Genomic DNA, 113,431 nt, shown 5'->3' on the forward strand with positions numbered 1-113,431 from the left:
TAATGTCACTCATGCAGAGAAATAAATAAAAAAAAAAGGATAATGTGATGTCATATTTATAGTGGCTGTTTCAGGAAGCAGGTTCCTGATCTGCAGTAACAAGGTCTGTCCCATGGTCAGGGAGGGAAAATACCTTAGAAATAGTCCTCCATCAGGAAAGTTGAGTTTTCCCTATTTTCCCCTTCTTTTGTCATCTGAGAATCTTTTTTAGCTCTGTTACAAATTATTGTATTGTAATTCTGAGTGCATTTTTCAAACTTGTTTCATAGGTGCATAGGAATGGACTAAAAAGTATTGTACTGTGAGAATGGCTTTAATCAAAACCTATCAGTAAAACAAAAGCCTTTCACAGGCAACACTAGTGACATAAATTTTCTCACAAAGCTCCAGTTTCTAACCAAGTTGGAATTCTGGCTTTTAGGGAGCTACAGGGCCCTCCTGAATTGATCTATTAACAGGGTTTTGTTAACATTTTGATCAAACTACTGACAGCTGAGTAAATGAACTCTTGATTTTTAGTGATGGGTAAATTAATCCGTATCAAAATGTTCTAGGTTGCCAGTGTAGGCTGGAAAAGTAATGCTTCTCTTTGTCACAGTGAAAGTTTGCAATAACAGCTGTGTGTCACAGTGAAAGTTTGCAATAACAGCTGTGTATATTTTGTATTTATCTGTTCCCCTTCCCCTCTTACCTATAGTTGCTGATGTTTTTTTTATTAACTTGGTTTCCTATTATGGCAGCAGCTCTGAATAAATATGAGTTAGGCTGGCCTCTTATTTATGTGCATGTCCTTAGAATGTGACTGTAAAATATTCATTAATTCTAGATTCCTAGGGCCATGTTCAGACACACACATCTCCTCCCTAGTGAAGAAAGAGAGACACTCAAGTGAGATTTTTATGACTTTCACTGTAGACCCAGTGTTTGAAAACAGGGTGCAGAGATGGAAACCATTGCCTGTCAGTCTCTGAATGTGGCCTGGAGGAGAGACAATGCTCCATACTTTGCTTTCCAGAACACCTGGAAATCTGGGATTCTGATTTCTTACAATACACTGAATTTGATGCCATTGTTAACCAATCACTCGTAGTGTTAATGACAAAATCTGCTGCTGCTTTCTAAACACAACCCTTTTGTCCTGCAGCCCTGAATTTCCAGGAGGGTGACCAGAGGAGCTGTGTGAGGCACTGTTGCTTTTTTATCTTCTTTTCTGCTAGAGTCAGAATTAAATGCTCAAGAGATGGTGTTTCATGTTCAGACTCAGATGTTTATTAATTCTTATCTACATTACAGTATCACAAGTTGTGAGCTCTGGCTAACAAAGTAGAAAATGGCTCTATCTCTCTGCAAGGCCTTTTAAGGATAAATTGTCCAACCAAGAAATGACACCTGAATAATTTTTACTTTTAACCCAATAACCAACCACCCGTGGCCCACAATGTGGATTTTTCTACCCAATTACAAAATCCCACCCAGATCCATGAAGGAGAAGGTGAAAAAGAAGGACTAAACCTCCATCTTGCTTTATGTGTATATTACTGTGTTCTAAACCCTTAAACTCTGAGTTTTGCACCCTGTGATATCACACGCTTTTATTCAAACTCCACACCCACAATCCCAGTGCTGTCACTCAATTTTGGGAACCTTCTCCACAGCCTCAGGTCAATGCAGTGTTTGCTTGGGGGTCAGTGCCTGGCAGCACAGAAAGCCTGGAATCCTCAGTGCCCAGGGTTCCAGCAAGGCAGGAGCAGCAGGCTGTGCCTCTGCCCATCCCGGAGCAGGAGCGCCACTCGTGCAGCCACTCCCTCCAGGAACACGCAACACCTGCGTCAGGGACACCGCAGAGGTGACAGATGTGCAGCAGCTCTGGTGCCTATAAAAATACCAGTGCAAACACTCTGCAGCTAAAGAAGGGCTGCTTCTCTGTAGTGTTCTTGATCAAAACCATTCTGGGGGTTGTGCTGTGGGAGCATGGTCGAGGCCAGGACTCCCAGAACTGAAGAAGTTCCCTGGCATGAAGGATCTCTTCACAGCCAGCACTGAAATGGAACATCCTAGAATGGCCTGGGTTGGAAGGGACCTTAAAGCTCATCACATTCCCACCCTCCTGCCGTGGGCAGGGACACCTTCCACTATCCCAGGTTGTTCCAAGCCCCGTCCAGCTTAGCTTTGTAACTTCCAGGGATCCAGGAGCAGCCACAGCTTCTCCGGGTACCCTGTGCCAGGGCTTCCACACCCTCACAGAAAGTATTTCTTCCCAGTGTCTAATGTAAACCTACCTCCTGTCAGTCTGAAACCATTCCCCCTTGTTCTGTCTCTCCAGGCCCCTGGAAAAAGTTTCTTTCCATCTTTCTTTGGGCTCCTAGCAGGTACTGGAAGGCCAAAATGGACTTTCTGTGCACCTAAGACAGAGCTGTACCGCTGAACTCTCTAGGACTATTGGAATCCTGGAAAACTGGGAGAAGTAGAAAATAAACCCTAAGCCAGAGAAACCAGCAGAAAACTCATTTCTTTGTGTGCTTTTTTCTTTCATCAGAAAGGAAATGCTTCCTGAAGCACTTCAAACATTTGCTCTGCCTAATTTTTAACCCTTTTTTCCAGGCCATTTTGTATTTTTTCAAAGTAGAATCCAGGCTAATGCAAGGAGAGGAACCATACATTATTGAATAATGGGGCAGTCAAAATAATGGCCACAATGTGAGTCTCATTCAGAAATAAACAGGCAATAGGAAGTGCTGGAGAGCATTTCTCGATACCTCGGGGAAGTTAAACAGCTCAGATCTCAGTAAGTGTAACTTTCCTCTGTTGTGTTTCAGCTGATGAGCATCCTCCTTCTGGCCCTACTGAGTGTCTGTCCTGCCTCGCCTTTTTCACCACTAAATCAGAGGCAAAACATCAGGTTCAGGTTTTTAGGCCATTTCTAATGTAAACCTCTCATGCATTGGCTTTCATGTTCTCACAAAACCACAGAAGGAAGAAAATAAAACCCCAAAAAACCAAACAAAACTGAAGGACAACCCAGTGCAGGGGCTAATGACTGAAAAATGAAAAAGGGAAAAGGGAATGAAGATGTGAAAGTGAGAAACACAGAGTTAGAAAGGAGAGGGTGCAGGCAGGTGTTCAAAGGCCAACACTGCTAAGCAGTAACAGGAGTTATTTCTAGAAAAAACACCCTCCAGACATTAACAGATGTGGTCACAGTGGTGTGAGGGCAGAGGCAGCGAGTCAGGAGGTGCAATGGTGTATGGCCCTGAGCTCTGTATGTGAGACAGGGATTGCTGGCAGGAATCCCTGTGGTTGGATTTTAGTTCCACAGGAGCACAGGAGCTGCCTTTTCTGACCTGGTGCTGCTCTGCCTGGTGCCAAGGCTCCTGAACTTCACTGGGGTCATGTCTGCGGGGGTTAAATGGCTGGATTTGACCTCAGAGACTTTTCCAACCTCAGTGATTGTACGAATCTGCAATGCAGAGGCCACTGGGGACCTGTTGGACTCTTCCGAACCGTGTGGTCTTTATGTCATCTCACAAAATGCCATCCTGGGAGCACGGCTTTGGCAAACTCAGGGGCACTGTGCAGGCTCCTCCAGCCCCCTTCTACAGCACACACAATCCCTTCACAATTTACACGTGTCAAATAAATGAGTGATCAAGCCTGTAATGAGTTGAAAAATGTGCCCATGCCTGCGGCAGTGAGGACTGCTGGGGGGCACTGCTGGCTGGCTGTGTCCCCCCAGCCATGGAAATAAAGGCTGCTGGCTGCTAAAGAGGGTGCTGGGAGCCACCCTGGGGCTGCTCAGGGGACCCCCGAGGCGGCCAGGCTAGGGCAGGAAGCTTCATTATAGCCTGGATTCACTTCTCATTCAAAATCACAGAAAACCAAACTCCTCCTCCTGAACAGAAGCCTTTTTTTTTTTTTCCCTCCCCATGTGAACTTAACTGTTTCTTGCTCCTACTTAAAGCTAGATTTTGGCATAAGTTAAAGCACTGTGGATATATTTTTTCCTTTTTCCCAGCAGAGGCTGGAGGATGTGGGTCAGCATGGAGGGGAACAAATCACCCCTTCCCACTCAGCTCTGTCCTAGGGCCTCACTCATACGTGCCAGCTCACTTTAGCGCCTCTTAAAACTCTGCAAAACAACATCCAGGGTCGGCAAACACAGATCCAGCACATAAAAAGCAGGTCACCTCTCAGGAGCACACGCAGATCCCATGCAAGCCACCTTCTAAAATTAGAGGAGGTGTTGTTCTTTTGTTTGTGTCACAGACAGGTTGTTTCCATAAGGAAGAGCGGATCCCGACCCGAAAGTGAGCTCTAACACACGCGGTCCCTGCTGTGAGGGACGAGGAGTTGCTCTGCGTGCAGACGGACAAACCCTGACCGGCGAGTGCTGCCAGCGGTGTCCTCCAGCTTCACTCTGCCTGCAGCAGCCCTGGGACGGGGGAAGTGCCGGGGACAGCTTCTGCTCCGCTCTGCCCTTCTGCTCCCCAGGCCGTGCGAACTGCTCCGCATCCCAGGTACGCTCTGCAGAGCCTCAGTTCTGGCGCGTCAAACGTTTCGCTTGTCTTGGGTTTGGCCGCTTTATTTCTGAAGGCAAAGCAGAGCAGTAGTTTGGAGATAAACACAATTCGAGATTGCTCCGGAAATTGATTTGCCTAGATCTCTTCTGTAATTCTAATATTACTAGATAGGCCATCATCAGCTGTTAAGAATACAGTCATCTGAAAGAAACTCGTTTGTGCAAGGATTTTGGTTTAAAGTAGTTTTTGACAAAAGCTGAAAGGGCTTAAATGTAGACCTCTAATTTTTTCCTTTCCTGCTATACTACTGCACAATTAAGCTCTTACTTTTGTTGATTTTTATATTTCCTGAATGTGTTGGAGTAAAAGTTGAAGAATATGTCAAAGTAAAACCTGAGGTGTTGGGAAGGTAATGTAAGTACGAGTTTATTTCTAAAAAGAGCAAATAAAAAGTCTGGCAGAAGTTAGTTGTATATTCTTTGACAAAGGAGAGCTCTGCACTGGTGTTTGTTTCACAGCCTTGGAGAGCTCAGGGGCCATGGCTGACAGAGGGACGAGGTCTCACCTCCTGCTCAAAAGCAGCCCAAACCCCAGAGAATTTCGGAGGACTCAATGCAGAGGCTGGAGAGCTGTAGGAACACGGGGCCAGGCTCTGTCCTGACAAGTGCAGACACAGCTCCTGCTTTTGCCTCGCTCTGGCAGAGCTGAACAAGGTCCAAAGTGTTGGTGTGAGGCTGCCTCAGCACCAGTGCAGACCTGCCTTGCACAAGGTTATTGCTGCAAGACACTGCTAAAGCTCTTCTGGCCTCAGGAACTGAGGGAAAATGGGTGATAGTTCCACAGTTTTGATAATTGTTAAATGTTTCTAGTGTTTGCTGTATGAAATGCCAGGGGTGTTTTTTCTTGTTCTGATGATTGCCTTCTCTTACAGTCCCACTGAGAGAAGGGTTTAGTGTGTAGGAACTTTAAGAAGAACACAATGAGAGATGTGGAGGAAAGGGGAGAAATGGGGTCTTTAGGAACAGAAGGGAAAGGAGAAGGCTGGAGTGGGAGGATGCTAAACGAAATGGAGTAATGTGAACACCAGAAATTATTTTCAAAGAACAGAGATATGAGGACTCCCTTCCAATGACTAGTGAGAAGCTTGCTTCAGCTTTTTAAGGCTGGATTTGTAGCCCTACAAGGCACACGTTTAGGCAATTGTCCCTCAAAAGAGCCCTGAAAGGGAGGGAATTTTAGTTCTAAGCTTCCTCTTCAAGTGTACCCCAAAATAATCAATGAGTATAAAATCAGTGCTAAAAGGAAATCTGAATTTGTGAGTGTCCAGCTCCGTTTTTTTGTCATTAATGAAATTTTGATTGACATGCTGAATCCTGGCCTATAAAGGGGTCACAACACAGCAACACTTACATCGGCTGAGTGGCAAAAGTAGAATAAATCTATGGCTTTACTTTTCCAAGCTCTTTAGGACCAACTTTCCTCGTGTAAGAGTTAGCAAAGAAATAATCCATGCATGCTTATTGCTTCTTTCATGCTTGTGTGATTTTAATGATAATTAAATAGTACATGTCTGAGATCCAAAGGCAAACCAGAGTCAAGCATGCCTGACTCATTTCTCCTCTCTGAACAAAAATGGGAAACATCAAACCTCTGTGCGCGGCTGTCTGATGTTCTGGAAGGCTCATAGCTTTACCCTGCTCTCTCATGTAGATATCCTTAGGTAGATACCTGATCCTTGCTGAATTTTGTAGTGATTGGCTACAGGAGAGGAAAAAATGTGTTCTCTTGTGCACGGAGAGGATTTCTTGATGGTCTGAAACGTGCAACTGGGCTTTTCTTTCTGCAAAATGCATTGAAGCAGGTCTGGAAATATGATTTGCCTTTTCTCATGACATGGGGCAGTGAAATAGGGATGCAGGAAAACTGATGTAAGCAGCATAAAAGAATCTCTGTTAATGCAACATTTTCTTGGTTATTTGTGAGACCCACTCAGAATGTTGCTTTACTCCTGTACGTGGTGTCCCTGTGCACACGCAGCTGCTTTGGTACTGAGTGCTGGTGTGGATGGATCAGGACTAAATGATGAAATAATCCATGGAAAAAGCAGGTTTCATTAGGGATGGCACCTTCTTGTGTGTGCTCATAAAGCTGAACACTGGAAGCACTTTTAACACAAGCTACAGGATTGTAACACTTGTGCAGATGTTTTGAAATATGTATTATTAGTTTTATTTTCCAGCTTTGTCTCTTAGGGATCATGCTGCTCCATGTGTCCTTTCATCTGTCCCTTGTAATAATTTATGGAGCCAAGTCTCAAAGGTAGGACACACCAGTCATTTATGTTCTCTACAGGGAAATACACAGACTGATGCTGTATTAAAGAATGCAATATGAGTTCAACCTGTGCATAAATGGACCCACAAAAGAAAGCCCCAGATTCACCTCTCAGTTAAATTTTCTCTCTGTCAGTTTTCAGACAACCATCAGAGAGGGATGAACTCATGATGCAGAATGGTGATAGAAACATTGAAAATAATTCAGTCAACAACCAAGCTCGAGCATGCTGGAAAGCAGGCTTCAGTGGCTGCTGTTTCCAGGGGTGAATTTGAGCTGGAACTCTGTCCAGCACTGCATTTCTTGCAGCAGCAGAGGCTGGGGCGATGTGACTCCGGGACTGCAGTGTGACAGGGAAACGTTGCCCTCCCTTCCCCATTCCCCCTCTGGCTTCTCAAATCATTATAAATGGGTTTTCTCTCTGTATTGGGTATGGATAAAGAGTACCTGAGAATTGTGATCTTATTTTCCTTCCTGCTTTTTTTCCCATTCGGAAGCAAGTGCTTTTTGTTTGTTTACAAACTGCTGGATCCATTTTTTTGCTGTTACATAGAATATGGTAAATCCAGCTGGGCACTTACATTCAGTTAACCACAAGAAGTCTTTCACCTGGCAAGCATGCACCATTTGAAATATTCATTCCTTCCCAATCCTGAACCAAAATTCTCTCTATGTAGAAATGCATTTCGTTGCATTTTCTTGAGAGACATCTTGTTGGCAGCTCTTAAAAGCAGTTAAAAAAGGGGAAACATTTATTCATTGCCATTGATCTATGGTAAAACTAATTTACCAACCAAGTAACTTCTGGTTGTAATGAAGTGATCTCAGTTACAAAAGGTGACCTTCCTAGGAGCAGGACATTTTCAGGTACAAGTCACCTGCCATTTTGCAAGATAAAACACAAAGATTGCATCTGTAGAGAATGAATTTTTAGATAGCATCGGTGACTCAGAGAGAAGCTGATTACAGAGTCTGCAAGAGGAGATGCAGCCCTTGCCACAACTCTGTGTGGATCCCAGGGCTGATCAGTGTGAGAAAGAGATGATTATGCCAGAAGCCTTGAGTTCAGTTCAGAGACCACTTGGAATGCAGGAGGGGTAATAAACCATAGGTGAGATGAGATAAAGACTGGCTGTTCAGCAGCTCCTCTAGTACAAGGGCTCTGGAGGCATTGCACGAGCCTGATGGAGTCAGCACGCGTACGTGGGGAAATCCGGGGTGAACCTGGGGACCTGATTCCCAGAGGATATCAAAGTTTCCCTGCTCTGAGGCAGAGAAGTGTTACAGGGGATAGAAATGTGCTGAGGACACAGCTGATTTTGAGCACGGTTTTGCTGGTTTTGCCGTGCAGAAATACTGCTGGGGCATTTGAAGCGCAGTGACCACAGGGAGACTTCAAGCAGGTGTCACATAACTGGGGTGTGATCGTCCATCCTCCTGTTCCACTGCCAGATTCCATGGTCAGGGGTGGCCACTGTGGACAGGCCGAGGGTGACAAGGACGATTTCACTGTGCCTGGCAGGGGAACAGCAGAATCTTTCACTGGTCTGGTAAATGGGCTCATCTGACAGCCCTGCTCCATTCAAAGCTTCCCTGAGGATCCTGTGGCAACAAGTTGTGTAAACACAGGAGGCAAAGAATGTTTTCTGTGATTCCCAAGGTGGGGAGCGGGCACACCTCGCTGCAGATGGCACAAGGGGCACTCAGGGAGCAGGCCTGGGTCTGGAGGCAGCACACTTTGATGCCTTGGGAAGGCTTGTCTGGAATGGAGACTGGACAAAGCTGGAGAATAAAGCAGATATTTATTGAAAGGCCTTTAGGATACACCTTGGGCAGGACAAGAGCCTGGCCAGGGCTACACCCAAGATGGACCCAAAATGGTCACAAAATGGACAAATGGTCACGAGGTCTCACACTTTGATCAGTTTTGGTCCATACTGGGGTTTAATTGTCCAGTTACAGCTTCAGGTTGTGAGGTCCCGTCCTTCTTATTCCTCCCTTCACTCCACCCTTGTTTGTGCTTTTGGGCTGAAAGCTGTCCTTGGTGTGCAGCAGGAAAAGGATTTGTTTTGTGTCCCTGCTGTGTGCAGAGAGCTGAGTGACACTGAATGTGAGCTCAGAACTGCACCCCTGGGCAGCACAGAATCTGAAAATCATGAAAGCTCAAACTTAAGGCATCACTTTGCCTGCAGGATTCCTGCTTTGGGGCTGATAAGGGACAGGAACTGCATGACAGAATTCCTTTGTGGAGGGAAAAGGGGTGGGGAGCAAGATAATTGGGAAATGCTGGCCTGGACAAGTGTCTGTGGTAGCAGCCAGGAGGAAACTCTCTACCTTCGCCTTTTCCTGGCAGCAGCAGCAGCAGCAGCAGCACCGCTGCCCTGACTCACTTGAGAAGATCGATGACTGGTACATTTTTTACCCCTGACTTAACTCTTGCAAGAACCCTGGAAACAGCAAAATTAGCACATTTCCTTGATATTCTGGGGCCTTGGACACTTACTGAAGCAAAGATCATTGACTCAGTTTTCAGCTGGCCCGGGCTCTCGAGGGATACTGGTAGGACAGAGCTTCTGGGGCACTCCCCTGTTTGAGTCTCCTCACTCTGACTGAAGTGCTCAGGCATGCCAGAAGGAAGCTTTTTTATTTAAAAGAACTATTCTGGAGCTTGGAATTTTAATTATTTTTAATCAACTTTTGATTAAATTGTTGCTATTAAATAAAGGATTCATCATGTGGAAAAGACCTTTAACTGGCTGGGAATAACTGCTAGAGAGTGTGTTTATTTCTTTCAGTTTCAACCTGCTGCTGTTAAACTTTGGGTTTCTTTTCCTGAAGAAACACGGGGAGGAGGGGGCACATAAATCAAAATTTTACCCTGAATTAATTCCCTTGTTCTGAATTGCTTAAAACATTTGATCTTTTTTCACTATAAAATTTCAGGATAGAAGGATCATTAACATTAAATGAAATGCAAAGGTGTTTGTCGAACAGGAGATGGAAGCTTCTCTTCATGTGACACTTTTCTTGTTTCACAGCTGAATCTGGCCTGTTGTGGCTGGGTGTGATGTAGCAGCACTGCAGCCAGGACTGGTGGAGAGCTGCACTCGGTGTGATTGAAGGGTTTTTTTTTTTCCTGCATGGTGAAAAAGGGTATCCTCTCCCAGCAAAAATAAATTACACCTAATGCCAATTTTATCAGCCGTCAGTTTTTGCCTGGAAAAGAATACGAGAGCTAAGAAAACTTAATTGGAGCCATTTGAATGCAGTTGGAACATGTGACAGCAAAATGTTCACTCCTATTACAGCAGACAGTTAAAAATGTATTTTTTTTATCACCCCATATTGAACTGAACATCCTCAGATCCATGCCAAATGCACACCTTGGAAATGAGGGGTGACAGGCTGACCATTTTCTTCCACTCCTAGTTATTTGTTTTCTAGCAATGTGGCTGAGGAGCTTTCAGGAACTGTGCAGCATCCCTGTTCCTCAGCAAAAAGCAGCATTTGTGCCGTGCTGGAGCCTTCAAACAGCGAAGGCACCTGCTCAGCAGTGTGCTGAAATGGCAATAATAAAAAATAAATGCTTCTGCCTCCTTCATAACACTACCAAACCCTTCTTTTCTCCAGGAAAGTTTACGGAATTCTAATTCATCCTGTGCCCAGACTGGCCATAAAAATACCTCACACAGGTTACAAGAGAACCCTTTGTGTTGTAACAAAGGCCTTAATTTTTGTTCCTGTTTGCCTTGGAGTTCCCAGTCATTTTTATTTATTTGTAATTGACTTACAGCTCTACCCCTAACAAAAATTCACCAATGTAAAGGCTTGATGTGTAAGGTTCTGGTCATTACATTTGCTTAGATTTGTAAAGCTCACCTGTAGGAGAAGTGTGTCTATAAAAGAAAAATCCTAGGAATGTATAAAACTTGTTTTGGTAAAGTTTGAGTTGAGCGAGTTTGTTGGCTACTGGGTTGATCAGTGATCTTCAGGAGCAATGGCTTTTGGTTTCTTTTCCCAGCCTTGATGTTGAGGAACTTGGTTATATTTTGAATTTCAGTGTTGTTAAGTACTTTCAAACTTAATAGTAAGGTGTTATTTGTGGCTGCAGCCATTACAAGGCAGATACTTTGCAAACACTCAGGAAATTCCTAATTCAAGTGAGAAAGGAAGGAAACAGGAAAAAAAAAATAGAATTAAGCCAGATCTAAGTAACACAAATAACACACCAAGGAAAGGTCTGTAAGAGAATTCTCTCTGGGAGGGGAGCAAGGCCTGGATGTCTTCCAGGGTTTCAACACGAATGGATCATTCATGGCAAGTCTGGTGGAGGGAACACAGGGCTCCCTCCCTTCCCCTAATGGAAAATCTCTGTAATTCTGTCAGGCACTGTGTGACCTGTAATTATGCCCCTGTGCTCTTCTATTAATTTATACTCCTGCTTTACTTTGCTTGTGTCCAATAACATCCATATTATGATGCAAATTCACCAGCAGCATGAAGGCCAAGTTCCAAGTAAGTGTTCCTAAGGGAGTTTTTGTCATACCTGTTCAGATCACGAGTCAGGGGAAAAAAAGAAAACATTCAAACCATTAATTTAACGTGTTAGTACAGATCTGGATTCATTAATAAAATACAAACTTGCTGATGACCAAACTGGTGCTAACTTAGGTTTCATTAACCTGTGTGAGAGGTTTATTTCTCCCTGTGCCTCTCCTGGATCTTCTCATGGAGTAAAATTCCCAGAAGGAGCATGGCTCTAATGCAACCCTGCATCAAAAAAAATGAAGTTTGTATGTGTAGACCACTTGGTTATTTCCAAAGAAAATGAACATGATGGTCTTAATGTGTTCAGCAGCTTTTTTTCTTAAGAAGGGTGAAGAAAATTTGTGTCTTTGGACATTTCCTTTCATAGGATTGCAACTGAGGCACTACAAAATTTGAGTATTTTGTCTCAAAATACCTTTTTCTTTGTAAGGATAGCAGTCAACTCTTGTCTCTGTGTCTGGAATTGCAAGAAACATCCCACACAACCCCAGAACGGTTTGGGTTTGAAGGGTCCTTAAAGATCATCCAGTTCCAACCCCCTGCCATGGGCAGGGACACATTTATCTGCAAATCAACATCACACCTTCCATTTGTCCTTCTGCCACCCTCGGGTTTCACCGTGTGTGCGCACGGGGGAAAGCGCAGGGTCCGTGTCAGGGAGCCGAGGGAGCAGGAGGCACCAGGGGTAATGATCCGGGGATGGCCCCGCATCTCCTGTTTCAGACCTGTTAAAACAATGCCCCTCTCTTTTCCCCTGGCAACAAGTTCTAGGAATGTGTTACCTGCTGTAATTTTTAGCCGTTTGCACCTGGAATTGATTTTTCCTAATTCCCTTTTTGGGGAGTTGGTGAATTTAATCAGCGTTTGATCCGATCTGCTCTCCCTGCACGGTACTTAATCCTAACTGGCTCTGGCGAAGTTGTTTCAGCTGTTGGCCCTTTAAATCTCTTTCTAGACATTTCTCCCTCTGCTGTAGTTGGTAAAATAGGAGTAAACCTGTTGTCAGGAGCACGGGGCAGCCATGGAAGCTGTTCCCGGGGGAGCGGGCAGGGGCTCCGGCCAAAGTGCCCCCAGCATTCCCCAGCGAGGGAGGGTCAATAATGACCTGCAGGGCCGATCCATGGCTTCGGTGTTTCCCTTCCCCACTGTGCCCGCACCGAGCCGAGCCGGGGGGGCCAGGCAGGGCTCCCAGCCCGGACCGCTCGGAGCTGCCGAGTTTCGAGCTGTTGTCGCTCTCCGGCTCCTGCGGCCCCCTGCTCCTGCCGCTCCCTCCGTGTCCTTGTGCCAAGGGCCGCTTCCTTGGCCGCCCTCCGCTCGCCGCGATAATTAAACGACTTTGCCGTCGTAAACCAGAATCGGGGAGAGTGCCAGAGAGGCGTGAAACTTTTCCGCCGTGACTTTGGCCGTCACCGCCCCCTGCCCGCTCACGCCCCGTCTCCTCCCTCCCTCCCTCCCGCTCTCTCCACTGCCCCCGACGGCGGCTCCGGCTGTCCCTGCGCCCACCCCTTCTCCCCCCCGCAAAAAAACCCCGATCCGTTTTGATATGTCCTTCAGGAAAGTTCTTTATTTACAAGGGGGGCGCCGGGGGTTCCCCCCTGTTTACACACAGCTTTGTAAAATTAGCCAACCCCCTGACAAAAACGCAAAGGAATGGCTGAAAAATAAATAAACCTCTCCCACCCTCCGAGGCGGAAAGGCTCCAAGCCAGCGGGGTTCTGCTCCCCCCCGGCCCGGGGCTCAGGCGATCCTGCTGTAGAACTCGTCGAAGTCCCTCTCCATGAAGAGCTCGCTCTCGATCACATCGTCCTCCGAGGGGAAGTACTGCTGGCTCTCCTCCTGCGGGGAGCCCGCGGCCGCACCGCCCCCGGCCCGGGCGGGCGGGGAGCGGGCGGCGGGCCCGGGCTCCCCCGCGCACTCCATCAGCGCCCCGCGGGCGTTCTCCAGCACCCCCAGGTACGAGTCCATGTCCAGCGGGTCCATCTCGCAGTCCGACCCGCCGCTCTCGGTGCCCACTGAGTCCGAGCGCAGGTGCATGAGCTGGTACTTCTCCCGCATCAGGAACTGGTTGGTGTTGCGGGGCGCCCGCATGCCCGGCGCCCGCCGGCCCAGCACATTGACGGGCCGCAGGGAGAGCAGCACCCGCGGCCGCGCCGGGCGGTGGCAGCGGCGGAAGGCGCAGCAGTGCTGCTGCTGCAGATGCTGGTAGTGCTGGAAGTGGCTGTGCGTGCGGCTGCCCAGCAGCTTCCGCGCCCCGCCGGGGACCCTCTCGCGCCGCCCGGGCGGCCAACGGGAGCGGCTGCCGCCCCGCCGGGGCTCGCCGCCCTTCAGCGGCGTCGGGGAGGCGTCCCCCGGCGCCCCCTCGCCGCGGGCGGGCTCCCAGGGCGGGCACACGATGAACTCCGCGCGTCGCAGCATCGCGGTCCCTCGGCCTCTCACATGCTCCGAGCCGCCGGGACGCCCCCGCCGCGCTGCTCCTGCGCCGTCGCCTCTCCGGCGCGTCTTCCTCTTCTCTCCGGGCTGAGCTGTCGCTTCCCAAGAGCCCTGCGGGGGCCTCTGCGGGCGCCTCTACCTTTTCACGATCCGCTCTGTTTTTTTCTTGAGCGGAGCCCGTTGGCAGCGCATAGCCTGGCTGAACGGCTGCGGGCTGCGGGGCAGCTTGACGGGTTCCAAACCGCCGCTTCGGAGATGGTCTCGCCTACTCCCCGGCTGGGCGCTGCCTGGCTGTCAGCGCTGCGCCGGGCACAGCGGGCCGGGGCAGGGCCCGGGAGCGAAGCGAGCGAGGGGAGGGGAAGGCGCCGAGGCTCAGGGACCGCACAGGGAACGAGCGCACCGCCCGCCGCCCCGCGCCCACTGCCGGGGCGCTCCCGCGCAACCCGTACTTATCACCTCCGGCGCAGTCCAAGTGCCGCCGCGCCGCGGGGGGGGTGCCGGGGCAGCACAGCCGCTCCTCAGCCGGCCTGTCGCCGCCAAACTTCAGCCTCCGCGCCAGGGAAGCATGGGGTTTCCGTGTCACCGCAGTCCGCGCGCGTATCTCCCGTGTTATCCCGAGTTATCCCGGGATCTCTCCCCCCCTTGGGCGCGCTTTAGCTTGGCTCAGAGCTGCGGGCGCATTTTGTTCATCCCCTATTCACGAAGGCCATTTACGCTCAGCTCCCGGCGCAAGCGGCGTTGCCCGCCCGCCCCTTGCAGCGGAGCCGCGCAAACCGCGTACGGCGCCCGTCCCTTGCAGCGGCGCTACGCAAACCGCTGCGCAAACCGCGTACGGAGCCCGTGAGGGACGCTGGGGGGAGGGCGGCGAAATGGCCGCGGGGGCAGCGGGGAGGGAGAAGGGGCGGCCTGAGGCCGGCACCGGGCGCTGGAGAAGCCGCGGTGCTCGGTGCCAGTGCCCGCGGCCACCCTGCCGCTGCAGCTCCAGGCTGCGGCCGGCGCCACCGCCAGGGAGCGGTGACCTTCCCACTGGTCCCACAAAATGGTGCCCGCGCCTTCCCCCTCAGTCGCTTCACGCCAGGGGAGTTCCCTCCTGAGGCTTCACGGTTTTTTTTTTTTTTTTTTTTTTTTTTTCTTCCCCTTCTTCCCTTTAACCTCTCCAGCTGAATCGGTGCTTTCCCATCAGTATAGAGTGAAAAATGAGAGCAGAGACATTCATTCTTGTAGTTCGAGGAATGCCCCAGTTACTTGTGTTGGGCCTTGGTCCCTCTACTACAAATTTCCCTTGATTTTCCAATCCGTTTTGGGTGTGGTTCGTTGTTTTTTTGGGGGTTTTTCTTGTTTGTTTGTTTGTTTTTAATTTTCCCTGTGTGTAACTGATCTGACAGTGACTTCCCTGTTCACCCCTTCCCCCTGGCCAATCTGTTCATGAAAAATAAGCTCAGTGTTGCCCAAATGCTCCCAAGTAAAGGCTGTGCATGAAGAAGGGCAGAAACTCCCATTTTATTACAATTTAACAGTGAAGGGCAAAGAAATACAAAAAATAGGGGGTGGGGGCAGGAACAAGGTAAAATCTGGATTTGGGCTAAGTAGGCAGTCAATGTTGCCAAAACCGAATTGCAAACGTTTGTCTGTTTCACTGCTTTAGAGTGTGTATTTCTAAGCAGTGCTTGTTTCAAATCCCATTCAGGAATTATATAGTATTCCATTTAAACTCAGCCGGTGTTTTATCACCTGTGTGTGTTACAAATGAAAGGCCAAAACGGAAGGAGCTGGCATTGGAGCAAGCAGCAGCTGTCTAAAATCTGCAGCCTCGGAGATCTGCAGGAATGTGAGAACAGGGGGCCGCTGCAGCGCTTTCAGAGTTCATGAGGATGTTTAGAAAGAAATGCTACATCATGTGGTAGAATCCACATCCAGAGTTGTCACAGGCTTTTTTCATAGATGTATTAGGCAGCAGTGTGGTTTGAATAAACTTCTGCCATTCCAACCTTCCCTCCTGGATACAGAACAACCCAGAACTCTGTGTTTGTACAGAGGACTCTGCCCTGGCAACCACACGCACCCAGTCTCTGCTGTCCGGCTGGTCAGCCCAGCTTAGTCTGGCCTCAGCTCCCGTTTTCTGTTTCTCTGAGTTTGGTGCAGATTGAGTCTGCATTCCTTTCGGCTGTTCTAGAAGGATGTAGGAAAATTTGTGAAGAAAGAAGCCTTGTGCTACTTTGTGCAGGCAAGAATTCCAGTTAATGTGCCTCCCTTCACGTCTGGATTATCTCTAATCCGCACATTGACACGGCCCTGCACAGACAAGTGAATTCATCCTGTACCCAGTCCTGCAAATCAAAACCTAAAGCTTTTATTGAAACCTTTATTGGTAGCCACATCTCGATTAGTAAAAAGGTTTTTAGAGCAATTTGAAATCATTACCTGGAGGCAGCTGAACCTGGCCTTCATTCCCCATGCTCTGTTCTGGGTTCAGGTATGCAGGCTGGGAAGAGCATCTACCTTCCTGGCTCACTTCTATTTTTCCCTGTCGAGACCCTTTTCACAGCTGTTTTCAGCACTGGAAAAGTGGAGGAAATGTTTCTGAATGTATCATGAAATGTTTTGTAATTTTTCAGTGGTTGCCACCCAGCAATATTTTTTCAAACCCCTAAGTTTCCTTTGACATGGGGGAACCCATCTACAAGTTGTTGTTGTTGTTTGTTTTAAGCAGCAGAGGAGGGGCTTCTGTTGTAGATACAGCCTCAAAAATTGGTATTTTGAGAGATTTAAGAGTGTTCCTTTAATGGAAGTAAGGTCGAGCTCCCGAGAAGAGTTCAGTAGAGGCCCTTGGTATCCAGTTACTGGGAGAAGCCCAGTGTCCTGATCTGCTGGGTTAGAACCGGATGGGGTTATCCAGGACACCCAGCACAGCTCCTGCCCGGCTTTGGGCTCTGGGCCCGCGGTTGAAGCCTGACCCCAGCCCACGGATCGGGCTCATTCCAAGCCCGTGCCCTCAGGAGTTTTCCCCGCGGCCGTGAGGGGAGCCGGGCCCGCCCCGTCCCCGCACGGGCCCTTCCCCAAGCCCCGCCCCCGCCCCGCCCAATCAGGGGCCGCGGGGCGGGCGCGCGGGAAGAGTTTCCCGGGCTGCCTCGCTCCACTGTGACGCGCCGCCCGCGTGACTCCTGCCCAATGGGCGACCGCCTTACAAAGTTCAATTGTGCGGCCGCAGAGAGCCGCGCGCTGATTGGCCGTGGCGCCGGCGGTGTTTCCGGCCATGCTGCGCCGGGCGCGATTGCATCATGGCGGGACGGAGGTGAGCGTCGGGGGCCACGGCCCGGGCCGGACGCTCGGCACCTCACGGCCCCGCCGGCCGGGCTTAGCTCATGCGGGCGGCTCCGAGACACGAGGGCGAGGCCGCTCCAGCGGCGTGTCGGGGCGCTTGGCGGGGGAGCCGGTGCTGCGCGGTACCTTTCGGGTGGCCCGGGCAAGCGGCGGCTCGTGGCCCGGCAGGTGCCTCTGCTGTCATGCGGTAGCGGTGTCCGGCCGGGCTGGCAGCTTCTCGGCGGCGTTTGGCGTTATAAGCTCGTGTTTCATGTGTACAACATCACGTTCATGTGTGTGTTTTACTCCCTGGGGGCTGCGCAGATTCTTTGCTTTTTCGGCAATTTAGGGGTTACTAGAGCAGATACTTATTAAAGGTTATGCAGGGCTTAATACTTAACAAGTTTTGGTTTCATTAGTTACTTGTACAAAGAATTTAAGGTCTCTTACAACGTGTGGTATGTCTTAAGCATTCCCCTCAGCATCGTTTTAATGGGTGGGGGTTGATGAATGTCCCCTTTTTATTGCTGCAGCTGCGGTGTCTTTGATATCTCCAGCAAACGTGTGCTTCCACACCCTGGGAGCCTTTTGGTAACTGCAGAAAGCGTTTTTATTCGGTTTGGTAGTAACATGCTTAGAAAGCAGCTGCCAGGTAATAGAATTTAGTTGTCACATAAAAGTAGTGTTCAGTAACTCAGCTGACACTGGTTTCTGAGATTTTATTAAAAAGACATAGTTCAAAGTTATTTCAAGATAACCTAGATTTCTTTTTTTTCCCCCAATGAAATGGTCCAGTTTTAATCACAGTAGTATGATGATGACAGAAATTTCTGAAGCCATCATGAGATACAGTGTAAAACTGGGCTCTTGCATAGCATGAAGCTTTTGTATCTAAAGACAGCATTAACTAATGGGTGTGCTTGTTGCTTTAGCAATGTTTTAATTGGCTTTTTTGGTATTAAAGGAAAACCTTGGAGGGGCACAGCTGGGGTAATGTTGTAGTTTTATTCCGTGTATAAGACACTAGCACAAGATTTTCAGACCCTTGTTCTGTACTTCAGCATTCTGTTCCCATCCAGCCATCCTTTTGTTTTAATCTTGGCTCTTTCGATCCCTTCTAGAAATGGAGAATTTGATTATCAGGTGAACAGTTTAGACTGATGTTACCCCAGAACAGTACCTAAAAAGGCAGAAATGGGGGCCAGGTGTGTATGGAAAGCAGAGCATTGTTTAATTTTGGAGAAGGCAGCTGTAGATGGGGAAAGGAGGGTCTTTGTCTTTGGAGGGAGCTTTGGTCTATTTCACGGAGTAGTTTGTGAGAGAAGGTGACTGGAACAAGAGTAAGAGACTGATCATAAACCCCTGGAAATCAGAAACCTTTTGTACACCTTTAGCTCATCTTGTGTCTTTATACATAGATTTTCACAGTCAACAAAATACCTCGAAATCCACTTTGTTTTAATTATGTATCTGATGTATGGAAAGTACAATAATATTTCTCAAATATGGGTTCATTTCATTCATAGTGGTGTTTTAATTGAATTTTTATTGATTAAAAATAATACTTAAAAAGCACATATGAACTTGCTTTTATGGTTTTAATGCATTTTTTTCTTGTAGATAAGACGCCCAGCTTAAGTCTCAGACTGCTGTAGTACAGTCTCCAAACTCTGACACCTTTGCTAGTGAATGTCGTTATCCTCTAGAAAAGTGAGTGTACTTCAAAAAAACTTGCTTAATGGTGCATTGTCTTAAACTCTTAACTCTTCTTGTTAGCAGAAAAGGAATAGAGAACCCTCCTTGTGCTTACTGATCCCTGTAAATGTGAAATGTTGTCTAAAAGTATGGGTCAATTAGATATGTTTGTATAATTTCTGTAATACAGTATGTGATGTTTTTGCTCAGTCTGTGTTCAAAGTAATGAAGTTGTCCTTGATTGTTTTGTGATTTAAAATACCTAGACTGGTTAGCAAGCTTTTTTCTGTGCTGTAGAGATATTCATACCTCTGTCTATAAAATGATTGCTAGATCTTGGCTTTTTTCCTCAGCTGAGGTTAAGCCATGATGAGATTTTCAATGCGCTTTTGCCTTTTAAGTCAGTCTGTTTAAAATTCTGGTTTGTAACTTGGAAAGAATAACCGGTAGTGATGGATGCATATTAATTCCCAGCAGTCTTTTTTTCCCCCCCTGCTTCTGGTGCAATAAACTCTGCTATTGCTGAGAGTGTGGATGGGTTTGTGCCCTGTGGTTACTGGACTCTGCTGTGCCCGTGCAGTGCTTCAGTTGGAGGATGGGCCCACAGTGACTCTGTGATTTATGCAGGGAGTCTGTGATCCGTGAGCAGCCTCCCCAGCCCGGTCACAGGCACACCCCAGAGCCCCAGCCTGCCTCTGCTTTGTGCAGTGATACACACCTTACAGCTGGCCAGTCTCCAAACCCTTTGCACATACCACTAATTTGAGAGGGCTGAGCTTGAGTCTGCAGATCCTTCAGCCTCAGGTCACCTGGCTTGTGGGAGATAAAAACTTTAGGGCTGAATTTTTTTTCACTTCCATTGTCTCTGTGATCAAATCACCGAGAAAGAATGGTGAAAACTCTCCTACAAGATGTGTGTAGAATAACTCAGTGTGCTCAGGTTGTTTGTTATCTCTCTAAAATACATCCAGGCCATGTCCATGTGTTCCTTGTCAGCCCCTGACTTCCCCTCCAGATGCTGTGTTGCATGTGCATCAGGTTGTGGGATTCTCAGTTATAATAATATGATCATGATAAAGGATAATTTGGGTTTATTAGTGGAGAGAATGATTTGTCATGAATATAGAAGCGGTGGAATTGGTCTGTAGCACATTTTTTCAGAGGGGTTCAGGCCTTGAGCTGGCAGTTTTTGTGGTGTTCTGGGTTTTGTGGTGTTCTGGGTTCCATCTTGGAATGTTTTGGAATTTCAGCTGTAACTGGAAGAATTGTCTTTATGCATTTGTCTTTGTTGCTGCTTTATGGTTAGTACTTACAAGCCTGAGTAATTCACAGGACTCAGGCCTTGTGCCATTACTTGTAATTCTCTGATTGATTGAAGCTCAAGGCTGTAGTAGCTATTTCAGGTGTAAGTGTGCTCAGGAGCAGCAGCACTAAACCGAGAGATGGAAGCACCCTTTTATTCTGTAGCATCATCTGTTAGAACCTTCATGACCAATTTCCTCCTGTTAGGGAGCTTCTATCTTAAGACACCTTTATTCCCCAGAGCTTTGTTTAGTTCTTGCCATGGTGTTGTACTGAAATTTGACCCCTTTCTGTCTCACAGCAGGTCTGGAACCAGGCAACTGGTGGTCCTAATTACATTGAGAATTCCTCTTCCCTGTGTTGTACAGCACTGGGGCTTAGTTTTACTCTACCTTTCAAACTCATGTTCATCTTTGCAGTGTTTTTTCAACTGTGCTCTCTGTAGTTGTGCTGCTTTTAGGGGCATCTGAGATTGCTGGCACAGCCTGATGGAAAATGCTCTTTTAAACATCTAATCAGTGTGAATAAATGTACAGTGAAAAGGAGCCCCTTCTTCAGTAATTTAAAGTGAAACTCTCTGATAAAAACTGGTGCTGAAGGGTCAGTTTGAACTTGAAAGCTTTTCCTGAAGAAAAAACCCCAAACCTGTAACCAAGAAATAATTTATCCTTTGACTGTTTTCTCTGGGAAACAGAAATAAAAACATGATAAAAAAGGCAACAATCATATTTGAATGAATGTAGAATCCTTTTCCTGTTCCTAAACTTCGGTGCCAGTCAGTAAAAATTCGGCTTTTTTTAGAATGGAGTGCTGCAATGAATCAGGCTCTTTGGGAAACTGAGCTTTGGATTGGTGATACGGATTTTAAAGATAAAAGGTGTATTTGTGGAGTTATTTTTTTCTCACTTCTGTTCAATATGTTTTTTTCTCTTCTTGATCCTTGTTGGGAAAGAATGGTTCAACAAGTTCCAGAAAACATAAATTTTCCAAACGAGGAAGAGAAGATATTGACGCTCTGGAAAAATCTTAATTGTTTCAAGGAATGCCTGAAGCAGTCAAAGAACAGACCTAGGTAAGAATATATTCAAGGCTGGAGCAACTGCGTGTGTGGCAGTGCAGGGTTGGCTTGGCTCTAATTGCTCTTTGTTTTTCCTTGGTTCTGTAAACAGCAGCTGTTCCCTTTTCCAACAGCAGACCTGGCTCATGCTGCTGTCCCTTTATATTTCACTTGGTGAAGAATCAGAAGCGTTCAAACAGCTGTAATAAACCTGTAATTTCCTGCCTTGGTGGGTTTGTAGGAGGGATGGGGAGGTGAACAAAGAAGTCCTCTTGTTGTGGAGCACCGTGCTGGGGTGTTCCATGGGAGTCCTGGAAGAGCTGGCAGTGGTAGGAGCTGAGCAAGTTGGAATGTTCCCTTCAGTCTCACTGCCAGTGTGGCACCTGTGCTGGCTGATCGTGGAAGAGGAAGGAATGGATATTTTCCTAGGGAAACACAAAAGTAGTAGAAGCGTAGAGTCATGCTGTCTGATTTTGTTTTAATGAAGAATATTTTGTGTTGTAGGTTTAACTTCTACGACGGGCCCCCGTTTGCCACGGGGCTCCCCCACTATGGCCATATTCTTGCAGGAACCATCAAAGACATCGTTACCAGATTTGCTCATCAGAGTGGTTTTCATGTTGACAGAAGGTTCGGCTGGGATTGCCATGGCTTACCTGTGGTATGTGTCGTGAATTTACCTGCAGATACTTCTGGTGTTCCCTGCTTTTCACTCATGTTTCTGTTACTCTTACGCCTGACATTGTTGCTAAAAGAAAAATGGAATTTCTTTGTCCAGTGTGTTTCTCTGGATTTTGTGTGTGGTGAATTCAGGAGCTTCCTGCTGGTCACCTGCTCTCTTCATTGCTGTGAACCTGTATTTATTTGGTATATTTCTCAGAAACTGTTTTTTTTTTTTTTTTTTTTTTTTTTTTTTTTTTTTTTTTTTTTTTGGTTCATTTTTTAAAAGATACTAAAGAAACAGTCATGCCAGGGTAAGTCTGTTAAAATCCCTGCTTATTTCAGGTGCAGCCCTCATGAAATCCCAAAAGATTAAAAGGGGGCCCCTGAGCCTCATTAGTGTAGGACACTTAAACTATCCAGGGAAATCCTGAAAGCTTTTGATAACAGGATGTTTTATTTGCTTGTTTTCCATGCTCCCAGGAATATGAGATTGACAAGACTTTAGGCATTAAAGGGCCAGAGGATGTGGCAAAGATGGGGATTGAAGCTTACAACAAAGAGTGCAGAGGGATTGTGATGAGATACGCCAAGGAGTGGGAGGTGAGTGAAGGCTCAGTCCGTGTTCTGCTGAGCATTTCCAAATGTGTGTTGTGCAGAAGTGTTTCAGGTGGGGTGAACTTCATCCTTTAGTCTGATTATGTGCATAAATCTCATGTCTTGAAGCTGCTGTGTTTCACCCTGTGATGCTGAAAGGGGAACAAAAAGAGCACCATTGTGCACAGAGACTGCTGTGCTGTCAAGGGAAGATTACTTGCAGGTTACCTGGAGCTCAGAGTGTCTAATGAGATATACTGAACAAATAATAGATATGTTAGGCATTGTCCTTTCTTTGTGTCTTCTCTTGTATAGAAAATTGAAAGATCTGTCTTTGGTTTTCAAATGGAGCCATTAAAGAAAATTAACCTCACTGCTTTTCTGCTCCTCCTTCCCCACTGTCTTTTCATTGCCAGACCGCAGGGCAGCAGCTTGTATTTTTGGAAGAAGAGACATTCTCACATCTGGTTTTGTCACAAGAGATGTGGGTAAACCTTTGGTCTTTGCAGAGAATACTGGTGTCAGCTTTGCATCCCAGGAACACAGGGAGAGTTTTGCTGTGTGCAAGTTTGAAGAATGGTAGTTCTCTAAAATGATTTCCAATAAAGCTTTATCTTAACCATCATTTTTCTTTTCCTAGGCAGAACAGTCCTAATTATTTTAATTTTTCCTTGTGCAAAAGCTCTTCTACTTCATCACACTCCTCTGTGTGTTTCTAGTCCTGCTATATTTCTTTTCATGGAAACAGCAGTTTCTTACTTGAGTATCACTTGCCTCTTGCCCTTGGGAGCATTTTGAAGTTATGGCCAGTGTCTGAAGAAACCAGAGCTGCCTTAGGTAGAGTAACTGTGGCCTAAACCTCAGTGAGTGGCTGGATGAAAAGCAGACAGTTTGTTTTCTTTTCAAATTACACTCTGAAATGTATTTCAAACCCATCGTTGGTAATTCTTTGTTGATTTTTTAGAAATAAAAATAGCAATATTCATTCTGGTTTGTTGTGGTGATTTAATCCCAGCTGGCAGCCAAGTGCCAGTGAGTGGAGATAAGAACAGTTTAACTGAAACAAAATAAAATACTGTAATGATGCTAATGATAATAATAATAGTAAAACAGAAAAGTGAGGAAGGAATAAAAGCCAGGAAAACCAAGTGATGCCCAACCTGTCTCTGCCCAGTGGTTCACAGCTCCAGGTCAAGTCCCCCCAGTGTCTCTGCTGGGCACAATGTCCTGTGCTGTGGAATGTCCCTTTGGCCACTTTGGATCAGCTGTCCTGGCTGTTCTCCCGTCCAGCTCCTTGTGCAGCTCCTGGCTGGCAGAGCCGGGGAAACTGAGAACTCTGCTTAGGGCAAGCACTGCTCAGCAGCACCTGAGCCAGCAGTGGGTTAACAACATTACTGCCATCCTAAATCTGAAACACAGCACTTTAACAGCTGTGAAGAGGAAAATTAACTCTATCCCAGCCACACCTGGAACGTTTGTGGTACATTTTCCATACCTTGTAACTTGCTGTGCTTCAGCAGCTGGTGTTTTTGCAGTGCTGGTTAGGCTGAGCACTTGATCTTTTGGGTGGTGAAAGGATTTTGTATTTTGTTTTGTTCATAAACTTGTGCATTTCAGATGGTGAAAATAACGAAATTTGTTTAAATATCATTTGACTTGTAATAAATTCAAATATTTTGGAATAGTGCTAGGAGAGGAGTTACCAACATTCCTGTTAGATAGTGTTTATTTTCTGCCTGGAGTGGCTAGTAAATATTTGAGCCTCATGAAAGAAACAGAAAAGGTTCCTTGGCTGTGAGAGATCTTACAATGCTGAGACCAAACGTAATGCTCCAACTTTGTGGATCCTTGTGCTGATCAGTCCTAGGCTATGGATCTTCCTAGTGGAATGTCAGAGTGGCTCAAAGGTCAGGATGGAAACTGATCCATGTCAGGAGCTCAGGTGTTGTGTGAAAATGTAGAGGTGAGAGAATGAATGTGTTTTCTGTTCCCTTTGCTGGTTTGACATTCAGTGTGGGCTGTGTGTAACAGCTTCAGGACAGGTGTCCCTGACTTGGCTGTCTGCAGAGCTGGGGGTTGGGTTGGCTGTGAAATCCCCCTTGTCCCAGTGAATCCCACAGCTGGCTCATTCCTCATCAGTGTCTGGATGTCACCGTGATCTGTCCTGAGGCAGGGGCTGGCACCTGTCACTGCTGTGGCTTTGGCAGCCTCTCATGGCTCTGGGGAGTCAGAGAAGGCCGTTGGCCCTGGAATAGTTTGGTAACTTGTCACGTATCAGTTTCTTTCGGCATTTCTTTGTCCTCAAGTTACATAATGTTTTCATGTAACTGAAAGCTGATAGACTCAGTCTTCTGCGTTTTCACTGTCTCTGCAACAAGTAGTCTTAAAAATAGAAGTGAGACCGCTGTAATGTACAATGAGACCAATGTAAGTGATTTTCAGGCATTTGAACCTTGGCTGAACCTTTAGTGATCCACCATTTCTATTTGATGAATGACCCAGGTGATCTGCCGTTTCTGAACACATTTGCCTGGTTGTGTGACCTTGGTTCTAAATAACCACACTCGTGGTTTCATTCCTTCCTTACCTATTTGAGCACACTGTTTGCAACTATTACTATGCTAAAATATTTTATAGATGTTATTTCATTGAGGTGGAACAAACACTGCACTTAAAAACCCTACTGATTTTTATTTTACACGATAAACATTGGTGATGTGTCATGATGAACATTGTTAAAATGCCTTTCAATCTCTGTTTGTGTCTTGACAGTTCAGTGTGACCAGATTAGGACGCTGGATTGACTTTGAAAATGACTACAAAACTCTTTACCCTGAGTTCATGGAGTCTGTGTGGTAAGTGAGCATACACTGCTTTATGAATTTGAAATTTGTGAAAAAGGCTTCACTCACTGCAAACGTGTGTTGGTCCATGTATCACGAGAACTGTTCTGAAAATGCCAAATGCAGATAAAACATCAGGCAGAGAAATTAGAGTGAGGTGAAATCTCTTGATGTCCAAGTGACAGAATTAATTGTCCCATTTTTGCCTTCTCCAGGATAGCAGGGCTTCGCAAAATAAAGTGCACCCAACACTGCTTAGTGAGCCCTGAAATCTTACTGCTCCATGTCAACTTAAACAGAGTTCTGAAGATCTATTAATATGTTCCTTGGTTGGTTTAGGAAGTTACATTCTATCTCTGCATTCTTGATGTTTTTTCACACTGTCAGCTGTAAATGGGCAAACTGTCCAAGCTCAGTTTAGCTCCAAACCTCTTCTTCAAGCCTGAATTTAGAGGCTGTGAATATGCTGTTATCTTTTTCTTGGCAGCACAGTTTGACAGCTGTCTTGGACTCCTGGTACAGAGCTTAATGCAGTTTGGGTGTTTTGGCAACGTTTTCAGGCTGCCTCTTGGGATTTCAAAAGACAAGACAAACTTACAGGTTAAAGATAACTAGATTGGTTTAATACAGTGAAGAAATGGCAGCTGTGGGTCCTTTGGGTGGTAGAATGACAAGGTGGATCGCAGGGAGAGGTTTAGCAGAGTATGTCTGACAAAAAGCCACTGAAAAGCAAATCGTGTGCATCCTAAATTATTATTGAATATTTGGTAACATTAGCTTTACTAATCAGCTTTCATTGTACAGTTAGTTTCATACAGTCATGACAATGGATTGACAAATCTCGTAGGTGCCCCTGTAGCTACTGCAGAGGGCTGAAGTGCCAGTGAGGTTTCAGTGAGCTTTGGAGTGATGGTGGGAAGGCAGCAGATGTTTAACTCACTCAGCTGAAGAAACCCTGCATAATTATAAAGCCAAAACCAACAAGAAACCTTAAGTTTGTAAATTACAGAAATACTTAGTGGCACCTCAAATCCTGTTTAATTGGCAGCTTAAAAACCAAACTTGCCTTGAGATAGCTGCAGGGTCTCTCTCAGCAGCCCAAGCCTTTTTTTTTTTTTTGGTGGTTTGTTTCCCCCACCACCTCTTGAAAAGGCAGTTTCTGGTCTTCGGCCTGTGTTACAGAGATCACTCCCTCTAATGCTTGCTTTGATACAAAGCAAATTATATTGATCTAAGAACTCAGTGAGATTTTAGGAAGTATGTAGGCAGACAGCCTCTTAATTTACTACTTTTTTTTTGCTTCCTGATACTGTTAAGTTTCTGTTAAATCACGTTATGAAACACATTTTCTGTTTTTAAAAATTGGAGATTTTTTTTGGAAAGTCTTCTAGAACTGTCTCAGGGCTGAAGGAGATAATGCTTAAAGAGAGTCCTGTCACTGCAGTTAGAGTGGTGCTTTTGGCAGGGTAATGCACAATTTCCTAAAAGTTAAATAAATTGGATGGTTACCCAGGCAATCATCAGACCCACAGGATGTTACTGAAGTTACTTTCCATATCCATCAGGAGTGTTAATTTGAGCTGTAGCTTCTACCATGCTTCTCTCCCAACTGATTACATTTTTTTCCAAGCTCCTTTTGAAATTATTTTTAAAAAAATTCAAATTTAGTGTCCAGCTATGTACAAAAGAGAAACTGCAGCTTAATTTCTGCATTGAATGTCCTGGAGATCATATTGGCCTGTCCAGTGGTTTTACCTCGTTGTTATTCTGTCTGTGGGAGTACAATGCTGATTTTAGGCCCAGAAACAAAACTTGGTTGTGAAAATGCTAAGTGGGCATGGCAGCTGTTAGGTTTTGTGGTTAAAATATGGTAAGGAGTTTGTCTTTAGTCATATAAGCAGCTAAACCAGTCTGTTCAGGTTATTTTTTTTTTCTGATCTGTAGCTCTTCTTGCAGCTCTGGAGTGGCCTCAACTGGAATTACTTTGTGACATGTGGTGTTTTCTTCCTTGTTTCTGTTGAGTTCAGTGAGATAATCTAATACTTGTGATAAATGTTTTCAGTGCTGGCTGATTTGATCCAAATTATTTAGATTGGAACTATTTAGGGCTCAGACACCAAATACATCTGTTGTACAGTATCTCTACAAAACATTATTAATAAGCTCAGAATGCTGGAGAACATTTCTTTTTCATATTTATAATTGTTCTGGTGGAAATGTCTACTTTGTTGGCATTTTGATGCTATGTTATATGATGACTGACTAAACTGAATTTTCAGCCTGCTAAATTTTGACTTAGAACAAAACATTCCTTGGTACAATTGTGGTATCCTGGCAGAATTTATCAGGGGATGACTGAAAGCTGGTGTCAGTAAGAGGTGATATTGCACTGGTTTTGCATGTTAAGATCCAGTCAACTCTGCACAGGCTAAGTAAATAGATTTTTAAAGTTCTAATTCTGTGCAGTTTGTCCTGCAGCCAGCTTGGGTCTCAGTTAAAAAGTGCCCTTCACTGGAGCAGTGCAGAGAGTGTTGCTTTTGAGCTCGCGGGGCACGAACATGAAATATGGTCCCGCCTTGTTTTGTGCAGTCACAAGACACATCCAGTGAAATGGAGAGGAGTTTGTTGGGAGCTTAAACTCACTGAGGTGGTCTGAAAGAAACCTCTGGGAGCTGGAATGACTATAAATTACTGCCTTCACTGCTGGGTTGGTGCATAGGTGTTGGCTCAGGGGTGGCTCTGCTGTTCCCGGGTGATGCCAGGGCTCGGCCTCCTCCTGCTCCTCTGCAGGGTGGCTTCAGCAGATTCCTGTCACCATCTAGTGCCCAAATGAGCAACTGCGGGCTGAGCCCGCTGGAGACGGTCCTGAGCTCCCCTTGGTGACACAGCCCTGGGAGGAGGTGCCAGGGAGAGCTGGGCTCACCCCTGAGCTGCCCCAGGACAGCCACAGCACTCAGCGCTGCACCAGAGTGATCTCCGAACAGACCTCTGCATAGAAATTCTCCTAATAGATTTCTAGAAATAGGCTTCTCCTAATAGAAACCGCTGTTGCATTCTGTGTGTTCTGTGACTAATGATTCTCTAGAGAGATACCGGTGATAAGAAACGTTTCATTTTTCTGTGAGCTACCTGGATTTTTCCCCTCATTCTTGTTTTTCTTTTCGTTCATTAAGTTCTCTTAAGTTCTCTCCCTTGTTACCTTCTCACCATTCCCGTCCTTGTTGTATCTTCCCAAATTTTCTGGTGCGCGAGTAATTTTGCATTTCTGGCTTGATCCAGAATCTCTCAGCAAGCACACTGTTCCGAAGATTGCAGCTTGGAGGGTGGACCTGGAGCAGGATGATCTCTGTGTGCCAGGATTTGAAAGCTTTCGGTGGTAGTTGAACACAGAATTTGACAACTTCTGTACTCAACAATTCCTGGGCCCTGGAACAAAGAAATACTTTTCCTGATTTCCTTAAGGAGCTGTGTTTTCAAGATGCTGTTCTAAAGATAGGTCGTGTTTGTTACTGGAATTCATGTTCCACTTAGCTTTATGCTTTTTGGATTCGCATCCAGTGTTTTTTGGTTTTTTGAATACCTTTTTTGTCCCTAAGCATCTGCTTTTGATTGTTGCTTTCATTTTGATTTCCTCTTGTGTTTCAAGTGTTGTCCATGCGTTGTAGGAAAACCTTTTCCTCAGAAGCTGTGCTTCCCATGCTGCTGTTAGGAGGCAGTGTTTGCTGAACTTTGAAATGACAGGGCTTCTTCCATAGCGTGGTGTTTGTGCGTGGATTTGTTTGGTAGGTCTGCAGAGGCTATAAAATTGTGCTTTTATCTTGATGTGAACTGATATGAGATCACACAGCAATAATTTTACCTAAAGTACCATGAATATGTTGAAATCATAGACCTCTAGATCCTGTTGTTCTGTCCCCAGAACTGTTTACAGTTCCTGCTGTTTTTTCTTCAAAGGAAAAAAAAAAAAAGGGGGGGGGAAAGCACTTTATATGTGTTTGAAAATAAGTCTCATTGTAAGTTATGAGTTTGTTCTCTGGGAAGGTTGAAGTTCTCAAACTCTTAGAAAACCTTTAGATAATGATCATTGCAAATAGAGCCCCTTGATCTCTTAAGGGTATGGCATTAAGGACTTGGGAAGCTCCAAGCTCAAATCCTTCTCTTTAATGGGAACTGGATGTGTTTGAGAAGTGCAGCTTGCTTTTGCTTAGTGAAAGATGTTGGGTTCTGTGTGGGATGTTGGGAGTGCTGCTTTGACTGATTCAGTATCTCAGGGAAGCAGAAGCTCCCTTTGCAGGAGTTTGATTATATCCATGTGGTGTTTGTGTGCTTTGTTTGTGCCTGAAATGAACAAATGTTGCAGGGAGGTTCTGGTTTTTTGGGAGTTTGGGGGAGACCGAGGTTTTGTTATTGGCTGGGCTTGAACCCCCTGACACTTCAGGAACAACAAACTCTTACCGCTCTGGAAGTTAAACATTCCTTGCACCTTTAAGGGATCAGATTCTCTCTTAATGAGAAGCTGAAATACGCATCTCGAATTTTACTATTTCCCAGAGTGCATTTTTCTTCAGTAAAGGTCTGAGTGCTGCTCCCACAGCGAAGAGGATGCAACTATATTTATTTATGTTTGAGAAGAAACGTAGCAGAATTAGATGAACAGGACTGAATGTCTCACTGCTGTGAGTAAATGTTTTGTTTGTCACTAGAAAGGAGCTCTGTGGTTTCCTTAGATTATTATTTTTTTTCAGAAAGCACTGCATTTTCAATTTCGGCTTACAAACCTGGGGCCCATTTCTCAAACATAAGGATTCAAACCATGTTTTGTGAGGTTATTGGCTAAAATATTGTGATGACTCTCTAATCAAAGCATGATCTCCACCTGCAGGTGACTCTTACTGTTAGAACCATCTCATCTTTGCTGTGTTTCAGGTGGGCACTGCTGCAGGGAGCTCTTTGGGATTCATCTCTGTAGCTCTGGAGGTCACGCACCAGCAGCTTTTTTGTTAAGGGAGCTATTTTAGATGCTTTTTAAGATTACAAAAGAGCTTCTGTAGTGTAATGAGTGCTGTGGCATCAACCAGCAGTCTTGACTCAATGATAATTCTATTTATTCCGCTGGAATGTGTGTGAGGGGCCAGGTTGTGACAAATGAGTGCCGGCTGTGGCCTGTGAGGAGCCCAGGGGAGGGATGTGGTTGGTCTGAAGCCCACCCTTGCTGTGCAGGAGCCCAGGGTGTGCAGTGGGGTGGGATTGCCACAGGAGGGAGATGCCGGCCTGGATTGGGAGCTTGGCAGCTCCACGTAGTGCTCACCTTTCCCGAGCAGCTCCCTGAGTTTTCAGTTATATTTACAGCTGCATTAAATATTCAGTGTTTCTCTGCGTAGTTTTCGTGTGCTGTTAGTAGGCAGTGTTCTATAGAAAGTGAACTGGAGCCTTTTTCTATAGGTGTTTTAGCTGCTGTTTTTGAGAGGCAAATAGAACACCTTCAGTAGGAATGCTGTCACTTGTCACAGGCTGCATTAATTATGCTCAGAGGGGGTAAGCATACATTTAAAGTTATTTCAACTCCCACAAAAACTTGTGCAGTTAGCCAGCTCAAATTTATGTGCTGAAAGCTGGTGCAACTCTATTCAGGGATCATTTTTATAAGAGACTGATCAAGACTTACGCAGATCTAAGATGATAAAATCTCCGCTGTAGAATGGCCACTCACTGCTGTGTTTCAGATTTGGGGGTCAGGCAGCCACATCTTGCCTGTGGGGGAGATTTCTTGGTTGAACGAGGTTTCTTTGGAGTTGTGTGTAAGGTAAAGCACATTTGTAGGAGCGCACAGCTCAGAGAGACTCCTGGGTTTGGCCCCTCTGGGGCAGAACTTGATGCTGCTGAGGGTCTCAGAGGCTTTTTCCATCTCAGACTTCGGATTGTATAATTTTTCTGGATGTCAGTGACTGCTCAGAGAGTTTAGGACTTTTACTAGAGGCAGTGGATGAATCTGAGTGGAATGCACATCTTTTCTGTGTGACATTCTGTATTTTCTCCAGTTGCCTCATCTGCAGTGTAATTATTCTGATTAATGCACCCCAGGACTTACCATGTCAGCAAGCCAGGGCATGTCTTTTGATATTCTTATTTTTGGCCACAGATAAAATCAGTGCAACAATCTACTTGTGTTTTTTGTTGAAGATGATAATTTCAAGCACAGAAGACAAGACACTGACTGAAATACAGGTCCAGATTCTCAAGCACAAAATGACAGCCTGCAGAAAAAAAGTGCTGCTTGCCAGGATTGCGTTGGTTGCTTAGCAATGAGCTATTTATCTGCAAAGGGACCCAGGAAAGGGATCAGGATGGTTTGAAAACATAGTTTGAATAAAGGAGCTTTTAAAGTCAGCAGAGCTTTAACAGTTTTTCTGTGAAATTTGAAATGTTGAGGCTCTGCAGCAGCTCTGATTTGTGAGTTGAAGTTGGCAGGATTATTTAAGGCTTGGCCTCTCCTGCCTTATAGCCTGCAGGCTGTGCCCCTGGGTGTGCGGGCCACTGAGACGTGAGAAGCTGATAAATGTTGGTGATCTTGAGGAAACCCTGCAGTATTCAGGGTTTGTCCATTGCATGAACACCTTGAGTTGTTGTGTGAAGTGCTTCTCTTCCAGCTTCCGTTCATCTTGAGCATTGACTCAATTTATCACTTGTAATATTAAGTGCTGTCTTGATTATTTCAAGAAAACAAGGATGCAGCTATGCTACAGGCTGTACTGATGATTTCCTAAGCTGAGTGAAGCCTTGGTGTGAGACTGCGATCTTGGAGAGGATCTGAGTTCAAAAGAGAACATTAAATTGCTGCACCGTAAAACTGAGTTCATTATTTCTCGTGGTTAACTGTGCCCTCCTGTGGAAAATGCTCTCAGATTATCAGGATTTACTTGGGGTGAGTTGCAGGTGGCTCTGACCTGCATCTGTCTCTGGTTGCTGCAGCAGACATGTAGGATCAGGTGAGAAGTGAGCAGCCAGCTCTTCTCCAAATGCTGGCTGATTTCAGCCCTGTTAATTGTCCACATTTCAGGTGATCTTTGTATTCAGGAAATCTGAGAAGGTGTTTAGATGGAACACAAATTCATATTGCCAATTAATCTCTGTGCTCTGCAGCCAGTGCATGGAATACCAAGCTGCTAGAACCAGCTAAAGCTAAAAATGTGCCAGAAATGCAGTTGCAATCAATTATCCCTTTGCCTTTTGACTTGCAAATATTGTCTTTAATTTATGGTGGAATTTTTTTTTTTTTAAAGTGTCATTCAGAAAGAAACTCCAACTAGGGCAGAAACCCTCTATTATTTAGTAAATACACTTTGCAGTTTATTTACTAAATGTGGAACACAAAGTTATTCCTTGTTCCTTGTGTACTTCCAGGTGGGTTTTCAAGCAGCTCTATGACAAAGGACTGGTGTATAGAGGGGTTAAGGTCATGCCTTTTTCAACTGCATGCAACACCCCCCTGTCCAACTTTGAGTCCCATCAGAACTACAAGGTAAGTTGCAATCAAATTTCTCTATTTTCTTCTGTTTGGATTTGAAAAGCTTTAGTACCTTTTGCTTGGTGGTACCTAAACATGTAATTACACTCCAAATTGGTAGTAAAAATCTAGGTAAATGGGTTCATTTTGATCATATTTTGCTGTATTTATTTGGATCACCTGATCTTAGACTTCTTCCTTGCTTACTGCTTACAGATGTTTAAAGTACATTGTTTTATTTTGGTAAATTCCTTCCTCTCTGGGCTCTCAAGGTTTTATTGCAGGGGTGGTTTTTTATGTTGAATTTTCAGGGGAGAGCTGCAGTGGCCCCTGTCTGTACACATCTGAAAAGAAGAGGGTCTTTGTCAGGGTTTGAATCTTGTGTGAGGGGATTCATAAGGAATGTCAACGGCTCTGTAGCTGTACGAAAATGGTTCTTCTAAGAATCATTAATTTAGATTGGGAAACACCAGAAAATGTTTTACCTAATATGATGAGGGGTTTACTGTGGTTTATAAGATGTTCCTTTTAAAATGAGTGACAAGATAAAGCAAGTGCAGCTTCTCACTCGCAGTAAATTCATGTTCATGTATGTGGAGGCAGAACTTGTGTCCCAATCCTCCAAATTCCAAGTTAGTTTGTAGAAAAAGGTTTTGTATCATTTCCAAGCCTGACCCAGGCCTCCATATCCTCATAATGTAAATCTTTCACTTGCATTGTTAGAGCAGAGAACTAGCACAGATTGTACATCTGGTCTCTACAGCTTGCCTACAAAAGGCCAGTTTTCTGGCCAAAACCAGTGTTTTTAACACAAGTGTTTAAATAGGCTTGGATTACAATACAGCCCACAGGTACCAGGGAGATACCAGAGCTTTCAGTATGAGGCGTATTTATACTGAAGAAAAAATGGTTTGTGATTTATAGAAAGAGAGATTTACAAAGATATCTTGATATTTGTCACAGTCTGACAACTGAAATACTTACTTTTCTTGTCCTTATTGACTGACATTGCACCCAGGCACAGATAAATGAGCTTTCTTTAGAACAAAGATTATTTTGGAGGCTTTGTGTGTATCTGTATCTGTGTTCTCTTTCTCCATAAAGCCAAAGCTCTTTTCTTTTCTTGAGTCTTAATGAAATAATTCAGATGCTGTTTCTTACTCTAGAACCAGAGGTATGTTTGGCTGGGATGCTGCCCTGCCACTCCATGCAGAAATTATCTTTCTCATCTGCTAGAAACGGCGTTTGGAAGTCGTGGGTCTGTGAGCAGACAGGATTTATTCTTGATGAGCGCAGTCATTTCTGGGGTGAGGCAGCTGTTGCCTTTCTCAGAGTGGAGAGCAGCCTTTGGCTGCTGTTTATTGATCCTCTGAGGATTGGGTCACGGGTCAGGAGCAGTAGGACACAGGGAGCACCTTCAGAACCAGGGGGGGGTGTGCAGTGCGCACCTGAGTTAACAGTGTCAGCAGCTCCTAAGGCATTAAACTGAAGAAGTGGTGGTGTCTTCAGGTGAAATTTTAACAGCTAAAACACTACACAGTGCCATCACCTGTCAGCTTGGATGGTGTTTTTTATGCTTTGCCAGTAGTTTTTATCTATTTGGTGAGCTCAGTGCTTCAGACAGCAAAGTGAGTAGCTCGCAGTGCTGCCTTGCACTTGGTAGAGGCAGAAGCAAGAGCTCAGCTTCTGCCTGGTATTGAGCACAGGCCATGGGTTATGTAATATTTATGTTTTACTGTTGACTGCACCAGATGTTCACAGCAAACTCCCTCTGGAGCAGCCCTCAGCTGACACAGAAATAGCTGCCTGTCCCACGATGCCATTAACTGTTCCATGATGCACGAGACCACAGCACCTATTTCTGGGCTTAGGGTGCGTGAGCATGGCACCCTCTGAGCTGGCATTTAGAGTTTTGTAGTGGAAATTTCACATTTGCAGGGTTAGACTTGCTTTTACAAGCAGCTTTTCATCGTATGTGAAATGTGAAGTGACTGAATAGGGTTGTACTTGGCTGAAAGAAAATCTTGTTTTCAGGGGATTTTTTGGGCTCGTTTGAAGGTGAGGTTTTGTAGAGCAGCTGACAAAGGTCTCCTTCCCTGAGGTTTTTTTTTTAGTATTAAATGTTGACATACTCCTGTTTTTAAGTACCCCAAATGTTTCCCCTGCCTTATTAATTAGACAAATTAAATAATAATAAAAATAAAACAGCTTAATTAGAGATAAATCATTTTATATGGTGGCTGTTCTTCCTAATCTCTGGCTGCAGAAGAAAGTGTGGGAAAAGTTTTGTTTAGCAGTATCTGAGAAATGCTGATTTTCCTGACCCTTGAGATTTGGTTCTAAATGTCAAGAATGAGGTTATAAGAGGTACCCAAAGGAACTGCACTTGCCTTTCTTTGGTGTTTTGGCGGCAAATCCCCCAAATCTCCCTGCTGGTGGGAGATTTTCACCCTGTGACGTGTTGGACTGACAGACTGCACGGGTGTAATGAGAGCTCAGTGACTGGGGCTCAATTCTGACTTTAATGCCACTTCACCTTTTACATTACACATGAACACAGCGTGTTAAATTATTTTTCAGGATGTTCAGGATCCTTCAGTGACCGTGAGCTTCCCACTGGAAGAAGATCCAAGTGTTTCTCTTGTTGCCTGGACCACGACTCCCTGGACCTTGCCCAGCAACCTGGCCCTTTGTGTTAACCCAGAACTGCAGTATGTCAAACTGAGAGGCAAGTGCTGAACACCTCTTCCTTCAGTGCTGGGAAAATGTCCTGAGGTTTTGTGTTTTAGACTGGTTTACGTTAAATTTAGAGAGCTTTTCTGGTGGTTTGAAGGATGAGATCCACTTTGGATGTGGCTGCTGATTTCCGACTGCTCTGCTCCTGTTATTTAACGTGAATTGAAAGGAATAGTCACAAAAAAATACTGATAGATGAAATAAAGAATAATAGAAGTGTGTGGGTGTGTTTGTAGTCTTTAATTATACCTTCATCTACAAACACCTCCCCCGCTTTTTAAAAAAAAATAAAATGGTGAGTAGGAATTTCCAGTTTCAGCATAACCTCACGAATCTGTTGTGTGTTAAGCATGAAGTTGTGCAGGCCTTTGCAGTGAATGCCGTGGGTTTGGGTTTTCTTTCTTTGAAAAGAACTAAGTATGTTTCACTTTTCAAAAGTTTTAACATAAATTTGGTCATCTTAAAAAAGAAACACAGGGTATTTTCAGAAATAACCTCACTTGCCTGAGGTGCTGAGTTGGATGGTTCTGGCTCACTGCTGTGGGACAGTGACCCTGAGTTGATAGGGTAGCAACCTGAATAAAATTTGTCATTGTAGTTAGGAATTCAGGGTGGTTTGGGGTAGAAAATGAGTTTTCTTCATAACATTTCACTCTCTTTTGATGTTAACTCTTTGTTGGTATACACCTCTTTTATAAAGAAATCCAAGCATGTGATTCAAGTAGTCAATCTCAGGAAGGCTGCCTGAAGTGTAACCATCACCTTCGAACTTAATGACGTGATTGTATGTAGTCATTGTCCATGGTCCAGTTGTCTCCTCCTGTTTCACTTACAATTTACCCAAACTTCTCAATTGCTTTTTTATTTGACTCAGCAATAATAGACACGATATTTCTGCTCTGCAGCAACAAAACACACTGAAAATCAGTGGCCTGGGTATTATCCTGTGGTTTCTGTTTAAACTTAGCCTTTGGAAAGTGTTCCTTAACTGGCTGTGTGGGGGAAAAGTAGCTGGGAAGTAGTAAAGTAAAATCTGGGCAGATTTATTGTTTCAATATCTGTGTATATTGAAAGGTTTCATAATGGTGCAAATGAGGGGATTAAACTGAGATTTGTGAAACTCCTGTTTTATTTTATATTCTAGATAAAGCCACGGGGAAGATTTACATTTTGATGGAGTCCAGGCTGGTGGCACTGTACAAATCTGACAGTGAATATCAGATACTTGACAGGCAAGTACATAAATCATTATACTTGCTAGTTTTGGTGTTTTTTTACATCAGAGGTTGAATGTTTTTAAGAAGATGGATTTCCATGCATCAGTGTTCATATTGCAAAAATTTGTAAAAGGAATTGAAATTTGCAGGAACAAATTGGTCTTGTATGTGAAGCTACAAATGAACAAATTCCTTTGGGTCCTTGTTTTGTAGTGGGGGAAAAAAGGTTCCATAATCCATCCGTTTCCTGTGTGTTTACATTAAGGTAAAAATTTGAGGAAATGCTGCAGGTATGGTCCAAATTCTGCCTTCTAGACATCCTGTAAAGATTTAAAGGGAATTGGGCAAAACAATCCCGTTCTTTTTAGCAAATAAATATTACTTCTGTAATTAGTGGTAGTCATTGCTTTCTGCAGGGTGCTTATTTGTCTCGATTAGGTGGAAAAACTGGAATTATTGAAGAAGTCAGACTGGGCAGGGAGTGCAGGTATTGAATGCTGTAGCTCTTCTGGACAAAATGTGGGTCTTGGCTTCTCTTAAACCTTTTGGATAAATTGTCAGCCTGTTAAAGAAGTCAAATACAAGAAACATTTGTTTGCTCACTTTATTCAAAAAAATGAACCAGAAAACCTTATAAAACCCCAGATAACCACAATAATAAAAATAAAGACTAGAAACGTTTTTTGAGGTAACACCCCTTCTTCACTGGCATCAGTTTTTTCTATTTTTGTCTTTTTATCAAGCAGTTGAAAGCCTTAAATTAAAAAAAAAAAAAAAAGGAAGTTATTTCAGCTAAGCAGTTGCAAGCAGTCATTAAATTAGGGACATACAGAGCTGGAATGTTGAAGATGTTTCCTATTCTGATGGCTCATACTGTGACAGTTGAATAATTTTATATTTCTGCATTGATTTTCCCCCCTTCCCCCCTCTATGAGAATGCTCTTCATCTGTCACTTGGTCTGTACCAATTCAAGCTGGTGTTCAGTTTCTAAAGATGATGCTCAGTGCTCTCATTCTTCAGGCTTGGCTGAACTTGTGATCTCTGGAGTTTTTCCTCCTCTCTGTGTCATCAGTGAAGCCACAGTGCCAGGACACCACTGGGAATTTTGTTTTGGTCTGATGCTGAATTAACAACAACCTTCCCTTGAAGTGGTGGTGTATCCTCCAGTTCAAGTATTTGTGTGTGTTGGAATGACTGGGTAAAAACTCTCATTTGAGACCTAAATTTGATCTGCTTGCTTTCTATCTAAGCTGGTGAATCTGCCCCCAAAAATTTGGCTTTGTGTGGCTTGTTCTTGATAAATTCACATTGTATGTTCTTTAGAACTCCACTTACTAAAAGTCCTCAATCACTTGAAGTTGAATCAGGTTGTTAGACCTTTCTCCATGGTTTTTAGGTCCATCAGTGCTTCAGTTCTCTTGAGAAATACAGATACTCTGTCCTTTTTGGTCTTTTGAAACCTCTTCAGTGTCTAAAAACTAAGCCTTACATTAAAACCATTTTTTAAAAAGTATTTTTTAATACATTTACTTTAAGCTTAAAAAAGAAGCAAGCTAGCCCATATATTAAATTTGTTGATCTGTTGTCTTTTGCTTCCAAATCCTTGTTTCAATGCAATAGTAAAAATTTAACTTCAGTGTGACTGCAGTCATTCTATATCCAGGAACACACAGAACATTCTGGCCTTTTTCTGAGGTGTCTTCGTCAGAAATGGGAAGAGCCTGCTCTTTAAGGCAAAAATACACATTTCAGGTGTTGTGTTTATGTTCCTGACTAATGGTATTTCTAGCACCCCCACTCACCCCCTCAATCTCTGATAACTTTATTTAAATTTTCCTCTTTTTTTTTTTTAACCTCTGCCTATCTTTAAGGCTACTAGCAAATCTCTTTGCAGAACAGTGTATTTTAATTCTTTTTGTATTAGTGCTATGGTCTCTTTTCAAGCTGATTTCTTTTCTGTTTTTGGAATTGCTCCAGTTTTTCTGTCTTGTAATAATTAATTTTCTCAAATGTGAAATGTGAGGCAGTTAAAAGGTATCTGGCAGTTGAATGCATCTGTGAAAGATTTAGATCTATGAGTAGGTTCATGGAAATGAACTTCACCACTTCTGCTCTTAACCTTTTTCTCAAGCAGTCAGGCCCTTGAGGAGAAATTGATGCAATTTAATGTCCACCAGGCATCAGGCTGAGGTCAGGGGATGGTCTGATTGAGAATCTGCAGTGTCTCAAGCCCTTGAGGGGGCTGCTTTGCGCTCATGGATTGCTCTGGGTGCATCACCCCAATTTTGGCAGTCCAGTGACTTTTTATTTAGCAGTGATAGGTAGGGTGTGATTGTTGAGCATTTCCCTCCCCTTGTGTTAGATTTCAGTCCTTTGGCATATTAAACATTTAATTTCTTCACTGTTTTTCCTTGTTGTCTCTTTTTGGATTCTGAAGAATCCAAGCCAGAGATTTCTGATCTCTTGAGAGTGAAGGGTCGCTGAAACGATTTTAGGCGAGTCTTTCTACTCTGACTTAGGTCACAAGAAGGCACCATTGTATAAATTTTCAACCTGAAGTTCAGGACTTCGACAAACAAAGTATTTCAGGTCCCAAAATGAAAATCAGGAATGTGATCCACAACCTTTACCTTTCTCTGACTTGTGTTAAATAAGAATGTAACTATTTCTTTTTAAAAGCCAATTCTGGTGCTTCACGTTCTGTATCTGAGCATTCCCACATCTGTGTGGCTGAGCACTGGGATGCTTTTCTCTCATCTGATCCTGATTAAGCACCTCCAACATTCCTAAGGCTGTTTGTAATATAAAAATATATAAACCATCTGCAAAGCTGAGGCTTAAAATAGAAATCTCCTCAATTCCTAGAGGGTATTGTGTGTGCTGAGCTGAGGAGTCATGCTCTTGAACTTGGCAGTAAATGCTGCTCCAGGTCCTTCCTGTGCAGTGAAACGGCTTTGAAGAGCCCCCACTTGAAGGAGTCCAGTGTTTTATGAGAGTTTGACCATTGTTTGCAAGTTGTAGATCAAGGACAGAGTAGGGAGAGGCCACAACTGGGATGCAGTCAGAGCCAGCCCATCCATTAGATTAAATTATGTTTTAGCTGGATTTTCCCCCTGAAATTGGACCATTTAAGTGCTTTCAGGAGAGTTCTGAGCTGCAAATCCCAACCCGATCACTGCCTTTGTCAGCTGCTGTCACCATTGTGAAGGGAGCCAGACCTGCAGCTCCATCTCTGCATTTCTTGTGTGGCTCAGCTGGTTCCTCAGCCAGTCCTAACTGTGCTGGGTCGTTCCCTGAGAACCCTGTGGAGGGTTTGGATACCCACTTTTAGAATAAGGAACGCGGCATCTGAGCTTTATAGGGTGCAATACCCCATGTCACAATTTTCTGTACATAAAACTTTGGGTGTTTTGGATCATTATTTACTTCTCTTGGACACGCTGAGCTTTAGATCTTTGTTGTTATGAATATTGTGTTTTATCCAGAAGATTCTTGCCCAGCTTTATTATAAGGAGCTTGTCGTTAATGCTTAATTCCTTTATTAATTTTCATTGATTGTTTGATTGAAGTCCATCAGGTACAAGTTGTTGACTGGTAGCAGAGGTGCATGAAAAGACATTGTTTCTTTCTCCAAGTTACCACAGAGGTGGGAAGTAAACTTAAGAAAATTATTTTCATCTTCTGAAATAATATTCTGTCAGGGAGGTGAAGAAGGCAACAGGAAAAAAAAAAAAGGTTTTCAAATTGTAAATTTATGTTCTTGTAAATCTTTCTCCTCAGGTTTCCTGGTATTGTTCTTAAAGGCAAGAAATACAAACCGCTCTTTGAATATTTTATTCAGGTAAGATGAACCAGTTTGGTGTTTGCTACAGGATATAAAGACAAAAATAAAACCCATTCTGAGTATTCCTTGTTCATACTATAAAAAGATCTTAAGTTCTAATAACCAACTCCAGGCTGTATTAAAGTACCTTAAAATCACAGTGAAAGTTTGAAAAACAGCATTGACTTTTTTCTCTTAATTTTTTTTCCTTTAAGTTTTAAATGTACTCAGGGTAAACACTGGATGATAAATAAAAGTTTGATTGCAGAGAAACTTCAATACATATTAACAAATATACATTAACAAATACTGTCTCATTTTCTCATCTGCTGAGTGTTGTCTGCCTGCTAAGTCCAGAAGCTTTGTCTTCACAAGGGAATGACTGACTTTGGATAACATGTCACGTTTCCCACTCAAGAGTTAAAAGCCTTTCCTAAAAGCCTACTGATGGATCAGATTTATCTGGATGCAGCTTTTAAGCGCTGCATTAGGTCTGGCATCCTAGATGATAAAAGAACATGCAGCAATAGGAGAGTGTTTAGAGAAATTTTCTATATATTTTTTTTTTAATCTGATAGAAAACTGCTGGCATTTTTCGAAGAGGAGAGGTGCAGCACTGCTGGCCAGGCAGCTGTGAACTCCTGGAAGGGGTTTGGTCATTGGTGACACTTTCTGTTCTGAAAGATGTGCAGGAGTCAGCAGAGGTGGGCAAACCTCTGCAGGGAGCCAGGTCTGGTATTTCCAGAGGAAAGTCAAACACAGCTGAATCTGGAAAATTGGACTGTGCATCTGAGGTTTGGAATGGATAAGTTCTCTGAGCCCTGCTGTACTTGGAGGGAGCAGATGGGGTATCTACAACTTTTTATTTAGAATGGAGATCTTATCTCAGAATATCTCCCTTCAGAACAAGCCAGACCTAATATTCTGTAACATACTTGGTTCAGCTGTGACTGCAGTATTTTTTTTTTTACTATTTTTGTTTAAAGGAATAGTAAATAACCCTTTATTTTTCATTATCAGTATACTGAACACAGTGAAAACTGTCGTATCTTTTCTTAGCAATTTTTTTTTGGGATTTTCTCTCTGTTTTTAGTTGGTATTTACCATGCTCTTGTTCTCTGGAGGAAATAAGGAAAATGTGTGACGATAAATGCATACTTTTAAATTCAGAGGTATAGGGGACATACAAAAATGCAGGGAAACGTCTGTACCTCTTTGGATGTGTCCTCACGTTCAGGAGTGTAACGATTGCAGTCTCAAGCACAGAACTGTGTGAAGAACTGTGGCTTGCAGAGTAATTGACTTGGAGGCCTTCTGGAGAGGTGTGAGATTTAATCACACTTGACACTCTTTAAATGAAGTGCACAGGTGTCTGGGCTATGGGAAGTCATTAAGGCGTGTTAGGGATGTCACATTTTACTGTGTCACTGATTTTTGGTGCAGTTCTTTCCTCTTTCGTGTGGCTCTGCCAGGTTCTGAACAACTCTGCTGTGTCTATGTAAATATACATCTATATAAACCCATGTTTTTGTGTTACAGTGCAAAGAAAATGGTGCCTTTACTGTGGTAGTGGATGGTTATGTGAAGGAGGAGGAAGGCACAGGAGTTGTCCATCAGGCTCCCTATTTTGGTGCTGTAAGTTTGAACTACACATCTCTAAAAGTTAATTTTGGCCAGCACATGTTGCTTGGCTTTCCAGCTCCTTGGCTCTCTGTCAGGGTGATTGATGTTCAACAATCTTCCCATTTGCTGCTTAAAAATGTAAGAATATCATGGAGCTTTGTATTCCACTTGGTTCCTGTGCTAGACTGGAGACTTTTGTGTCCCTGGCTTTGGTTCGCGTTGTGGTGTGTGAGCTGAACTCGTCCGTGTATCTTTCGAGTGTCACTGATCTCAGCTTTTCTCGGTCTGAAGTTAGAGCTTTGAGAAGGGATGGTCTCTGGCACTGGCAGTGAAAACTGGCTTTGCTAAGTGAGAATTCTGGTTGGGAACAGCAATCCTGCTCAGCACACTGCCCCTCTTCAGCATTTCAATTTCAGTACTCACTGGGCTTTTAGAGAATGAGAAAATGCTTTCACTGCTTTTGTCCTGAGACTTTAGCCCTTGGTGTGAAAGGATTTTGTTGTGCTCCATTCTTTTTTTTCTGTCTTTATTGTCCCTTTCTTCAGTCTGTTCTTTTTTAAGGCCAAGAGGAATGATTTGTCATGCATTTAACATTTCAGTTTTTAGACACTTGAAATAAATGCACTAAGTTTAGGTTCATTGTCCTTTTTGTAGAGTGTCCTGTCTTCAGCCATTATCCAAAGATGCCCTCAAAAAACTTGCAGTGCCTAGCAATTAGCAATCCCTGGACCACGAGCTCTGTCATAATTTCCAGAGAAACTTGGCATTAGCAACAGGCCTCTTTGTATTCATGTGAAGTAGCCCATCCTCTTCCATCCTTTTTTCCCTGCATTTTTCTGAAGGGCACATCCATTGTGGTGGTGTTTCCCTTGTCAGGATGATCGTTGATATGAAAAGATGTTCCAGCTTAATATAGCTCTGAATAAAGAAAATTAGAGTAGGCTGTGTTAGCAGTTAATAAAGAAAATGGTGGTGGCTGGTCAAGTGTCCTCAGGAGGATAAATCCTCACACTTCTGCTCCTCAGACTCTCCCCTGGAGCTGCATCTTGGATGTTCCAGGGGGGTCACAGTTGGTTTAGAGTCAGGAGCTCTTGCTGTAGGAGATGGAGGGGAAAGGAAGAGGCTGCCAGCAGGGAAAGAGCTCTGGAAAGAGCTTTCCCTGGGCTGCTCTAAGAGTGGTTTGTGTATTTGTACAGTCCAGTTAAACTTGTTGGAAAGGTTGTCTGGCCGCCCAGAGCAAGGATTATCTGCCCTCTTTTACTTGCTTTTTTTAAATAAGCCCATTGAGTTTTGTAAACATGGAGGAAAAAATTAGTTTTTCTTTGTGTCTCCAGGGAAATCAGCAATTACTTGTAAAACTTAAAAAAACCCCCAAAATCTGAAAGTAACAGTTAAATGCTTCACAAAGAAAAAGAAAATGCATAAAACTTTGTGTGAGGGGAAAAAAGTGCACACACATCACAAACGAAACCTTGCAGTCATCAGCTAAGGAGAGGTTTGAGTGGGTAACTTTAGGTACAGGGTCCTGAGTCAATGGACTGTGCTGCCTTCAGAAGGGAAGTGCACAGTGTACCTTGCATTTAATGCTGCCTTCTTTTTGGGGTGCATGTAATTAATTCAGTTTTGACAGCCCCCAGATTATTTTTGTTCAGAAAAGCTCACAGAGGTCCCGGGGTAAGTTCAGGATTTCGTTATTGTACAGCAAGCTCTGTATAGGATGCTGTTGGTGTTGAGTGTTGGCCTTTCCACAGGCTTAGATGAAAGAGGGGAGATGGTTCATGGTGGCAGACAGGATTGTCCTGCTGGATAATTGGCTCTTCTGCACCTTCCTGTTGAGCTGAAGGCGAATAGGGAAGGAATAACAGGACTAGGACAGTCAGAGGAGAAGAAATAGAGCACAGACCTTGGCAACAAGCCTCGGGTCTTGTCTCTGTGCCTTCCCATCAATGTAAGGGAGTCCCTTTGATAAATAAAGTTGGATAGTCAGGGTTTTATTTATTTATTTATTTCAAATCCTACATGTTCTGTATTGCTGATAGCTCGGCAATGTATAGTTCTCCAAAAAAACCTGAAAGTAAAAATTCACCTTCATTTAGCTCCAGATGTAGTTTCATTGTCTTGTCTCATGCCTTTGCTAAATACAAGCTGCCACGCCAGATCAGAGCACTCCATCATTTCAGTTCAAAAGACGTCAAAATTAAAGCTCACGGAACAAGACAAGCCTGTATTAAAACCACTGCAAAGTCATTGTATTTCCAGATTAACATGACACTAAAATTTAGCTGCTCAGGCATTTCATCATATGTAGATGTACCTGCAGTCAGCTTTGAAAGCTTTAGTAACACTTGAATTAGCAAATTTTTAGTTTGCAGTACTTCTAGTGCCTGCTCAGACTGTGACACACAAGTTTTATAGATCTGTTACTGATGCACTTTTTTTTCCTGACACTTTCAGCAAGTGATGTTGGTTTTTGCTAAGAGATGCTGAAGGTGAACATTTGACTTCATGTTTCTGCTGTTTCGTTAAAATTTCACCTAGAAAAGCTTTTGATTTCTCACAAATGAGCTGTTAGATAGTATCTACTTATTAATTTTGTGTATTACAACTTCTGTGTCTAATCTTTTGAAGGATTCTGAGGTACAAGAGTGACCACTGTAACTCCTCTCCTGGGAAAAAACTGATGTTAGCTTTTATTTGAGCTTAGCACTTGAGGATTGTGCCTGACTGTATTCTTGCCTTGTGCTTGCTGCGAAGGAAATCTTCATTAAATCAAAAGGCAGCTCAGTCTGGAGAGCTTCCATTCACGTTCAGGTTGTTGAAAAGCAGGGAGCTGGGTCAGCAAAGCCCTTTGTGTGCCCTTGGCTCCAGCGGTGGAGCTGGAGCACCTCTTGACCGGGCTGCTGCCCAGGGAAGGTTTGTTGTGCTCTGAGCCTGCCAGACTTTGTAGTTGTGCTGGCTGCTGCTTCAAAGCCTTTCACAGCTCGCTGCCAGATCGGGGCTGACATCAGCTCTGTCATCTGTGTTTTAAACCCCACAGCTCCCAGCCCCTCAGCAGGAAGGGCTGAGGAGAGGCCAGAGGAGAAGGGGCTTCTGTCAGTCGTGTCCTGGCTGCAGGAGCTGGGTGGCCACGTGCAGGGTAAATAATGGCGTGATGCTTTCTGCAGCTGCTGGACAGGGGAAGAGGCTGTGCTCTGCTGGGAGTGCTGGAGCTCGAGGGGTTCCTTGTTTCTGTGTGTAAAGCTTTGGTCCGTGAAGCAGCCAAGTTCTCTGTGTTCCCTGGGGATGAGATTCATCCTTGTAAAATGCAGCGGGTCTGGCTGGGGGGAGCTGGGGCCACAGGGAGAGTGGGGAGACCTGAAGGGACAGGATGAGGCCACGGAAACTCTGCCCTGGCGCTCCAGAGCTGCCTCACCTGGGCTGGTTAGGGCCAGGGAGGGGGAGTTCAGGGGGCAGTGGAGCCTGGTCAGTGCCATGTGTATTTACACACCGCCTCTGGTGTGGTGTCCTTGGGCAGGCTGGGAGGGGGCTTTGGGTGCAGCTCCTGTCCAGCAGCTGCTGGGTGTCCTGTAAGCCATCACTGGACAAGATACACAGTTACTGAGTCTTCAGACTTGAAGGTAAAATCTGAACTTTGCTATCCCCTGCTAATTTTGTTTTAATGTTTTTTCTGATGCCAGTGTTGTTCAGGAAAGTCTGAAACAGCTTTTTTTTTTTTTTTTTTCCCCTTCTTTTCTTCTTACTGCTACAGGAAATTAAAAATTTAAGTGGAGACTGGCCAGGAACAAAATCCATGATGTTGTCCATGTGTGGTTCTTGGTCAGTAGCGTTGCCCATAGGCCAAAAAAAGATTGAGAAATACAGATTTAAAGGTTTTGAATCATTAATACATTCAGAAAATGGGATTGCTTATGTGAAATGCCAGAATTAGATTGATTAAAACAACCTGCTTTCTGAAAAATGCAGTGTTGCCTGGAGAGCTGGGCACATTCAGGCTCTGGCTGGGACAGGAGCAGGATGGAGAGGTTGGCAGTTCTTTTACCGTGCAATGTTGCCTGAAGCTGTTGACTCCATGAGTGTACGTGTGTAAAATAAGTGTGTGTGTGCATTGATGTGCATAGAAAAACATGCACATATCCCCTGTACTAGGTGAGAGTCTGAAGAAATAATTATTTTCTGCATTAATAAAACTACAATCCTATAAAACAGGACTTTCTCATAAGTATTTAGGATTAGTGCAGGCTGAGTATTTTGCTATTCTTGTCCAGTCATCACATTTTCTGTTTAATATTTAATTTCTGGTTTGAGGGATGGATATTTTACCTAGTACTTTGTATTCTTACGGCTTGGTGCTTGTCTCTTTTGCAGGATGATTACAGAGTCTGCATGGATTTTAATATCATTCAGAAAGACTCTGTGCCTGTGTGTCCTGTTGATGCATCAGGCTGCTTCACAGCAGAAGTGGCTGACTTTGCTGGGCAGTATGTGAAGGTCAGTGGGCTTGGAGACAGTAAATTATTACTTTTTTCAAGATTTTATATATTTTATGTAGATAGAAGCTTTCTTTTCTTTCTCTCTGTGGGCTTGTTTTCAATGTGTGACTGGTATCTGGATAACTTAAAAGGTGTTGTAACGTTTTCAACAAGGTTGGAATAGTTTATTAAGCAGCTGAGAAAAAGAAAGTTGAAATGCAGGTAGTGTCATGTAGCTGTAGTGAGAGGGCAGAGGAGTATCCTGTTTGCAGCTACTCCAGGGAGACTCTCACTCTGTGCTTTTTCCTGACAGAATTGTCATGTCCAGAGTCTCCAGCCACATGTGCAGGGCCTCCCTCACCTCTGGAAAACTCTGAATTCCCAGGTGCCATCATTGAGTTTTTCCCAGCCACTAGGAGGGAGAAATCCAGTCCTTTTCCTCACTTCTGGGCTGTGTTTTTTTACTAATTACTGAGTATTTTTTTTAACTAAGTGCTAATTTACTTGCCAGTAGGTGCAGGAGAATCCCTGGAAAAAGGAGCCCACAGGAACTCTGCATGGCTCCAGATACAAATCCGTAGCAGGGAGTGCTTCTTAAATTCCATGTCCCGAGAAAACAAGTTGCTTTTAGCCCTGCTGCTACAGTTTGATAGCAAAGGATGTCCCTGTAACCAAATGCAAGATTTTAAAGTCTGTTTCAGTTAAGTTGAGGATTCAATCAGCTCTCTTTCCTTCCTGCTTTTTGCATTAAGGCAAATAGGAGGACACTGTAGGCTCCGTGTTTACCTTCTTGCTGGTAGGGATCTGAATTTAAGGCTCTTGGAAAATTTTCTTACGATACTGAATTTTTCACTCTTAGATATTTGTATATTTGTTTCCTTCGTGTCGTATTGACACTTGTATGTTCAGTAGATTGTCTTAAATTATCAGTATACAGCTTTTAGTTCCATTTTAGTGTGTAAATCCCAGTTCGTTAGTGAGGTATTGTGAAATATAGTTCAAATTCTGAAATTTAGTCACGTTAGAAGAATGTGGTATCAGGAAGTTTATATATAAGGTAAAAAGCTCTATGTGATTTCCTGCCACAAAATTAGAAGACTCAGTCATTAGGATATTAAATAATGAGGTTTCTGGCTTGTATTGATTGCTTCAGAAAATTCGAATTTTCCACGCAGTTGTGTGGAAAAAGAGTTAAAGGTAAAAAAGGACTGATGCTTTTAATTTATAAATTTTAATTTATCCAGATAGCAGAGACACACTGAAGACGCTGTAAATAAACAGGGTTTGGAGAGCAAATAACTTTGCACATTTAGTGTTTTACGGCGCCCCTGCAGGAAATGTATAAACTCGATAGAAACTTTTTGTTTTGTGCGCGTAAATGCTGGGTTACGCACTATTTTTTTTTTTAAATTATCTGAGGCAAATCCTGTCTTACCTTACTGAGTGAAACGTGTATTCCAAGGAGAATCTGTGTTTTTAGGATGCAGATAAGCACATCATCAGATGGCTGAAGGAGAGGGGCCGGCTGATCCACAGCACCACGTTCCAGCACAGCTACCCCTTCTGCTGGAGGTAAGCACACAGCTGCACCTGCCTCTGAGCTCGGCTTCCTAACAGAGAAACTCTCCAGGTTTCTCCCATATTTCCCTCCCTCCCTTACTTAATTTTCCTGGCAAAACTAAAAGTAACACAAACTGAAATCATGAATTCAGGAGGGCTCCACTTTTGGTTTATTCATCGAAGATTTTTTTTTTTTGCCATAAAATGAGAGAATTTAGATGTAGCGCTGAAATTGAGTTCTGTTGACAAGAAAACACATTTAAAATCGTAGTTTGTGTTGCTTATTTCTTGGTGTAGAACTCCTAATTAGCCACCTCTTGTAAAAAAGGTTATTTTTTTAAGCAGCTGAGTGATGGAAAAGGATTGTCTCCAAGTAAGTATGTCACAGAAGGTCTTTAGATGTTTCTGTTAAATCTTTGTATGTTTTGAATAAACTGGCTAAAATACAGTTCTTTTTAACCTTATAAGATTATTTATTTCTTTGGAAGAAGCCCAGTTGTTTAAAATGTGGAAACATCCCTAGGTGGCAGTCTGTGGGGGAAGTCTCCATGTGGAATTCTCCACGGGCCTTCAGTATCAGTGAACAAACAAGTTTTGGTTCTGAGGAATACAGGCTAGACAGATTTAATCTAGAAATGAAGCTTGTTTTTATTAGTGTCCTCCTTGGTTTGAATTGTCCCTAGCTGTTGTTGTAAAAAATCACAAAACAATATCAAATTAAAAAAAAAAAACCTTCAGTAATCTTTTAGTAGAGTATTAAATTCTCATTATGAGCAAAGACACACTTAAAATAAAAGATTTAATTTAATTATCTGAAATGGCTTGAAGATTTTTAAGTCCTATCTGATGTATACAGCAGCTGTGCTGAAATAACTGTGATAAAAGCTCATCTCTCTGTCTGGCTCTGGCTCTGCCAGGTGAAATGTTCTAGCAGAGTACATTTATCTTTAATTTATAACAAAAATAACCTTTCCTTGCTCTTGACCAGCAGGATTGGTTTGTTTCTAGCAGCTGCCTAGAGGAAGAAGGGGAAATTGCTCTTCAAGTGTTACGTCCTTGACGATTTGGGACAGTTTTTGAAAAATGGCAGCCCCAAAATCAAGCAACGCTTGTGTTCTTGTGCAGCAGCTCCAATATCCAGTCATGGCCTTCTGAGACAAAGCAGGGATGTAGAAGTGCTGATTCTGTAGAAGATCCTTAATCCTGCCACTCTGTTGACATTTTTGTTGATTGATGATAAGTTGCAGGCAGCACCTAGCAGCAAATTAGCCGGTGGGAAGAACCGAACAATGGATTCTACTTGAAAAGCTCATTTCGCTGCCATCACAAATCAAACCATAATTGGAATATGCTAAAAGTGGAAGAGTAGTTCTTAACTTTGAACATAGTTATAAGTTATTTTGATTAATGTAAGAAAACTTTGAAATCAGACTCTTCTTAATGTACTGCTGCTTTTCCTTGAAACCAAGCAGCTGTTGAATCCTTGGGATGTTGAGAAATTTGCCTTCTTTTTTTTTTACATACCATGAAATCAGGGTGCTTGTCTGTGTAGTAATTTTCTGCCAGCTAAACTTTAAAATATGAAAAACACAACAGCTTGGTAAGGACGCAGTGGATAGCTTTCAGTTAGAATTTTTCTTCATTGGAACTGCTGAAAATGGAGGACATTGGTCAGAACCGCTCTGTGAACATGTGAGATTTTGGGAGTCTCTGTCTGGGCAGCTGTTGGATGTGACACTGGAGTGTCCCTCACAGCTCCTGCCTGCCATTCCTTTGGGAGCAGTGTTGGGAAGCTCTTCCACTGGCAGATGTGGGCCTTTGACTTTTCCACGCCAGTGAAGTCAAAACCAAGAATCAACTTTATAGCATGGGCTCAATTACTGATCATACGGTTCCTAAATGACAAGAAAACAGAATAAGATCACAGTTCATGTGATTTCATTCTTCTGATATGTTTCTAGAGGATCTGTCTGTAAGGGGAACAAAACTTTGTTCAGTTGGGACAGAGAGGAATGGTTAGGCAGGAACTTTGTAAGCGTCAGACTTGGATTTAAGGTCTGTTTGGGTTTCCCACTTGTGTTGATGGAAAACAAAACTCAGCAACAGGTCTTTTTCATTTGATTCTACGGTAAAATCCATTTCAATCTGGAGTCCTCAATCTTCTCACCAGTCATGAGGGTCAGAAATGTGGGAGGTGTCACTGCTTGGGCAGATTTCAGTGTTTTGTTCTCTGCAGTCTCCTGCTGAGGCACTGCTTGGTAGTACCGCCAGAAGAAAAATATTCAGGGCAACTTTGCCTTCTCCCCTTTCTTGTTGCCTTCATGTCGGAGGAACAGAGCCCTGGGGGTGCTTGGAGCGGTTTTCAGGTGTTCTAACCTCAGTGTTGGGTGGAAAGACTGGGAAATGGTTCCCCTGCTTGGCCTTTGTCACGGATCCTTCCTGCCTGAAGCCGCTCCGTGGCCCTGAGCCTGTCTGCAGCCAGCCGCCCCTGCTGCTCTCTCCTCGCAGAGCTGCGCTGCCGCGATTGTCCCAACCTTCCGACATGCCGAGACCATGGGAGAGATTTTTAATATCAATTTCTTTATTCTCCTTGTTTCAAGATCTTGCGATGGCAATTCATCGTTCTTCAGCACAACTGAAACAAGATACTCAGTGAAATCAAAACACCTTGTAGCTCAGGGAAGGCTTTCCTTTTTACTGGGATCTTGCTGCTGTGTGAGGAGTGAGCTGAACTGTTCCCTTTTTTAGTTGTTAGGAGTTAAATTTGCATAGCAAACCGTCAGTAGGTTTGCATTTAATAGCTACAACGACATTATTATTACTTTGAGCTGTTACCATTTCCTCTAAGGTTATAGGTACTTTAACACTTGAGCACATTGAAACATAAAGGTTATGGTTAAAATGAAATGCCTTTTGAAATATAATGTTAAAAGAAACAATGTGTTTTTTATTATTGGGCTTTGTGCTCTGTGAGTTCAGCTTTTAAGGTCTGAGCAACCTTTGCTGTGGGTTTTCTTTCTTTTGTGGGTCAGGCAGGTGCACCTTTAGCAAGTGCTGGCACAGTAGCAATTTAATTTACATCATAATCTGCAGTAGTTGGTGGATTTCAAATGTGTTCTTGCTGTGGCTATAAGTAAAATGAATTAAACTTCTCCTGTTTGTAGTGCTGACTGTACAAGGGAGATAACAGTAATTTCTCAGGTGAATTTTTGTGTATTGCCAAGTTCTGAACCAAAGTGAGTTAAACAAAAATCATATTTTTAAGAAACACTTTGTGGGATGGACTGATGCTAAAGGAGAATGAGCTTCTTGTCTCAGTATTGTTTGCCCCTCTGTTCCCATGGACAGATCCTATCCCTTAGGGCTCTTCTCCCTCTTCGTGATGGAATAATGGGATGCATGTGAAGGATTGGAAATGTCTGAGCTCCTTATAGTGACCTGTGCCCACTGTGTGATCCCAGGATCCTTTAGAAGGATGTGCTGCCTGAACAATTATTCGAGACCTTAACTGGTTATTGTGGAACTGATAAATCAGAGATTGGGTGGGGGCACTGCAGTCAGGTGCTTGGAGAGACTGATTTTACCAAGTCATTTAGGAATTTGCTCAATTTCTGCTCTGGCCAATCATGTTTCCATTTCTAAGCAATCCCAAGTTTTGAAACTGCTCTCCTCCCATATGGATTTTCTTTTATTGCTTATTGAAGTAAGGAATATGTTAAGATAAATTTAAAACTTCTTTTATATGCTTATCTGGATTTCTTGCTTTCCTTCTCCTCCTGGAATGGAACTTTATTCTGGTTAAACCTGGGTGCTGTTACTTCTTTAAGATCTGTGATTATTATTTTAAATGCAAATAGTAAAAACACAACATAATGTTCCCTGGCTTTTCAGGCTCACATACACATAAAAGATGATGCAGAATGAGCTCATGTGGAAGACTGAAATATGACTCATTTTAATAGTTACTGAAGTTCATAATGTTGTACTATGTAGGAGCACAAATTTCAAATTCAAGTATTGTTTGAACATTCTCATGATTGCTCTTGCTATATGAATTCCTTGAATTACTGGGTTTGAAGGCTGTAAATTTTTTTTTTTCCAGGACTAAATTTCAAAATAGTAGCTCACATAAGTGGAACAGCTTATGTAATTTAACAAACCAAACAGACCCCAACCTTCAACTGTGATAATCTTTCAGCAGCAGTGAACTCAATCTGTGGAAAGGGGACTGTCATGTGCAAAACCAAATATTAAAGAAAACTTGATAAATAATGTAGCATTTATTAATGTTTTTGTTTGTTTCATTCCCTTCCCTGCACAGGTCAGATACTCCGCTGATCTACAAAGCTGTGCCCAGCTGGTTTGTCAGGGTGGAGCACATGGTGGAGAAGCTGCTGGAGAATAATGCCCAGTGCTACTGGTAAAGTCTCCTGCAGAAATGTTTTATTCCTTTCCCTGGGTTTGGGGGTGTAAGGCGGTGTGTGCTGGACCTCTCCAAGGCTATTTCACTGTTCATATGCTCACTCTGCTTCATATTTCCACTCTTCTTCAGCCAGTGCTACTGGGACCAGTTCTAAACAGTGTTTTGTCTCAGTTTTATCAAGGTTGATAAAATATTTCCTAGTAATTTACAGGGAAATACATGACAGGATCATTAAAACTGCCCTCCAGTCATGTTATGCAAACCTAAACAATTCAGCATGAGAGAAGCTGTAGAGGAGAATCATCCTGCAGAAGCAACGATGTGCTTTCCAAAAGGCTCCACCTGAGACAGCAATAGAGGCTTATAACTTAAATAACTTAGTGCTGTGTATATATTGTTCCAAATTAAACTAATTTTTAGGCAAGTTGTGGGGTTTTTAATCTAGTTATTACAGATAAGGTTGATTACATCATCGTAGGTGCGTTTGAAGAAAAAATCCACACCCACTCTCCCCCAAAACACCCACAAAGAGCTCAACCCAGCTGCCTTAATTGCTGTAGGTAAAGTCAGTTACACAGGTTTCAAGAAAACAATTCTACCAATGGCAAAAATGAAATCTTGACACGTACGTAGGGACTGTGAAAAATACTTGCGTGAAATTTGTGTAGAAAGCAGCAGACGAGCTTTAGATAAGAATTAAATGTGTAATTAAGTGCAGTAAAAAGGAACTGTTGGTGCTGGTGGCCTTTTAGGGAGTCAGTCCTGTGTTTGTGGTGTGTTAATAACAAAAGGACCTTATCTTCTGCACTTTCTTGAGCTGCATTTTTATTTCCCTTCCTCTCATCAATCGCTTTTGCCTGGGTGGCTGAGACCTCGCAGTGAGTGAGGAAAGCTTGGAGATTCCAACCTCATTCAGTCTTCCTGCATGAGGGCTGCAGGGAGAGCTGGGATTCCACCCCTCTCCCACCACAGTTGCCTCTTGTAACGAAGGTGACTCAGCCTTCAGTGAGCAATTACAGCTTGTGCTGCCCTTTTTTTTCACGGACAGTCGCTGGCAGTGAAATCCTCCAGGAGCGGCTTTGGCGTAACTGCTTACGTGGTCCGGGCTCTGTAAATCCTGGGATCTGTGGGAAAAGTCAGTGATGCAGAATGGAGCCTGCCCAGAGATGCTGCAGCCTGCCTTTGCCAAGCAGCACATGCCCTGTCTGGCTGTGTCAGGAGAGTTTAGGGATTAGTAAGTGTTGCTTTCTGTTTTCCATAGCAGAACATACTGTGATCCTCCTTTGGGGCAAAAATAAGCTGCAGAGGGGGTGAAAGTGTTTGTTCTTAGCTTTAATTAGCTTCCTCAAGATGCTTTTGCTGTTGGGATGACAGTAGACCTGCATACTTAATTTTCACATGAACAGAAGAAAAAAATGTAATGTTCCTGTTAAGGAAGGGCTTGAATGGATGATTTTGCTTTTGCTTTTCTGCTAAGTTAGCTCCATTCATCCAGGAGACTCTAATTAGTGAGCATTACTGATCAGTTGGAACCTGCCTCATGCCCATCTTTGGGTTTTCAGTGGTGCTTTTTGTAAGCGCTGAGTAGTGGGGATACAAGTGGAAGCAAATTTTGGAGGTGCTGTTGAAAGGTTGGGTGAGAAGAGCAGGCAATGACATCATTGGCAATTTTCAAAATGCTTGGAATTACAGGAACCGTTTGTCCTTTGGGAAATTCCCGATTCTAAACACAATTCCGTAATTGAATATAAAACTGACTCCTCAGGACTCCTCTTAAAACCATGTGTTCTCAGGGATTGTGGGAAGCTTTTTGTTGGGAATATAGCAACAAGGAGAGAATTATTAATAAACGATATGTATTTCCAGTCTGTGATTTCATAGTAATTTTAATACTGGGTAATCTTGAAGTTGGCTTTTAAAATCCAGCTTTTATAAGGAATAAGGGAGTGTTTTTGAGGTTTTCTTCCTGTGTTCTCCACTGAAGCCAGTTTTATTTGGGCTGTAGCTTCTGAAGTTGGTATTGAGACTGCTGGCCTTCTGCAGCATTCATTTATTTAAATTTTGGGAACTCCATCCTTCCCAGAACCTACTTTCTCTGCTTCTGAAGAGACCTGATCTCTGAAAGTGTCACAGGAATAATATGTAGCTTTTAAAAAAAAAATTATTTTTGGACTCTCTGGGGCTTCAGCATGTCCTGAAAATGAGAAAATTGGGGATAAATGCTTTCCAGACTATATTAACCTTTACAAAATGGGTTTGACTGTGTTGCTTTTTTTATTCCCATAAATGACTGATAGGTATATTGTCCCTTAAGAATAGCTGCCCTCTTGAGAGATACCCTTTCTGATGAAATAGATTAAACATACTTGGACAAACTTTGCAACCTGATTGCGTTTCTAATTAGTTTTTTAGTGAATTACCCAACTTAAAAGGCCACAGTCATTCAAAATTTATTAAAACCAGCAACTCTATTTTCATTTTTCAAATGAATTTAACTATCACTTCCAGTAATGGTTACATGAGTAATGTGGCAGCATTTTTGTAAAACCAGAAGCCAAGAAACCCTCTCCTCTGTCGCATCCTTATTTCAGACTGGGAATTAACTTGTGTTGGATGTTGATGAAAATGCACAATTGGAACAGTATTTAGGGGGCTATGCCTCAGCCTTTAATTGAAGTTCCTTCCTGAATGTTCTTTACTGTGCAACTGAGATTATTTAAAAGAAAACTTAAATGAAAAAGGTTTGTCTTCTGTTTGGCATTCTGGCACCCATTACTGCTGTGTTTGAGATGAAGAGGGGCAGATTTGGCTGCAGTAAAAGCCAGGCTTGTCAGACCTTGCCTTTCTGTTCTCTTGGTAAGGAGAGTTGGGTGCAGCACCAAGGCGCTGTCTGGATTTCAGCCTTAATTGTTGTCACCATCATTTTCTCAAATGGTTTGTTTGAAATGTTTGTTGAAAGAGCATTTTTTACGTACCACAGACTAAACCAGGCCACCTTAGATTATAATTACAATCTAGGACTAATTCCTCTCATCGGTGTTCGAAGTTGATGCAAATTGAGAATTTATAAGTTACTGTAAGCAATAAATCCATATAATTTATAATGAGAATTCCAAACTGCTGTAGCTCATCCTTCTGGCACTGGATGTTATATTTCTATTCTTGCAGACTGATAGAAAAGACTCTGTAGTTTGTATTTAAATACTGGCTTTAAACTTTTTTTTCTTTCCTTTCTTTCTTTTAAACCTCCCTCACTTAAAGATCTCCTTCAGTAACTCCTGAAACCTTCACCTGTAACTGTTGCCAAGTTTCTAATGCTAAAGACATTGTGCAGTTCTGACATTGTTTGCATAAGGTGAGTGTAGTGGAAAAACGAGCATCAGTGGAAGGAAAGCAGTGATGGGAGACAGGGACTTTAAAGAAGCCAAACCTTTTGTTCTGGCATCTTCTCACCACTGAAGAATTCAGGTGGTGTAATAAAGAGCTTGATGCATGGTTGAAGGTATTACTTTCCTGACTTCCATCACTTGAGCTGTTAGTTCCTGCTGGAAATGCCACCCACAACACATTTCTGTGATGAAGCTCGGGTGTGAGTTTTGCACGCGCTCCCTGCAGCTCCTGTGTGAGCCCAGGGGTCTTCTTCTGTGTCAGTCAAGCACATCAAGCTTTGGAGAAGCTTTTGATCCTGGTCATTTTCGTCTTTGACCACAAAACTGTCTCCCACGTGTGGGAAGGTGAGATGTGGTCAGGAGTGATGCCTGTTTGTGTCAGAAACCCCGAGGCTGTGCAGGGAATGGGCTCTGGAGCCCATCCATAATAGAAAGCAAATGTTGATTTTACTGAACTTGTCGTTTTTGCTCAGATGAGGAATCTGAGTCTGTAGCAGGGCAACAGAATTTTGAATCATAACAGAATCGTAGAGCAATAGAAGAAAATCAGTGATTCCTTGTTTCCTTCTTTTGCAGTTTACTTGTTTTTAAAAAGTTTAATAGGGCATTTTCTTTCTTTGTTAATATTAATAATTTCATCTGAACAGTTTTAGATGCATGGTGTGTGTAGATTTTTTTTTTCATTTTTCCTTTTCTTTAGTACCACTATGCAGTTGTAACTCTTCTTTTTGAGTCATCAGTCACACTTTTCATGCTGGGGAATCATGAATACAAACGAGATCCTCCCTCTAGTAGCAATTGTGATGTGTACAGCAACGTGTGGAGTCACTAGATGGCAACATTTCCCGAGGAAAAATCCAAATTAGTGGCATTGCCTACGGCAGGAGGTGGAAAAAATTGCTGCAGGGTTAGCCTTGTGTTTGTCTAATTCAGAGAAGGTTTTATTACTGTCTGTTGTCAGACACGGTTGAGGATTAGAAGTGAATTTGAAGGCTTGTTCACTGGATTTTGCTGCCTCTTGTTCTGCTGCGCCTTCATTTTGCTGTTTGCTTTCTGAGCCTCTCGTGCAGAGATTGCTGATGATGCCATGAATGCAGAGGTACCTTTTCAGTCCCACTGAAGGGGCACCAAAAGCTTAGGTTTTGCTTCAAAGAAAAGCTTACAGGAAATGAACCCCCCCAAATGCCAGTTCACTGAGCAACTCCAGCACCATTTTCTTGAGCAGCTAAAGAAATGAATTTGTGACATAGGCAGCGTGTCGAATGTCTGCCGCTGTCATAGGAGTGCAGATGTCTAGATATGTGTGCATTGAAATGGATCCTGAGTGCTGATGCCCTACAAAAGTACTTTGTGCCAGTAAATGTGAGAATATTCCCGAGGAAACTGTGCAGAGAGAAGAAAAGTGGAAAAGCTTCCCTTCTCCCTGGGTTGCAGGGATTGTTGCTAAGATAAGGGACTTTAGCAGCAATTAGCAGGGTGCCTGGGTCACAGAGTGGAGCTGGAGCAGGGTTTTTAGTGGGACGTGTGCCAGGATTGGAGGTCGGGGCTGTGTCCGGGAGCGCCGGTGACGGGGCTGCGCGTCTGCAGCAGCATTGCGGTCGCACCACAACGTGCTGGTTGCCATGGGAACCGGGAGAAAAAAGAGGGAAGAGAAACGTTGGGAGATCAAAATGATGGAGAGCACAGTTCACGTAGCCCCTGAAAGCTGCACCACAAGCAGGAGATGCGGCGGTGGAGGTAGCCCAGGCTCGCGTGGCGTTGCACCGTTCAGCGGCTCTGCCAGGCTGAGGAGCTGGGGCTGCTGCAGTGGAAATTCTGCCTGGCACACGCTGACCTTTCCTCCCTTCCCCTCTCCTCCCTCCCGCCTCCCCCCCATGTTTAATTAGGTCCGTGATATAGATTGGCGCTAATTAAAGTGTCAAAAGGGCAGGATTAGTTGCTTATTTTATCTCTTTGAATTAAAAACCATTAAAAATCAATTTGAGGGCATGTTGAAGGAGGCTTGTTATTAGAGTAAATTAACATAATGGAATTTAAGCCTTTGTCTTCTAAGGGTTGGTTAATGTTTAAAAAGAAAGCCAAATTCTACACCTAAAATAAACCCCTCAGTTGGTATGCTAGGAATTTAAATAAATCTGGACATATTTAGATGACATAGAATAACTACTTTGTCACCTTTGGTGTTGCTGATACAGCTCAGCTATTTTCTGGAAGAGTAACTTTTCCAGACTTAAAGCTGATTCCTCATTTCAGTTTTAAGTTACCAGCTTGCCAAAGACAGGACAGATCTGGGACCATCCTCTCAGAACCAAAGCTGTATTAGAGTTCTTAATCTGGTATTAGGTGCCCTAATTCCCACTACTTAAGGTAGCATTCTGTTTATCAACTTTATAGTCTTAACTCCTTTAATTAGCAATTATGAAGTAAATCTTAGCCAATACCTAAAGGTGCTGTGGTTTTGCAGAGAGTATCATGAATAAAACTATCTGGTGAGAAGAACAATGAAGAGTAAGAAAGGAAGGATTAGCCTATCTTTATGTAATATCTGAAACAGCTTTTAATGTTGAGCTGATGATAGACCACGAGGCTTGTGCAGGGGCAGTGTTTTATTTATTTTAATCCCAGTGCTGTTTGTGATTACAGAGAGGAGGGATGGTGCTGCTTTGAGACAGTTACTGCATCCCATGACTGGGGCACGGTGAGCCAGCCCAGAGCACATCTGAGCTCGCAGATGGAATGAGGAGCTGAGTTCAGTATTTGCAGTTGTGTTAGGAGCACAAGAAATAGGCTTCAAAATATATCTACAGAAAAGGAATGATGGCTTTGTCCTTTTAATACGTTTCCTTCTGGATTATGTAATAATTTAGAATTTTTTTATTTGCATCCTGTACATTTTTCCTCTGGAGACAAGAGTCAGAGAGCAAATTTATTCATTTTATTTGATGTTGTTCCTTGAATATTCATTGGTGGTGGGAACCCACTGGTTCAGCCTGTGGTAGCTCACTGTCAGCAGACTCAGTCCTGCTCTGGGATTGATGGTGGTCAATAGTTGCTGTTTTCAAATCCATGCCCACGTTGCTTGTGTGACTTGAGTGCTGAATGGTGCATAGACTGAGAAGGCAAAGAAGATGGTTCCTGCTGTAATAAGTTAATAAATATTGTTAAAAGACTGGGTTTTGTTTTGCTCTCTGTGAGCTTTTTTAGCTTGTCAAATGGAATTTTTATTTTAGACACTAAAAAAATGAGTAGCTACCAAGAAAGGATGTGGGAGTTGACTATGCAGAGGACTTAGCAATGCGGGAATGTAGCAAAACCCCACATCTGCTTCAAAAATAGGAAGAAACAGTCAAAAATGGATGTGGAAATTTGCAGCAAATGAATAATTTTCATTATCTCTAACTTGTATGATAGAGTTTTGATGTTGGGAAAGTAAGACAGAACGTTCAAACAGGTTGAAACTGATGTATCGATTCAAAATCTTCCTAATTTATGATTTAGCAAAACAATATTTGTTCCTTTGTGTTGTGAAGTTCAGTTCCTTGAACCTTCCAGCTGCTGCAGCGTCTGCATCTTGGAGTTTATTGAGTGCCCTGTCCTGGGTGCCAAAAGGAGAAATTGCAATTGTCCCACACTGTTCCACACCCATGAATCAAGAGGTCCCTGACCTGCTGAGGCAGCAGTCTCCTTAACCTTGCTAAATGTCAGAGAAAGAAGTATGAAATCCTATCTGTGTCGTTTTGCAGAGAAGGTCAAACAAATTGTAGGCCAGTTGGGAAATAAAAAAAAAGAAACTCTTTCTTACAGCTCAGTTTGAGGAGCTGCGGCACGATGGCTTTGGGAGAGAAGTGTCTGCTTTGATTTTTCACTTGCAGCCTCATGGAACTGTTGGGTGCTGGATTTTCTCTGAAATGTGGAGGTGTCCAGTGCCAGTCCAGGGGACTCTGCTGGTGTCACACAACTGCAAACTCAGGAACCTGAGATTTGTTCTTTCAGGCTAAAGGGGGGGTTGTGATGGATGTGGGGTTAAATGTGAAAAACATGTGCATTGGCATATGGGAGAGGGCTTTACATTTATCTTCCAGATGCTTTGTGTAGATGGAAGAGTAAAAAAATGCTTCCTCAACTAATATGTGCCTGTGGCAGGATGATGTCTTTATGAAAATTTAACAGGAGAAATATACTGAGAAAATTTCTAAGAGTAGGATTAAAAGAAACTGAAAAACTCTATAGGAAAACGAAGCTGGAATTGTTGTAAATAAAGATCTGGTCTTAGTAACAGCATCATTGAGATACTATTTTTTTTTCCCAGCCTAATCAAATATTTAAGTAGAAGGTACCTCTGATTTTATTTTTTTTTCCCTTGTGACGTGTAGGTAAGTGTTAAACTGAGATAACCGGAACTAAATCTAGTGAGAATAAGTAGAAGAAGTGTGCTCCAGGTTTGAAGGGCTGTGCCTGGCACGGCTCTTCCTGCTGCAGATCCCTCTTGCAGCTTGATCCCAGCTGGAGGCTGTGCTGCCCTTGGGCAACACCCACGGGGCAGCATCTCTGCAGTGGCAAACCCCAGCTGCTTGGAGTAACGCTTCATTTGAGTGATGGGCTCTGCATGGGTGTGAGATGCAGGCTCTCTCTGTTTGATTCGATGCCTGTGCCAGCGCTATTCCTGCGTTGTACCTCTAAAGAGCCATGGATCATTGTTGCGAGTGTGCTTCGTAGGAGACAAAGCGGTTTGTGTTTTATGTTCCACTGAAAACTGGCAGCAGGGTCAGACAGTTTTACCAGGAGAGGTAAATTATATGCTTTCACAGCTCGGAGAGAGAGATCACACCACATACATTTTTGTGGTTAATGTCCACTTTGGGGATAAAATTAATTTTTCGTGCGTGTTTTGAGGAAGCAGAGTTGAAACTCTTAGCATTTTAATGTCATTGGGGGATTGTCTCGGCCTCTAGCTATGTTAAATGGGACTAATCATTTCAGCTAATCAGTGTCTAACAACTTCTGAAAAATGGAAACTAGTTTAGGAGTGATGTAAAGAGAAGTTTTCCACATTAGTGGAATGCTGGGCAAATGCTAATGAACTTTGTGCAGTTTCCACTTGTGTTTGGAGAGAGGGTCTCCTAAGGTCAGCGCAGAAAGTTAATAGTAATGAGTCCCACGCTGAACCAAATTGGGAAAGCCTGTGTATGTTTCTAAATTTCAAAGCAGGGCTTTCAGATGTCATGTGAAACATGAGTCACTGAGTTTGTTTAAATTTTTTTTATATTAGATTTTTGTTCGAGAAGTGTTACGGGAGACAACTTTGCAGCCGAAAGTAACTCCAGAAATAGTGAGGGAAGCTGTGGAACTTCAGGCTGATATTTGGTGAGGCTTCTAAGGATAGTTTTTATCCTCTTGAGACAACACTGGCATCAAGAAGCCTTTAGATCTCCACATGGCTTCATCATGGGTAAAACTTTAAAAAAAGAGTGGCTTTTATTTTCATCAGTAGTTTTCTGCCTCCCCCCCCCCCGAGTTATTTAAAAAATCTCTTGCTGCTGGGCCAGATCCTACCTCAATGTGTCATGTGAATCCATTCTTTTAATTTTTCCTCCAAAGGAACCTTTCATCTCTGTTACTCTTGGGACTGATCTCTGATTAAAAATCTTCTTCAGAAAGAAATACTTGACAAGAGGACCAAGAGCTTCAGGAAGAAAAGGTGGAAGAGACCCCGTGTGCTTTGTTAGTTTGGCTGCTCCCCCTTTGGAAGCTGTGGCTCTCCTAATCCAGCTCAAACTTTGGGAAGGGCCTTTCTAGTTAGACTGGAAAAATAAACCCAGCAAAACTTGCCAAGGGTTGCTCAAAGCTCAGTTCCAGAGCTACTTTATTCTTGTGAGCTGCTCATTCACAGCTTCTGTGTGTCTGACACTCTCTTGAGGTTGCTCTTTCTGCGAGTTTCATTTGAATTTGGTCTTTTTAAATGCACCTTTTGGCATGAAGGGAGCATATTGTTGTCTGTGAAACCCACTGCTTTACTTCATCTGCACATAATCATTGGATAACTAGTTAATTGTTTGTTTACATCCTGGGAGAAAATGGTTCTAATGGTTCTAATCAAGCCACCAGGCCACTTAGCACAAGCAGGAACCTCGAAGGGCGTGGGGTTCTGGTGTTAACCTTTGAGCTTCAAGACACTTTCATACAGTAAAAACTTGTCTTTAGCATCCCTCAGTGCTCATTAGTGCTCAAAATGAGGTTTTAGTGAGGTTTGATAGGGTTCTGTGGTTGGGGGGCGTGTTTTGTTTCTTAATTGGGTAATTCAAAGTGAGATGGTAAATAGCTTGGAAAGGATTTTTTGTATGATCTGCCAACCTGAGTGATGTGCATGTACCTGGATGCCCACATGTAATCCAAGGTGCCTTTTAATGCTCTTGCTCCAGGCTTTTCAATCGTGGGAATTTCATTCAACCCCAAAATCAGTGGCTGTTCCTTTTTCTCTGTGTAATTTAAGCAGTAGTGTTGTGATCACCCTTAGCCATAATCCTCCACTGCTGGACTGTCCTGAGGACTTTGGCCATTGTTTCATCCCTGATGAATCTATTTCATGTTACACATGTTTTCCTGAGTCACTTCTGAGTAAAATAAATAGGGTGTTTTTCACTTTGGCAGCTTACCTGGAGTGTTGTGTCTTTTGGCAGCGCTTCCATCGGCCTTACAGCAGCCAGTGCAGTAACGTGAATGTGCTCCAATGAACTCCTTTGGTGGATAAAATCAAATATAACCAGCTTTCTTTTAAGTGGAACGTAGGGATGCATTAATACTTGGAGGTTTTTTTGGCACAGGGTTCCAGATTTCGTGAGGGAGAAGCGCTTTGGGAACTGGCTGAAGGACGCCCGAGACTGGGCCATCTCTCGGAACCGCTACTGGGGGACCCCCATCCCTCTGTGGGTCAGCGAGGATTTGGAAGAGGTGAGTGAGGAGAATGAAAGGTTCCAGCTGGCAAAACCCCTGTCTGAGCATGTTGTTTGCTTATTTTGGTGTATCTTTGGCTGCTGCAGCCTGAAGTCCCATTTGCATGTTTTAACGGCGTATCTATATAACCCATCTTTGGGTGTATAATAGGTGATAGATCCGTGCACGTTTTTGGGTGCATTCGTGTGCCTGTACAGGTTTTCTTTGCTTTTACTTGAGAACTTGCAGGCGTTTTTTCTTGGTTTTTACATTTAAATTAATCTTGTCTTTCCCAGAAGAATTTGCAGTGATGGCAGATCTAAAGGAAATAATAAATGCAGTGAGAAAATGGCAAGGAGGAGATTTTTTTTGTTGTTGTTGTAGTAAAAAGACTCCTTTAAGTCTGCTTTTGAAATTCTGGTGGTTGGTTACTTCAAGCCAAATGAGTTGCTGAAGGCATAAAAACAAGTCCACCACAGCAGAGCAGCGAAGATACACATTTGTAGTGCCACAAATGTGAATATAGGAGACTGTAGAAATAGGAATCTAGTGGAATGATGAAAATGTGTAGTGGGAATGTTACAAATGAGTTTTGCCAAGTTGTAAGGTACCCTGCATTGGTACAATAATGCAGAGGGCACGAGTGAACACTTGACAGAATTTGGATGGTTTTAACACTCTTTCTGAAGGTAAAGTGGGTTTGGGGTGTTTTTCTGGGGTTTTTTTTTGCCTTGGGTTAGTTTCATTAGACAAGCATGATGAGCCTTCCTCATGCTGGAAGTAGGAAATGATGATCAATGTCAGGATGTCCAGGGAAGGTAAATACTGATGGCAGCATCCCAAGCCTTTATTTTTATCTCTCTTGATTTGAAAAAGTTTTACTCTTCATTTTAGACCTGAAAGACCTCGAGTAGGAAAACATCTGCTAGAGAAGTATTTTATGATCTTAAACTTGCCATTGCTTAGATGTGCACCATAAAGCATTTTTTATTTCCTCTTGGCTGGAAATCTTGGTAGGCAGTGAGATACTGGGAGAGGGAGGGAGCTACTCCTGCAATTAGGATTTAAGTATCTAAGCAAGCCTTGGCATTTGGGTTCTGTTTGTGCTGAGCGTCTGTAAATTACTGGCAAACCAAGTGCTTCTGTCTCTCATATAACAGTTAAAAGTTGAGTTTGAAGGCTGACAATTCATACACACTTTTTTCACTTTCATCCAACATCTCTAAGTCCCTTGTTTGATAGAACAATTTTTTTTTTTAGGTAATAAAAAGGCTTTCAGTGTTGTGCCTGGGTATTTCATTCTACAACTGAAAAGGATTGTGTAAAGGTTTCATTACTTCCACTCCTTGCCTCTAATAATATTTCATTTTCTGTCCAGTCTCCCCATATTTGTATTCCTGTGTGTACTGATTTTTTTGCTTTTCTAGGTTTGATTTGTTAGTTTTTAATAACAAAATGATGTCTAACTTGGAAGATTGACCTTTCCTTTGAAACGAGCTGCAAATATTCCTCAGGGCTCAGTGTTCTGAATAATGATAGAAATACCAACACGTCTATTATTTCTATCCGTAGTTGTTAGACATTTATTTGCTCCAGAGCCTGAATATTGTGCTTTAATAGCTGAGTACAGCTTCTGAACCGAGCTAAATTTCAAGTTAGGATATTTTTTTTTAAAATACTCACTCTTTTTGGTGTGTGAGATAACGGCTTGAAAAACAAATGGGGCTGGAAGTGATGTGGAACTTAAAGCCTAGGTGACATCTGCTCTCCCAGTGATGATATTCCCTGAGAATTCCTTGACTCCAGTGTTACTGCAGCCTCTTCACGCCTTGCTCTCAGAAGAACACTTTGTTGCACGCAATTATGCTTTGCATGTTAAATGCTGGAGAAGTAATAACAATTCCTTATTTAAGATACAGCAAGGTGAATTAATTGGTATTAAAGTGAATTTTATTACAGATCAATAACTGGTTTTGCACAGTTTTATTTTCATTTTCTTTTAGCGTAATTATCAGGTAGAGACAGATAACGGGAGTTAAATTTTGGAGCTGGTGTTTATTGGCACATTTTTTGCAGACGGTTTATCATTTTAAGCTTTCAAATTCCAGCGATTTCCTCGGTGGAGGAACACATCTCATTTAGATTAGATAATAAAATTTTTTAATAAAACGCCCAAGTTGGTAAAGCAGATACGGGCTCATTTTACAGGACTTGCATGCAAATGACAGTGTTCACTATTCAGCGATGTTGTGGAAGTGCCCTGATGATTTCCTGGCTTGTCACTCATGGAAACCCTGCCCTGGGCTGGGTGTCCTCAGCCTTGCCCAGCACGATGGGATGGCTCTGGCTCTGGCTCTGCTCTCCTGAGGGTGAGGGAACTCTGCAGGTGCATTTCTGGGCTGCATTAAGGCCACTTCTGGCCATTTCTTCTCCTATTTAATATTCCTGAGATGCTTTCTGGGGGTCCCAGCCCATCCTGCTGACACCCTGTGTGGGCTCCTTCCTTTCTGTGGGCACTCCTTCCTCAGGTTTGGTACTGAACAGAGCTGAAATGGCAAAGCCACAAAACCAAACGTTTTTATTTAGCGGGGACTGCAGGGACAGGAACATTGAGATCCATGAATGCTGCTGGATTGACATGGACATCCTGCTGACGTGGAGAATCCTGGATCTAATGTTCATTTATTTTGTCAGCAGGGGTTAGTTAACCTTGACCTCTGGTTTCACTTCAGGTCTTGGAGGTGCTGGCACAGCCTGTCTGTCGCAGTCTTTGCTGCTGTGAAATGTTGGTGGAGCTGGTTTTGTAGGTGATGTGAACCCTAAAATGGAGGAGGAGGCTCCTGAAGGGATGTGTCCAGAGCAGGAGCTTTAATTGGAGAGCGTCAGGCTGTGTGTGCTCCTTGCAGGAAGAGCGGGTGTGGCCTGATGAGGCCTGGAATTTGGTTAGCATCTGTTTGCTGCATTCTCCTCTGGCCTTCCAGTATCTAATGAGCTTCCCTTGGGACAGAGGAGCTCCTTCCCTCTGCCTCGGACAGAAGCAGGCTTATTCACTGGGGGAGATCTGTGTTCCTCTGGGGGTCGGTGGATTTGTCACGTGAACTTGGGTTTATTTCTTCCATCAGTGATTTCTGGGTGCAGTTTTGCATCAATATTCAGAATTTTGCTTCAGCGTTGGAGTACTTGTTCAAAAAGCACCAAATAATGAGCAGCTTTTCTCCCAGGGCTTCGTGTGAAAGTATATTCAAATACAAAGGTTACTGAAGGTGAAGTAATTGGTGTATCCAAGGGCATTTTTTTACCCATTTCTCTATTAAGACCTTTTCTTCCTCCAGCAGTGCTGAAGTAAGCACCTGCTGCTGCTCACTTTAGCCTGTGTGCTTACTTATGGGGCCACATGAATGAAGAACACATCTGGGTTAAAAATAGTTTGTTGACTGTGATGTATTTTTACCTGGGATCAATCCCCTGGTGTAGTTTGAGTGCATTCTGCAGGCTGTTGTACCTGGCTGGTGGAATCATTGTCCTGCCTGGCTCCCTACAGGAAAAAAGAGACAGATAAGCAATGAAAACATTACATTTCCAAAGTACTTTAACAATGGAAGATGGTGATTAGTAATGCAGATCAACACTTCAATCAGACTGGGAAAATCATGTCTTAAAACCCAAATCAGACTGAGCTGCTGTATTTTCTGTAATTCATGAGTTTTTTGAAATTAAATCCACCAAAACCTTTCAGTTAGTCACAATTTCCATGTGTATACATATACATATGTTTAAGACTAGCGATAGGACTTAAGCAGTGCACTGATTTTTTGTATTTTAAGAGCAATGTACAAAGTTATTTAACGTGAAAAACGTCTGGCCTATTTACAGCTTCTTCATGGTGCTACATTTACCTCCTTCCCTGTCAGAGCTGCCAACCCCTGGGGTTTTTCCAGGGCAATTCTAAATGGGAAGGATGGCATGTGGGACAGCACCTCCAAAATCCAGGCTTGTACTGCAGCCTGTGGCTCGTGAGTCCTGCCAGGTGAGAGAGGTCACAGCCCTCTGCAAGGCTCAATTGGAGTAAAACCCAAAGCAAAGAAAGCTTTGCTTTTCTGCTTTCTCATACAGTTTTTCAGAATCGTTGTTTCACGATGTCAGTGCAAGTCTGGTGTGGAAATCTGTATTTTTCTTAATAGTGTATTGATGCAAGGAAGCCAAGGAAAGTCTTTCTCAGCAACCCCTTTGGTAGCTGTGACACTTTCTTCACTTGAAATAAAAAGCTTTTAACATGTACAGTTTAGTCTACCTGGGATGGAACACTTATGGATAATGAGCAGCTTATTTTAGGGGAGGAGCCTGGGATCTGAAACTCCTATTTGTGTAAAAGTCAGTCATTGAATTTTCAGAGGTTGTGTCTGGTTTGGAGAAGCCCCCTCCCCCCAAATCCCACATTTTTTGATAACCGCTGCTTCCAAGTCTCCAGTTCTTGTAACATGAATTGTATTAAATCAAGGCAGTGGTCTCTAACATCATTTGAGAAAAGAAAGGCCTGTACAAATTTTCTATTGTTTTTTCAGCTCTGTCAACAACTACAAGAGATATTGCAAGTCTCTTGTCTGATATGAAAAAAAGAAATAGCTGCTGTGTGCAAATAACTGGCTAAGATTCTTGAATTTCTCCTACAGGTGGTTTGTGTTGGTTCAATGGCAGAACTGGAGGAGCTGTCTGGAGTGAAAGTCACGGATCTCCATCGAGAAAGGTGGGTCACATACTCTTCAGTGGGTACCAGAAATAGGTTAGCAGACATAAACAAACCCTGGGGGTTTTTGTCCAAATCCTGGGAAAGAGATTTAGGGAAAAGTTGTAACAGGACTTGTGATTAACACATACCTGCTGAAAAACACTTGGTGAACACTGTTGATCTAAAAATTACAGAGGCTGTCAAAGGAAATGCTTTGAAGGACCTTTTTGAAGAGTCATTAAAATGTTTTTGGTGCTGGTGAGGCTACACCTCAAGTGCTGTGTCCAGCTCTGGCCCCTCAGTTTAGGATGGACACTGAGTGCTGTGTCCAGCTCTGACCCCTCAGTTCAGGATGGACATTGAGTGCTGTGTCCAGCTCTGTCCCCTCAGTTTGGGATGGACACTGAGTGCTGTGCCCAGCTCTGTCCCTCAGTTCAGGATGGACACTGAGTGCTGTGTCCAGCTCTGTCCCCTCAGTTTAGGAAGGACACTGAGTGCTGTGCCCAGCTCTAACCCCTCAGTTTAGGATGGACACTGAGTGCTGTGTCCAGCTCTGACCCCTCAGTTCAGGATGGACATTGAGTGCTGTGTCCAGCTCTGTCCCCTCAGTTTAGGATGGACATTGAGTGCTGTGCCCAGCTCTGTCCCCTCAGTTTAGGATGGACACTGAGTGCTGTGTCCAGCTCTGTCCCCTCAGTTTAGGAAGGACACTGAGTGCCGTGTCCAGTTCTGTCCCCTCAGTTTAGGATGGACACTGAGTGCTGTGCCCAGCTCTGTCCCCTCAGTTTAGGATGGACACTGAGTGCTGTGCCCAGCTCTGACCCCTCAGTTCAGGATGGACACTGAGTGCTGTGTCCAGTTTAGGATGGACACTGAGTGCTGTGCCCAGCTCTGTCCCCTCAGTTTAGGAAGGACACTGAGTGCTGTGCCCAGCTCTGTCCCTCAGTTTAGGAAGGACACTGAGTGCTGTGCCCAGCTCTAACCCCTCAGTTTAGGAAGGACACTGAGTGCTGTGCCCAGCTCTGTCCCTCAGTTTAGGAAGGACACTGAGTGCTGTGCCCAGCTCTAACCCCTCAGTTTAGGATGGACACTGAGTGCTGTGTCCAGCTCTGTCCCCTCAGTTTAGGAAGGACACTGAGTGCTGTGTCCAGCTCTGACCCCTCAGTTCAGGATGGACATTGAGTGCTGTGTCCAGTTTAGGATGGACACTGAGTGCTGTGCCCAGCTCTGGCCCCTCCGTTTAGGAAGGACATTGAGACACTTGAGTGCATCCAGAGGAGGCAACGAGGCTGGTGAGGGACTTGCAGCACAAACCCTATGAGGAACAGCTGAGGGAGCTGGGGTTGTTCAGCCTGGAGAAAAGGAGACTCAGAGGTGACCTGATCACTCTCTACAACTCCTTGAAGGGTGGCTGTGCTCAGGTGGGGTTGGTCTCTTTCTCCAGACAGAATGAGAGGACACAGCCTTAAGCTGTGCCAAGGGAAATATAGGTTGGATATTAAGAGAAAGTTTTTTTTGTGGAAAGATTGATAAAGTGCTGGAATCATCTGCCTGGAGAGGTGGTGGAGTCACCAACCCTGGGTGTGTTTAAAAAACTGGATGTGGCCATGGTTAAGTTGAGGTGTTAGGGCTGGCTTGGACTCTGTGATGTTGAAGGTCTCTTCCAACCTTGTGACTCTGTGACTCTGTGAAAACCAAAACGGCTGTCACGCTAACACACGGCATGAACCTCTCCTCAGTGGGTTTTGTTTGGGTTTGCGTGTTTGTCCCCACAGCATTGACCAGCTGAGCATCCCGTCGCGCTGCGGGAAGGGCTCCCTGCGCCGCGTGCCCGAGGTGTTCGACTGCTGGTTTGAGAGCGGCAGCATGCCCTATGCCCAGGTGCACTACCCCTTCGAGAACAGGAGGGAGCTCGAGGATGCTTTCCCTGCTGACTTCATTGCCGAGGGCATCGACCAGACTCGAGGATGGTAATTTTCTGCCCTTTATTTTACCAGGTTATCACCCTGTGTCTAACCTTTCAGTGCTTTACTGTCTGCTTGAATAATTAATATATTTATTTAAGCATTGTAGCCAGGTGCTACAACTCCTCTCCTTTGCCCCCTTTGTTCTGCTTAAGTACCTATAAGTAGGTAGTTTCCTAGCAACTTATGGGAAAAAATTCTATAGGTAGAAATCCTGTAACCCTCAACAATTTTATAACAGCATTTACTTCAGTACTTTCACATCTTTAATGCTGTACAGATAATTTGATTGTTTCTGTACAGATAACTGTATAATTAGTTTTTTAAACTAAAACACAAGGTAGTCTAAAGCTTGGTGACAAAAAAGTTGTTGCAGAAATAACAGTATTAACAAGAAAACTTCCCATCTTTTATGGTAGACATCATTAGGTTATAGGGCACATTATTAGCCTGTTTGTGGTGGGAAATCAAAACACCTACCTCAATTCCTGCTGCTCCCACCTTTTCCAGGTCGTTAATGAGCTGGGGCTTTGCTGCCAGGTTGGGTGATTTGTAGTAGAGCACTTTTGATGTGTGAGAGACAGAAGGAATTAATGTGAGGTCTAAGAGAACAACGAGCAGCTGAGTTCTGGAGTGTTGAGAGCACAGGATGTGATTTGTATTTGGCACATCCTGTTCAAAGTGTGAAGATTGAGAATGGAGATTGGTTTTGTGTCAGGTCAGAGACTGCAGCTGCTGTGAAGTGAGGACTGGGAGATGGGGAAAGGCTCAGGAAGTGCAGGTCTGGTGGCTTCTGGTTCACTCCACAGAAGAGGAGAAAAAATCAAGGGAGACAAGGGGAAAATTAATGTGAGAAGGGTGATTGTCCAGGAAAGTGATATTTCTGATGACTTTCTGCATGGATAGAGAAACAGCTGAATTATATTTGTTAAAGCCACAGGACAAAATCTTAGAGTGGCTGGGTTGCAGTACACTGGCAGCCCAGGTGAGTGGGAAAGGCTCTGCCTTTGTATAGGGAAATGCAGCAAGATTTGTGGTCGTGGTCAGAATGTGGTGGCTGGCACGGAATTCACAGCTGGAGGGTTTGGCATGAACCACGGGATCATGAATTTATCCACAGCTGTTGAAGAGAAAAAGGAGAAAAGATTCACTCCGTGTTTTCTCCTAGGTGGAAAGTAGAGCGAAGGAGTGAAATTCTGTCCCTGTTTTTTGACTGACAGCTGTTTATCTGCAAAGACATACCTAGAAACAGTCTGAGATTCAGTGAATGGAAGGTGAAGCAGCAGAGAAATTGAGGAAGTTTTCAGGAAACAAATGCGTCTGTGGACAAGATATTTCAAAAATAAGGTGCAGAAAGACACTGCTTTAAAGTGAATTTGGTGAATGAGGTGAATTTTAAAAGCACAACCTGAGGAAGCATCAGAAGAGTTCCATCAAAATATGTGGATCACAGGTTTTCAGAGACAGTCTTGTAGCTGTCATCGACTAAGGCACCTCATGCTGAGGCTCTTTGGGTTTGACAATTTGAACATAAAATTTGAGTTGTATCCTTGGTTGCATTTTTTTCAGTGCCCACAGTCTGCCTGTACAATTTCTCTGATACAGGGAATTAGGAATTCCTAAACAATATTGAAATCTCTCCTATCTGTTTCTTCTTTGTGCTTTTCACCTGCAAATTCGGGTGCTCTGATAGGAGAATTTGTGACCAGTTTGCAGAAAGTGCTGGGAGTTTGTCAGTGAGGAACTTTTTAGGAAGTACGGAGGAAAACCTGCCGTGTTTGTAGTGAATTTTCAGCCCTGTAGGCTTGGGGTGTCAGTCACCTGAGTAAATAGTCAGATATTTGTGTGTAGGGGTTTTCTTAAGAAAGTCAAAATCAAGAAAAATGCAAATGTTTGTGTGCGAGTGGAGGAGTAATGGTTAAAATTCATGAAGTTAAACTGCAGTTTAATAAAGAGAATTTGTATCCTGCAGTGTGAGTTGCGGTGATTTTGAGGGTTAGGGGCCTGTCTGAGGTAAGCATCAGAGTTGTCATGGAAGTCACTTAATAAATGCACACAGCAACCTCTGCAGAGGACCTTCAAGTGTCAGAATAATGCTTTTGCAATTATAGGTTGCTTTTTGATGAAAACAACTTTGGAACATGCAGATGGATTCCCCCCCTCCAAGTATTTCTCCACTAAATCTTCATGGAAATACATAGTTCTGAGACATAACCTCCTGTGCCTTATTATAGGTTTTTTTATAATCACCTTCTCTTTGAAGGTTGCTAAGCACTTGTCAGTGTGATGCCAGGAAAGCTGTGGCCCACCCTCCAGTTACTTTCTTAAAAGTAATTACCAACAGTGCAGTTCCAGCAGCTCACACATCCCTCCTTTGGTGAAGGCTCTGGCTCCTGAGTGTGAAATTATCACATCATCCTGCACTTCCACTTAATTTCCCAGATATAATCGTGTATCAGCCTGTGAACAATAGGTGCCTGTGCTTGCTTCAGCGCTGATTTCCAGAGTGTCCCAGTGTATAGAGTGATTGTGAACACATCAGATAGAATGGGGAGGAAGCACTGCTGCCTTTGGTTGTGGGAACATTCTCTCGTTTCCCAGTGGTGGCTGATTTATGCAGGCAGCCACAACCTCCTTCCAGCCAAACCTTTGGCAGGATTAGAAGGAGGCTTTCTCCCATTTTTGATACCTTGCTTTTATACTTTGATGCTATGTTCCATTGTCGGTCAGGCTTAAGAATACACAACTAACACACAAACAAATAGAAGTGTGCTGGTCCTGAGTGCTCTGTTTTGTCCTGACTGATCCCGTGCTCACAGGTTTGCAGTAAGCAAGTAGGAAACTTGTTCAGGGGCAGAATTCCTTTTTTTTTTTCTGAAGGGGGAAAATGCTGCAGCTTTTTTCCTCATGATCTTCCTAATGCTTCCCATTAGAATTGTTCTGCCTTCCTGGACTAGTAGATTGCAGCTGAGCAAACAGCATGATGTGCTTCAGATAGGAAGATCTACTTTCAATAAGCTCCTCTTCTGACTCTGCACCACATAAATGTTTCCCAGACTTAAATTTTATCTTTGCTGGAGGAAAGCAGCATAATAAAACACTTATTTTGTAATGAAGACGTGCAGGCTTTATCTTGGTCTATTTACAGAAGTCCCATTATCTTGGTGTATTTATAAAAGTCCCATTTGTGCTGTCTCTTGTTTCAGGTTCTACACTTTGCTGGTGCTGTCCACTGCTCTTTTTGGGAGGCCTCCTTTCAAGAATGTCATTGTGAATGGCCTTGTCCTTGCCAGGTTGGTGTCAATCAGCTCCTTCCTGAGCAGGTTTTTAGTCAAAGAATGTTTCAGACAAGACCTGCAAATTGTAAAGGGAATGTGAAATGGACTTTGGAGCTGTTAAGACCTGCCAGGGTGATATCAGTGCTGCAGGAGATGAGAGTGAGAGTGAGAGGCTCACACATCCCAGCATCTGCTGCACTGGGTTATTTCCAGCAGGATTGGTCCTGCCTTGAGAGAGAAAATGAATAACAAGAATAGGAGATAAATTGTACCTGTTATGCAGAGTAAAAGGGATGATAACTGTAGTTTTAGATGTAATTTGAAGTTAATCGTATTTGTTTCCCTTTATTTTCAAAGGAAGCTTTGCCAGTGGGCTGGAGGGATTGATTCAAAACAAGTGCATCTTTCCTCAGCTTGGGTAGGAAGGACAGATTTCCTGCTTAGATTTGTAACTTGGGAGCCCCTTGGGTTGGGTTTGGGTTTTTTTCAGTCGTTTTTGTAGGTTCAACAGTCCTACAGAAACGATGTGCTAATGTGTCGATACCTGTGATTATGTCTGTGCCACTAGGAACGTACTAGGACAGAAAAATTGAGCTGGGTTTGAAAGGTCTTTGTTCTTTATCCATGTATTACAAGAGTTCTGGGAATTGATGCCTACACTCTGATATTTCCTAGTGATGGCCAAAAAATGAGCAAAAGGAAGAAGAATTATCCTGATCCGATGCACATTGTGAACAGCTACGGAGCTGATGCCCTCAGGTAGGGTTGTTTTGGTGGCTGTTCAGTGGGATGTGTTGGCTCCCTGCTTATGGCAGATCCATACCAAGAGGCTGCTTGGGGGGGGAGGGGTTTGACAAGTAGCAGCATTTAGCAGAATGTTAATTTTAGAAGCTTCTAGACTGCTGTGACAGAAGTAACTGCAAGAGTGGATGACTCCAAAGAACCGGCAGTGGATGCAGTGCATGTCTCCCTCCCTAAAGCCCAAGGGATCTGCTTCTTCCAGCACTGATGGTCTGAGTTGAGCCAGTGAAAATGTGAATAAAATAACAACGCTACAAGGTCACTGTTGAATCATTGGCTTAGAGAAGGGTCTGTGCATAATACACAAAACATTTGTTTCCTGTTTGCACTATACATTTTCTAGAGGGAAAGTGCTTTGTTTTTGTGGACACAAGTACATAATTTGCACTTAATAGTAGTGGCACCAGAAGAGCAGAAGTGGAGCAGCCTAACATACGTAGATAAATTGTCCTGGTCAAACAGAGATTAAACACAGTTCAAGTGGTTCATTGAAATTACAGGAACATATAAAGTAATTACACAGTCACTCGGTACTTTGGCTTAGTGCACTGACTACATGCATCAAATGGTACCTTGAGGTAAAGGTACATAAAAGACATTTTAGTAACTCCAGGAATGCACTACTTGAGCATTTCTCTAGAGCCCTGTAGTTCTTGTGTATATAAGAAACCTTCAACTCTCACATATTGTGTGTTACACACAGAACTGACGGGCTGAGTGGAAGCTCAATGTTTATTTGGGGAAGATGGTTCTTGCTCATAGATAATTTAAAAAAATCAATGTGAAGTTCTAATTGTTTCAAGCTTTAGCATTTAGAAGACCTAGTACATGTTTACAATGGAGAGTTGGGTAGAGTTCCTAAATTTAATCAAGGTTGCTCTTTACAAATAAACAAGGTGTGTTAGCAGGGTAGCACCGAGTTGTTAGCTGCAATAATAACAGTGAAAAGGGTTGGAGTTACTCATAGTGGAGATTTTTAAATCACAGGTGATGTCTGTTGAAAAAAAACCAAACTGCCTTTTTTATAAACAGACCAAAAAATTTCAAACACCAGAAGTTACACTTCCATTATTCATGGTTTTGGTGGTGGTTTTGTTTTTTTTTTTTTAATTTCTAAGAAGCTAATTCATTTTTCTGCCAGTGTACTCATTCTTTAATGTCACATTTATTTATACCTACACCCACACAGAGAGTAAAAAGCATTGCAGCCTGGGCTCATTTCTGGAAGGAGCTGTGCAATTCACTTCTCTGCCTTTTCTGAGGTGCTTGATGTTCTCTGTTTATAGCAAAAGCTACAACTGAGGTTTTTTTCCTTGGCACTGTTTCCCTGCAGAGTTACTTTAGCTTTTGCAGTACACAAATATATATATGTACGTTCTAACTCCAGCTTTGAATTGTTCTCAGCAGTAGCTTGATAAATAGATCAGTGGAAAATATAGATGTAAGTTGGTGAAATGAATATGGAATTGAATAGAAAGGGAAAACAGCAGAAATAACAGCACAGTAAATTTAACACCCCAACTTAAAGCTTCATGAAATTTGAATCCTGAGTGAAATCTGTAAGAAGGGACAAAACAATTACGTTTCAATATTGCTGAGACCTGGGCTGGAGACCTGTCCAAGCTGAGCTGTGTCAGAAAGAATTTGCTGGTCATGGGATTTCCAGGCCTTGGCTTTCCTCTGTTCCTCTGATTGCTGGTGGAAATGAGGAGTTACATCCTCCTCTCAACCTGGCCTTCAAATGCAGAAAGAATAATGCAACAAGCTGCTGGTTTAGAGTGGTGAAGAGGAGATTGCTTACTTTTATCTCATTCATTGTCAGCAAACTCAATAACTCTTGCTTGATCTGAGGAGGGTTTTGGTTTCTGCCCAGTGGGTGTAACTAGAGTGATGGAACTCTTGTTTTCTTGTGTGCTTTATTTCTCTTTTCATAGAATAAACGTGTCTTTGAATTGGAGGAATTGAGGAAATTGCTCTTCTTTTAACATTTGCATATTGTAAGATAGGGTAGGGCTGCTTTATTAAAACAAACAAACAAACCAACCCAGAAAACAATTCTACAACACCACCAAACTGTGGCACATAAATATTTGTGATAGAAGGAAGGTGTGGTTTAAGAATAGATTTAAATTCTAGTTTCATTTAAAGACTTACTAGTTCATTGCCATTAATTGTTTTGTACTTTTGTATGAATTCAGATACGAATTCACTTGGGTGATCTTCGGGGTCCATTCCCACCCAAGCCATTCTATGAATCTCTGTTTAAAAATGGTTGGTTTTTCTTTTTTTCCTTCTTTCTTTTTTTTTTAAATCCAGTACTGAAAAACCCATTTCTGTACTGCATTGCTGTCTGTTTGTTCTGGCAGCTCTATTTTTATCTATTAGTTTTAATGCAAGAAGCCTTCTCTCCTAAAGAATTTATGGTCTGGTATTCTTGAATGTGCTGTGTCAAACCTCATTAAGGTTTTAAAGCCTCCTAAAGGAAGTGCCTGTAAAGTTATATTAGTTTAGAATCATGATTTTAAAAGTGTAAAGATGTGAGAAAATAGGTTAATAAATTTGAATTGAAAAATGCCACAATCCTTAAAACTAAAAAATGTTTGGTTTGGTTTTCATATTTGGAAAATGAAATGAAGCGTATCTAAATCAAGTTTGTATTCAATATTTTTTTGATACCTGAGTAAGGCTTGGTTTCTCTTTGAGTTAACTTGATAGATTCCAGTTTATTTCTGAAGACAGAATGTTTATTTGGGAAAGAAGGTGAGATAAAGCATAAATTTATTTTTTTTTTTAACTCAGAGACGGCAGAGAAGCTGAGGGACATTTCTGTCCCTTGTATAAGTGGTTGATGTCATCTGGATCCTCTGCTTTGGTCCGTCAGGGCTGCCTCTGGAGCTGAGGCACACTTGTATTGTAGGAAGTACAACCTTTGCTCCCTTTTGGGGCTGTCTTTCTTGAAAATGTTGATTTCTGCTCTTTCCCTTGGATTTGCCTGGTTCGTTTTGCTCCTTAGTTCTGCCAAATCTTTTCGTAATTGAGGAGATGAATGAGATTGAGTAGAACGATACTGGGCAGTGGTTAAGGAATTCAAAATATTACCAAAACAGTAGTTGCCATCCTAAAGGTGAACCATGCAACCTCTGCTTGTTTTATACTGTGATGGCATCTGATCATGTGTTAGCACTTCAGTCAACTAGTAGAGTAAAAAAGAAAATTTCAATTCAAATTCTGTGTGCAGCATCTTAGAAAAACTCCCGTAGCAGTTACTAGTAAATGGCTTTATGTTCAGCTCGTTACTTGCCTACACTACAGTCATCTTTGGGGTTTTTCGTGTGAAACCCTATCAGTATGTGCAGTTTTAAGCTTGGAAGTATTGTGCTCTTATTTTGCAGGTTGTACCTGATCAATTCTCCTGTGGTAAGAGCAGAAAACCTGAGGTTTAAGGAGGAGGGAGTGAGGGATATCCTGAAGGATGTGTTCCTGCCCTGGTATAACGCCTATCGCTTCCTGGTGCAGAACGTTCAGATCCTGCAGCACAAGGTACGCGTCTGGGGGGCTCAGGCGAGGGATTTTCTGCTCCTCCAGGGTTACAGGCTGTTGGAGTCCAGGGCATTCCTTTGGCTGCCCTGGAGGGTCAGAGACCTGGACAGGGGGGTCTGGGACCCTGGCCCAGAGCCCAGAGAGACACTGGCTTTGATCTCAGTCCATGGGAAAGGCTTCCTGCACTGCGGGAAGGATTGCAGGACACAAGAGTGTGAAAGAGTAGTTTAGCTTATCACAGGGTGAGAAAACAGTTGGTTTGGGTTTTTAGTATTGAAGTGAATGGGGGCAAGATGGAGGATTTGGGGCGTTGTCTCCTGCTTCTTCTTTCTTCTTCCCTCACTCCATTTTCTGCAGTGACGGTGGCACAAAGTAGTTTAAAGAGATTGGGTCAAAGTAGAGATGACCTGTTTAGTATAAGTGATAGGTATTAGCAAATAATGATGAATAAGGAGTACGTAACAATTAGTATAAAAGATAACGACAGCCCAGTCCGGGAGGAGTCGGGGAGTCACCAGGTGCCCGAGCAGCTGCACAGATCTCAGTTGGGCACTGAGAAATTTGTAAGATAAGAAACAATGAACAAAGCATGCAGCCTTGAAAAATCAGAACCTGAAGACTCCATCTCTTTTTTGCGTTTGGCTCAGGGCTTTGCAGAGGGCAAAAAGACTCTAAAACCACCTGAATCTCGGAGGAAAAACCTGAGAACAGAGAATCAGCATTGTAGGGAAATTCAGATTGGAACGGAGGAAGTCATCTGATCTTTACCTTCTTGGTCTAAGTTAGATCAGGTTCTATATTATACTTGTTCCAATTTGCTATTTGTACCATGCTTTATAAAGTTGTAATCACCTGCATCTTTCTCTTCTTGACCAAGTTTATTAAATAGCAATGAGGAGAGGAAGATAGGGGACAGCCAAGACATGACAGCTCTCATTTCTCAGATTAGAGTGCTGCTGAGTCCCCTGTGTTTCACATCAGTGGGATTCTGCTGCATTCACACTTGTGAAATTGGAGGTCCAGACCTGGTGTTTGTGGGCTCAGGCCACGCTGAGCAGTCCTGCTGCTGCTCACACCCTGGAACAGCAGTTAGAGCCTCATGTGCTGGCGAGGATCCTTCTGAGGTGTCCCTGCTAAACCTGGGTGAGTTTTCCTGGCCGTGTTTCCAGAGCAGCAGTTCCCACTGATGCAGCCTTAGTTCCTTTGCTGTTCCTCTGTGTGGTGTGGCCAGCACAGCTCCAGTCCAGGGGGATCTGTCCCAGGAGGATCTGTCACCTGGGCTGCAAGTTCCCCTGCACTGAGGTCAGTGCTCAGCACCCCACACACTGAATGGGAGCAGAACTGCAAATCCGTCAGGAGAGCTATTTTCAGTAGTGGCTGCTGTGAGTGTTTCTTGAGTTAACTCATTTACAGGGACTTTAATTATGAATCTGCATTAAAATGCTTAACTTGGGAATACTCAGTCCTGAATACATTAGCCACAGCAAGGAGATGATCTTCTGTAACATGACAGTAATTTTTTTAAAAGTTCTATTTAAATGCAGCTTGGAAAAAAGATTCAGAAATGGAATGGAAAGAAAGGCAAATCACAAAAGCAATAATGCTTTAGACTTGTAGGTTACATTTGAAGTCTACTAAAAATGCTGGCTGAGTGACAGGAGTTTTTACACTTTCAGTGTGAAAGCAAGATTAAAATTTCTTTCTTCTAGTAATTTTTCATTAAAATTGAAGATTTGATGTGTGTATTGCATAGTTTCTATTGAAACCAATTTTAATCTTTCAGCTGAAATTAATGGCAGCAGGTTTAGTGCTGACTTTTATGGGGGAGTGGGAGCTAAATGAAAAGTCCAAACCTTGTACTACACATGCAGTGGCAGCCTGGTCACTGTGGAGAGCTGTCATTTGAATCAGTAAAGGCAGCTGAATTCAGAAATCAGTACAGTAAATAGCTGCCTTAAACAATTGGGTTTATCTCTTTTAGCAACCTCTTTGGGGAGGAAAGCTTGTTAACTCCAGATCCTAATATTTAAAAAGGTTTTTTTTTTTTTTTTAGGATCCCTAGACAGCATTCCTCAGACAAGCTTAGATATTACCCCCAAAATACACTTGTTTATCCTGGGTGACCTTTGAGTTGTCTAAAGTGACCTTTATAGCTTTTTGCTGTGAACCCATTAAATCTTGTAATGTTAGCTCAGTTGGGGGTGGAAGACCCCAGTGGAAAATCCAGGTGCTTAAGGAGGTAGCTTTGGTAATTCAGTGGATGGGTTTTTTTCTTTCTAAATAGAAAAATCCTTCCTGTGCATCATATTAGGTAAAAGAATGTGCTATTGGAGGTGATAATGCTTAAATTAGATTTCATGCACAGATTTAAGCAACTTCTTCATTGTGCTCTGCTTCCTGCAAGAGAGGAAGTAAAATCCCAGTGTCCTGGATCAGGTATAACAGTGATTTAGTGCTTATTGTAATTCCCCCTTTAATTGTAGTTGATTAATGACTGACCTCACACTGGGATTGCTCTTCTGCATTTCTTTCCTATGAATCTTCTCCTTTGTACTGTGAAAATGGATCTGTAGTTGAATAATCCAAACAGGTTTTTTTCATCTGGACTCTGAGGGAGGAGAAAGTCTAAAGGTTTTAAAACTAGCTGTGAAATACTGTTTGTAAATTAAAAAAAAAACCAAAAAAACAAAAAACCAAACCAACAAACAAAAAACCCCAAACAAACAAAACAAAAAACCCAAAAAAACCCCCAAAATAAAACCAAAAAATACAAACCTTTTCCTAGCCTGTTGTAAGAATGTGGGAAGGAGTCAGAGCAGGCACAACCACGGTGTTGCTTGCAAGGCCCTGCAGAAGCAGCAAAGTGATTCCATTTCTCAGATGGCTGCAAACATCAGTGCTCCAGAAAGCAGCAAAAATGCACTGTGTGCATGCTGGATGCTGGAAATTCCATCTGTTCGTTCAGGTTGCTACATTCATCTGTGTTTTAATGTGCTGAAATTGTCACGTGTTCTTAAAAAAATAATGGTCTTGTTTCTGGGCCTGCTCACGGAATAGAATCTGTCTGCTTGGTGAATTCCTTAGAAATGCCTCAGATCCTCCTGGATGGAGGAGCTGGGTAAATTCAAGGATCTTACCCCGGTCTGGAGGCTGGGGCTCACCCTGCACACAGGGAAAGGATTGGTGCTGCTTTTTATCTGCTTTAACAGGCTCAAATCAGCAGCCTCCTTTGCAGATCAAGGTGGTGGGGAGGCAGCAGCGGGAGGCAGGTTTTCCACTGCTCCTTCTCTTCCATGCCTGTGTCTGGAATTTAATGTTTGCTGGTAGGAAACGGGTGTAACGCAGGGAAAATGCCAAAATAGTGGGGGCTGACAGGTAATTGGATATAGGGCTTTGATTATATACCCTGATGGGTTGGAAATGTGCTTTGTGTTTTGATGACAGGATGAGGGAAGAGAATTCCTTTACAATGAGAACACAGTTAAGGAGAGCAATAACATCATGGATAAATGGATTCTTTCTTTCACCCAGTCCCTCATCCAGTTCTTCAAAGCTGAAATGGCAGGTATGCATTTTTGCTCAAGGGGTCTGGGGGTGTTTCATGTTTGATTGGAGAACTTGACTTTCTGCACAGAGATTCCCAAATTCCATGAAAGACTTTGATAAAAGGAAGGAAGTCTTTAACCAGCTGCCATAATCCATGCAATGCTTCTTTCATGGGTGTTAAGTCAGATTTTGCTGTGCTTGTTCATGAGATTTCAAAAAGTGATGAGGCTTTTTTTGTCACAGCTGATCCTGTGAGCTCAGTGATGGAGCTTGTTGCTGTAACAACGTCTGCTGCAGTGCTTGGAGCAATTAATAATATTATAATAGTCACTGAAAGACAGCAGGGAAAAGGAAGCCAAATAGAATTTGGAGAAGCTCTAAAGAAAGGGATAAAATGGGCAGTGCTCAAGTCAGCTGAATAAAATAATTTTGAGAGGTACATGAACACTGGCAATAATTTTTTCCCTGGTATAGTTCCACAGAGAGGGGTTTTTTTTGGAATCCTGCTGTGGGAGTGTGTGCAGCAGAATGGATGGTATTAGGATAGCTGTAAGAAGATACTGTCCAGGTTTTTTTTTTTTTTCCTGCATGTTGTTTTTTTCATCATCCCATACCTCTTGATGCTCACATTACATTGGGAAACTTAATTGCAAAGAGAAGATGCCTCAAGAGCCCCCTGAAATAGTTGATAAATTTGCAGATAAAGTCACTGTGGGATTCGAAGAGGTTTTGGGGCATTTGAGGACACTGGAAGCCCTGGTATTGGAAAGCAGGTGGCTTTGACCGTTTTTACCCCTGTTCAGGAATAAACAAATAACCCCCCTCAATGCCTGTGATCTTAAGTTGCCCTCAAAAGAATTTTTAGAAGCCTTGGACTTGGGAAGGACGGTGTTAAGTGGGATAACAGATAATAAGGCAATAGCTACATGCCAGATGTGAGTTCATGAGGACACAGGACAATCCTGCACTGCAGTCACCTCTTGCTTTCCCCCCTCTGGCTGATGGGATGGTTGCTCTCACTGAGACCAGTACAGTGAGTTTATCTTGCTGGGACAGGTAAAGCAGGTCATTTGATACCAGCAGAATTCATGGGAGCTCATCTAAGAACATTCCATTAAAGGAAGAAAGAATCCTCAAGCTGCCCAACCTAGCAGTACGACAAAAGCTGTCTCTCTCACTGATGAAAATGTGGCTTCTTCCTGCAAGTTGTTATCCTTGAAATTCCATGGTGGTTTGTCTCAAGTTTCATGTGTTGCCAAGCAGAAATAAGCAGAGCCAGTGCAAGTTTATGTGCTGCACGTAAAGAGGAAAATACTCTGAGGGACAGCAGAAAATTCATTTGTGAGTTTGTGAACCTGGGATCTTGGATCAGTACGTGGTTTAAACAGAAATAGTTGTAGGAAGGTGAATATGGGGCTAGAAACTTGAATTATGTGCTCTGGATTTCTGAGAGGAAGATGAAGCTGACAAAAAGGGATGTGTCAGTGACCATCTTTACGAAGTAAGAAGATCCTTCCAAGCAGAAGAAGAGGGATGGTGTTAGAAAATGACAGTGTCAAGACTTGCAAGGCAGCAGTGTTGGTATGAAATGTTGTTGTCTTGTGTTCAATGAAGATAATACCATGTGCTCATCAAATGAGTGGCAGTCTCATTTGGAGGGGGTTAATAAACAGATTTTTTCAATTTCTTTTTCTGCATAAACTCTGGATTCAGTCAGGCAGATCTTAATGAAATGCAGTGAATTTATGTACTGTGACATGACACTCTAATCTCTTTTACAAACCTATTTTGGGATTTTTTTTTTTTTTAAAGATTTTCTACTTCGTATCACTTCAAGTAGGAAAAATGTCAGGAAGAGACAAGGGAAGATTATAATGGTGATTGATACTGTCAAATGCTGGATAAAGGAGATAATAAAAATATAAATTCCCGCAGCTGGAGGTCATGGGATGTAAGAACACACAGGTTTGGAACTGTGCTGAGGAGACCCTACTGACCGGTGAAATGCTACAGCTGGCCTCACCTTCTTCCATTTCATTCAGTGTCATTCAGAGTGGAGCTGAATTTTATACCCAACTCCCGCCTCTGGGAGAATGTTTCCATTAAGTCCAACTTATGGTAATTCTGCCCCAGTTTCTGCTGGCACTGGGAGAGGTGGCAGTGTCAGCCCAGGTGGGGTCAGTGTGGGATTGAGCTCACCCGAAGGGGCTGAACCTGTGCCCCCTCCAACTCTGGGGTGCTTGAGAGAGCCTGGACAAACTCCAGAGAGGGGGAGCGGCTCTGCTGGTCCTGCATGGGGAGAGCTTTGTCTTCCAGGGTTGTGTGCAACTGCAGAAGAGGAGGCCCGGCCCCATTCCCCATATTCATGGAAAATGGCACAAGTTACATTGTGTTCAAACCTGATGTGTTTCAGGGGTGTTAAAATTCTGTATTAAAAATCAATAAGCCTTATTAGGCTTTTATTTTCTACTCAAGTGCCCAATAGAAGCACTTGCTTTAGTAAAACACCTTTTCTCCTGATGACCGAAATGGAAAGAAGTGTGAAGCATCTCCATGTACATCCATGGCTTTTTCCCAAGTCACAAAAATGCAGATTTCACAATTTGGTTATAGCTTTTGAGAACAGAAATGCGTTTTTCCAGGCTAACACTGTATTTCTTTTTAAAGATGCCCTGTCCCTGAAGGGTGGGATTTTTGATTATTTTAAGATTTGTTTATAACGAGATTCCTAACTGAATAACGCACAGCGAGAGGAAAAGTTAGGATTTTTTTAAGAATACCAATTCCCCAGTAAATAATATCTTCCCCACCATGGTGTGAATCCTCTGGGTGTTTTGTTTTTAGGTTTAAATCCTAGTTCTCTGCCTTTAAAAACTCTTCTGCTTTACAAAACACAGTGAAAAGAGTGGTGGAGCTTTTAAAGCCATGATCCATTTACTCAGTAGCAGCTTGATTAATGAAACTGCTTCAGAACGGAGCTCAAGAAGCTCTTGGCTTTTAGAGAAGTTAAATACAAGTTTTTCCTTAGCAAGTTGAGTCCTGTGTAAGGTCCATCCCTCCCTTTTCCCCCCAATCTTCTCAGGGACAGCTGAAATTTGTTTCCTCATTGTGTAGTGATGCCTGTGATGACCTTGGTGCTGGCAGCTTCCCATGAATTCAGAACTTGACAATGCAGCTCTGTTTATCTTTTACCTCACCAGCCTTGCTGCTACTTTGCATTTTAGCTTCCCCTGTTACTTAGAAAAATAGTGCAAAGCTGTAATTAATTTGGAGAGACTTGGTTGAAGTAGGTGTCTCATTTTAAACCTGCTGAGCTAAAGGAGGAAGCGTTGGCAGTAATTAAGGAAATTTTATTTTCTGGTTCGGCAGTAATTTCTGTTCAACTTGCAGTGCCTTGGCTGTGTTTGCAGCATGTGCAAATGGGGGATTTGCCCAGTCCCCTGCCATTAATAGTCTCTTATCCACTGTCCTCTTTACCACTGAGATAAAAGCATTGAGGCTCCTGTAATGTCTGTTTGTGTGGGATTAGGGAAGCAGTTTGGGAAGGGGGAATGTGTTTGTCTTGAGCATGAGAGTGATGCTGTCCATGTTCAAAATACAGTTTTAAAATGATCAGTATTTAGTCACTTTTTTGGAGCTTTCTGCTGTGTTTAAGCCCAGGACTGTAAATGACGATGTGGTTTCTAAGTGAGGAGCTTGCAGGGGGCAGATCTGACCTGCAGGAACCCTTTTCCCTTGCAGCTTACAGGCTCTACACGGTGGTGCCTCGGCTGGTGAAGTTTGTGGATGTTCTGACCAACTGGTACGTCAGAATGAACCGCCGGAGACTCAAGGTAGGGATCAGCTGCTGCAGTCCTGCCCTGGCAGCAAAGGCCTGGCAGCCCCTGCTCATGGGATTTGTGGCAGCTCCACACAACATCTTGGCTCTAAATGCTGTCACTTTGGGCCTGAGAGTGGTACAAAAATTAACTTTTCCTCTCTGCTTTGTGGGAAGAACCAACCAAACTGCTCAGTAATGCTGTTACACTTGCTTAGTGGGATCATCCAAAGTTGATACAGTCTGGAAAACAAATGTATTGTATTAACACAGGAAACTTTTGAAGCTTATTTAAGTGCATTTCCTGATCCTAAAATAGCTTTTTTTTTTTTTTTCCTTGGTGAATTCTTCAATCAGGGCGAGAATGGGACTGAGGACTGCATTATGGCCTTGGAAACTTTGTTTAGCGTCTTGTTCTCTATGTGCAGACTCATGGTAATGTAAATTACTTACACCCCACTCTCAATAACACTTTAAAGCAGTTAATGCAAAAGCATCTTCGTGTAGCACAATTCATTTTCCATCTTTCCCTTTTATTTGCTTATCTGCCCCATGGTCGTAAAAAGAAGGCCTGAATCGCCTGATTGATAAGGACACATAAGAATTTCTTCCCTGATGCCCAAAAATAACATTTAAATATCAGCCAGGAGGTAAATAAGTAGTATGAACTCCATTATTTATTTCAGTCTGCTTTTTGAGTAACATCCCAGTTGCAGACACTGTGTAAGCATTGTTTTTGCTGAACTGTCCTTATGCAATTCTTGGTATTACTGATTCATAATGTGGAAGCAATAAAGGGAAGCTGCTGATTGAATGCAACGTTACAGGCACCATATACTCCATTTATCACTGAGCTGATGTACCAGAATCTGAAAACACTCATTGATCCAGCCTCGGTCCAGGAGAAGAACACTGAGAGCATCCACTACCTCATGCTCCCCCAAGTCAGGTAAGAGGCAGCCCTTAGATGGCAAAATTGAGGTTTGGTTGTTCGTTGGGGGATTTTTGTTCATTTCTGGGGTTTTTTTGGTTTGTTTTTTCATTTCACAGAATAATGCTCCCTCAGTTGTGTTTAAAACTGCATAACAAGAAATCAGATTGCTTTAATAATGTAAATATTCCTTTGTCTCTTAAAAAACATTAGGATGCTAGTGAACATGTTCTTTTCTAGGAGCACAGAATGTTTATATTTTGATTAAGATCTGATGAATTTTAGTCCCTTTGCTATAGAACACTTCCTTTGCAATGCACTTCACAGTCCACCCTCAATTTTAGCTGGGAGTTTTCCCTCCATATTTTGGCAGCAGATACATGTTAGCTTAAAAGACTGGAGATAGGAAGGAAAGCAATTAGGAGGAATGCTTGTTCCCAATTCATAGTATTTTCTTATGGTGGCAGGAATATCCTTTTTTAATTCCTCAAACTGTGTGTTGGCTCAAAGCTGTAGTGCCTGACTGAGAAAGGCCCTAAGGATCAGAGAGGTCACTGGTATTGCAGTGGATTAAGTTCCTGCATTTAGTTCCTGCAGCACTGTGTGCTCTGGCTATCTGAAAATAAGAGAAACAACTTCCCTTCAGCATTGCGGCTCAGCGTGAAAACCCTCAAGGACAGGGGACCTGACCTTGATACTTTACAGTTTAAAATGTAAACCTTCTCTAACGGTGTATCTTTTTCTGGCTGCTGCATGCTTTGAGGAGGGTGTATGGTTTTTGTGAGAGTTACTGCAACAGGGAGCTGGGGATTGACATAATGATGGTGCTGATTTTCTGTTCCCTGGGCAAGTGCTGGGAAGAATGCGTAATCAAGGAATGCCACCCTCATCAGGGAGCTGCCAGGAACAGGTTTGGGCTCCTGTAGAAAGGAGTCAGGGAAGGATGGGGAGTTGTTTGCAGGGACTCAGTTCAGGCGTGAGCTTAGCACAAGCATTTAGAAGTGGCTTAGTCACTCTTCACTGCAGTTAGTGCTGACTTGCTGCTGCATCATGCAAGTGTGGGATGCATTTGAGCCCTGCACCGCTTTTCTCTGTATTGCATTTTGTTAGGGTTTTTGTCTGCTACTGGTTTGTGGAATTTATTGGATCCCCTGAGTATCAGTTGTTCCCTTGGCCTATAGAAATAAAAGCCTTTTCAAATCCAGAGTATTGTTGAAGTTGGAGTTTCCCTGGGAGTTGCAAAGCATATCACTGCATTTACTTTGAAAGTTTTCTGATACAGCGTAAGGACAATATTGTCAATTAACAGGAGGAGAGATTTGTGGATGCAGTTACAGAAAACACCACTTTACCAGTATGGTGAGTGCAGATAGAGCTGAAGGACTTGGCCACTTTCACAGCTGAGCTTAACTCAACACCTGTGTTAAAACCCCTCCGAGGTCCTGCTCAGTTGCTGAGTGTCTGAACAGATGGGTTGCATTAAATTCTGTGGATTTGCATTCTGTCTTTGAAAAATACTCTCAATGTTGTGGCTCTGCAGTGTTGTTCAGTGATACTGAAATTCTGTCACATAATCCTGTAGGAAGCTTTCTGAGAGCAAAATACTACATCTTGTAATTTCCACATTTCCAAGTTGTTGGAGAATCATCCTCAGGGACTGATTTTTGGAAGAATAAAAGCTTCAAAAGGGGTAGAACCAACTCAAAACCTTAATGCTGCAATGGGCATATTTCAGCTCGAAGTTTTACTTCACCAGCTCTGTTTTTCTGGCCAGTCCTTACTGGAGTTGTGGTTTTCATCCCAGTACTTCTGCTCCTTAGATTACAGCAAGTATCTGTGTTCATTTCATTTGATTCATATCTGTCTTTTTAAGCAATTCCTCTGCTCTTGCTTTGATACCTGAGTGGTCTTAAAGGAGCTGCCCAATTAGTGCATCTACTCAACAAATCAGGAAAAGCACGTTATCAGAACATTTCACTGCTTGTACATTTGAAACAAGGTGTAAATGTTGACTGCCTCAAAAAAAAAAAACAAACCCAAAAGCACCAGAAATTCAACCCAAATCCTCTCCCTCCCCCCCCCCCAAAATGCCAAAAGGCAAAAAAAAACCCCCATCCAACCCTGCCTTGCCTCAAAATGGAAGGCTGTTAAAATAATTGAGCCAGGAAAGATGTTAAAGCTCTAAAACATCCAGCTCAAATATCTCCAATTTCTGAGAAAGATGACAAATCGAGATCCAGTGAATTGTTACAGGGAATTAATTGTTGCTCTAAGTACCCTATTTATAATATCTTTCTGCATCTTCTTTAGGATATCATTAATGTAAATTATACTTTTTATTGGCTATTACTAGAACAGGTTGCATGACTCAATCCTCTGCACCTTGTGAGAGGTGCTAACAAAAGATGTAAAAAGAACTCTGGTATTTGTTTTCAGCAAGTTATTTCCTCCTCATCTTCTCCTCAAAGGGAGAGGAAAAGCCTGTTTGTTCATTTTTCAAATTGCCCCAACCAGGGCATAATTGAGTCTGTTGCAGGAAATGTCAGAAGAAGGGGGTTAAAATGTTTTCAATCTGCTCAAAGAGATGTGATGAAAATGAAGCAATTTTAATGTTTCCTTTCTAATCTAGGGAGGATCTCATCGACAAAAAAATTGAGAGTGCTGTTTCTTGTTTGCAGTCTGTGATTGAGCTGGGACGAGTTATCAGAGACAGGAAAACCATCCCAGTCAAGGTTAGAACTCCTTACATCTCCTGTCCTACCCTGGGAATGTGTAACAGCTTTGTAACTTTGGGATGAAACTGGGGAAACAGAATGGTTAACTTTCTGCTTTGGGGTTTTTTTTTCCCCCCAGTATCCTTTGAAAGAAGTAGTAGTTATCCACCAGGATCCAGAGGCTCTGGAAAACATCAGGTCTTTAGAGAAGTATGTACTGGAGGTAAGAACATCGTGTTTGAGGGGATTGTGTCTGTTGGTTAGCTGAACAACCTCCTCTGCTGACCGTATTAACAACTCACAGGTGAATTGAATTTCCATGTTATGAAAGGGAATATCAGTGGGTGATGTGCCAGTCAGTTTAGTGTTGGGAAATACTTAATCCTACAAACTGTTTGAGGCTGTTAAAATTTGACCCGTTTGCATTCTCTAAAGCCATGAAATCCATCTCCAAGGATTAGTGACACAAAATTCTTGTTCTGTTCCCACTAAGCACTGGCAGCACAGGATCTGAGGGGGTTTTCCCTTGTGCAGAAATGGTGTGGCCCTTGTCCTGTGACTGTTCTTGGCAGGTTAAGGGTTCTTTCTTCCCTTTAGTGAGGTATCTGTAATAGCAGATCTGCTCCCGTGTTTAAAATATGCCGTCCATTTCATGGTTGAGGTTGCTGTTGTCAAGGTCAGCTGCTTTACCTTGACAGAGAGAACAAAAATGTGCATCTTCCCAAGGAGGATCAGCTCACCTCACTTGTCTTGGTGAGGGCAGCCATGTCAGTCAGGGAAATCAGGAGATGAAGCACAGGAGGACCTCTGAAACTTGTGTTCTATATCATTACAGCAACACCAGCTTTCCCCAAGCCTACATACACATCTAAAAATTCTGCTGGGGGAATGAGCACTGGCTCAGGAAGTCACAGCTCAGTGCACAGGATCTCTACATCAGTGCTGCATGCTGCTTGCTTTTAGTTACTGTGGGAGTTAAATGCTTAAGAATTGTTCACTAGAGGAATTTTAATTTAAAAACTAGTAATTGATTTGCAAGTGGGACTGTAAAGCTTTTCTGTCATGTTAGCTTATTGATTATTGCTCTTAGACTTGGCAGTTATGATCCCTCTCTTCAGAGCTGCTGTTACTATTAATTATAATTCTTTCAATATCTGAATCTCTTCAATAGCAGAATTCTGTGAACTTTAGGCTGATGTCTGTCCCATTTTTTGGATCTGAAAAATGAATTTATAAATCGTAGAGAATCCAGTTTTATGGGAGATGAGGTTTGCTTCCTCAAATTACTTCTAAAAGACTAGTTGCTAAAATCCGTTGTCAGCTTCTGCAGCTAATGAAAGGTAACAAAAGAAGCTAAAAATTTTTAAATTATTATGTAATTGGATTGTACATTAGTATGTTTTGATTTGTATTCCTTTGCTACTGCGGACAAAAGTGTCTCTTCTGGAGACATGAATTAAAACAAACTCAGGTGCCTTTGTGGAAGCACAAACACAAAGTACTGTCTATTGTCCTGGTTTTATTATGTGTCTTAAAATTCAACAAGCTGCTGCTGGAGCTTAGTGTGTGTTTTATTGTGCTGCATGGCAATCAATCCTGTTGTTTACTGGATGGTGCAGAGCTAAAGAGGTCAGTGATTACAGGCAGGCTGGGCAGCATTGCTTGGGCTGCATTTGCAGCTTTGTTCATCAACCTCCTGCCTATTCAGAGCTTCAGAACCTTCAGTGATTGCCAGGAGTAAATTTGCAGATGCCAGAGGTAATGGGTAAGGAGAATTACACCATTTAATTTCGTGTAGTTGCTGACAAAAGAATTGGAAAGATGTACTTGTCAATTCTTCAGAAATTTCATTCATCGCTTTTGCAGAAGGAGCTGGAGTCTTTGATCTGCAGTGCTGCTCTCTCATCTTCAGAACACAGAAAGTCATTTAAATAAATGGATTTTAATATTAGAACTTGCCAGATTATAGAGTTGTCATGCAAAAATAACCAAGCTCACAAAATGAAGTAAACCCAGAGGGCTTTTAGCAACTGGACACATTTGCATTTTATTCATTTCTATTTGAGGCCTTTTACAAGCCTGGGTCAGGACTTCTCTTCCCAGCTGCTTCCAGGGAAAGGTTTTCTCTGAGTAAATTTGACTCTGTGCTCAGTCAGAAGCTTGTTTCCACCCAACCTTTGCATTCCCTCCAGCCCCCAGCCCTGTGTAGGGCTGCTGGAAAACAGAAAATTGACTTCTCCATCAAACCCGGACCGAGCCTGTGATGGGGCTGAATTACGTGACAAAAGAGCTGTGGCTGGGAGGCCCAGCAGTTCTTCTTTTCTTACACTGTTACATAATGAGTACTTACTTTCCTTTTCAGGCTGCCTGCTTCGAGAGCCCAGCCCAGCTGAAGCACAGCATTTGTGACATTTCTGTCTCTGCTCTGAGGACTGGGCTTAGCTGGGGCACGTGGCACCAGCTGAAGGCCCTTGTATGTTCAGGAATTCCATGGACAGCTCTTCCAGCTGGTCATGGGAAGGGCTGGTTGCCTCAGTATGTCCACGTGAGACTTGAAAGATGTGCTAAGGAGCTAATTTTGAGTAATTAGGAAGATAAAAATTAAGAATTAAAATAATATTTTCAGTCAAAGCACTGAGACTGATGTAAACAGACCTAAGATACAGATTTTTTTTGTTGTTGTTTTTGTTTTTCAAAGACTCATTTTGGGTTTTTAAATGCATAATGTGTACAAAAGAATTATTTCCTAATCTAATTAGTACAGAAGACTTGTCCTGCTGGAGTTGGCTTCTCTGTGATTTATCTAATCAGGCCCAAAGTCATCTTTCAATTTGCACTGTTTTTTGGATTATTGTTTCTTTTCCCCCATGAGGTTGTCATTTACAACTCGTGGGCTCGTTTCCAGCAGCACCCCATTGAAACTGAATTTCTGAAGTGCGTAATTTTCATTAGATTTCCTAAAAGATATATTAAATAAAATTAGATTCAGTTGTGTTCTTGGCTCCTCATGTCACTAGGACTTCCTAGGGAATTAGGCTGTGGCTCAGAGGTTGTATTTAAGCATTATTTCTCAATCCAAATGTTTGGCTACTTGCTAGTCCTGTCATGCTGATGCTGCCATTTACTTCTGCTTCCTAAATGCCTTGGAGCAGCTTGTTTGCCAAGTGCACGTGGTGATGCTGTAGCGTGGGGATGGGAGCTCTGAGCACCATCCTGTGGGCATTAAACACCAAATGCTTCAAGTGTTGGGCGGCCTGGCAGACAGAACCTGCTGGATTGCAGTGAAATGTATGTGCGGGTCTGTCTCTCATGTTTTCCAACCTGTCATATCCCCCTTTGGCTTTCTTCTCTCCAAAGGGTTCCAGCCTTGGTCTTTCCTCATGTGAAAGCTACGTTATCCTCTCAGTCAGTTGTGTAAAACTTCCCACAGCACCGCTATGTTGCAAAAATATCTGCACCTGCAACTCAGCAAAATGGGCACACGCATTCCTGCAGTGCCTGGGCCCCCTTCTGAAGTCCATGCTGGTTTTATAAAGCTGTTTTGGATGCAGGGCACAGCCAGAAGCTTTTCTGAGCAGGCTGGTTTTATGTGCAGTGAAGGGCTGGAATGAACAGGTAAGAAGGAGACAAAATGATGCCATTTTGTACAACCTCAACCATAAAATGGTCCGTTATGGTTTCCTGGCTTGATGTGTTCTGAAAGAACTGTTCCAGCAGAATTTTCTCTCCTGAGCTCCACCACTGCACACAGAGGGAACGGGTTTAGCTCTTCAGGCAGTGGTGAGGGGGAAATAAAAAGGGCTGTAGGGGGCTGATGGGAGGTGAGAGCTGTCTGAAACAACAGAGCCTGGAGGCTGAATGTGAGGCTGGGCCCTGCTGCTGAGGCTGGCTCCAGGGTTGGGTTTGTTTGCTCTCCCAGTGCTGGCCAGTGACTCGGTCCATGGAGGCAGCCCCACACCCCGTGCCCCTTGCCCGCAGCGTTGCTGAGGCCATGTCCCGTGTGTGTGTGTCCCCGCAGGAGCTGAACGTGCGGGCGCTGACGCTGTCTGCGGACAAGGCCAGGTACGGCGTGCGCCTGCGGGCCGAGCCCGAGCACACCGTGCTGGGCCGCCGCCTCAAGGGCGCCTTCAAGCCCGTCATGGCTGCCATCAAGGAGCTCAGCAGCGAGCAGCTGGAGAGGTTCCAGGAGACAGGTCTGTAGTGGGAAAGAGCAAAAGGAGAAAACTCTCCGAGCTGCGGAAAGATACGGGAATGAGGACGTGTAATCATAAAACTGTGTTTCTGTGCTGTGTAGAGGTAGGCCTTAGCAAGCAGAAAAAACATGTCAAGCGAGAGAATAGAGAAGTTTAATGATGAGGCTTTGTGCTTTGTTTATAGAAGAGTGCAAAAAGTTCCCGAATGGTGGGAAGTATGAAACAAGCACCTGTTGTTAGATGTAAGGTATACATGTAGTTTTAATGATTGGTTTATGCAGATGTCTGTAAGCTTTGAACAATTTGCTGGTGGTTAGAAAACTTTTAAAAGGCCTTGAAGCAAAGAGATCTTTGGCTGCTCTTGGCAAGACGTGAGCTGTTGCCGTCTGTTGTTGTCTCACCTTGTAATGAGGCTGATGCTCGAGGAACGTTTCCCAGCAGTCCCATGCAGTTATTTGGAAAAACTGGATCTGACACTCAAGGGTGGCAGGGTATCCTTTCGTGAGCTTAGGGGAGCTTAAGGCCTGCTTCCCTCTTTATTATTCCTATACAGCTGTTACAAGGAGAAAACTGGGGGTTTTTATTTCCAATATTTGTCTGACAGTAAATTAGAAACACTGACTGTAAAATGCTCTCCTGTTGAACTGTTCCTTCCTGTCAAGGGAGGTTTAGGATGGATAATAGGAAAAGGTTCTTCCCCTAGAGGGCATTGAGCATCCCAAGGAATGGGCACAGCTCCAAGGCTGCCAGAACTTCAGGAGTGTTTGGACAATACCCCCAGGGATGCACAGGGTGGGATTGTTGGGGTGTCTGGCCAGGAGTTGGACCCAGTGATCCCTGTGGTCCCTTCCCACTCAGGATCTTCTCTGATTTTAAGTTCTCTTGTAAAGCCAAGATGAAGCAGAGAAGAAGCTTTCTGTGAGACTGAATTGGATTGGAACTGAGTATTTGAGCAGTAGCTTTTATTCTAAAAGCATTCCTTCAAATCCAGAGTTACAATGGGTGTGAATTTTGCAGCTCTATCTATTTAGTGAACTGCTTAAATGGAAATTTGGAGTTGGTGGAGTATACAGGCTATTTTTAAGTTTTATTCCATTCAGATGGTTCCACACAAACAGTTGCTGAAGTGCTTGTGTTTTAGTGAGCTCTGCTGCCAGGGGAGTGCTTGTGTGAAAAACGGGAATGTGGGATAATTCAGTGCTGCTTACTAGTGCTTAACTGCTGTTTGACTGGATTGCACGTGTGTGAAATCTGATACTGGGTTAAAGCTTTCTGAATTTAAAACTGGAGGTTTTACTTGGTTGGTAAGAGATGCTCTCCATCTGCCAACTCTGCAGGTAGCATTGTTGTGGAAGGACACGAACTCCACGGGGAAGATCTCCGTCTCATGTATCAGATGACAGAGGGATCTGCCCAGTTCGAGGCACATTCCGATGCTCAGGTATTTTATTGGTTATTTCCTCTCTTTCTTTTTTGATTAAGGGAAGAGTTCCTCAGGAAGCCACAGGAAAACGGTGAGGTGGAAGCTGGCTTGGGTTTGTTAGTTCAGGTAGTTCAGCACATTCCAGGAGCGTGTGAATCCTGGAGCTGTTCAATACTCTCTCCACCATCGTATTTTGTACGTGAGGAGCTCTCTAAAAGCCACCTGAGCTCCTGAGAGTGTTACTTCCACCTTGTTTCCAGTTTGTCACCTGTTCATCAGTGTTCTGTGCATTTGCTCAGGTTTTGGTGCTTCTGGATGTGACCCCAGACCAGTCCATGGTGGATGAAGGAGTTGCCCGGGAAGTGATCAATCGCATCCAGAAGCTTCGCAAGAAGGTAAGCGATCAGTGGGGTGGGACAAGACATTCTCATTTCCTTTTCAGCAGCCTGGGCAATATGCAGCAGAGACTGCATTTTTAAATTAAATCTGAAGCCCTGCATAATTTACTCCTCATGTATGGTTGTCTGATTGGATTCCCTTGGAAAAACTCTAAAGGATGTGTAGAGAAAATTTTCGTGGGGCGCATTACTTTGGAAAGGATACCTGTGCAGTTAAGGCTACCTAAATTATAGATTAATAGAAAAATCTGTGTTGGAAAGGACCTTTCTTCAGCATACGACTGAAAAACTACAAGTTTTTACCAAAATAGATATTTTTTTACATTATATATATATATAATTTTAAAAATCTATGTAGATTTTTAATATATACATATATATATAATATGTGTATATACACACATGTTGTGGTTTTAAAAATATATATAGCCACACCTATGCAGATTTATATATTTTAATGTTTTTTACATGTATAAAACTTAAGAGAATTTATTTCTGTATAAAATATAATTGGGAAGGAATGTGGCCATGAAAACTCTCCCATGTGTTACTGGATGATTTATTTAAATGTAGTTCTGTAGACATAAGGCCATCATCTGTTTTCACTGTAATGAATATCAATATACTTAATCCTGCCTATACTCCCATGTTTTAAGATTCTCAGTGTTTTTGCAGAAGGGTTGTTTTTTTCTAAGTCTTTTATGGAAGCTTTTAATAACTACTTGAAAAAACACCTTTTTTTCTTATCTTGTCGAGTATTCCTCCCTTGGTTTGTGGTTTTGCTGTCAGTAATGGGGGGTGTGTGTGTGTCCTGCAGAGGAACCTGGTCCCCACAGATGAGATCACGGTGTACTACAGAGCCCTGCCAGAGGGGGAATACCTGGACACCGTCATCCAGCAACACGCCGAGTTCATTTTTGCCACAATAAAGGCAGACCTGAAGCCTTACCCCGTGCCTACCTCAAAGGAAGTTCTCATCCAGGAAACAACCCAAGTAAGAAAGAGAAGCTCTGCTTGCATAGTTCATCTTATTTGCTCGTTACCCAGCGAGCTGCTCCAGTTAAAGAATAATGGTGTCAATATTTATTTGTGGGATAGAGCAGATATTGTTTTCTATCTATGACTTTTATGTATTAGTCTTCTTTGGTTTATAAAGAAAGGAGTTGTGTTCTGGATGCGTGGTGTTTTTGAAAATCAAGCTGCTTGGATACCAGAGTAAATAACTGAGGCTGTTTGTTTGTCTGAACTTAATACACAGTTGATTGTACTTGGATTAATGTATTGTTTGAACAGCCCAAATGTTGTTGCTCTGATTTTTTTTTTTTAGATTAATAGACTTTTGTATTAGAACTTCTCCTTCAAGGCTAAACTTGGCTTAAGACCAACTTGTTTAATATTTAAGGATGTTTTTTCCTCTGCCCTGTGTTGCTGACGTTGTCTGTTGTAAAAGTGTAGTTTCACAGTTCAAATCAGCAGCAATTTCTGTTGTTTTCCTTGATTGCTTCCTCTGACATATTTGATGATCGTTTTTGCCATGTTTTTCCTGAAACTTACTCTATTCAAAAGACATTCCCAGTAGAATTGTGAATGAACTATTCTTCAACGTAAATGTCCTGCTGGACCACAAAGATTAATTTACACAAGAGCGTAGGATCTATCAGGCTTGAAATTTGATGTACAGAATGGCTGGGAAGGCAGGGAATAGCTGAAAGGAAAGGGCACATTTCATCCATTTTAATAGTATTTGTAAAGGAAATGTTTTATCGTTATTAATGACACTTCTGAAGTTGTACAGATTTGAAACAAAGCCCTGTCCGGCCTTTTTCAAAACCATCAGTTTCATGTAGTGGCAAAGAGGGGGAAAACACTTAAGTAAATACTGTGGTTGAGACATCCCTGAAAATCTTAAAAGTTTTTTCTAAGTCCTTATTTGATGCTTCTGATGGACAATTTGATGCGAAGTCAACATCAAATCTGAATTGGAATGTAAAAGCAGCTGGAAATGCAGTGCTGGGAAGCTCCTGTCTGATTGCCTGCCTCAAATCACCTGGACCTGAGCTTCAGTGCTGGTCACTGTTGCTTTCCATGAAAGCTTTCATGCCTGTGTAGGTGTGGTTCCCCCCATGCTTATTTTACTCTTACCTAAATCTAACTTCATATATTTTAGTGAAGAAAAGCATTGTGGAAAGATGAGTGTATTGGTTTAGTCGTAAATAATGCTGCGTGTGTAGAGATGAAATCCTACCCTGACAGCAGGCACCTGACCTGGTTTTTATGGATAGAACTGAGGGCTGTCATCTGGCTGTCAGCAAAAACCAGGCAGCCCTTTCAGTTGTGGAGATGATGAGCTGGTGTGTGACCCTAGGAGAGGTTTGTAGGTCAGGCCCTATATTTGCACAAATGTTGAATTTCAGACAGAGAAAAGCTACAGAAATCTTCACGAAATAACCCTGTTCTGCCAGTCAGTTCTGTGGGGCTGTTGTCAGCTCAATTTAGAGAAATGCAGTTGTCTCATTGTGGGCATCCTGCTGAGAGGGCCTCCTGACACCTTGAAACCTTGGCAGGGAGGGGTTTCAAACAAAACCATGAGCACTGAATTGCTCTTCTTCTCTCTGGAGAGGAGAAGGCTCCAGGGAGAGCTCAGAGCCCCTTCCGGTGCCTAAAGGGGCTCCAGGAGAGCTGGAGAGGGACTGGGGATAAGGGATGGAGGGACAGGACACAGGGAATGGCTTCCACTGCCAGAGGGCAGGGCTGGGTGGGATACTGGGAAGGAATTGTTCCCTGTGAGGGTGGTGAGGCCCTGGCACAGGGTGCCCAGAGCAGCTGTGGCTGCCCCTGGATCCCTGGCAGTGCCCAAGGCCAGGTGGGACACTGGGGCTTGGAGCAGCCTGGGACAGTGGAAGGTGTTCCTGCCCATGGCAGGGAGTGGAATGAAATGATCGCTAAGGTAAAATACCCTCCAACCAATCGACTCCAGGATTCTGTGAGATGCTACAAGTCCTGAGTGCTGAGGGGGTGCAGTTTGTGTGTGGGAAATGGAGGCATAGAAGAACAGAAGTCATGCACTTGTTCATTATTACTTTATTGTAAGGAGTCTCAGTTATAGAATGGTAGAATGGGTTTGGGTTTGAAGATCATGTAGTTGCACCCCCTACCATGGGCAGGAACAGTCACCCCAGAGAAGTTCCTTGTGGAGGTGCTCTGTGCCTGCTGCAGCCTTTTCTGTGCTTATGGGCTTGATGTGCCTCTGAAGTGTTTATCACACACTTAGACTTTTGAATAGACAGAGAGAAACAGACGACTGAGATTTCAGTGCAGCTGTCAAGTGCTTCTTGGAAATCTCTGTTCCTGGGCCTGCAGAGATGGATTGCTTAGGGCAGACGCTTGACTCCGTGTTCTGCTGCAGCCTTGTCGCATTGAGAGCAGTGACATGAGAAAGCCCTTCCTGAGAAATCCTTTCATGGGATTGCATAAGTTAAGTCAGCTGTGGCAGGATCATTGATCCAAATTTCTGGAAGTTACTCAGAGGAGTAACACAAGTCTGCTTATGGAAGGAAATGCACTCTGTCCTTTTTTACATTTACTGTGATTACATTCAAATCATTATTTCTGGGAAATTACCCTGGATTGATTTTTGATACAAGGCTTTAATTCTGAGCTCTTTTCCCAAAGACTTGCTTCAAGCCACAACAACAAAAAAATGCAGTTTATCAGAAACTATTGGGGCAGAAAAGTAGGTACTTGAAAAATGAATTTTGAATTGTTCGTAGAATGGATAAACAGAGAATGGCATTTGTTGCTGCATAAGTGTTTTAACCTACTTTGTAATAAGACTTCAGTCAAGAATGGCACTTCCAAATTTGTCTGTCACCCTTTGGACTGTGTCTCTTTCCAAAGACCATCTCTAAATTCACAAAAAAAAAAAAAAAGGCTTAAATGGTCTTTTAGTCCTAATTGTTCATATGGGTGATTTCTGGATCTTTTCTGGCAGATCCATGTTGGATCTCCTGGTCTGACAGGGTCACTGGTACCTTCTGGTGGTACCAAGGCAGCTGTGACCCAAGGGATTCTCAGTGGTCCCCCAGGGATAGTGGAGGCTTCTCTAGGCAGTGACTGAGAGCAGGGGCATGGGCAGTACTCTGAATTTCTCTGGAGGAGTGCTCCTCTCGGGCAGATTTGCTTTGGGGATTATATTTTGGGGAGGGTGTCATCGCTCCTCACCACTTGTGAAAATCAGGCTGTTTATTCCCTGCTTTCCTGACATCTGGTGCAGGCAGATTCATGTCTGAAGCACTGCCCCTGAAGGAAGATGTGGGGAAAAAAAATCTCTATTTTATGGTAAATCCCATTTAGTATAGCAAGGCAAGATCTTGGTGTTGTTTATTGAAGGAAAATACTGTGCTCTGTTTAATAAAGCAATATTGACATAAATCTGATCTCTCTCTTTCCTCAGCTGAAGGGCTCAGAGCTGGAAATCACCCTGGTCAGAGGAGGGGTGTGTCAGTCTGATGGCCCAGCCTGTGCCTATGTCAACCTCAAAGTTTGTGTCAACGGGACAGAACAAGGTAGGAGTGAACATCCCCAGCTTGGGTTGTCAGGGCCGGTGTGACGGAGGGTTTGGAAAAGGTGTGGTGAGTGCTGGAGCCTGAATTCATTGGAAAGGTGGTGGAGCCTCCCCTCCAATAGGAGCTTTAAATGATTCTTGAAAATGAGTTTATTCAAAGCAAAACCACACCTGTCCGTGATTTCTTGTGAGGGAAACACTCCCGTGGGCACAGGAGTTGTTACTCCTGCTCCAGGGAGAATTTGTGTCTTATCTTTGTGAGGGGTGCACTCTCTGGATTTAGGGCTGTGCTTGAGATTTTGTAGTTTTTGCTGTAGCACTGTGCAGGAGGTGAGGCCTGGATGTGGAGGAGAATGTTTGAAAAGTTCAGATATGAAGTACAGAGATGAAAAGAATACTTAAAACTAGAGAAATAGCCTGACTGTGCCTTGGGCAATGGACATGGGTGCAGTGATGTTGTTACAAGGGTGAGTTATGTATTAAAAAGAGAGAAAACTAAATGCTCTTGGGGAGTTTTTTTCTTGCATATACTGCCAGTTTATGTATGGAAATCAGTGTGCTCCCTGAGTGAGAATGAATCCAGCTGGAAAAACTGGTGACCATCTCAGAGGGCGTAGTCTGTCAGTTTTTAACCAATGTAACACTGGGTTGTACTTTAGTAACGTATTAATGGGATTACTTTGTTAATAAAAGCAAATATAACTTGTACATGATAAATCTGAAATACACATCAGTCCATTGCTCTGTTTCTTTCCCCTTTCCCAGTAAAAAAAATTTGGGAAGATGCAGTGTTGCTGATTTTAATTGGCTTAAAAACTCACTGGAAGTAATTAGAGTCATTAGAAAATCATTAGAACTTGGATATTGCTTCCAAACTGCATTTTAATTTCTTAATTTTGGTTTTAGATGGTGTGTTGCTGCTGGAAAATCCAAAAGGAGATAATACCTTGAATTTCACTGGACTTATAGATGCCGTCTCCTGCATTTTTGGTCTCAAAAATTCCAAACTGACAGTTTTTAATGGAAACACAGGTAAATGGAGTATGACAAGGAAAATTGGAAGTCTTTCGAGTAGCGGCTAGGAGTCATTTACTGTATAATTATTTACTGTGTAATTTATAGCTGCCTAGCTAGCTATATCAAATTGACAAGAAAATGGCTCAGAAAATATTCCATTTTATAGTACTTAGCTTATGAGACTGTGTTTATAGTCACATGAACATGTTTCCAAAAGCTGCTGCTAAATGGTGCTCATCTGTTATCTTGCCTCCATTACAAGTTCTCATCAAGACAAAATATGATTTATTTCAGCATTTCCACTGGGCCCAGGCTATGCTGGATCTTGATGGCGAGCTGCCATCATCCTTTCCATGCTTTCTGTTCCCCAGCGCCTCAGTGGGCAGGGTGAGAACTTGGGCTGAATGCAAACTGTGATCTGTAGAAGAAAAACGTTGCCTTTCCACCCTGGACAACCTTGAGGAGTTCTGTATTTCTTCTTTTTTTCGAAAAAACCTATGGAATACTTTTGCAGCTTGAACTTTGTTAAGGCACAAGAATGAAAAAAAAAAAACAAACCACAAAACCCAAACACTTTAAAAACGGTAATTAGATGGCTACAAAACCTTTTATTAGTGGTTTTTTTTCATGGAAATACTACTGAAACACACCTGAGGGGGAGATACTTGAATTGGCTGTTTTGAGCTGCTGGGGATCACCGGTTCATGTCCAACAGTGACATCTGTAAAGAAGTAGTCTGTGTGTCACTGTTCCCACCTCAGTCCTTAGTTTCCTTACTTGTCCTGTCCTGAGAATATTTCTAGGAGGATTTTGAGGGTTTCCCATCTCGTGTGATCCGTGAGGTCACTGCGATAAATCTTTCAGGTCATGCTCAGCTCAGCTGAACAGTCCTGTCACACAAAAGGGTTATAATCTTTGCTTTCAGTCAAAGGGGATTTAGAGGAGATCCTTCAGTATCTTCCTCAAGTTCCAGTTGTGTTTTGAAGGGGAAAATGGTTTTCCTTGAAATTGTTTTCCAAATAGGAAGGATAACAGCATGGTCTGTGCCTGCAGAGGGGCCTCTGTACTTCTGTTTTTCATTGTCACCACAGATAATAAGAGGTGACCTGCAGAATCCCTGAGGAGTTGGGAAACTCCCATCTCATGAACTTTATAAGTAGTTTGACTCAGTATTTGGGTTTTTTCTGCCATTTATAGGATAAAAAGATGGCACAAATCCATTAATGCTGAAGTCCTAAAGGAAGTGGTGGAGAAAGTTGAAACCTTCCCTCTTCCTCTGCTGTAGCAACAAAGGCTTGATTCCTTTCCATTATTCTTTTCCGTGGCACCTTTGCTCCTCAGGAGTCATTTTGAGACTTCCATCTTGGCATCCTGATTTTCACCTGTCAGTTGGTGTCGGTGGTGTGGGCAGAGCGCTTATTAACCGTATGGAAATTCCCTTGGAAGGGTCAGATTATCAAACTGGCTTTTGTTGCGGTTTGTCACATCTCAAACAAGTGTAGGTCAGCAGATGTGGCTCTCTGGGGAGTCACAGCTCAGGGCACGTGCCAGGAGAACAGTCCTGAAAAGGTGTCAGAGCACAGAACCAGATTCCAGTGTTTGTTTTGGATACAGTCCATCTGCTCTATCTGCCCAGCCTTGGTGTGGATAACCTCAGGTGAGGTCTCCTGGTGATTCCAGGGCCTCTGGGGGCGAGCAGGGGTTGGAATCAGCCGCTGTGTCCGAGAGGAATTGCGGAGAGAGGCCGTGCGCTCCAGACAAGTAATTTCTGAATTGTTCCCACGTGTGTTAATGAAATTGGGACCAAGTAAAACCGTATTTCTGGCTCCTCATTCCCTTCCTGTGGTTTCTAGGGCTGTCCACTTTACTTGCAGTAATTTATTATCTTCTTCTCTAATTGTAATGAGGGTTTCCTTAGGGTTGTGCCGTGGCACAGGATCGGGCAGTTCTTGCATTAAGGGAGGCTCAGATTGATCCTGTCCCTGCTTTTCAGTGCAGCACTGGAATAATGGGATAAACATTTCCTCCCCAACAACCTGTTAAGGTATTTTGAGGAACTGCACAATCCCCAGACAAGGCTCTGGGACTTGTACTGGCCTTCAGAAACTGAAAATAGAATTTGTCTCCTTCTACATTAAAAAAAAAAAATTCAAAGGGAAGAAGCTGGAGTCAAGTCAAGTGGTAAAAAAAGTTGTCTGTGACTTTTTTCCCTCTAGATTGCTGAAAACTCTCTAAACTCTTTCGTTGGGATGCTTGTAGACTTACACTCAGCTTTCATGGAAGTAGCCCATATTGAAAAAGGTTTATTTAAAACACTTTCAATACGTTTATGGGAAGAAATGCATCTGTAGCTCGTATAGGGGTTAAAAAAAAGGAAGAGGCAAGGAAGGTGGGGCAAAAATCTCCCTACAAACCTTTTGATCCATGTCTTATTTCATCTTTATGATTTTCAGATGGCTGATTTTTTTCATCTGCAATTTTTAAAAGGCTGTGAGGCTGTAAGGTACCTTAGAGGAGAGCATTACCACTTAAACCCCAGCTGCAGGGAGAACTGACTTTTAAAGTGATTTTGATGAGCACTTGTAAAATCTGCTTGCCTCCAGGTCTGTTGATATATGTGAAAAAATGATCCATTTTTTCTTGCTCTTAGGAGAGGGTTCTGTGAACAGACTTTTCTGACAGCGCTGTGCCTGAGCTCTTCCCTGGGAAAATGTCAGTGCTCCTGGAATGCCAAGTGCTAATTTGTTAATTGGGCAAACCCCCATTAATGCAGCTCGTGCCTCCTTGCCCTGCATGGATCCACAGGGACGCTGCCAGCTGGGGAATGGCACACTGAGAGTTACTGGCCCCGGTGTTCCCAGCTCTGTCACCCCCTGCTCCCCTGTGCTCTCTCTTCCTGTGGCTTGAAATCGTGCTGGTTTAGTAAAAACTTGCCCCTGGCTCCCTTCCATTGGATGAAATCTTGGTAATTCCTCTCCACTTGTTAATTCAGTAGTTTTCTTGCTTTCCTGAAAATAAAACCACAAGCAAATCCCCTTCCTGTGCTTGAGCACATGCCTGGCACCTCAGACAGGCCAGAGCAGTGTTTGGCTTTTGGTTTCTTTTTTTCTTTAAACCGTTCAACATTTATATACAAATACATAAAAGTTGATATTTAAAATACACATTTTAGACTCTTAGGTGCAGCTTGAGGTCTTTGTCCTTTCTCGAACGATACTGTAAATGCTCCCCAGTGCATCCCACTCTGTTCTGTGGCACTTGACAGAATTTTGAGAGCTTGTAGCTTGTGATTGTTGTTCACCTTTTTGTAGGTTTAGTTTTTTTGAGGGTTTGGGGCTTCTTTGGGGAGCTGGGTGGTCAGTTAAGGGATTATTATTATTATTTATAAGTTTATAAACCTACAAAATGTATACATATATAAATCAGTCTCCATGAGATTCTTTCAGGTGAACTGATAGAAAATGAGCTTTGTACTGCTTAGGCTCCGTGACATGAGCATAGGGCTGCTGTGGAATGAAAACCTGTTGGCTGGAGCTGACAGGTGTGCCTGTTCCATATGGACAGAACACGCAGTTCTGACGAGGAATTAAATGCATAAATTCTCCCTGGATTTCATCTCTGGAGTTCTCTGCAGCAGAGAGTGATGTTATTCCTGTGTATCTTTAATGCTGTGCCCATCAGTGGTTCTGTTTGACCTCAAGGCTCAGACAATGCTGCAGAATTCATTTTTGTCACAGAAACCTCATCAGCTTCTCCTCCCAGCACTTCCAGGGATTTCTTCTGATGCCCTTGGAGACAGGGCTCCCGGTTTGGGTCTGGTCTTCCCCCATTCTCTCCGTCTGCCTGGCTGGATCTTGAGCTGTGCTGGCATTGCACACAGATACTCATGGAGGGGGCTTTATTCATGACCCATGGCTTGAATTATTTTTTCTGGAGTTTAATATATTTAATATTAACAAATACCCTGATGTTGCATAGTAACACATTCCCAGTCTGCTTTGGCCAGGGGGGTCTTGGTGCAAGCAAAGATCGCAGCTCTTTGTGTAATGAGATAGGAATGGTTGGCTTGGGTGGATAATTTCTTGCTTGTTTGACGTTAGCTAACTATTTTTATTGCATAAGTCACTATGTGCATAAGAAATGTTACATAGGAGCTAATTTCCACAGGAAACGAAGCACCCTCTTTGTGTTATTATGAAAACCAAATATTTCTGCACAAATTCCTTTTTTCCAACAGAGAAGCTTGAGGATGGGATTGTGAAAGAGGAGAAGCTGCTGCAGTGGGGTCAGGAGTGAGACAGCCTCCTTGTCAGCTCCTGGGGTGGCCTGATCAGTGTCGCTTTCTGTTGCAGAGCTGATAAAGCAGACAGACCTGCTGGGCCTCAGTGGGAAGACTCTGCACGTGACAGCAGGGTCAGCCCCTGCCCTGCCCAGCTCCCCTGGTGCCCTGCTCTGCCAGTACATCAACTTGCAGCTGATCAATGCACAGCCACAAGGTACGTGGGCTGCTGGGCTGCTCCTTCACAGCCTGGCCTTGCTGTCATGCAGGCTTTGGCCCTTTTCACGTGCTGGTGCACACGTGTAGGTTTCAATTGGTATATGGTGACTTCTTTTATTTTTTTCCTAGTGTGTACTTTCTGATAAAAACAATGTTTATACTTAGCTTTTCTCCCTCTTCTCTTAAGAGAAAAAGGTGAGGCAGTTTAAGATAAGGGGCAGTAGTTAAGCATGAGCCCCTGGCATTGTTTCCCTGTTTCTGACCATCAGCTCACCTGTGCAGCTTGTTGTAAAAGGCTGAGTCTAAAACAGACAGGTTTAAATGAAGAGTCAGCTCTTTACCAGGACATTGGGAACAGCCTGTGAGACATTTCTTAGTGCTGTTTAAAAGCCAAATGAATTATATTATTCACCTGCTCTGGGGTGTAGAGATGTGTGTGTATAATTCTGTTTCCCAGCTGCTAATCTGGTGCTCTTAAAGCTCACTTGGGAGCAGCCGAGTTGTTTCTGTAACTTCCTCTCTGACCCTGTGCCTGGTATGAACCCTTTCTGACACTACTGAGAGCTTGCAGGAGCCAAAAATTTGATTTTTACAGGGGGTTTGATCATCAGTAGGTGCTTGGTGAGTTTCTGCATGAAGTGGTTTCTATGTCCTGTTGAAATATTTCATGTTTTCCAGACTCTCTTTTGACCTGTTAACCCATGTAAAGAAGTTTTCTTCTGTTGGTCAAGCTGTCAGTCATCACTTACATTTCTGGCTCTATAATTCATGAACTTACAGAAATACCACAGATACTAACTTTTTTCTCTCAGTACCATGAAGAAATAGAGATGGAATGGAAGAAGAAATGCTAAATTTCAGTTTACCCAGATAAATTATTTCCTTTCTTCTCAATAGTGACTCAGCTGTTTTATCTTGTCCAGAATGCCAAAAAGGAACAGTGGGAACTCTCCTAATGGAAAACCCTGTTGGTCAGAATGGATTAACCTACAAAGGGCTTCTGCATGAGGCAGCAAAAGTTTTTGGGCTCAGGAGCAGGAAGCTAAAGTTGTTCCTGGATGAAGCACTAACTCATGGTAAGCACAAACCTTTGGTTTGCTCTTCTGAGGATCCTTGGAAGTTGTTAAGGAGCAGCTCATGTAACCTGAGATCCAGTTTAATTACTATATCCACACTGTTCACACACAGGTCTAATTTTGCCCAGTAATTCAATATTAGCATAATAAAATCCTTTAAGCAAACATACAGATTTAGAAGTTCTAAGCCGTAATGCATTCATGAAATGGCCAAGGCAAGTTTGTGTAAAAGCTTTTCCCTTCTGCAGTAAAGGTCAGTCAGCAGTGGGAATGGCACTGCCCTGCTGAGTGATTGAACAGTGAATCCCCTCCTGGAAGTGAGCCTGCAGTAGGAATATTGTAAGAATCTGTTTAAACTTGTAACATTCATGTTGTTGCATTGTCTTGGAGAATTGGAGCGGGTGGAAAAGAGTGTTGGATCTCTGTTAGAGCAGTGTGGGTAGGTCAGACTCGGTAGGGCACAGCCATTTGTGCAGCAAGAAGCTTCAGCACATGCTCACAGGTCTGAAATGCTAAAGAACCCCTCAAACCCCCACTGACATGGGAAACAAAAATCTCAGATTCATGAGGAGGGTGTGACTGAAACCAGAGCCACCAATGGTGCTGAAAAATTGGACCCGAGTGATTTGGGACTTCATTTGACAGAGAGAACGGTTTGGAAACTGCATGGTAAAAAACCTAAACAGCTCCAAACAGGGATTCCTACATTCAGGAGAATTTAGCTCTCTGAATGAAACGATGCCCAGGGTTCTGTCTGTCTGCAGTGTATCACTGTGATGTGGTTTATGAGCTCTTTGGGAGGGATCCATGACATTTATTGGCTTATCACACGTTACCTGTCCAGAATTTGGACTTCCTGCTCCAACTGCCCATCTCAGGGTGGGCTGAGCTCCCTCAGGAGGGGCTGTCAGTGGTGGGGAGGGCAGGAGGGGCAGCTCTAGTGCAGCTGCTGAGAACTGGGGTCACCCAGGTCTCTCCAGAGGATTTAGGTGCGATACACTGGAATCTGAGTAAGGAGGGGGTTTTGTTGTGGGTTTTTGGCTGTTTGGGCTTTTTTCAAGTTTTACTTCATATGACGTGAGGTACACACCTTGTTATTCCCAAGCCATTTTTGTAACTCACATGGATCTCAGATGCCAGTGAAACTTTCTGATGATAGTTTGAGCAAATGCCAGAAATAATGTGGTGAGTAGTGTTAACAGAGAACTGGAGCCTGGAGTGTTTCAGCACCAGGGATAAAAACCAAGAAAGTGAACTACATTTGGTTTGCATAAACTAAAAGATATTTTTGTGTGCAGCCTTGCCCTCCTGGGGATTCAGGCACTCAGGAACAAGGGATGCTAGTCACAGTTCCTCTTCGGTTCCTGTCACTGGTACAGAACCAGATGATTCTGTTCAGGCACTGGAATAACCTCTGTAGGAAACTGCAGAGCTTTGAAAGAGGCAAGGAGCTGACAGGACAGGAAAATGTACAGGCAAAACAGCCTTTAAGGCTCAGTTGAAGTGAGGATTTTTAAAATGTCTTCACCTGAAAGGGAAATGGATTAAATCACTGTAACACTTGTAGTATGGATTCTCTAGAACTGTTTAAACTTTAATAAATGTGTATGAAGTGACAGTTCACAGTGATGTGAAAGATCAGATTTGATAACTCCTCCAAGGCCAAAACAACTGATTTGGTCTCTTTCAAATGCAGAACACAGAGAGGTTGGTCCCAGAGGTTTATTTGTGCAGCTAGTGCCTTGTAGCCACACTTCTATCTCAGACTTGATTTGCAGCATTCACCTCCTCGAATAACATTTTTTAAGTTTAAACCCTGGCATAGCTGTATTTTATCGTCTCATCTCTTTTTTGTATGATAAATAAGTGCTGCATATAAAACACTCTGATGCCTCTAGAAAACATCAGGTCAATTAATGTTTATTGTTGCAGCTTTGTAATCCCCTATTCATCTTCTGATCAATCTGTTCAAGGTCTTACCTTCAGAACAACAAAGTTCAGTCTCTTGAGTAGGTTTTTTGTGGTTTATTCTAAAAAATGTATTTGCTGTTAACTCTTTGAAGTGTTTGATGAGAATAACCCATGAATTGGAAGTTTGGTGCCTGTTCTATAAAAAGGAAAAGCAATCATTTGGTGGAAAATGAGTTACTGGTTTTGAAAAGGTTATTTTTATAAATGTGGTCCATCCAGGCAGTTGGGCATCTGCTGTCTATTGCTCAGAGACACTCCTGCTTTTCAGAAACAAACATGGTTTTGACTCCTCCTTTGTAATGTTGGAAAACATTCCAAAAATAAATGTCCAGGTGGTGAGTGTTGCTTATTCCTGAGCTGGAGTGACACAGGCTCCAGGTACCTGACTGAGCCACACTGGGGATGATGGGTACACGTCACGTGCTCCCTGCAAAGCCCTTCCCTGGAGCACTGGGCACAGAAGGGAGGCTGTCCCTACAGTCTGTTGATAAATCAGATTTCCAGGTTTTAAAATGAATTGTTGGTATCAGTACTGTTGGAAATACGCTCATGTAAGTTCCTCATTTTTCAGGATTTTAAATATTTAATAAGAGACTTGGAGACTCAAGTTCACAGTTAGTTTGGCTGCTTCTGCAGACCAGACTTTCTTACATCCTGGGAAGGAAGGTTAGTGAGGGAATAAATTGCTGAATTGGATTATAGCTCCACTCTTCCAGTTCTGTGCATGGATATTCAGCTGCTTAAAGAGGAGTATTAGAATGGAAGAGAACTCCCGGAAAATACTGTGATCCATGAGGACTTCTCAGTTCTCTAATTAACAGATGTCTTTTAAAATCAGTGCAGATTCTGTGTTTAGTCTGACAGTGAAATATTTTTCAAAGCAAGATGGGGCAAGACACTGCAAAAGAGTTCCTGCTGAAACCCCCCAGCCAGTCTGGGTGTTATTAATGTGTCCTTTGTGCTAACACTGGTGCAAGATCTTTATTTTATCTTGTATTTGCTTGGGTTGTCTGCAGGGGTTCTGGGGTGCAGAGTGACGCCATGACCCCAATCCTTGTTCATCTGGGTTTCACCAGTGTTCCTGTGGTTACACCTGCCAGCTTTCTTCTTTTCCCTCTGAACTTTGAGTGAAGAGGCCTCGGGGGTGTTTGGTACTGGGGTGACTTTTGTTCCAAGGCTGTTTCCTTGCAGTATTCCAAACACTCTGCTCTCAGTGGGGCAGTTTGCTACAGCTGGTGTGTGCTGGGAGCAAAGTCAGCAAGCACCAGGCTTCTTGGGAAAAATTTCATATTTCACAATGTAATAGTGAAAGATTTCCAGCTGCTGCAAGCTTTGCAGGTGACTTTCCCTAGACACAGTTGGGATTACTCAGTGTTTGTGTTTCTTGAATAATTACAACCCCTGAGTCAGCCTGTTGGAAGTGTCCTCTGTCCTTCAGAGGTTTCTTGGGACTTTATCCTGCTCCTTTTCCAAACTCTGTGCATGTAGCTATGGGAAGACTTAGAGAATTGTCCTGTATGATAAGAAATTCTTCAGGCATACTCAGCAAGATTCCAGCAGTAGTTTTTCAGCAGGTACTGTTACAATCCTTGCTTTACATATAAGCTATTCATGAGGGACTGTGACTTTCAGTGCATTGTGTTGTACTGTTCATATTGACTTCATGTCACGATGTTGGAGTTTTCTGAACTAGGTGCTGCTCAGTCAGGATGTCAAGGTGAGAGCTGTGGGCTGATGTTGACTTTCAAAAGGTTCTACTTTGGAACATAAAACAGGCTCTCCTGCTCTTGTAGGGACACTCCCAACATGTGGTGACCTTTCTTTCATGCCTTGGCCTTTAACAGGAGGGAATTTTGAGCTGAGCAGTTTCTGTCCCAGTCCCTCTGTGGTGGAACCAACAAAAATGTCTGAATAAAGCAAATTAAATTTAAAAAGTTCATAGTTCTCCTGGTAAGCAAGAGCACTAACTCTGTTGTTTCTTTCTTCTTTCCTTCATTCAGAAATCACAAAGGACGTTTCTATGAAGAACCTGAACATGAAGACCCTCTATGTTCATGTCATACCCACCACAGCTGAATGTTGAGAATTCCAGATTTATGACCATGAAGACTTTTGTCCACAAAAACTGAAGTCAGAGGAAAATATTATGCTTTTAGATGAACATCCAAGTTGTGTATGGTACTTTTAACATCTCTAGTGGCGCACAGGATGTTTTCTACCAGTGCATGTCTAATATGCTGCTCTTTGGTTTCAAATACGGTGTATTTTCATTATGTTATCTTAATATGCTGTAAAAGCTGTTCAGAAACCTTAGATATCTATGCAGTAATTTGCCTGAGAGAAATGGGACTTGTACCTCAATGATGCTGTTCTCTGCCTGTCCTTTGTGCAGAGGACAATCTTTTCTAAACTATGGGTTACCTGTAAGGCTCTCTGATATATATCTGCCATCCCACAACAGCTTTGTAACTTATTTAAAGGTTACCCGGATTTGTTCATTCGTACTTACTGGGTTTTCATCAAGTGTGTGGCTGTTGATTTCAATTACTCCATCATTTCAACACTTGGAACAATAAATTTGCTTCATCTCCAGCCTCTTGCTTCCATGAGTTCAGAGTGCTGTGCTTCCTTGGGATTTCTGAAGAAGATTCCTCTCAGAGCTCCATATAGGTCAGGAGCAGCCAGAGACACCTGAGATGTGACAGTGCAGAGGGCCAGTGCCTGTTTGGATTCTGGTGCTGACAGGTTTGGGGGCTTGGTTTGTTCAGGGGTTTGGGGGAGAGTTGTTCTGATGTTTAAGCAGACTGAAAATAGTTGGGGTTTTAGTTTTCATAATACTCAATACAACTTGTCAGTGTTTCAGTGTTCACTCGTGTACTGCCAGCAGGGGAAGTAAGAGCCCAACTTTGGCCATGTTGGGGGTGTTTTTGCCTGGTTCAGCTGGAGATTGGAGCACCTCTGGGTGTTCTGCACCTCCCTGGGAGTCAGTAAGTGTGAGCCTTGGCTGTGCTCCCCCCACGCTGGGCAGGAGCTGCTGCCTGCACCGCTGAGAACAAGGGGACACACGCTGCAGGCAGGGATCAGTGGGGTAACAGCCTGCCAGAGCAGACTTGCTGAGCGTGTTTTTCCATTGCTCTGTGTTCTTCATCTTTACGCTATGAACAGAAACCAAAGCTTGTTCATGAGAACTCTGTATTAGTTGGAATAACTATAAATAGCTGTTCTGTGTAACTCCTGTGCAGTAGTGGACTGTACCAAAATTGTAAGGACTCCTTTGAAGTGAATCGACTTCTTGGCACTCAGCTTACAGAAAATTATTTTTATCAGTATTAAAAATGGCTGTGCCTCTTGAATCAGGTTAATGAATACTGGACATTGCCCTCTACTTTTACCTGGAAGCCAGCTGGTTTTTATTGACATAGTGACACAGAAATCCAATTTGTATTGGTTTGTGGGGTTTCTTTGTCACATTAAAACCACCAGGTTTCATCTTCTGTGATAGCAAAAGTGCTGTTCCTAAAGTAACTTTGCTTTATTATTGATGGAGAATAAAGGGAAATGGTGAATGATTGCAGCCTAACCTCATTCTTAATGACCCAGTCTAAGGTCACAACATTGCTTGCATTTTTAAAGAGTTATTTGGGATTTAGCATTTTGTCTTGTTTCATCTCGCTCTCCTTTCTTCACTGCACACACTTCACTCTTCTTTTTCTCCTTTCCTTTCTTTTTTTTTTTTTTTTGGTATGTGTGTGTGTGTGTGGTTGGTTTTTTGTTTTTTTCACCTGGTTGCTTTTAGTGTGTCAGCTTTCTCTCCACATCAGCAAAGTGCTCATGGGTTGTGATGACTGGGACAGAAACCCAGGTGTGCTCCAGCATGCTCACATCACCAAGATGGAAATGCCCATAGATGCTCGTTTCTGTCGGGTAGCATCAGTAGAAACTGGCAGAGGGGAAAATTCCATATACTTAAGAGAGGTGATGGAAGAACAAGACCAGAGTTGATCAGAGGACACTGCTGGGAATGCTTCTGGGTCCTTTAACTTTACATCAACATTTACATAAGCAATGTGTAATTAAAAAAACATAATTTTCTGGCAGAATTATTGTTTAATTTTCCTTTCAGGTGCCACTTAGATGGCTCTGCTCTCTTCCTCCAAAGCAGTGAATGTTAGGAACAGGTTCTGACCCATTTGGGTGAACTTGTACTGTCTCTGCCTTCCTTCTCCACATCCATTTTTAGTATTCCTTTTTTATTATTCTGGATAATATCTAATCATTGCATGAGAGAATTTATCTCATGGGATCTTGAAGTGGGGAATGTTTCCTGGTAATTTTTTTATTGAGGTTTCTTAATGCACTTCTATAACATTATCTAGGTTGGGCTAATAATAGTCTCTTGGCTTGATGTGATATTCTGCAGGATTTATGTACTTCAATTAGTTTCCCTCTTAAATAGCTTGTTACACAAATGAGGTCCCAGACCACTGCTGCATAGAGAAACCACGACCAGGGCACTCCCAGGGCTGTGTCACAGCATTTGCTGGATCTGGAGGAGTTTAGATCCTTGAATCTTGATGTTGCCTCTCACCTGGTGGCAATCCGGAGCAAAATGGAGACACCCCACAGCACACGTGCACAGAGTGTTGTGTCCCTCCCCACTGAACCTCTGGGAGCTGGTTTGAGCTCCAAGTGATTTGCTCTGTCCCAATTCCACCAGGCTGGGATTCTGTGACTGATCCTGACTGGCGCCCTTGGCAAGGAGAGAGCCTGGCACTGGGCAAGGCTGAGGACAGGAGGAAATCCTCAGGCTGAGCTAAAGCAGCAAAGGTCAGTGAGAGGATAGCAGCAGGATTGCTCCCTGTCATCCAGTCCCTGTCATTGCTCAGGTCCCATCACTCTGAGTGTGGGCCAGGCTGACTCTAGCCCAGAGTCACCTCCCTGCCTCCCCCAGGGTGAGGTACAGCAGTCAGAACTGCATTTCTGTCTTGCTGGATGCAGGGAAAAGCAGCGACTGTAGGTGTCCTTCTGCATGTAACTGCAGAGAGAGGGATGGTTTTAAGGGGGAAAAAACAAACAGGTTTCTCCTCATTCTGCGGTGAGTTGAGTGGCAGCTGCTCAACCTTTCAGCTCTTTGCAGCTCAGAACCTTTCTGATTTCTGCCAGCAGCGGTGGAGTTCAGTATCGTCATTACTGGTAAAGCACAAAGCAATTATTCAGTCTGTTAAATAATTTCTTGCTCTTTATCTGATTTCTTACAGGCTGGACTCTTGACACTGATTAAGCAGATTGAAAATACACCGTCTGCAGCTGCATTACAAAAGGTGACCTGCAAAATAGCCTCAGATAGTTTCCTCTCACATCTTTCTTCCCCAGCGTGAGCAGCACAGCACCATCCATGCACAGGAGCAGCTTTGCGCTGGGAACACAACTTTGCTGAGTTAATTTTACTCTTGCTGTGCTGTGAGTGGTGGGGAACTGGGGTTTGAGGCAGGGACTGTCTTCAATTATCTCATGTTTTCCCCAGTTAAAATGTTTATGTAACAAATACAATTATAGCTTTTATGTAATTGAGGGGGGGGAAGGTTCCTATTTCAGTGTGTCTGGGTATTTCAGTTAATTTCCAGTCTCTGTCTATACAAAGTTCTAATTAGGAGGTCACAAAGCTCCTCAGAAGACTTCTAGAGTTCCTTGTGTATGGAATTAAAATTTTTCCTAAAGGTATTTCAATTTTAAGACTTCCTTGAGAGTTCTGCAAACACTATCCTAATTCTGGAATTTGTTCTAGTTGTCTTTAGTGTTCAAAACAGTGAAAACAGTTGAAATTTTGCAGACAAGCAAAATGTACCCTGGCAGTTAATATTTGCTGTGTTTGATCACATATGACAGCTGAACAGCTGTGCAGAGGGTGCTGCCATGGAATCTTGTTTGTGGTCTTCCTGAAGGACAAATACCCTTTAGTTTTCAAGTCAGCAGTTTTGCAAAGGTGAAGATAACATTGTAGACCTAGGGTGTGTGT

At 43.2% G+C, this 113,431-nt stretch overlaps 2 protein-coding genes and 1 non-coding gene across 5 annotated transcripts; 2 read left to right on the forward strand and 1 right to left on the reverse strand.

The window, feature by feature from the left end:
- Positions 1-12,935: 12,935 nt before the first annotated feature.
- On the reverse strand, positions 12,936-14,237 carry LOC120758282 (uncharacterized). Its single transcript, XM_040076384.2, has one exon. The coding sequence runs from the start codon at positions 13,812-13,814 to the stop codon at positions 13,137-13,139; it is 678 nt and encodes a 225-aa protein (XP_039932318.1). The 5' UTR covers positions 13,815-14,237; the 3' UTR covers positions 12,936-13,136.
- A 2,796-nt stretch (positions 14,238-17,033) lies between these two features.
- IARS1 (isoleucyl-tRNA synthetase 1) lies at positions 17,034-110,007 on the forward strand. 3 transcript variants are annotated; one of them, XM_040075989.2, is made up of 35 exons: positions 17,034-17,121; positions 18,750-18,839; positions 21,079-21,198; positions 21,688-21,844; positions 22,327-22,446; positions 25,213-25,295; positions 32,685-32,802; positions 35,368-35,515; positions 36,668-36,755; positions 40,522-40,582; positions 42,104-42,199; positions 46,553-46,675; positions 48,137-48,228; positions 52,538-52,636; positions 62,850-62,976; positions 67,629-67,702; positions 69,460-69,654; positions 72,855-72,941; positions 73,602-73,685; positions 77,120-77,267; positions 80,712-80,832; positions 84,555-84,646; positions 84,988-85,065; positions 85,458-85,579; positions 88,191-88,293; positions 88,415-88,498; positions 92,294-92,468; positions 93,806-93,909; positions 94,191-94,286; positions 95,107-95,283; positions 98,743-98,854; positions 99,760-99,885; positions 104,223-104,366; positions 105,292-105,444; positions 109,416-110,007. In XM_040075989.2, the coding sequence occupies exons 3-35, from the start codon at positions 21,080-21,082 to the stop codon at positions 109,496-109,498; spliced, it is 3,789 nt and encodes a 1,262-aa protein (XP_039931923.1). In that variant the 5' UTR covers positions 17,034-17,121; positions 18,750-18,839; position 21,079; the 3' UTR covers positions 109,499-110,007. The 3 variants fall into 3 exon arrangements, with proteins under 3 accessions (XP_039931923.1, XP_039931921.1, XP_039931922.1); XM_040075987.1 differs by lacking the exon at positions 109,416-110,007 and having other exon boundaries at positions 105,292-105,575; XM_040075988.2 differs by lacking the exons at positions 17,034-17,121; positions 109,416-110,007 and adding an exon at positions 17,387-17,422 and having other exon boundaries at positions 105,292-105,575.
- Positions 19,369-19,501, forward strand: LOC120758513 (small nucleolar RNA SNORA84). The gene has a single exon (XR_005702927.1). It is a non-coding gene; the product is annotated as a small nucleolar RNA SNORA84 (small nucleolar RNA).
- Positions 110,008-113,431: the final 3,424 nt, after the last annotated feature.

Source organism: Hirundo rustica, chromosome 12, assembly GCF_015227805.2.
Source record: "Hirundo rustica isolate bHirRus1 chromosome 12, bHirRus1.pri.v3, whole genome shotgun sequence".
NCBI lineage: Eukaryota > Metazoa > Chordata > Aves > Passeriformes > Hirundinidae > Hirundo > Hirundo rustica.

Coding starts and splice junctions, on each gene's coding strand:
- IARS1 (XM_040075987.1), top strand. CDS start 21,080: ATGGTTCAACAAGTTCCAGAAAACATAAATTTTCCAAACGAGGAAGAG. Junction 77,268..80,711: donor TTCAGATCCTGCAGCACAAG/GTACGCGTCTGG, acceptor TTTTGATGACAG/GATGAGGGAAGAGAATTCCT. Junction 80,833..84,554: donor CTTCAAAGCTGAAATGGCAG/GTATGCATTTTT, acceptor TTTCCCTTGCAG/CTTACAGGCTCTACACGGTG.
- LOC120758282 (XM_040076384.2), bottom strand. CDS start 13,814: ATGCTGCGACGCGCGGAGTTCATCGTGTGCCCGCCCTGGGAGCCCGCC.